Genomic DNA, 140712 nt, shown 5'->3' with positions numbered 1-140712 from the left:
TTTCCGCTATTTAACTAGGAAAAAAACAAACCAATGATAGTGGAATGACCAGCCAAGTGAGTGGAGAGAAACATATTATTATTTTGTAATGGAAACTAGATATGAAAGAGATAAATAATTTCATTTAATTTTTCTGTTAGCAATGATGTTGTGAAAAGTCATATACATCTCACGTGATTAGATTTGATCATAAATGTAATAAGCATGGACTAAATTTTACAAATAAAAAGTATAACTACTAAAATAATACTCATATCAAAGTTACTATATATATAAATAATCAGAAATCTTGCATTAACCATCAATGAATTACACCTCAAATTGGTCTCCAAGGATAGTTCAATTAGGTCCCCAAGAGGTAGTTTAATCGGCTGGGACCACACTTAATAAAGTGGAGGTCACTAGTTCGAATCCCCCTCCCCCCTTTTTGTGCGGACATGTCAAAAAAAAAAAAGGATAGTTCAATTAGCTATATATAGATCACGTCTCGTAAAACGGATGTAACTAAATCGAATTTTTTTCCCATTCTTTTGTGTAGACATATCAAAAAAAAAAAAAAAAACATTACACCTCAAGTTTGATAGAAGGAACGTCAATATTACTAGAAAAGCTATAGTTTTGGGCAAGAACTCACATAAGGCTTTTAATCAAATTCCATATTTGTGATGCTACTAATATTATTGTAATTTGTACAACATGATATATATTCTCACCTAAAATTACCACATTAGTTTGTCACACCTCTCTCAAAATTTCCTCCAAACCAGTCAAAAGGAAATATCTTTCAACCTATGTAAAATAGTATTAAATGTCTGTAAACATTTAAAATGTACATTAAATTTTTAACTTCATTAATAGTAGTTTATTAACTTAAACTAAACTTAATGTGCCTTTTAAATGTTTATAGACACGTGACACTATTTTACATGAGTTTGAGAATATTTTATTCAAACTGGTTTGAAGAAAATTTATGTCCTATATTTATACATACAATTTGGATTTATTTTATTTTATTTTTTTGTATTGTTACAATATGTATTTAAATGCTTGCATTTCACGCTTTTCTCTTCTTCTTTTTTTTGGATGACATCATCATCATGCATAAACAATGAAATGAAGGGTTGAAACTCAAGAGCATGCGATGTTCCCGTGAGCGTGAAAGAGTGCTCTGGTTTCCTTCGTAAATACTTGCAGAATCCCAGGGTCCTTTGATAGGTTTCGCTCGCGCGAATTCCGTCATCGTGGCGGTTAAATTTTGGCACCACTCCTGGACGTACGTTACACCAGCTGTTTCATTTCACGGCCACGGTTACACAGTACTGTCGTCTAGCTCCTCCAACCACACGCCGCCACGTACTAGGTAACCCAGCCTATTTGTCACGTAAAGGCATGCGAGTGCACCCCAATTCTTCACTCACTTCCAAAATCTCCATGAATCGTACGGTCGCTATCAAGCCAAATCCTATCTGTACCCCCACGTGTCACTCCTGCCATTTTCGTCTTACATCAAGTCCCTCCTCGCCCTCAGATCCCCCCCCATCCCCATTCACTACAGTAAAACTCTTACTAGAACCGCAATTATTGTTTTAACGATTTTAACCTGTAAAATAAATTAAGAAATCTAGAATATCTGATCTTTTAATTATTTTTGTATCTCAGCAAATCTCAAAGCTAATAGGCTAGAGATATATATATAATTTTTTTTTTTTTTTTTTTTTTTTTTTACATGTCCACACAAGAGGGGGAGGAGATTCAAACTAGTGACCTCTGCTTCATAAGACGTGGTTCTTAGCCGATTGAGCTACTTCTTAGAGACTATATAATATTCCCTTAATCCTTAAATTATGTTACTGTCCCTGATAAATATTGAATTATTTAATTAAATAATAATTGTTTAGAATGTAAATATTATTTATTCATAAACAAAACCGGGCCCAAAAGAAAGGTTTTATTGCAGCTTTGTCTGTTTATGGGCCGAGTGGTTGTAACCGTCGGTCTATCTATAAAGACTCCCCAAATGCATAGCCTTTGTCTCTCATCAACGCATTATACACACTTCTCTTTTATGAGTCTCTCTCTTCTGCTATCTCTTGAAGTGGCACAAACATGTGCGGCGGGGCTATCATCTCCGATTATGTTGATATAAGGCCTGGCCGGAAGCTGTCGGCTGAGGAGCTCTGGTCCGAGCTTGACACCGACTCCGACCTCCTTGGCTTCGACTCCTTTAATGGTAGAGCTTATCCAAACCAGTTTGGCTACGACTACAAGGTCCCTCAAAAACCCAAGCAACTCAACAAAGGTACGTAATTAACTTCTTTTGTTAGCAAGTTGACATTTTTGCATCTGGGTTTCATCAAAAACTTGGATTTAACTTCTTTTGTTAGCAAGTTGACATTTTTGCATCTGGGTTTCATCAAAAACTTCGATTTTGTTCGACTTTTCTATCTGGGTCTTCTATTAATTAATTATTTTTATTTTTTGGTTTTTCTTCTTCTGTTCATTTAATTTGCTTTGGTTATTTTGGCCCATCGTTATTCTATTTTTAGGCAGTACTGTAAGATTAATTATCCAAAAGACCATATATAACTTGATTGTTAGTAAACCGACTCTACTGTCAAACTTGCTTTATGTTTGAGTAGTGCTCATAATAATAACAACAAAAATAACGAGTGGTTCTGGTTTTTCTAGTAATATTGAAGACAATTTTTTTTTTTTTTTTCTTTCTAATTTGGTTTTTTTTGGGTATTATTACAGTGACGAGCGATAAGGCTCAGAAAACAAGCCAATTAGTTGCAGAAAAGGAGAGGAAGAGTCAGAAAAGTCGCAAGAACGTGTACAGAGGGATCCGACAGAGGCCATGGGGAAAATGGGCGGCTGAGATCAGAGACCCACACAAAGGTGCCCGAGTCTGGCTTGGTACCTACAACACAGCCGAAGAAGCCGCACGCGCTTACGACGAAGCCGCCAAGCGAATCCGAGGCGACAAAGCCAAGCTCAACTTTTACATGAAACCCCGTCCGGCTCCTGCTCCGGCTCTCTCTCCCCCGCCGGCTAAGAAGAGGTGCACGCTTCCCGAATTAACCCAGCCGAGTTTCCAGACCACCGAGGCTCTGCCGCCGCCGCCACCGCCAGCAAACATGGGCATGGGCATGGGATACCCTTGCAAGAACGAGGAGTTTGAGCTGAAAGAGCCATTCTCGAGCTTGGAATCGTTTCTGGGTTTGGAGCCTGAGCAGCAGCAGCAGCAGCAGCCGTGTTCGCTCGGTGGAAGCACCGAGTTCGACTCGGCCGACCTCTGGCTACTAGACGACCTGGTAACGCATCACCAGCAACAACTGAAGCTCATGTATTAGCTTTAGACAAAAACACCAAAAGATCAATGGAGGGATCATGTGTACGCGAGAGTCTATGTGATTATGGTAGCTTTAGCTTTATTATTATTAATGCTTTTTTCGGTGCCGTAAATACCAGAAATAAATTTGGCGTGTGTTTGCGTGTGTCATCGTCCTTGTCGTTGTCTGCGTTTGTTTTGTTTTGTTTTAGGTTGGTCTCGTGAGTCGTGCCGGAGCTCGGTGCATGTACCTCATCTTTCGTTGGATTCTAATAATTCCCTCTTAATTAATTAATTAATTAATTATTATTGGTTTTTATTATTAGTATCCGTACTATTGGACGGTGATAATTAGAGAAAGTGGAGACTTTCAACTTACTGAGATTCCGGGCATTAATCGTGATTATTAATAAGGAAAATTAAAAATTACGCCATTTCAAAAATGTTTACTGGGTTTCTAAACTTTCTAGAAGTGAATTAATTGTTGGTAAAACTTTTACGTATCCCTTCCTCCTTAATAGAAAATTTACACCACGTAAACAATATCTCTACTACGTACCATGCCAGAGATGTCATGTAGGTCGACACGTTATACCTACCTACCACCCACCCACGTCAAATTTCAATGTATCATGAACTTTGAGTTGCATCTTCAACTTTCTTTTGCTTTTTCTTTTTTCTTTTGCTTTTTTTTTTTTTTAGTATTTTTTGATAATTTTATTATTTATTAGGATCCAATTTGAATTTGATACAAGTGGTAGATAGGAAATGTGATGGAAGATGCTTTCACGTGGCAATTGAGACGACCCGACAAAGATGCTTTTATATGGCAACTAGTTGCCTGGACGGAAAATGTGATGGAAAATTAAAGTGATTTATAAAGTTATGAAATGTGAGGCAATAATTCATTTTTAATTTTATATAAACTTAGGCGTAGTCTCTAGCCGATTGAAGGACGGAGGTAATGTTGTTAAATATGAGTAATTTTATAAGTTCCTTTTGTGTCTTTTAAAAAATGATGCTGCTTTTAAAATTATCATTTGATCAAAATATAATAATAATCAATTACAAGCTCAATGATGATTTTAAAAGCCACATATCCTTAGAAGTATAGAGGCCTGTAACTAGTTATATAGCGGTAAAATAAAATAAAATAAAGTAATTTTTTTCTTTTCCCAAATAATAATATGCCGACATCTTCAGAAAGGGAAGGCGGGGACTGGGAAGGGTGGTAAAAAGCACAAAATCTTCTTAGACTAACGGAGATAAAAAAAAACAAAGCAGGGGGAAGAAGATGGGGGGGGGCTACTTTCTTCTACCAAGATCGATCTTGTCGGCCAAATCAAAGTTGAAGGAGATAAAATAAATAATAAATAAATAAGAAAAAGAAAGTGCATGCATCTTTGTTTTTGATTTTTGAAATTTTTTTTTTAAAAAAAAAATCTAAAACATGGTCATTATATATAATCATTGCTATTTGGTAGCTCTAAGTATTGTCGGGTTATTTTGATTATGGTATTAATCATAGATTATCACGGATTTATAAAGTTGATGATACAGTAGGGAGGTCGTACAAGCCATTTGGGTTTAAAAATGGTAGACATTGCTCTTGTGCCCTTGGGGGAAGAGAATGATACCACCCACCATGTTGGGATCTTACGCATGAACGTGTGGTTTGCCTCCGGGGAATTACGGGAATAATATTGCGTACTTCCAAGAAGCCCATATGCTAAGCACTATATGCTTCTGATCACAAAGTAACTTATACTTGGTACGATCACCTGAAAAATGAGAGAAAAACTCACCCAAAAAAGAAAACGTTTAGAGAGAAAAATGACTCTTTTTAATGCGAGAGATGCTCCTGAATATAACTGTTACTTGATGCTTCTCACGTGACGTGACAAGATAAAGTTATTTGATTAATAGTACAGTTATTTTGTATGCAGTCATAGTTATTCTTCAGAACGAAACTGGGAGATGGTTGGTATAGGCCATGGCCCCTACCAATACAAGAAAAAAAAAATTAAGGAAAAAATTTTTTTTTTCTTGCTTATTGGCCTCTACCCACTAAAATTTTTGGCCTTTAGTTCCTATTTATATCAAAGTCTAGCTTAGCTCCGTCCTTGGTTATTCTCCATTTATATCCCCAACACTGAGCATCGATACGTGGTGGTGGTTAAGAAAAAGATTAGCTAGGTTGCAATGTCGTAAGAGAGATAATTTGACATAATATTAAGGTAATTAATAAGGAAGGTGCCTCTCTCGAGGTGAAGTCCCAGTCCAAGTTGATTTTAAGACAATGTCACCGAATGAAAACAATTATACTTTTTGACGTTAGATGTCCAAATACTTTCAACCACTTTGGACTAGCGAGCTAGCTAGCTAGAGAGTTACCCCAAGGAAAAGGAAGAATAGAGTGTCCCATAATTCCTCCTCCTTTTCAACCCCTTGAAACTTTGAAACTGGACGTACAGTGTGAGGCTGTGGAACTTCAATGTGCATGTGTCACCACTTACCACAACACGTTGAAATCCCGTCCCTCAGCTTACCAATTTGGAAACGCAAAAAGAAATTCACATGACAACCGGAGAATCGACACTTTGGGGATATTCAAATGAAACGTGCACGATTTTTTTTATTTATTTTTTTCTTATTGAATAAACGTGCATGCATGATTGAATATTGATAGGCAATAACTCAGAAACCAAAAAAAAAAAAAAATTCACTTCAACCTTGGGTTTTTAATCTTAAATGGTAAAAAATATACATGTGGGGTTTACAAACATTAGAGACTAAAATAAAATAAAAAGACGCCGAGTTACAAGTAATGTTAGAATCCATATTTTTAATTCACAACTATCTCACAATATTAATATGGTAGCCCCAATCAATCATTGGATCAAAAATCTAATGATTAGTTAGAACGGTCACTTCATCATTGTGAGATAGCTGTAACATTAATGAAAAGAGTAATCATTGTTAAAAGAAAGAAAAATATAATTCAAAGAGATAGATAAAGTTGTCACGCCAATATTATAAGATAATTGTGAAATAAAAATATAGTTTTTAGCATTTCTCATAATTTAAATGATTTTCTAAAAAGAAAATATGAGATGGAGAGAGCAAAATGAGTTTAGCACGCATTCTCTTCTTGAACTTATTAGATGGTTGACAATATACCAAGGAAGAGTTCCATAATTAATTAACTCCAAACTAGCACAGGGCAGTAGCAGGAACGTGAAATAGAGATGTATGCCCCAGGAATGTATATTGTAATCACGATGACAAAGAACTGGTAAGAAGGCTCACAGCAAACAATTTAGAACAGGAACATGTACTGCAAGTCAATTTATGTAGGTGAGAAAAGTAGACGAAAAAATTGAATGATGTGCACCCATAAACAGAGGTTCATGAACCAAACCAAATCTGTCGTCACTCGGATCTATGTGGGGGCACAATAGGATGCTTACAAAACATACATATCTACGCTAATATATAATTAGAGTCTAATAATTACAATTAAGGATGTTCCCTGAGCTCAAAATGCTGTATATATATAGGTCATATATATATATATAATTAGGTTCGTGTCAGCTGACTCAGCTCATCAACATCAAATCATAGAGGACTTCTAATATTTGGCACTTAACTTAGAATTAGTTGCTTCTTGTGGGCTCCAAGAGGGGGACCTAAATGCAACTTGAAAACTTATTTGATAAGAAATATATAATTAAAGCACCAACATGGAATTTGTTATGTTGTGTCTGTTCTTCGACAACAGTTCGAAAGTCCGTGCCGACAATCTGGTCGTTCTACACGTTAGCTCAATCATCTGAAATTTCCACTCTATTTTATTAATTTGTTTATGAATTCAACAGTGGTTGCTTGATGGATAATTGAAAGGGATAGGGATATCAAAATGCAGCTACTGAGATGAGATGATTTATATTCAGTTTTTCAATTAACCAATTATATATAGAAGAAACATATGTACACACGCAAACAAGATCCTATAAGCAGATCTCTATGAAGATTTTGTGATTTCAAATCAATAGAAGCCCTTGAGAATTCGAACTCAATAGATTCATGCCAATGTTACTGTTGATTGGTTCAATGGATTCCAAGTCAATACAGATACCACTGAGGTGTTTGCCTAAGTCTCAAACAGTACCAAATAAAACCTAATCACATTCCGACTGGATCATGTCAAAGTAGGAAAGTTTGGCTTTATAGTTGCATTGTGATGTAATTATAAATACTATCCTTCAGTACAAAATGCATCAGAAATGCTGTGAGATCTATCAAAACACACTTGGCACCTCCAGCATTTTTCATGAAACAGGCCAGTGGATATGTGCAAGTGCAACCAAATTTTACAGCGCATAAGCCTATAGAACAAAATAAACATCCCTGCAGTCACACCCTGATGCAGATATAGCATAACAAGGAATCATATAGTTTCCCTATTTGCTTTAAAGAAGAAAAACATGCAACAGAGGCATCCCTGATTAAAGATGAAGATATCAGATTCGTAAAACATCACGAGGTTAACAGGCATATGCAACCTGCAATCTCACGAGATCTGAAAAAGTAACTCAGAAAAAGCAACAAAGCCTCTACAATAAAATTGTATGAAAAGATGGGCGAAAATGACTATACCTGACTCCTGATCATAGGGTTACTGTGAATTGGATACCAACTAGCATTAATTGCATACACTGATCATCTTGGAAAGCAAATAGAGTGAAACTTACATACTATATTTGCTCCACAATAATGCTTAACTTCCTGATATGTCTAAAACGCTTCACCAAACCAACTAACATGTAAGGCAGGATGTGTGCTATCACTCCAAATCAACTAGATTGAAAAAGCTTGTCCAACCATTAAGGTCAACAAGAACCCCACCTTTATAATATTATTAAATAAGGAAAATATTTAGGTCAACAAAACCAAGATGGTAATCTAGGAATAAACGATAGTTACTAAGGTTTCATTTGTTTTGACGTAAAATGTTGTCAGCTGAAAACATTCTATAGGAAAACTACTGATTTTTCGAAATCTGGCTATTACCTTGCTGTTTGGTTAGCACTGAAAATATGTTCCGCTGGTGAGGGTGGCACCAGCATGAGTTGGTGCAGACGGGAGAGGAGATGGTGTATTGGGTGTGCCATGGTATGGGTGTTTGTCAGTTTTAAAGAGAGGAGCAATGGACAAAATGTTTTACGCCTTCAAAAATATGTAATACATTTATGAAAAACAATGGGGTCTTTTTTGATTGACCGAAAATGTTTTACGGTTGAACACCGTGGAATGCTAAAAATATTTTACGGAAAACGTTTTACGTCGAAACAAAAGAACTCTTCTCTCTCGCTCTCTTTCTCTCACACACACACACACACACTCACATACACATAAGAGTTGACAATAAAGATGATTTTTCAAACATCTAGCATCAACCAGAACCTACATAAATAAGAGACAAGAACCTGCTCCAACTACATACACTGTTCAGATACATGCATAGCACATATCCAAACCATTCTACTACCCATGAGACTATGGCAACAACCAGTATCACAAAACTTTTTAGAAACAACCATTCTATCAAAAAAAAAAAAAATTATTACAAAAAGCAACCTTGTCCCACAATGAGACTTCAGATAGAAATAACCATTATCATAAAATGAGTATAAACTATTCTAAGAAAGCAATTCTAATAATATATTGAAACAAACTACTTTTGCAGACAATGTAAGTTGAATAGCCATCAACGAGGGGAGCTGCAAGAGATAAATATGGCATCGCAAAGCCGACTCCATATTAGGAATCACTATCGTAAACATAACAGCTCTCGATTACCTCCAAGCTCTAAAAACTCAGTTTTTGCGTGACATGGCTGCATTATGCGGTAATCACATAATATTCAGTCAAAATATATCCCCACAAAATTACATCGCAATGCTCCCACGTTAACAGAAACCTCAAATTATTTCCGTATGCCAATCCATTTCATGAGCCACAACAAGCTGAATGATCAATTAGCAAAGGAACAAGTCTGAAAATCAATCATATATAATTATAACGGACCAAGTATTATTCACCAATTTATAGACAATGAGATTATATACAATATATACGAAGACCGCAAGTTCAGAATAGCCCCATCAAATACATTATACATCAATGACCCCCAAATTGTCCACCTATTTATACGTCGAGCATTTAGAAGCGAAGCGATACCGTGTTAGCAAATCGATGACAACCTCATCGGAACCTTCTCTCTCTCGCCGTCTCCGATCCCATCCGCTACGATCCGAACGATCTTCTTGAACGCGAAGTGCACGCAATTCGAGAGCGCGATCCAGTAGATCACCTCGTAGACGAAATCGAAAGCGGGATCAGAGGACGATGATGACGAATCCCAATAATGCCCTCCGAATCCACCGAAATTCCATCCTCTGCCCCCGCCGGCGCCTCCGCCAAACGGACCGTCGCCTCCGTCGCCAAAAAAGCCGTCGTCTTCTTCGCCGTCCTCGGAATCGCCGCTAAAAGATATCCGCCGTGTGCGACGCTTTTTCCGAAGGAGAGTCCGGCGAGCGGTCCGAGAGTAGTTCGATTTGACCGGCGGAGGAGCGAGAGCGTCGACGGCGAAGAGAACGGCGGAGATCGAGACGTGGCTGTTGTTGTTGTTGTGGCGACGAAGAAGGAATTTGGCGAGCCCTAGGCCTTGCGTGGTGGCCAAATTTACTGTGTCGGCGATGAGAGAGACGTCCATGATGATAAATTCGTCGAATTGAGAAACGAAATCGAGAATCGGTTGCAAATCGAAGAGCAAGGGTTTGGAATTTATTTTCCCGGGAAATGAGGGAAAATAGAAGAGACGGTGGGAAAAGCCACGTTTGGGAATACAAATTTCAAAGGCAACGTGTTATTCTTGCTTAAGAGTGGCTCAGGTAAAAGACACCGACACTACGTAAGGTCAAATTGGAAAATTCAATGGTAATGGGCAACAAACACGAAGGGGAAATTGGAACATTCAATGGTAATGGTCAACAAACATGAAGTTGAAATTGATTTAAGTGCATGTTTGAGATTGCTTTTGAGAAATAGAAAAAAAATGGCTCAGGTAAAAGACACCGACACTACATAAGGTCAAATTGGAAAATTCAATAGTAATGGTCAACAAACACGAAGGGAAAATTAGAAAATTCAATGGTAATGGTCAACAAACACGAAGTTGAAATTGATTTAAGAGCATGTTTGAGATTGCATTTGAGAAATAGAGTTTTAAAGTTAAAAAGAGCTTTTGAGTAAAAGTTTCATTTTTAAGCTTTTTAGACCCTTAAAAGCGATTTTAATTTTTTTACCAAACGAATAATTTTTTTGTCAAACGGGTTTTTTAAGCGTTAAAAACACTTTTAAAATTTTCAAGCACAATCTCAAACATGCTCTAAATTAATGTTTATCATTTTTACCAGGAAAAAAAGCTTTTAGATTAATGCTATCCTTGCATTGTTTACTGTTTTAAAAACATGTTTTTTTGAAAGCTATTTCCAAAAGAAGAAATCAGAAATCAGAGAATGAGTTGAGCCAGTTTCAGGAAACAGATTATGTTTTCATGTACAGTGATCAAAACACAATGAATTGAACAAGAATTATCCCGTATTTGTGTCATTGTGTGGGAGGAAGAAAGACACTAGGAGAAAATGGAATCAAACTCTACCTACCTACCAACTAAGCATTAAGAGTGAAGAAATTTCTATGCAGTACTAAAGAAATTTAAAAGAACGGAGGTCCGCCTACAAGTTAAATGTGCCATCAAAACATGAATCAGAAGAGGGATACAAATTTCTTTTAAACTGTTTTTGCTTTAACTTACTATAATCAATGTCAAGTGTCATTTATGTTTAAATTTCTCAAAAATTAATATTTGGCTTCTTAAGTTAGTAGAATTACAATAAATTACTGTTAATAATTGTAGCACTTCAGATTTTGGAAGTCTTATTTTAGAGATATTAATTTGATGCTATGATTATATTAATATTCATATTAGGCAATGATGTTAATTCTTGAGAAATTTATGGTATTGTATGAATGGTAATTGGAGATTGGTAGGTAGAATAGTATAGGGTAGGTAGAATAGTAAATGGTAGGTATAATAGTATTTGGTAGGTGGAATAGTAAATGAATGGTAGAATTGTAAATGAAAGGCGGAATAGTATTTGGTTTTTTTTCCTATAAATAGAGCTATTCCCCTTCACAATTTTCACCACTCATATCCTCTCTTCCACATATTATTCCTTCTTCCGTTTTCTACTCGGTCTTTCTTCTTTCTGAAAGTGTTTACACGAAACAGAGAGAGAAAGGGCGAGACAAAGCGTTGCAAGAAAGAAAGAATACGAGAGAGAACGGACTTGAGAAATTAGTTTGAAAGATATACTAGTAGTGTTAGTCAGATTGGAGCAACTAGATCCTTCAGACCACTTTTAGCTTCAGTTTAGAAGTAAGTAAATTCACTACCCCTTCTAAAATTACTTCATGTCATGCTATTTATTTATTCTTGTATCAAACTGTAAATGATTATTTTATTTACCTGTCATGGATATATGTTGCATGCATGAAGCATTTCTAAAAGAATTATCTAGAAAGTTTATATTTGAAAAGGTTTCAATTTTTTAGAAAAGAAAGTTGAGAAATGATGACGATTATAAGGAAGAGAAAAATGATGATAAACCCTCCTACATGTTGCCCTAAGATGCATCAGAAGAAGTACAAAGAAAAGTACAAGAGATGAGATAAATGTTTATGAAATGAGGGCACATGTATGGAGGAGAGTATTTTTGGCCCCAAGATAAGTAAGAATGAGAGGAGTTCGGTACCGATACTTGGATGGAGGCGAAACCACTGAAGGAGGCTATGCCAGAAGGTGGTATTCCATCAACATGACCGTTGAGTGCACCAAGAAAAGAGTTAATTGACGGTCGGGCATGACTGAGGCCACAGTTCAGTGCCATGGTCACAAGGATCCGCAACCCTCATACACATGGATAATAGTGTACATGGGCCATAATATGAGAAAATGATAATATGATTTTCAACGATGATATACTATAATGATTTACAACAATGATATACTATGATGATATACTATGATGATTTTCAATGATGATATACTATGATGATTTACAATGATGATTTATAATGATGCATTATGATGATGATTTATAACGATGATCTATTACTAAATGTAATAGTACGTATATGCTACGGGAGATGCAACCGTACATACATGTATTATTATGGCTGGATGTATATTTATTTGTAAAAACGATTTTCAAAACTGAGAACAAGGAGTGAAACTATTTATGGTTGTGGATTTTACTTGCTGGGCCCCTTTTGGGCTCATTAAGTTTTATTTCTTGTTTTCAGGTAGAAAGGACGCTGGAATAGGAGGCCGGAATGGGGGCGGGAATAATTATTAACTTTCAAAGTCTTTTCATATTAGTTATTGTAATAATATGATGTTCCGCACTAAAGTTTAATGTTTCCTAATTTCGCTTGTAATAAAATCTCTTGAAGAATGTTTTATACATTGATCGTATCCTTTAAAATCAAGTACTCTGATAGACCTTATAGATCTTTGCAAAAGTTTTGTTGTAAAAGAAGGAAAGTGGCAAACTCAGTCTTAACGGGCTGGGAATGTTACAATAATATTAAAGAATGAAGAATAATACAGCCCCAACTTGAAGCCAACTTTTTTCTTATTTTTTAATTTAAAAAAATAAAAAATTTAAAAATTTTCTAAAGCAATCATTTTTATTTTGGTCCTTCTTTTACTTAGTATTTTTTTAAAAAAATAAAAAGTGTATTTTTATTCATAATAATGACCAATTTTTTTAAAAAATAGTCATTATTATGAAGAAAAATACACTTTTTATTTTTTTTTTAAAATACCAAATAAAAGAAGGACAAAAATAAAAATTATTGCTTCAGAAACTTTTTTAATTGATGAGATATGACGCTACAGAGTGAGGCCCATTTCGACTATGTGCTTGTGTTTGCGTTCGATAGACCCATTTAGTTCGTGGGTGTGAGGGCATGCTAAACGATGATGGATGCCATGTGAGGCAAAAAGATCGCAGAGTTTTTGAAATTCGTCACCGCCATCGATTTGAATGGATTTAATTTTGTGGTCAAAAAGCCTTTCGACATAAGTCTAAAACTTAGGAAATATAGTAAAAACATCATATTTGCATTGGATTGGATATAACCAAGAAAATTTGCTAAAATGATCAACAAAAATAACATAATAACGAGCACCATTATTTGATAAAACAAGGGAAGGTCCCCAAACATCAGAAAAAGTTAATTATAAAGGAAAATGTGATGGGTGATTAGACATGGAAAAAGGAAGTTGGTGACTTTTGCCGTAGTGAGAGGCGGGGCAAAGTGGTAACTTCTTATTTGACGTGACGGGTAGGTGAAACTGAGACACAACTTGATGAAGTATTCGATCAGTAGGATGACCGAGACGCGCGTGCCAGTCGTGATGAGAAGCATGTTCACTGGAAAAAACACTAGGTGGTGCAGCTGATGTAGAAGGGGACCATTGATAAAGTCCATTCTTACTCGGGCATTTGTGTAGAATCTTCCCAGAGATGCAATCCTTAACAAAAAAACATGAAGGGTGAAATTTCATGAAAGCATTATTATCCAAAGTAAATTTTTGCACAGATAATTTTTTTTTTTGTAATTTTTGGAACATGCAAAACATTACGTAAAATAAAATTGAGAGAGTAAAGAAGTGCCAATATTTTTGTTGGCTAAGTGGGTACCATTGCCCACTTGAATTTGATCGCAGCCATCATATTCTTTTGATTGAATATTCAATTGATTTGAATCAGAGGTGACGTAGTGAGAAGCACCAGTGTCAGGATACCAAATTAGATCCTGAGATGATGTGGCCATTGCATTATAAGCTGTCATATTTGGGTTAGGGGCTTGATAGGCTTGGTTGAATTTATTGTAACAGGTGAGGGCCGAATGGCCCAATTTGCCACAAACCTGACATGTGGGTCTGGACCTTGAGGAGCCCATATGTGGGCTAGACCTTAAGGAGCCCATATGCTGATTGAGGCTATATTGAAAAGGGGAGGGACCCGAATGTCCTCCCTGACCTCTAGACGCAGAGGCATAAAATTGGTGAAGGCGCCCTAGTGGTCGTGGTCCTTGGCCGGAGGAGCGCTGGAAGGCTCAGTGATTGTCACGGCCACAGTGAAAACTTAGGCTTCGAGCTACGACGTTGGCTGTCAAAAAGGAGGAGTCTTCTTGATGATGTTTTGCAATCCGGGATTTGTGGGCAAGGAGATGCCCAAACAGTGTGTCAATGGAGAGGGGCTCCACACGAGTAGTTACAGAAGTGACAAATGGGTCGTATTCTGAACCCAAACCACCAAGGAGATAGGAGGTGAACTCAGTGTCACTGATTTGTTGTCCTGCAACAGCAAGAGTGGCGGTGGTATTCTTGATTTGGTGATAATAATTTGAAATGCTCAGATTGCCCTTCTTGGCATTGGTAAGTTGAAAACGAAGGGTCAAGACACAGTCTTGAGATTCTGAGGTGAATGTTTGATCAAGCGTCTTCCATAGCTCCTGGACTGTTTCATAGCTGAGGACTTGAGGAGCATCTCGTCGGAGATGGTGGACATCAGCATACTGAGAACCAATTGATCTTCACGGAGCCATCAAATGGTGTATGGGTTTTTGGAGATGGTGAGAGTGTCGCCAAGTGAGGTGGAGGCTTGCGGGCTGGGGTTATTTGTGCCGTCAATGAAACCATAAAGGTCGTGACCTCGGAGAAATGGTTCTACAAGGCCACGCCAGGTCATGAAGTTCCTTTGTGGAGCTTGGTGACGGACTAGGCAAAGCTGGAAAGAGGAGCTACATGAGGGGTATTGATGGGAGTAGTGTTTTAGGTAGTTTCGGTGTGGGGTAGTTTCGGTGGAGGATGTTTTAGTGGAAGAAGGGGCTATTGGAGAAGAGTAGCAGGTGTTTGAGAAAAGGCTTTAGAAAAAAAAAAAAAAAAAAAAAAAAGACCACGCAAGTCGCTCGTTCAAGGCTTTGATACTATATAGGTTTTGATAATTCAATGTAATTGTTGTCTTATGTTTTCCATTATGCATGCTGAATTTATACACATTCTTTGGAGATATTTACAAAGGAAAATATTTTACAAAATAAATGACAAATAAAGATATTGCTTGGTTTTCCTCTTGTTGAGCACTAGCCGTTAGGCTGATTTGGTTTACTGTAATTGTGGGATTTTCTTTGCCTTATTTTGGATGTAGCCGTTGCTTGAGAATCCTTGTGAGGATTGTGGTCTTGTAGGTCACGTACTTGCCTTGTGGAGAATATGGATGTTGCTTTGGTTTCCATGTGAGGATTGGTGGAGTTAATAGTGTTTGTTCCATTAGGGACGTGGTATTTGAGTAAAGTGGTGCTTGAGCATAACCATCATGTAAGCCCAAGAAAAGTAAGGTTTTTAAGGTATTTTAAGAATATTAATGATACTGCAAAAAGAAGGCTTGATCTTTATGATAGATCTGGAATACATTTAAATAAGAATTTTAACTCATTGGTTGTTGAAATTGGGGGAGGGGGGGTTGAGAATGTTCCCTTTGGGGAGAAAGATTGTCGAAATTTTATTGTCAAGGCAATAGAGTTTCGACTTGGCAAAGGAGGTAGTCAAGCACATTGTGATTATTTTAGAAGAATGCAAGACATGAATGATGGCTTCTATTATGTGATGGACATGAATGATGATGCTAGGTTGCGAAATGTGTTTTGGGCTGATGCACGAAGTAGGGCAGTATATGAATACTTTGAAGATGTCATTACATTTGACATGACCTACTTGACTAATAGGTATGACATGCCATTTGCTCCTTTCGTAGGAGTGAATCATCATAGTCAATCAATACTTTTTGGGGTAGGACTACTATCAAACGAGGATACCGACACATTTGTTTGGTTGTTTGAGTCGTGGTTGAAGTGCATGAATTACCGAGCTCCAGGTGCAATTTTAACAGATCAGGCTTGGGCAATGAAAAATGTAATTGTGAGAGTTTTTTCAAGAATTTGACATAGATATTGTCTATGGCACATTATGAGAAAATTTCCTGAAAAGTTTGGTGCACATAATCGTTGCGATGACATTAAAAGTGCCTTAAATAAATGTGTGTATGATTCTTTCACTGTTGATGAATTTGAGGACAATTGTAAAATTTTAACTGAGAGCTACCAGCTTCATAATAACTCATGGTTGAATGGATTATATAGTAAACGGACTTTTTGGGTGCTAGCATATGTGAAAGGTACGTTTTGGGCGGGAATGACTACAACATAGCGGAGTGAAAGCATGAATGTCTTTTTTGATGGTTACATGCATTCACGAACCACACTAAAAGAATTTGTTGATCAGTTTGATAATGCTTTGAGGAAAATGATTGAGAATGAGACGCAATCTGATTTCTATTGTTTTAATCGCACAATTCCATGTGCAACCAATATGTCTTTCGAGAAGCAATTTCAAGATGTTTACACAAACGCAAAGTTCAAAGAAGTTCACGAACAATTTGCAGCAGATATGCATTGTAACAACTCTCTTCTTAAAAGTGAATGTGCAATTTCTACCTATTAAGTGGTTGAAACTTGTCAACCTCATAAAAATCACATGATCGACAAAACATTTATTGTTTTCTTCAATGAAGACGAATTTGAAGTGAAGTGCACTTATGCATTGTTTGAATTCAGAGGCATCCTATGCAAGCATTCTATTTCTGTTCTAGTGACAAAGAAAGTTACAATGTTGCCACTAAGGTATATTCTTGACAAATGGAGGAAGGATATCAAGTGAAAATATACTTTGATTAAGAGTAGTTGTGATGTGTTTGTGAGTAGCTGTAGCGCCCAAATATATGATAGAATGTTCAAGAAATTTGAAGAATTAGCATCGCTTACATTAGAAAGTGTGGAATATTCCATGGAAGTAATGAAAAATCTTAATATGTTAAATGAGAAATATCGTGCCTTAAAATCTAGAAATGTGTTTTCTCCCATTAAGATTAAAAGTGTAGGGAGACCACAGTTACTAAGAATGGTACCTGCTATAGAAAAAGTGTCCAAAAAATCACAAGGTAAGATGGTGCCTATTGTAAAGAAAGCATCCAACAAATCCCAATTAGGGAAGAAGTCATCAAGCAGCAAGAAGGGACAAAAAAAGAAAGTTCAAAATTTTTTTCTTTTTACTTGAAAATCAATCATTGCTTAACTGTAGACTTTACATAAATATTTATTAATTATAGAATTTCAAAGCAACGGAAGATGATGCCAACGCTTGCCAACCTTCATTGCCTCTTACAACTGGTGATAACACTTAGGTGATTTACTGAAATATGACGATTTGACATGTGTTTAATTTTGATTTTGCATTTATTTAAATTTGTTCATGTGTGCGTTAGGTAGATCTAATGAATGAGTTATCAAAATTAGTCAGCCAACACAAATATGACGAAGCTTTTACTGTAGCCTTACGAATAAGTGATATGTCCATTGATACTCGTTATGCTCTCAGGTTTACAAATTTATCATTATGTTATGTTACTTTATTGAAGTATACTCACTACAACCATTTCTTATTGACTTTTTTTTTTTTTTTTTGATCTACGATGTATCTTATCTATAGATCCTCTTTCTTTGAGCCAAGTAGTATTGATTTACCTTTTGCGGCATCTAACATACGGTATCAATAACAACACACCACAAAAATTTGGTTGGATGATAGACGTTGCTAATGCCATAATCCCAACAGACCTAATGATTGCAATGCATGTGCGGCCAATCTTCAATGAAGTCTATGCCTTTTTCAACCATTAACAATACTTGCCTACGATTACTGGTCATGAGCTCTCAAGTTTTCGTTGTCAGCTGCATGTAATTTCTTCTAAGATCATGTAATATACCAATAACTAATTTGTAAGGCTGTAGCGAAAGCCATTCCTTTGATGTTGGTTGCATATTTTGTGTTTCCATGTAACTGTGAATGTTTAAATCATTTTGATGCAATATGCATCACAAATTTATATACTTAATTTAAAGCTCTTTTTGTGGTGCTGAACCTAAAGTTCCTTTTTTTTTTTTTTTTTGTTAAAAAAAAAAAAAAATTGGCAATGAACCTTGTCCTACTCTTATGCTTGTAGCTACTAATATTTTGATGTCTAAACTACTAGTTGACTAAAAAAAGGTTAAACAAAAGTAATTTGGTTCTGTTAATATTCAAATGGCCTTAATAAGTAAATTGAAAGAGATTGTGACCCTGAAGTTACTATCATAGCCAGATCTTTACCGAAAGAACATATAGACTTAATTTCATCACATTCCATTTTGTAGAGAAATTAATTTGGGTTTCAATTATTCTATCAAACCAAAGATGGGATTTTAGGGACCCCTCGGTTAATGGCATAATTGTCTCACCCACATTAATTTGGGTGGAAGCTTTGGATCTCATACTTCAAAAACTCTAAAAAAAATTGGATCAGCTTGGCAGTGCCTTTTCAATAAAGGAATCGCCGATATGGTTTGGTAGTGGGGCAAATCAGTATCAAAATGAACCAGCTTTGTACTAATAATGTTGAGATTGGAGTCCATTGCCTTCAAGGACCTTTAAAAACGAATGAATCATCTTGATTTCGAATATTCCTTACAGAGATGAAGCCGTCACAGTCGTACCCAAACCATCTAAACGCCGGTGAGTTTCGCCGGACCCAAACCACCCAAATGTCGGTGAGTTCTGCCAAACCCAAGAGAGAGATAATGCTTTTGATTTTGAGAGAGAAGAGAGAGAGTGGCTAAGCTCAGACGACGAGAGGGAGAAAGGGCGAGAAGGGGAAAGGGAGAGGTTGGAAAGTTTCAAAATGCCGACAGAGGAGAGAGAGATAAGGTGTTTCTTTTCATTTTGGAATTTTTTTTTTTTTTTAGAAAATGAATATGACAGAGGAGAGAGAATCTATGTTTCTTTTCATTTAAAAAATCTTGCCACGTAGTTGTTGATGGGCAAAATGTGGTCAATTGATTGCATTGTAGCATTTCCCTTATTACACCATCTAAAACAAGGAAATTGCTAGCGCTATATATAAATGGACAGTCACAACCTCAAAAAGGAAACTAACAACTTGGCATACATATTGGGGGTAGGGGTGTCAAAAAATACCGGGGAACCGGAACCGGAACCGGAAAACCGGGGTCCCGGTTCCGGTTCCGGTTTGAAAAATCTAAAAACCGGGTACCCCGGTTCCGGTACCGGTTTTTGGTACCGGGTTTTTACCGGGAATACCGGAACCGGGTTTCCATTTTATTTAATAATATTTATATATTATTATATTTATATATTAATATATATATTATATATATATTAATATTTTTTACACTTAGGTTTAGGTTTAGGGTATTTTAAAAAATTAAATTTTTATTTCTAAGGCCCAAATAGGCAAAAACAATGATTTTTTAGGATTTTTGGACTTTTTAAGGTTTATTTTTTAATTATTTGGAACAATTACAACAAAGCTCCTTTAATTTAGACAAAGAAACTAATAGATTTTTAAAAAAATGGGCCAACTTATGAAAAAAAATTGGCTTATTTTAGGCCCAATACCTAAAATAAGCCCAAAAATCAATTTTTTAAAAAAACCGGTTACCGGACCGGGTAATACCGGAACCGGCCGGTAACCGGGACCCCGGTTAACCGGGGTCCCGGTTCCGGTTCCGGTTTCTCAAAATTGAGAACCGGGGTACCCCGGTTCCGGTTCCGGTTTTGGCAAAAAACCGGGAAACCGGACCGGGTTGACACCCCTAATTGGGGGTGTTTGTTAAACCCCACTACACTACTCATCATCCCACCACACTATTTATTTCATTTTTTTCAAAAAAAATATTTTTATTTTTATATCAAATCATTCACTTTTTATATCACATCATTTATTTTTTATTACTATTCAAATAAAAAAATTACTACAAAACAAAATTTTTTACTTTCCAATACCACATTTTCATTTTCCTATACCAATCATTATTTTTTTTTTTTTAATTCTTTTTATCCATGAACAGTGCGATAATGAATAAACAGTACCGTGGTGTTTAACAAACACCACCATTTATTAGAATTGCCATCAATTGACTTTTGGGCCAAGTCACTCAAGGAATTGGGGGCTACTGATATACTTAGTCCTTGTAGGGCCCTTAAGGCCCACATGTTAAGAGCTTGTATACTCGTTAGAATTCCCATATACCAACCCACACCTAAGTCGACCAGAGCAATTAAGGGCTACTAATATACCTAACAACCGATGGGCTCATAAGACACATCTACCCTAGGTCCCCTTAGGCCTGTTGATAGTTGAATCACTCATTGTCGAAGGGCCCATAAGGCCCATCTTCCTATGCACCCATTGACCTATCAAGGATACTAGAGCCAGCAGGCCAAGGAGAGCATGCCAACATATCAAGGACATTGGGGCTAATGGACCAAGGAGAATCTTGTCGACCTGGCCTAAGGTCCTACCTTCTTCTACAACCGAGATACACCTATGCCTCCATTGGATGTATCACATCCAATTCCCCGTCTCGCAAGGTCAAAGAATCGCTTTGCCTAACTAGGAAACATTCCAAATATTTAAGAATGGAATCATCCACACCTTCAACAAAATTTGAACGGGAGTCCCCAAATACCAAAGTGACGTGGGAACATAGATGCTATATACGGAGGGGAGACCATTTACTAAGTACGCATTTTCTATACCTTTACTTAGACTCTGTCAATTTACTTCATCTCCTACTCACATTGACTTAAGTATGAGAGGTGCTTATGCTGGAGCTTAGGCAAACATCTCTAACCTTGTCTTCTTTGTTAGCCTTCTTCTAGTACTTGACGTGCGGTTATTGTACAAACACTTTGCTCAAAGTTTGCTTATCTCCCTTCTCATCCTTTGCATATTGATAAAGATGAACAAAAAAATTGTGGGGGACAGAAGATGGTAATTATGTGAGTTAAAACTTGCTAGGTGACAAACAACGATATAGCGCATTTAGGAGTTTTTTTTATTGGTTGACATGTCACTTTTTTTTCTTATTACGTGGATATTATTGTTGCTATGTCAATGATGTGGCATGTCTAGCTTGATGTGTGTCTAATGTAAACTAACCATTTGAATAGAAGAATACACATGTTTACTTTTTATTGGATAGTGAAGGGAGTTATTTGATGACCGTGCACATCTTAAAGAGTAATTCAATAAAGAGAGATGTCATACATTTATCTTTTGTTTATCTTTTATGCAAATTCATTATTGAAACTAAAAGACCTATATGTGAGTCTGACATATTTGATGGTAAATTTGCACAACAAGACAAAAGATGGGCAAACAATGAAAAATAAACATGTATCTTGTTACCATTTTTGACGTTGAGCAAAATCATACCCGACCCGAATTATTACAGGGTTGACCCATTACTTAACTCGCCATTCGCCAATTCATTCGCTTCTGACTCAGCCAAAACCCTAACCCTAAAAAGGTTCTTCCCGTGCTATATAAAAGCCCTTTGTAGATTTCGTTCGCGGAAAGCCCTCCAGTTGCCGAAGAGAGCAAAGCGATGGTGTCGTTGAAGCTCCAGAAGCGGCTTGCCGCGAGCGTGCTCAAGTGCGGCAGAGGCAAGGTCTGGCTTGACCCCAATGAGGTTAACGAAATCTCCATGGCCAATTCCAGTACGTCTCTCTCTCCCTTTCTTTCTTTTCATCTTCAGTTCAGAATTCAAATTAATCCAAAAAAGCATCTTGGAATTCGGATCCTAATCGGGTTTACTTACATGACTATATTAGGGTTGTTAGATTAATGTGCACAGGGCTTATTGGACGTTAAATGCTTGGATACAGTAGTACCCAATAACATGCTATCTTTCTTTCTGTGCTTTGTTTTAGGATCATTTCTTTTTGATCCATTTGAATTGGTCTGTTTGTTTTAGTTGACACCGAATAATACTGATTTTATTTGCTGATGCTTGATGGAGCTATATCAGTGAAGGATCTATTTTAGGTATTAAATTGGCATTACTGATGGAGTTGTGCTCTATGTTTGATTTGTCTCTTTCTTTCTCTATGTAATGTGGTTGTATTACAAAATTTTTTCCCTGAATAGAAAATTACTCTCGGTTATCGTTCTATGATATGATAAATTTAGCAATGAGCTCAGTGAGCAACTTAGGTCTGATACTATGTTGCATTCTTGTTTAACTTATTAGCTTCTATCTCGGTCTATATGATATTCAGTGGATATTGTTCATTGTTCTTTTAAATAATTAATATAATGATTTGCTCCGTACTGAAACCAGTCATTTCTGACTTGGAGTCTTGTTTATTATGTTATATGTTGTGCAGTTTAGTTCTGATTAGGTGTTGTTTTTTTGTTTGAGTTATTAGCTTCTCTCTAGGTCTATGTAATATTTTTGGAATTGGTTAATGTTTGATTAGTGTTGGTAGCTTATACAATCAAAGTGATTAAGGTTTTCTTGTTGCTGGTCTTGGTTGATAGTTGCATCTAATGAAATGAATGAATACCTTGTGCAGGGCAGAACATCAGGAAACTGGTGAAGGATGGTTTTGTTATCAGGAAACCGACAAAGATTCACTCTCGTTCCAGAGCACGCAGAATGAAGGAGGCCAAGAGGAAGGGTCGCCACTCTGGATATGGTACGGTGTATATGAAATTGTAGTATTTGCCTCAGTTCATGTCTTAATTGGTGCCTCATTTTGCAACTGTTTAATTCACTAGAGTGAGTCATGTTTTATAAGGTGTGTAAGGTGTTTAGTTTTTTCCTTAGTCAAGACTTTAGAAACTTAAATGTATTTCTTAAATGTATTCAGGTAAGCGCAAGGGTACCCGGGAGGCAAGGCTGCCAACCAAGATCCTTTGGATGAGGAGAATGCGTGTACTTAGGCGTTTGCTCCGTAAGTACCGAGAATCAAAGAAAATTGATAAGCATATGTATCATGACATGTACATGAAGGTGAAAGGTAATGTCTTTAAGAACAAGCGTGTCCTGATGGAGAGTATTCACAAGTCAAAGGCTGAAAAGGCAAGAGAGAAGACTCTCTCTGATCAGTTTGAGGCTAAGCGTGCTAAGAACAAGGCAAGCAGAGAGAGAAAGTTCGCAAGGAGGGAAGAGCGATTGGCACAGGTAAACATAGAACTCCAAAGACCATTTGAATTTTTATTGGGAAGTAGTTTTTTAATTTTTTGAAACTGGACAATTATGCTGAAGAAGAGCAAAGATTTATTTTTTGAACTGCCACAAGCCCTGATTCAAATCAAGTTGTTCTTGTATTTGTAGAAAAATACAATATTTGCATGCATCCAATGTTCTTGTTTGTTGTATGTGTTGGCAATGAGAGTTAAATTTGTGTCTTGACATTTACAGGGACCTGGAGAGAGGGCACCACCAGCAGCAGCTGCACCACAACCGGCTGAGTAAGGAACATGAGATTTATTTACCAATGATTGTGAAAAAAATTATGGACATGAATTTGGGGTGATCCTGCCTTTGAGAACTTCAATCGTCCATAAATTGGTGCCTGACCCTTGTTAAACTCACAATGGCACTACTGTGCATTTGTAAACTAGATGTATCTCCCAAATTTGACACACTTCTAATTTAATGTATTTCTTTATTGTAGGGGAGCTAAAAAATCAAAGAAGTGAGTGAGACGCATCAATGATGAACGTTGAAGATGAACCCGAATACGGCAAGGGCCCTTGGGATCCTTATTATGACTTTGTTCATCTAAAGCTATTTTAATCTGTTTTGTGGATTCTCTTTTCATTTCAAAGCATTAAATCGTGGAACTCTGTAACCGTTATTTTGTTACCCCCAGAATGTTGGATGATGTGTTTATGACATTGCATACATGTCTTTTTGGGACATGAGAATTTTGAACCACTGAAAGTACAGCTTCATTTTATTTCATTGTTTCGGTTTCCAAATGCGCATATTTTTGAGGTTGCAGTGAGATCTGCCAAGTCATTTTTCAGGAAGCATGAGATCCGGTTGGAGCGGGATCAATATGATAGAGATTCTTACCCAAATGACCCTTAGCATTTGCTGTGGAATGGCATAGGATCTTCTCCATTTTATTCGAGTATCCAATTTGTCTAGAATTTTATGCATTTACTGGTGATCACGATGTTCCATTATTTAAATTTTAAAAGATAATGTTGTTCCATTGTTTAAATTTTTTTTTAAAAAGGTGATAACATTGACATCATGTATATATATCGTTTGATGTACGGACAATGTGTGTTGGAGAGGTTCCAAGCCTTCCAGGACTTGTAAGATTCTGTGGCAGTTTTCATAAATTGTTGGCGTCTCTGCAAGCGATACATTGATTCAGAAAGTTCCCCCCAACATCCTGATTGTCTTTACTGATCAGTCTGATCGTGTACCTATACTCCATTGCAAAAAATCTCCACATTGCCAGTGTACTTATCTCGAACGAGAAGGATACGCTTGACTAATCTCGTGAGAGGTAGGCATCTAAGATCAACGAATGCATTTATCACGCACCCTAAACAATTGTACATCTTTTTTGGCGTCCATCCGAGTTGGAGCTCCCTTTGACATCCACTGGTGTCGGGGACTTCCTAGCAATTACATAGAGAGAGAGAGAGAGAGAGTCGGGAATCATAAAGGGGGAAGGAAGAAAAAAAAAGAAAAACCAGCGCATTAACTTAAAGAATGGAGGAGGCCAGACTCGTTCTCATTTTGATCAACCGTGGTCCGTGGCGTTCTCGTTGATTGGCAGTCTACTTTGACTTTGTCATCCAATAACAGACAAACACGTTCCGACTCAAGGAAAGACAAACTAGCAAGCCCCATTCAAACAACCTCCAGAATCTACTACTAGTAGTTATGTTGCAATTATGTTAAAATACATATTAAATCAATACGGCCACCAACTAAATATTCATCTACTCCTTCAAAGCTCAAAAATGCCGGGTTTTTTTTTTTTTTTTTTTTTTAAAAAAAAAAGCAAAAAAGTGTAGGAGAAAATAAAAGAGTGGGCCATCACATCCTCTTGTGAAATGCGGACCATCCAGAGAGGCAGACACAATATAAGAATCGCGAAATCAAAATCTTACCAGAATTCTCGTTCTTCACCTGGTGCTGTATTTTTTACCCAAAGCGAGCCATTTTCGTCCCCCCTCTCTCTCTCTCTCTCTGACTTGGATCGGGAACCTTCAAAACGATCCTCCACGCAAGTGGATCACCTTCCTTTCTATTTTTTTTATTGTTATTTTATTTTTTTGATCAAACGAAGATTTAAATCGAAGAGCCTTCTCTTTTGTGATTAAGATCAACTAAATGGCATCGGAGCAGTTAATGTCCGGTAATGGGCCTCGGTACTTCCAAATGCAATTAGAGCCGTCGGCGTCCGTATCGTCGTCGTTCCTCTTACACCGTCAAGACCCCGCCGATTTGGCTCGGATTTTCGATGAGCTGCCGGAGGCCACCATTGTCTCGGTCTCTCGCCCCGACGCCAGCGATATCAGCCCCATGCTCCTCTCCTACACCATCGAGTTCCAATACAAACAGGTGCGTGCGATTTCTCTATCCCTAAATGCTTCAAACCTCTTAAACTATCTAAGCTTAGATCCTACTTAGGTGGATTTTGAAATTCCGGGATTGAACATTTTTGTATGTTCGGTAGTGAGATTTGAGTTGTAATTCATAAACTGAATTACGTTCTGCATTTGTTTGGTTGCCCCGAAAACTGAAGGAAAGGAAAGAAAATCTTATACGGATCTCATGTGTTTAATCCTCATGTGGAGTTACGCTGCCGTTTTGAGTTAATTCTAAACCTGGCTTCGACCTATGATTTTTGCTAATCGAAACGAATTCTACTTATACCCATCAATTGAATTTCTTTTATACCTGTTGCTTACAAGTCCGAGCTGTAATTCTTTGTTAGCTAGCTATTTTTTATGGTTTTATTTTTTTGGTGTGCTAATTTCGTGTTTTTATTTACCAGTTCAAGTGGCGCTTAGTGAAGAAAGCTTCTCATGTATTCTATTTGCACTTCAATTTGAAGAAACGTGTATTTATTGAGGAAATTCACGAGAAGCAGGAGCAGGTGCGTGTAACATGAACTTGTAAGCCTGTGGAAACTTGTATTTTGATGTTCTTAGATTTGTTTATTTGATTGAAGGTTTGGGGGTTTGATGTAGTTTTTATTGGAACACTATATTAAAGGTTAAAGAATGGCTTCAAAATCTAGGAATAGGAGACCACCCAGCTATGGTGCAAGGCGATGATGAACATGATGATGAGGCAGTCCCCTTGCATCAAGATGGAAGTGCTAAAAACAGGTGACTACTAATCACACATCTAAACATGTGCTTAGATGGAAAACGGTTTTTTCTGGAGGGCCATAATTTTCATAGCTCTTACAGGTGTGCTTTTTCTTGTCCAGAGATGTTCCATCTAGTGCTGCACTGCCAATTATTCGGCCAGCCCTGGGAAGGCAACATTCCATCTCAGATAGAGCAAAGGTTGCAATGCAAGGGTATTTGAATCACTTTCTTGGGAACCTCGATATTGTTAACTCCCGAGAGGTATGTTTGATGCATGTGCTTTCCAGAGACGGTATCTGCATCATTTTTTGTTCTTTCTTCAGGAAACATGGTTATGTTGGGAGTATGATTGGTGCTTGTGATTTCTTTAAGGATCATTTTCTTTAGTTTCAAACTGTGCCCCTGCTATAGCCTCTTATGTTTATGGGTCAGTAAGAATGTTTAATTTAGATCAAATAGTTATCTCAAGTCTTTATTTTTCCTTGCTTCCACATTATATTTTATTGATTATAAAATCCAATGCTAAATGTGGTGCTTGTGATGTTTGAAAGTTAAGGTTAGAGATCACATTTAAGGGAAAATTCTGGATATTGTAGCATGATTAGTGAAAGGGGAAATTGTTGAGTGTGGTTTGATCAATTGGAGTACTTTTAGGGTGTTAGCACTAGTTTGGCGAGGCTGTGCTGGTCTCTCCTTGGCAATGAGAGGCTATCTCGACCTATCTTACTAGGTGATAATTGTTTAATTGGTTAGTCAACTAAAAGACCTAGCTAGAAGGCTGTGCTGGTCATTCCATGGCAATGAGGGGAATGATTTGACCTATCTTACCAGGTGATACTTTTAAAAGTTCACTTAGTTGATATCTTTTTGGAATGGCGTTCCATGATTATCAACTGGATGTGGTGCGCAAATGCTAGGTTGCATGACATTGAGTTTCTATATGAGCCTTTAACGTCTTTGACAAACCAAAATGATACTAAGATCTCATTTTATGAACACAAATGTGTTGTCTATTTGTTGGTTAGAGTCTTGAACACTTTTAGGTTGGTCTACTGCCATGATTTTACTTTTTGTACACCTTTTACTGTTATCATATTATGATTTCCTATTTTTTGACAATGGATTACTATACACTGTAGGTTTGCAAGTTTTTGGAGGTTTCGAAGTTATCATTCTCACCGGAATATGGTCCTAAGCTGAAGGAAGATTATGTTATGGTGAAACATCTACCAAAAATTCCAAAGGACGATGATGATTCAAGGAAATGTTGTGCATGTCAGTGTTTCGATTGTTGTAATGACAATTGGCAAAAGGTAGTGGAATCCTGTTTCCAGAAGTTGGATTTTTGTTAACTTGGTTGGGTGCAGTTTTGGTTGAACATACACATTTAGTAGTGGTACTTATAAAAAAAGTACACATGTATTACTGATTTGTTACGTTTCGGTAGACTCTGTGTGCATGTACCAATTACAAAAATTGCTTTTTTATTAGGTATAATTCCCTTTTGTGGTATTCCATACCTTGTCTGTTTTTGGTCCAAAGATAAAATTCGTAATGATGGTTGTATTCAATGATTTTTGGAATACAGTTTTTTTCACGGCAGGATTAACTTCATGTTATATGTTTTGGATCTATTTACTTACTTTTGAGGGATATTTAAATTTTCATTTTCAAAATTACAGCAGCAAAACAAATAACTCGTTTTATTCAATATCTCTATGGGGTAAAGATACATAAGTGAAAAAAATAATTAAAAAAATTGTTATTATCTTTATTAACAATGAATAATAATAATGTAAGGATTTCTTTTGTTTTGAAGAAGACTAACCAATTGATAATGATGTGACAAATAAATTAAATCATACATGTTGATAACAACTTTAAGAAATTGTAGTGGATAGTGATTGTTCCCCAGTAAAACATATGAAATAGTGCATCTGTAGAGAACAAAGAACATGAATGATACATTTGCCTTAGGTTTGTATTCTACCTAATGAGAGAAGAAATGACTTTGATCGAGCAGAAGTATAGCTCTAGTGTAATGATGTGCCATTTATACAGTAGCATGTAGCTCACACATCATGGGTGCCACTTTGGCAGGTATCCCAAGGAAATGCAATCTGGTTTTTATTAATGACTATGTGATCTGGCATCCACCTGTTTTGGACAGAAAGCATCCAGTGAAAAAGTTATAGACAGAAACACTTTGAGACATCTAAGCTTTTGTGCATGAAACTGGCAGTTTCCATTATGGGATTTTCCTCAAAGGGGCCTTTTTAATGTTAGGTACACACATAGATTCTTCAATTCTTCCGACTTGGTCGTGTTAGTGAGGCAGCCAATAGAATCTTTTCTATAGCACATATGGATACAAAAACTTGCTCTTTACTCTCAAGGGAACTAAATTCATGCCGGCTTAACTTCCTCTTATTGCTCTCGCTTTGTGCTTTGATTTCTTAGGATTTCACCAAATTGAACTAGAGGTTGTTTTGGGTGGGGGTTGCATCTGATCTGGCTTTTCAGGTTGTATGCCTAATCTTACTGGCTTTCATGTACACGATTGGCTGCTGTATCACATTTGCCTTTATTCTCGATGCATCAGACTACCATATCCTCAAACTGTCTAATTTTTATTAACTTTACACACTTTGATCCTCCTATTTCTTGTTTGTTATTTAATGGATTGTTTAGCTTTAGTATTTGTTAGTTAATGATTATTTGACTTCGAATCTTATATCTGACTGTGAATTGTTGAAATTTAGGATATATTTCATTGCATACTGTATAAGTTGTACAATACTTTGACATCATTTTTTGAATATCTTTACATTAAATTTTCTCTAGTTCAACCCACGTTTCCTTTTTTTATTCTCTATTTAATTGTGTGCAGGTTTGGGCTGTATTGAAACCTGGATTCTTGGCGTTGCTGGAGGATCCTTTTCATACACAACCTCTAGATATAATTGTTTTTGATGTACTACCTCCTTCAGATGGGAATGGAGAGGGTCGAGTATCACTAGCAAAAGAAATGAAGGAACGGAATCCTTTACGCCACGCTTTTAGGGTAAGCACCATTTGGTCTTACTGATGCTTTATATATATATATATTTTTTTTTCTGGCTCAAATTCTTAAAAATTATGATTTAGTTGCTTGAACAGTTTATGAACTTGGGTTCTTGTAATTTTTGTTCTGCAAATATTAGTAAATATGAAGTTTAGGATCTACTAGTATATTGCTTTATACTAATGCAGGGAGGTTAGGCATAATGGTTTATAGTGTCAAAACTGAAAATATGGATATTATTCAACATATAATTAACGAACTGCTCTTCTAGCATGGTATTAAGGTGCCTTGGGAAGCGTTTTGCCCAAGTTTGAATCCTATTGCTGACCCTTTTGGTGGCCACATACAGGGATTTATTCCCTTAATTGCCTACTATACGTGGGATAGGGAGTGCCCATGTGTCTAAGGACTATGTGGGTGTGCTTAAAGAGCATTAGACACTTTGCCTGAAGAAAATGTAAAATAATAATAATAATAATGATAAAAAGAAAAAGAAAAAACAAATGAGTCCTATATATAGTCATGTTCGAAGTAAAATATGATGTAGTAAAGAACATTGCTGAACAAGGGCTTGAGAAGGAAATTTTAAATTCTATAGGTCCATTCAGATTAATGTTTATTTCTTCAAAGTTGAGCCTGTGGTTTAAGCTTAGAAAATTATGATAGGCAACAATTTTGACTCCTAGGACGTACAAAAAATTTGATTCTCTTTTTTGATTTTATTTCAAAGCCTTTAGGAACCTTATTTGTGAAGAGTGAACCTTTTATTTGAACTCTAAGTGTGTAACAATCAAGGGAAAGCGTTAGCGACATCTATATTATCACTTCAAAATGACTAGTCAAGTTACAATTTGAGCTCCATGGAATCACTTATAAAGCTTAGTCCCACCTACTTAGCACTCATAAGCACCTTTATAATTCTGCTATCACTCCAAAAGGACTAGTCAAGTTACAATTGGAGATCCTTAGAATTATTTATAAAGTTTAGTCTCATCTAGTAAAAAACCCAATATGAGACTTAGCACTCATAATGACCTTTATAATTCCTCCACTCATTGTAGGACTAACTCTTTGAGGTGTCTAGTGCGAAAATAAAACAATTCATCTCTCTATGAAGTCTGTCAAAACAATTAAATTTGAACTCCACATGTCAATTTTAGGCATTTAACTGAACTACACAGCATAGAAATGAGACACAAAGTACTGTTGGTTAGATTTTGTTGTATCTGCCTGGACTCTTGCCTTTTATGTTACTTCTTTGATTTTGCTAATTATCGGTGGAAGATATTATCTGTCTAGTCTGCAAATCTAGAGAATATCTACGTAACAAATACTTGAAAATTTCAGGTGACTTGTGGAAGCCGGAGCATTAGGATAAGAGCTAAGAGTAGTGCTAAAGTTAAAGACTGGGTTGCTGCAATTAATGATGCTGGACTAAGGCCTCCTGAAGGCTGGTGTCATCCTCACCGCTTTGGCTCTTTTGCTCCTCCAAGGGGTTTGAGTGAAGATGGTAGTCAGGCTCAGTGGTTTGTAGATGGTCGAGCTGCTTTTGAAGCTATTGCTTCTTCTATTGAGGACGCAAAATCAGAGGTCTGTTCCTTTCAGCCTCAGCACACAATATTCATTGCTAATCCATGATTATCTTTGGTCTTAAGATTCTGTTCATTGATTGGAAGTTTCATGCAGATATTTATTTGTGGCTGGTGGCTGTGCCCAGAACTGTATCTACGCCGTTCTTTTCATGCTCATGCTTCATCCAGGCTTGAGGCTTTACTGGAAGCAAAAGCTAAGCAAGGGGTTCAGGTACTCATAAAGCCGTTAACTGCTTTATAGCTTTTATACTTCACTGGATCATATGTAATCACTGCTAACTTATGAGTGCTAATTGTAATATATCTTACAAATGCAGATTTATATTCTACTCTACAAAGAGGTTGCGCTTGCTTTGAAAATCAACAGCGTTCATAGCAAGAGAAAGCTTCTTAGCATTCATGAAAATGTGAGGGTACTGCGTTATCCTGACCACTTCTCTTCTGGTGTTTACTTATGGTATGCAATTTAATTTCAAATTCTTCCGGAATTTGTAGATTTTAATGTTTTAGTAAGAATTTCGAACTATATTAGACTTTTTGCAGTTTCTGATATTGATTCCTGGTTATATACAGGTCACACCATGAAAAGCTTGTCATTGTAGATTATCAGATATGCTTTATTGGAGGACTTGATTTATGCTTTGGTCGTTATGACACATCTGAACACAAAGTGGGTGATTTCCCGCCTTCAATATGGCCTGGGAAGGACTATTATAACCCAAGGTAAGTCTATTCTGCTCACTATACCATATCCTATGTTGGATTGTTTGATGGAGAATTGTTAGAACATAGAGTGATTACATTTTGTGTTATGTATTTGGTGACTTATGAACTCTTGTCAAAACATTCTACTTGTTCAGTTGATAGACTTCAAGTTGTATTAAAAGGATTGTTGAATGTTTATGTTTAGTTCTTGTAGGGAGATTTATTTTATTACTTCAACCGTAAACTAGATACTCTAGGTCATGTTTCTTTTAATATATATTTTCTTATGGTAGTAGCTGGCTGGATTCTGCTTTAAAAATCACTCAGATAGTTATTAGTTGGTGAGAATGGCTATTTGTTTAGCCAAGTGCAAGTTGGTTTGAGCATTATCCTTACGCTTTTTGGATATTCTCTAATGATTTTTTTTTTCTTTGCATTTGGTCAGGGAATCTGAACCAAATTCATGGGAAGATACAATGAAAGATGAGTTAGATCGTGAAAAATATCCTCGAATGCCTTGGCATGATGTCCATTGTGCTCTTTGGGGGCCTCCTTGTCGTGACATAGCTAGGCACTTTGTTCAGCGCTGGAACTATGCAAAGGTCACTCTTTTGTTGCAATTGATATAGTTATAATGTCTAGATTATGATAACATTATGATCTTAATTTGAGTATCCTTCCTTCAGAGAAATAAGGCTCCCTATGAGCAAGCAATCCCACTACTTATGCCTCAGCAGCACATGGTTATTCCGCATTACATGGGGAGAAGCAGAGAGATGCAGGTTGAGAGTATGAACGTTCAGCATTATAAGGACTTTAGAGGGCAGGATTCCTTTTCTGCAAGATCATCATTACAAGATATCCCACTTCTCTTACCTCAAGAAGCTGATGGGCCGGATGCTCCTAGTGGAGAACCAAAATTACATGGCCTGGACTTCCCTACTGATCACCTTGATCAGCCGAGCAGGGTTAACAATGGTCTTTCTTTCTCTTTCCGGAAGTCCAAAATTGAACCAGTAGGTCCAGATACACCACTGAAGGGCTTTGTAGATGACTTTGAATCCTTGGATAATCGTGGGAAACTGCTTTCAGATAGGCTGGCACAGCCTGCCATGAAATGTTCAGATCCAGAGTGGTGGGAAACTCAAGAACGGGGTTATCAGGATGGATTTGCAGATGAATCTGGTCAAGTTGGTCCTCGTGCTTCATGCTATTGTCAGGTAGACTGTTACTCTTAAGAAACTTCCAGAGTTATCATATTGTCTGCCAAATATCAGCAACCTGCCCTGATACCTCTAGTAGTATCACTGACTTCCTGAAATTTATTTTAATTTTCGGTAGCTTATTTGCTCCTTCCATGCCAAAGTGGCTTCCTTTCTATTTTAGTCCATCCCGTAATGACTGTCAATTTCAAATAAGTTAATGGCATTGATTGCACTTCCCTAAGTTGCCTTTGTATTGTACATTAGTTTCGACAATGAAGACATTTTCTTATATAAGAATATAAATTGTCCCCAACGTTTTGACAATAATAGTCAAACAAAAGTAAGGGTGATATTGGAAAGACATGGTTCAGTTTTCAAGTGTGAACTTCCTTCATGCCGTTTTTATTTACTTATCTGTTTCTCCTCTTTATAAGAATCCAGTACTAATTGTTGAGAGAAATGATTGAAGCTGGGAGATAAGGGTATTTGGAAGCTGTCAAGAAATTTGACCAGTTACTAGCAAGATATATTTTCTGAAAACTCAAGAGAAGTAAATGGGGGGAGGGGGGAGGAAGGAGTGGAAGTTATTGATGTATCTTAAATTTCAAGAGGTTTGTTATAGTTTGATGAGAGTATTTTAAATGTCTATTTGTTTCTTATAGTTTGATGAGAGTATTTTAAATGTCTATTTGTTTCTTATAGTTTGATGAGAGTATTTTATGCTTGTTTTGCATTTTTGATTGTGATGTTGGACTCCCTAGTCTGTCATTTTTAAGAGAAATAATAGATTGCAATGATTTCATTATTTTTTAACCATCTCTATAGTAAATGGATGAATCCACCATTGAATTTGTGTAGGGTTTGCATGAGTTCATAAATCTAATAGTTGATCTATTAAATTTGTAAAAAAAAGATGATTGAAACATGGTTTAGATATGGTTGTGTGACATGCCTCCATTTTTAATTCCCTTTAATTTCAGGTCATTAGAAGTGTCAGTCAGTGGTCTGCTGGAACAAGCCAAACTGAAGAGAGCATTCATAGTGCTTATTGCTCAGTTATCGAGAAAGCAGAACATTTTATTTACATTGAGGTATATTCTTTAATAAAATTTTCATTACGCTTGGGGGTGCTTTATGCTTTTGATAAAATAATCATTACTTATAAAAAAGAAAGTTTTGAGGATTGTGAAAGGACAATGCAAGATCTTATTTCTTTTTTCTTCTACACTCTTTATCTTTGGGCAATGGCTTTTGCATTCCCGTTTGTGCTTGATTTTTATGATTTCCTCATTTTTTTTTCTCTTTCTAGCTAGGTGTTTTCTCCTGTATACTTCTTGTGTACTTGTGCCGCCTTACGCTTTACATAGACATCTTGATTACTTATATATATATATATATAAGCATAACTGTTGAATTTGCTTAGAAACTACTGCACAAGTCAAACACTACAAATTGGTCAATTAGTATTTTGGTCTCATTCGTCATGGTGATGGCTCTTACTTTTTGAAGATGGCCCATTCAGATTGATGAAACTGTACATTAGATGCTATAGAAAGTATGAATGTGGCTATCAATTCCACGGGATACCTAGCAGCCCCTTGAACAGGCCTTTGTTTTATTTTCTTTTTAAAAGTACATGCATATTGCTCCAATGTGCTTAGAGCATCCTGGCCTTGCTGGGGGTCATGGACTTCATGTCCTTTTGATGCGCTCTTTCTACCTTCCAGTTTTACATTAAAAGTTAGGTCCCTTTGTCTCAGCCTGAGAGTAATAGATAAATTTCTTTTCCTTATTCTGCACCCTGCTCAAGGAGTTGGGAAGATGGGTTGTCATGTTGGCTTGAGGGTGTTTGGCTAATCTAGCTGGTCTATGCTGCTCAAGTCACAACCATCTCAGCTTACTTCTCGTAGCTGGATGCCTAACTTGCACATTTCCAAACAGACTCAATACACTCCCACTTCTTTCTTTCAGTTTAAGTTGTGGTCTTTCTGAAGATTCTTTTTTCAGTTAAAACTATCCTACTAGCATTGTCTTTCTGGTCACTCAACTGCCACAATCCACACGTATGTATCCAAGAAAGATGATAGTTTAAAATTCTTTTTTTCAATGTACTTGAAGAGTAAAGTACTGTATAAAACGGTTGAAGTGGATGAGACTAATAAAGAAACTGGAAATTGAAATATTACATGAATCTGTGTAAAACCTTTGAAGTTTTAGTTAAAAAGGAAGCTAAGTGAGGCTGTTTCTCGATAAACTATAGCAGTGCCTTAATGACATTTGGACCATATAAATTGAGTTTTGGAAAGCCACATAGGAATTGGAGTAGGCAGAGAAGATAAAGTAAATGCATGCTTACTCATATTGTTGGGCTTTTATCAAGGGTGCAGAATGATTTATGCTTATGAGCCATTTGGACAGGCTTGGGATATATTGATAAAAAAACCTTGACGATTTTCTTAACTGTCAGTGTGCTGGTTACCCTTATACAAGACCTCTTTTTGAGTTGTAAATCCATTATGTTGTTTAGTGTGCTGATTGTCGTGCTTAGTATTGAGAATCTCGCTAAAATTCGATTATGTGTTTCATTTTCCTGACCAAAATTCTCGGCAACTTGTTCCCAGAATCAATTTTTCATATCAGGTCTCTCGGGAGATGAGATAATACATAATCGCGTGCTAGAAGCATTATACCGGCGTATTATGCGAGCATACAATGATAAGAAGTGTTTTAGAGTCATAATCGTCATACCACTACTACCGGGTTTCCAGGTTCTATTTTGTTGTCAATATCCTTCAAATCTGAAAGTTGATTGAGCTGTCATATTTTTATACTGAATTTTGTTTTAACAGGGGGGTGTGGATGATGGGGGTGCAGCATCTGTGAGAGCCATAATGCATTGGCAGTATCGAACCATTTGCAGAGGACAAAACTCGATATTGCATAATCTCTATGATCTTCTTGGTCCTAAAACACATGATTACATTTCTTTCTATGGCCTCAGAGCTTATGGTAAACTCTTCGATGGTGGTCCTGTGGCCTCCAGTCAGGTATTGTCTTACACCATTTCTTTTATCAATGCACCTTACCACTTTTGTTAGCATACTTCCATTTATCTTTCTCACTCACTTGCAATTCTCTTTCCTCCAGTGTATCAGTGTTCCATCATACTCCTTTTGTTGCTGCAGGTATATGTGCACAGTAAAATTATGATTGCCGATGATTGTGTAGCATTAATTGGATCGGCTAATATTAATGATAGGAGTTTGCTTGGGTCAAGAGATTCCGAGGTACCACTCCTGCTCAATGACTTCTCTATGTAGTTTTGTTCAATTTTCTGTTGGTGGTTCTAAACCTCAAAGCTAGAGCATGTCTATCCAATCAAGAATTCATGCTATCACTTATCAAAAAAAAAAAAAAGGGAATTCATGCTATCTGCCTCAGTTTGAAAAAAATTGTCTTTTGTGGGGATTATATTTGAGGAAATGCGTAGCTGTTTTACTATAAAACATAATAAATCTCAAACCTGTAAGTCATAGTGACAGTGTGTCATATCAGCAATAAAAGCTTTGTTTCATGCACAGGCAACACTCTCAGACTTATCAGCACTGCCAGTTTTAACCTATCAGCCATCTAAATAATCCCTCTCCTTTAGGCTATCATGGATAGATGTGCTATGTTATGTCAATCTTTTAAACTTTTGATATGATTGTACGTTCTATATGCTTATTTGCATTGCTTTTGGAGTAGCTCCCCCTTAAAGGTTCTCAAAAATTTGTTTCAGATTGGTGTACTTATCGAGGACAAAGAACCGGTTGATTCATTTATGGGAGGAAAACCATGGAAAGCTGGAAAATTTTCTCTCACTCTTCGTCTGACATTGTGGTCTGAACACCTTGGTCTTCACTCAGGAGAGGTTGGTGATTCTAGTTGCTTTCATTCCTTCCAGTGTGATGCTGAAAGAATACATTATCTTCTTTGAATAGCTTAGGTAATTTATCTGATATTAATTCTTCATATCTCTTTCCTCAGATCGATCAAATAATTGACCCTGTTGTTGATTCAACTTACAAGGATATTTGGATGGCAACTGCAAAGGTGAGAAAAAGTTTCTAGAAAAAGTATGAAAAAGAAAAATTTCGTATGGAAATCTAAGACTAATCCTAGTGACCATCACATTATATTATTGAGCATTTGTAGAAGTAATAAGAATTTGAAAATTCTAGGCTCCTTGAAGAACCATATAAGACAAATGTATTTTTAACCCCAAGGGGTTGACTTAAGTGGTAAGTCATTTGGCCCTGATCAGGTCTAAGGTTCGACCCTCCTTAAGTTCAAGCAATTCCATGGGGCCACGCACGCAGGCGAAAGCCTGAGCTTTACTCGACCTGTGTGAAGGGAGTGCTTTTATCTGGGTTATAAAAAAATTAAAAAAAAAAAAAAAAAAAAGATTTTCACAAATTTATAGCCTAGACATGAAACACATACTTATATATCGCCAGCATGTGGGAAACAATGATTGTGTGCACGATTTTTTCTTTTCTTTTTTTATAAGAAGATAGTCATAAGGCATATTATTTTCCTCTAATAGCATTATATATACGCATTAAAAGGAATATACCAATTGGTTAAGGGTCTTAAATGGGCTTTTTCTGTGAATTGAGGCTACAGGTTGAAGAGTATAAGTCTGGCTGAGGTAGAATATGTTCTATCAAGTTTAGAATACATTTGTGGTGAGATGTTTATATAAAGAGGATAACTTCTATAGGGACCTGGTGTATGTGCTCTCCAACAGCAACCAGCCAAATCAACTTGTAATACCAAAACCCATTAGGAAAAACCCTAGATGATCTCTTCTATTCTCTTAAGAGAAACCCATCCATGTAGCCATCTGAAGCCCCATTCCCCTTTTAAGAGAATCAAAGCCACCACCTACGTTCTTCCACTGAATGCAACGGCACAGCTGAAGCCCATCCAATAGATGCAACATCACAAATCCATTGAGCACAACACATATTCAGTTTCTGATTCAAAGCTCGTTGGGGAAGACAGTGAGAAAATCTTATCATCAAAATGCTCGTCTAGGAATTGATATACTATTAGTTTGATAAAATCTACAGGAATTGATTTTATCATCAAAACGCTAACTGATACCTACAAGAAATGATAAACTGATAAACTTCGATAAAACGCTCGTCGAGGAATTGGTTTCACAAAGTCTTGTAATCTCCAACATACACAGAACAAAAACTTACGAAAAATTGTAAGGCAGCAGTAAAACCCACATGAAACAAAATGAGAGGGGAAGAAAACTCGGTAAAAGGAAAACAAAAGATATGCGTCTAATCAGCTCAAAAACCACGAAAATTTGTAAAAAATCCAACTTTTTATTTGATAGATTCCTCATTTTGGGTTAATGTACACTTCTGAACTAATAAGAAGGGGAACAGAAAGCGTTCAGAGACACAAAGAGATCAATGATATTAGAAAAGCGAGAAACAAAGAAAGTCCAAGAAATTTTAGGATTTACGGGTGTTGGAGCAACGACGGAGGAACTGGGGCAGCATTTGACAGAGGAGGCAGTGGGGTTCGATTTCCTTGAATGGGGGAATTGGGGATTTTGTTGATAGCTTGAAGAGAAAACCTTAACATCTCTAGTGTTTTTGTCTTAATCACTTGTGGTGTTTCATGCTTAGGTTTCTATTTCCTATTAGAGGGCACAAATTACCTGGTTTATGCTAGATCCATATTAGAAGTTATTCTCTTATTTGAATGCTAAAATGGCAGGGTTAAGAAAGGGTAAGAAAACGGAACACTCTTTCTTGGAGATTATAATATGCCGTGTTAAAAGCTTAAGTTGATAAAAATAGATGAATTTAATTATTTAATTTATATTCTACATTCCTCCATAATAAGTGAGAGCTAACACGTGGAATATTTAATTTAAATGGGTGGAGAATGACGGATTTAAGATTTGATCTTAGGACCTTTGACTTTGATACCATGTTAAATCACAATTTATCTCAAAAGCATAATTTGATAAGAAGAGATGAATTTAATCATTTAATTTATATTTTAATATGCCAATTATATTTGCTAGCTTTAGTTTTTTGCATTTGTCCAATACTTATGTTCTTGAAGTAATAACTATTTATTGGTATGGTATTTTGACAGACAAATACGGCCATTTACCAAGATGTATTTTCTTGCATACCTAATGATCTGATACATACAAGGTATAATGCAGTTCTTAATCTTCCCTCTCGTCTCTTTGTTTTGCTCACTGTGCTAACTACTACTTCCATTTCCCCCAAATATGATGATATGCAGAGTTGCACTCAGACAAAGCGTGGCCTTCTGGAAGGAGAAAGTTGGCCATTCTACCATCGATTTAGGAATAGCACCTGAGAAGTTAGAATCCTATCAAAATGGAGATATCAAGAAAATAGATCCCATGGATAGATTAGAGGCGGTGAGGGGGCATCTTGTTTCTTTCCCTCTTGATTTCATGTTAAAAGAAGATTTGAGACCTGTGTTCAATGAGAGCGAGTATTATGCATCGGCTCAAGTTTTTCATTAGGTATAACTTGCAGAGCATAGCGAAGGCCACACTGATTTCTTCGAGGGGGATTGTATGTCTGTTAGTATTTACTTATTTATTTTTAACTTTATACAACAAAACCTCAGAGAGAGAGAGAGAGAGAGAGTAGGGCTACTTCACCTTGCATGGTAGCCTCTTACAGAATGTATTTATGATTAATTATTGTTGTATAGAATTTATATATAGCAATGTTTCTTTTCTTTTATAGATATCTCCTTTCTCGTATCTTGAAGTTCTGTTTCTTTGTATTCCTACATCTTTTTATTATATTTCCTTTATGGTCAACCATATAAATTGCCAACAGTCATATCGCAAAAATAAAATTAGTAATGTGTTTGAACTATGGCCGTACAAGCAGTGATGGTAGCAGTTTGGAGTAACAGTTGGTTAGCGGTTATTTATCTCAAATCGCACTGTGGTAATTGCCTATTAGATTACAGGCCTATTTTAGTGTTTTGTCCCTTTTTTTTAGGGCATGTTTTAGGCGGTTTTGGGCATGTTTTAGTGTTTTGGTATGAAACCTATATCAAAACGAGATTGTTATGGTATTAAACACCAAAACATTGTTTTGCTATACGATTATACATATAAGGGTAGAGTGTTAGCTTTTATTAATCACCTCTGTCTATCTGACTACCGCAAATCGTACTGCTTTGGGTGGTTAGTTAGGAAAAGCCACTGCTAACTGCACCGCCATAGGCGGTTAGAGGTTAATGATGGTTATTAATGGTTAATAACTTTCTATATGCATAGTTGAAAGTTTTGTATTGAAGTAAGTGCAAATTTTTAAAAGCTGATTTGGCCATGATTACTGTTGCCCACAAGTTTTATGCTTCTAATTAGCTTATAATTTACTTCTCAAAGTCATTATTTAAGGTACAATCATACTATATCGCTTAATCAAAACTTCAGATAAGCTTTTCAATGAAGTTGTTAGGATAGCTGAGCAAACTATACTAACGGCACAAAAAGGTATACGTACATGGTTTCTGTGTAACCAAAAAAAAAAAATTCTTGCTTTCTTTAAAAAAAAAAAAAAGTCACCATGTAAAAAGCGTGTGCTGATTTCGAAGTTTTTCAAAGTAGGATCCGGTTTACATGCTGTTATTTTAATAACAGCATGTATGCTGTAGTTGAATCAACGGTCAAGATTGAATTTTAAAATTGACTTACTTTTAGAAGCATTTAATAGGAGAGAGAAAATGAAAAAAGATTTTAAAAAATTTAATCTTGACTGTTGATTAAACTACAGCATATATGTTGTTATTTTAATAACAGCATGTAAGCCAAATCCTTCAAAGCATGAAGGCTTAGGATTAGACGAGTTTGAGTTGTTTCTATTTGCCATAGCTTTACCATGCTGGATTTTGACTTCCAAATTCTGGTTGAAGAAGAAGCAGCACCATGGAATTTGTAAGTTGTATGATTATGTTCGCTTTATTTAGTCCCTGCCCACCGTTATCACACCCCTTTTTTTATCACACTCTGAACAGAGTAATGAATGCTGTGGATGATATCAGCATCAGTAACGACGACTTGGAATACACTACTTGCAACTTGCAACTTGCAACCCTAGCCCACAATATTCTTTTCTGTATTTTTCATTTCCTAATCCCCAAAATCTTGCTATTGTCTTTACATTCTTTTGATTCAGCAACCAGAATCTAGCACGCATATCCTTTTCCCTCCTATATTTTAACCTCATCGATCAGGTCCATATATAATAATAGTCAAAGTCATCTTTCTTTTGCTGAGCTTTGATATCCATGGTCCACCAAAACAAGTGCCTGATCATGAGTAGCCTCGAATTTAGATCCTTCGTGGGTACTCAACCTCATTCGCTGGAACATTTGGTCCCTTTTTAAAAAAATAAAAAAAAAAATAAAACTTATCTACGGTTGAGTGTGATACGTAGTAGTTGCGAGGCAACATATAAATTAGGGGTAGTTGAGGAGGAAAAATGTAATTAATCCTATTGTTAATTAACTATTCAAGAAGATATACATATTTAATCGCAATCTATTGCATCCATGAAAATATCATATTTAATTGCAAGTGCTATAGTTATTTTCTATGTATAATAACACCGACATTCTTAAACAACAGTTTGATTACCTCATGATAACCCCTCCCCCATGATAATGCTCCAAATGCATGTCTATCTGTTTGGTTTCTTGGACTAAACTAATTAAAAGCACCCGAGCAAAATTTTCTGTGAAAATGTCCAAAGTACCCTTCACTCGTTATTACATGGATGGTCAAACCAAAGGCATCACAGTAATTTCACGCCAACTTACAGTAGCCAACTAGCCATAAAGGTATCCTGTTACGTACGTAAAAGTAAGCCTTGCAAGTTGAAGAAAACAAGAATGCTGTGTAATCCATCTTTATAAGCCTCTCGGTGGAGTTTTCCGGCAGGAGTTTCAGATTTCAGGCAGGTAACTGATCGTTAATTTTCTCGTACAAAACCGGTGAAGAAACAAGGTTTTGAATACTTGTCTCTTATTCTTCTATAGTTGGGTTTTCTAAGAAATATTGATTTTTTTGTTTTGTTTTTTGTTTTGTTTTTTTTTTTTTTTTTCTATCTCTCTCTGTTTTCTCTTTTGAGTGAATCTAGAGTATTTTGTTGAGTTGTACGTGTTTGTTGTTTATTGGATACAAAATCAATGCGATAGTTGCCTACGTTTGTTTTGTTTTCTTGGCAAGCAAAGAATGGTAGTTTCAAAGCCTTCGACTCTTGTTTGGTTGCTGAGAAAATTTTGGAAATAATAAAAAGTTTCTATTGAAATGGGTTTTAGATAATTCTATATGTTTTATTTGGTTGCTTTGAAGAACATACGAAATATATTGAACTTGCACTTTAGAATTTTTTTTTCGTTCTAATTTTTAAATTATAATCCGGAGATGGGATAGTCACATCTATACAATACATTAGCTCCCATAATAAACACATTAAGCTTGAATACTCCCTCTATATATAAACACTCACACACATATATACATGTATTATGTATATATATTTGGTTGCTAAGAGATAAAATGAAAAGGAAGCTGACTTTATAATCTTGTGTTTTCTACTTCTGAGATATATATATATATCATACGTATGATATATAAAACTAACAAATTCCAAAGTTATTTATGAGGTCTAGAGGCCAATATATATATATATATATATATATATATATGCAAACAAAGATAAGAAAAGTTTTAATATCCATTCTTTTTTTCATTTTCTTTGCAATCAAATGGAGTTGTAATTATCAAAAAAAATTAACAAATCTATTGTAAAGCAGCCAGTCTCAGTGTGCTTGTGGGTATAATTGGAGTACTACTGTGGAGGCGATGGTGCTTTTCCCATCCCTTCTTGATGCGTGGACAAAAACTGAATCAATTGATGTTGGAAAGGAAACTGCAAAAACATTGGCAAAGGAAGCCAGGAAGAATGATCAGTTGATTTTAAGTTCTTCAGCCACTGTCAAGTCCAAAAAATCTGACAACTATGTGTCAGTGTGCTCTAAAAGAGGCCAGAAGGGGATTAATCAGGATTGCTTAATTGTTTGGGAGGTATGTAATGTTATATATATAGCAGACGTTTGAAAATTTGAGCTAATTTCTTTAATTTGTTCCTTAATTTCTGATTAATTTGTCAGCATGCATGGTTTGGTTGTTGTTAGGAGTTTGGATGCCAACAAGACATGATGTTTTGTGGCATTTTCGATGGGCATGGGCCATGGGGACACCTTGTAGCAAAAAGGGTGAGGAAATCATTGCCTGCTTCTTTACTGTGCAATTGGCAAGAAACTATATCTTCAACCTCACTTGACCTGGATTTTCAAATGGAAGTGGATAGAAATCTTCGTAGGCTTGATATATGGAAGCAATCCTACTTGAAAACTTATGCTGCTGTTGACCAGGAGCTTAAGCATCATCCCGGAATTGATTCTTTTCGTAGTGGTACTACAGCTCTCACAATTGTTAAACAGGTGATTGGAAATTTCCTGCTACATGATGATTTCTGTTGGTTGTCAAGATCTTGATTAATTGGGAAATTTAGTTATAATTCTCTATTTCAATTTACTCTTTGGGTTTTTAAATTCAACAATTCCGTCCTTTAGTTTTTTCATGTTTTCTAAATCACTCGTTTCGTTGTCAGTAGGGGCGGAACCGCCTTATGTCTTTTCCTTTTTTTTTGCCAATGGGCCAAGAAGTTACTGAATTTGGTCAATCTATTGGCTCATTTTCATTTCTCTAATTGCATTATGTTGACTGTATTGGGTTGTTTGTGGGATTCCCTACCTCCTCCTGCATTTTGTGTTTTAACGAGATTTTATCCCAAAAAAAGGGTTCATATTTGCGGAATCAGATCCTCTTTATTTCAAATAAAATTGAGAGAAGCCAATTAAGCAAAAATGGTGGAACAAAATTGTCCCAATTTTAAAAGATGAGGACAATTCTCCTGTATTTTGTGTTTTAACGAGATTTTATCCCAAAAAAGAAAAGGGTTCATACTAGCATAAGCGGATCCTTGGAGCCGATTAGGCAAAAGGGTAGGACAAAATTATCCCAATTTTAAAAAATGAAAACAATTTTGTCCTAATTTTTTACACTTTTTTGCTTAAATGGCTCTTCTCCACGGAGAAGGATCCATTTTGGATATTAGCTTGTATTATTTACTTTTTAATTGTATTCAGGGTGAACAACTTGTCATAGCAAATGTTGGCGATTCTCGGGCTGTGCTGGCGACGACTTCTGATGATGGCCATTTGGTACCACTTCAGCTTACCATCGACTTTAAGCCCAATTTACCTCGTTAGCTCTCTCTCTCTCTCTCTCTCTGTGTATATATATATATTTGTGTGTATTTACAGTAGTCCATCCCATGCATGTACTTTGGTGGCAGAGGAGGCAGAGAGAATAGCAGAGTCGAAAGGACGAGTGTTTAGTTTTGAGGATGAGCCTGGGGTGTACAGGATGTGGAGGCAGAGGCACAATGGGGAGACACCAGCTGGGCTAGCTTTGTCGAGAGCCTTGGGGGACTTCTGCCTAAAGGACTTCGGTCTTATTTCTGTGCCGGATGTGACGCAAAGGGAGATAAGTAAGAGAGATAAATTTGTGATTTTGGCAACAGATGGTGTATGGGACGTTGTTTCCAACCAAGAAGCTCTGCAGATTGTTTCTTCCACAGCAGATAGGGAAAAATCAGCTAAAAGGCTGGTAGAGTTTGCTGTTGGAGCATGGAAACAGAAGAAACGAGGCTTTGCCATGGATGACATCTCAGCTATTTGCCTCTTCTTTCACACTTGAACCTCTCTCAACCAATCCACCCCCATCACTACGAAAAGCTGGCCAATTGCTTATTGCCATTGCCATTGCCTTCAAGTTGTAATTAAGCTTGTTGTATAATATATATGTACATGTAAACCACTTGTTTGTGTGCTATGAGAAATATTATGAGTACCAAATTGATGTGAAGCTCATTTATTTGCGTTAATAATATTCCTCTTGATTAATTATTTTGATCATTTACATACAATGAATGAGCTCGGCAATAGTTTAATACCCATCTTTTGGTAAAAGATTCAGTACCCATATAAACTTAGACCATTGGTCCCCTTATTGTGAAGCATGTTGTAACAACCTCAATTTTTGTGTTAGGGTTAATGGTAGACTTGGTTCAAATAAATGGGCTTAGAGTAAGTGCATATCCGTTTTGAGATGATATCATGTTAGAGCATAGTCTTAATATAAAGAGAAATATTACTCTTCACGCTTATTTTACATTGGCTGACATGCCGTGTTTTTAAGTGGCTTTATATGTCAACTACTTAAAACATGCTAGGTCAACTTGTATGAAATTAGTATGATAAATAGATGTAAACAGTAACATTACTTTGATATAAATTAATTATAAGTAAAATGAATAATTTAAATTTAAGACTTTATTTTGAATGACATATTTCATTAAATGGATTGATTAGTAAAACTAATAGCACAAGAAGAAAATTTTATTTTATATTTACTTGATTTCATAAATGAAAATTTTGAATGCACATTCCTAACCCTAATTGCTCTTGCCGCCCGTATATATATATAATTTTTTTTTTTTTTTCCTACAATTCAACATTTGAATAAAGGACTTAAAAATGTATGTAGTAAATGGAATGGATTGGGAATTAAAATTAAGACAAAAAATCTGTCACAAAATCTCCTAGCTAGGTGGTTGGCCATAATATAGCACACATTACAATTAATTGATTTCAAATTTCCGTTTTCCATTCTTACACCTATTAATCGAAGGCCATGATTTTTGAGATTAATCATCTTCACCCTTGGATTTGCCACCTAACCTATCATTGTTTGAGACAAGTAAAACAAAAATTCTATAACTTACTACTACTCGCGCCTATTGGGTTATGTTTCATCAAATAATTAAGGTCTAACTTCATTTTAGATCCCTGAATTACTACGCTATTTGATAAATCCCCCAAACTTCAAAACCTCTTAATTTGAACCATTGAACTTTCAATTGCAATCAATTTAAACCCCTTTGTCAGATTTTAAACGTTAAAAGTGTGACAATGATGTTTATACCCTTGACTTTTTTTATAAAATTTCAAATTTACCCTTAATTCTAAATTAAAAAATAAATAAAGTTAAAAAAAAAATCCAGGAAGTTAACGGTTAAATATGATAGAGGGGTTTAAATTGACTGCAATTAAAAGTTCATGAGTCCAAATTTAGAGGTTTTAAATTTTGTGAGCTTCTTAAATCACGTGATAATTTAGGAGTCTAAAGTGAAGTTACCCCAATAATTAATTAATTTTTTTTTTCTCTCTCTCTCAATTAACCTCGTTGCAATTTAGCCCTAAATTTGAGGGGAAAAAAAAAAACCAAAAACCCTATGCACCTAACCAATCGGCCGACCCCCTTATACTCTACATCTCCCATTTTCTCTCAATTCTCGTCTTCTCTCACTTTCTCTCCAAGAACCCTAAATCTAAACACACACACAAAAAAAAAAAATCATCTTCTCTTTTTCTTTCTCAATAATTTCGACCAATCATCTTCTCCTTCATCATTGTTTGGTTGCAAAGACACCAAGGGGTTGTTCCTTTTTCCCCAACCCAAATTTCAGTGAGGTATATATATGATTCTCTCTTTTCAATTTTCTTTACACTTTCAATATATAACATGTTTGGGATTAGACACGTACATGTGATCACGCAGAAACTCATTTCTTGACCATTTTATTTCATATGCTCTATGTTGAGAAAATTTATTTCACATGAAATAATAAAATGTTAGACGCATGCATGTAGCATCACCGTTTATAAGTTTCTGTCAGATTTTATGTTCTTTAAAGATGAGTACCATTACATTGAAATATCTTTTTAATTTTCCTTCGTAATAGTTTCATAAACGAAAAAGTGAACAAACACACACGATTTTATCGTTTGTTGTCCGCCCCTCAACATCCCATATCTACAAAGGTTCAAAGATGGGTTTTCTTTAAAGCTCGATCTACTTTCCTCCGGTTGATCCAGGTCCCCACGCGCCAGTCTACCGTCCTCTTACCTCCCCGCCACCACCTTTCATTTCGCCTTCAGATGTTCATGTGCCTATGCGTGTTCCCTATGCGCCGATCCATGTGTTGGTCAATGGGATTCTCCTGTCATTTCTCCACTATCTCCTCCGCCGATATTCTAGTGTTTTTAATCATAATCACTCTATTGACTTGTTAATACCTATTGAACCTCGCCGATATTCCAAAATCAAGGTTAGGTTCCCATCATAGGTGAGTTCACTTTATAGACCTTAACCCCATTCTCTTAGATGTTTTATAAATCATATCCATTAATTGCAAGGGTTTTCGTTAACAGGTCTGCCAAGTTTTGAATTGATTTCACATATCCAACTGTGATTACTCCATTATTGAGTAATTCTCACACATAATTGTCTTAGGCTAATATGCTTTGATTAATTGTTATACATCTTACTTGTTTCTACTCACAAGTTTGTTTCACTATCACAATAAATCGACATAGCGGGAAATGAATTTGTCCAAAGTGGTATGTTCACCAACAAATTCTTAAGCCATTTCAATTGGATCATGCCATTACAAGAATAGCCATTTCCCACTAACATCCCATTCTTGGATAAAATAAATTTATCTGATTCCACACAAACTTGAAACCTCTCTTATTCAAAAGATCATTGGAAATTAGATTCTTTGTCATGTTAGGAACATGAAGTACATTCATAAGAGTCAACACTTTTCTAGAGTGGGCTCTGGAATATTCTCTGAATCATCCTTAAGAATGTATGCGAGTTTCAGTAATGAAAAAGACGAACAAAGTCTTGGTTCATCACTTTAGTTGATGACAACGCCTCCATAACACAAAATATGTTCTAAATTGTTGTAAAATTATGAAATAAAGTAGGAAAAATAATAAAGGCAAAAATGAAATAATAACATTTGGACTTCAAGGCTCGATCACAACGGCAATATCTGTAGAACATATTTTTTTCCCTTTGCAAGAGTTAAAGGGTTTTGACAAAATTGCTCTCAGGATACAACGAAGCCCAAATGTTATTCTAGATTAGCACTTTCTAAAGTAACAAGAAAACACTCTCATGGAGATAATTGTAGGAGAGAGACAAGAGAGAAGCTATAGTTGTATGTCCATAAGCTACTGTTACAAAAAAATATAGCTTATGATGATACCATTAATAGAAACACAACAATAGCTTCTTTCTTGTCTCTTACAATTTTTATTTTTGTGTAATTATCTCCAATAGGGTGTTTTTTCTTCTTACTCTTTAAAGTGTTAATCTATAGTAACATTTGGGTTTCATTGTATTATGGGAGCAATTTTGTCAAAACCCTTTAGCACTTAGAAAGGAGACAAATTATGTTCTACAGATAACCTTGTGACATTGAATTGATCTTGTGCATCTACTCAACAATCGATCATGTGCTTCTTGCAATTGATCTTAACATCGATTGTGGCATCCCCAAATGTCTCCTCTAGGCCCAACACTTATTTCTTGGGATTTTGACGGTGGGCAGAACGATCAGCTGGTGTGTGGCTTTGAGTGGGCGTAGGGATAAAAGTTATGATATATTTACACTAGGTGAAAGGTTCAATTTCAAAACATGCTTTCATTAAAACGACTTATTTTCACCAAAAATACACAAAAGGTTTTTTTATTTTACTAATTTCAAAATTATATGAAATAGTGGGGGATTGTTAGATTTATTTAAAATAAATTTATTAATTTTGGTATTTTAAATATAAAAGTTTATCTGCATTTAATTGAATGATTTATATCTTTCAAGTCAATCCACCACGTCATTTTGCTAAACTGGGTTGATTGGTCTGCTATGGTTGTGCTTATTTTGGGTTTTAGTTAGTATGTGTTGTGTGAAAAGAAGAAAGTTTATGAGAAGAAGCAGATCAGTGTAGGCACAGAGAGAGAGAGAGAGAGAGAGAGAGAGAGAGTGTTGGGACTAACTTTAGTGGCCAAAAGGAGAAGAAATTAGTGGGAAAAGGGAAGAGAGAATGAGATGTGTTGTGTTGAGCATTCTCTAATATTGAGTCTCGGTTTCTATCTCTCTATCTTCTAGAATTTATCCTCCTACCATGGGTTCTCACAATTCATACCAAAAGGTTTGATTTTTCTCTAATTCCTCACTCTTAGTGCAATGGAAATCAAAACCATTTTCTGGGTTTTTTTTTTGATCTGTAGTGATTGTTGGTTTCACGGTGCACTGCCATGTGAAAGCTTACGAGCGAATGGACCTTTGATATTTTTGACTTCTTTAAGTATTGATTCGTTTGGAGTTTGTTTGTTGTTGGGTTTCAAATGGTGGCAGATCATGGTTGTTTTGTGGTGTTTTTTTTAGGTGAGTTTTGTGTTGATGGACACGCAGAGTTTCTTAAGAAACCAAAGCCAATTCTAAAAAACTCTATAAATAAGAGATGGAAATGGTTTAAAGTATATATAATGCACTTTATGCTAAGTTTATGTCATATGCTTATAATATTACATACTTATATTTTGTTTTTATATATAGAGAATTGATTAGGTGCAATAAATGGAACACATATTAGGGTGAGAGTACATTTAGATGATAAACCTAGATTTTGCAACCAAAAGGGAAAGATCACTACAAATGTGCTAGGCATGTGCTCACAAGACATTCAATTATCTGCGTTTTAGCGGGTTGGAAAGGTTCTACTGAAGATGGTAGAACGCTTTGAGATGCAATAAATATATATAGAAGAAACAGATTGAGAGTTCCTCACGGTAAGGAAAACATATTGCCGATTTACTTATTTTATTAACCATTCTTTGTACTAAAACCCTTTTTTTTAAAATTAAAAAAAAACATAGGTTACTACTATCTTCTTGTTGTTAGCTACACAAATTGCAAGGGTTTTCTTGCACTATATAGAGGACAACTATATCACCTAAACAATTGGAGAGTTGGACATCAACAACTATTGCAAAAGAATTCTTTAACATGAAACATTTGTCAACTAGAAATGTTATAGAGAGATGTTTTGGGTTGCTTAAATTATGTTGGGCTATTTTAAGCAGTCCATCGTTTTATCAATTAAGATACATAATCATATTATTATGGCATGTTGTCTTCTACATAACAACGTACTAAGTGATGCTTGTGGACCTATTAGTTGAAGAATTAGACCAATAGGACCATACACATACTTTAATTAATAATGATCTAATAAAGCAAATTGAGGCTTCATATGAGTAGAGTGCATGGAGAACAACAATGACAAATGAAATGTTTAATTCGTAGAGGGGAACTAGGTAAGATAATTGATCATTTTACAATATATTACTATATTCAACATTCAATTTAACCTTTCATGTATGGTTGGCAATTGATCATGTTACGATGTATTATTTTATGGGCCATCTTTTAATATATTAAAACCTTTCTTTTTGTGGTTGGCAATTGGTCTTTATTGCTGATTTTAGCCATATTAATGTGCATTTTTTCCTTGATATTCCAATTATTATAATTTTATTACTTTATGTATCATTGTTCTTGAAATTTTTTAGATATGATTTCATCAATATTGGATTCTCAAGATCGTAGTAGAAGGAAATGGACTCCTGAAGAAGATATCAAACTTGTTCAGGCTTTGTTAGAGCACTACAATGAAGAAAATGGTAAACAAAAGACTAGGCTTCAGCCAGGTTATCTTAAAATATTAGAGGTGAAGCTCTCAAGGACATTACCAAATGCTGGGATCAAAGCAAAACCACATATAGAATCAAGACTAAAAACTTTGAAAAGGGATTTTCAAGTAATCCATGCAATGTTGTGTGGTCCTGATGCAAGCAAATTTGGGTGGAACAATGTGAGAAAATGTGTGATTGCTGAAGATGTTGTGTGGCAAGCCTATGTGCAGGTAAAATTTTAACTTCTTGTGCATTATATCTTTATAATCTTACTATGTGCATAGTATGTTAATTTTATATTATCTTATTTGATGGTCTTGTAGAGTCATAAAGGGGCAGGTGCTTTTAGAAATAAATATTTTCCTTTATACGAGGATCTTTGCATTGTCTATGCAAAAGACCATGCTATTGGCAAACATGTGCAAGCATCTATGGACATGTGTGAAGAGATACAACATGAAAAAGGGGATGAAAACAATTTGGGCCAGAACAAGAAAGATTGGATGGAAGAGATTAATGAAGACGCATCATGCACACAATTGCCCACCAATGGCAATGGAGGAGAATGGCTTTCTAGTCGGAAAAGAAAAAATAGTAGCCAAGATGACATCACCCACACAATGAGAGAAGTTGGTAACATGCCTGTAACAAATTTGATTACTACACTAGATAAACTTAGCAAGGCCATTACTAGGACGGTAGCACCTGAGACTATATTAAAACTTAATGGGGAGTTATCAAAAATAATTGGTCTTAACAAGAAGGATCGTCTCAAAGCAGCAAGAATGATTGTTTGTCAGCCTGAAGTAATGGATCTATTCTTCAGCGTTCCAGATGATGATAAGGAGGAATTGGTGCGTGGAATTATTATTGATGCATGAACAGTTGTTGAAAATTGGTTATTTTTTAATTTGGTTAAAATTTGTAATTAAGCACTAATGTTATACCATTTTTGGATGGTTGATGTTTGGTTAGCTTTAAGTGATTTTGTGATTTTTTTTTAAAAAAAAACACTTTATTGACCATTATAAGACAATTTGGTGATGTGCTTTTCCTTCATTATTATGACATGTTCCTACAAAATGATGTCATGTTAGTTGATGTGTTTTTTTGTAAAAACTAAAGGGGAAAATACATTTTATCCCATTGAACTATCCACACATCTGCACTTTGACCTCCAATGTTTAAAAAGTGACACTTGATCCCCCCAAAAAAACTTCCAAATTGTTGCAATTCGACCATTATGACTTCTTTTTCTTTTTCTTTTTTTTTCCCAAAATGCTCTCATTCCAAGTTTAAAAAAATATATATAATTAATTAATTAATTAATTAAATTAAAATTTAAAAAAAAAAATTAAAAATTAAGGGGTGGCCGGTTTGGGGTGGCTCCAGGCCCAACTGGGGTGGCCGGCCACCCCTTTATTTATTTTTTTTAAAAAAAAAAATTAATTTTTATTTTTTAAAACTTGGGATGAAGACATTTTGGAGAAAAAAAAAAGTCAGAATGGTCGAATTGCAACAATTTGGAAGTTTGGGGGGAGGGGGGGGAAATGTCACTTTTAAAACATTTGGATTAAAAGTGCAAATGAGTGGATAGTTTAGCGGGGTAAAATGTATTTTCCCAAAAATAAAAAAAATAAAAAAATAAATCTGATGGTGATATGATAATTCTGTTCATGTGCTTTTTGAATTTTTGGTTTTTTATTTATTTCATTTGTATACATCATTTTGTACCATAACTATTTAGGCAAAAAACAAAAAAAGTTATAGTTATTAATGTTTCAAAAATTTGATTACAATGATTCCATTTACTAGTGTATTGCATTGTACCAAACAAATGATACATATTTAGTGTTCTATTATAGCGTTACAACCAAACCAAAAAATATGAATACTTATTCTATTCCATCTTCTTCAATTCCTAATAATAGTTATTCATTTTCCTAATGGAATAGTCATTCCACAAATCAAACGAGGGTTAAATCTATTAGCCCTTCTAAAAGTTATTTCATTACATGTTTTTAATTAAGTGCTCATTATTGCTTGGGAAAACTACATTTTGCACCCATGAACTACAACGCCTTGGTACTTTTCCTCCATGAATTGCCAATTGTACTACTTCGCCCCCATGAACTACCATTTTGCGCTCAAACCCCGCTTCCGTCAATCAAAGCCGTTAATTCAGACGGTCAAAGTGGCAATGGGTTGTAGTTTATGAGGGCAAAGAGACGCAAAGTGACGGGTTGACCATCTGAGTTAACGGCTTTGACTGACGGAAGAGGGTTTTGGGCACAAAATGGTAGTTCATGGAGACAAAGTAGTACAGTTGGTAGTTTATGGGGGCATAATGTAGTTTTCCCTTATTGCTTTAAGTACCTGTGTATATTAATTTACTCTTATGTTACATGTAATGATTTATGCTACATGAAATGTTTTCTTAAAGTATTTTAAACGGAAAGTAGGGGTGTTCAAACGGGTCAACCACTAACCGCTTTGGTAGGCGGTTAAAAACTACTAACTGCCAAGGGCAGTTGCGGTTAGTGGTTTTGGGGGTAGGGAAAAATGGTTAATAACCACTAACCGCCTACCCTTATATATAATAATATAAATATACATATTATATATTTCATATTAATAGTAATTATAATATAACATCCAAAACATCAACGTTTTGGCCGTGTATGACTGTATGTATGTGAAATATAATGTGGTATGTGATGTTTTTGGCTAAGCCTTATTCAAAAATATTGTCTGCCCCAAAAAATAGCATGTTCTTTTCATCTTTTTGGGAACACTTTGACCCAAAATGTTTAAAATAAGCTCAAAAAATAGGCTCAGTGATAGCCCAAACACTTAAAAAGTCAATATAAAAAAAGTGGTTATAAAACCGTCGATTATTGGTTTGAATAACCGCTAGCCACCAGTTATAAAATAACCGCCCGCCTAGGCAGTTGCGGTTGCGCTTATTAAAAATTGATAACTGCTCAAGGTGGTTGCGCTTAGCGGTTATAACCAATAACTATTAACCGTAACCGCTTGTGCATATGTCACTCAACATATTTCAAGAGGAGTAAAAGAATGAGTGAAATTTTATGAGATAAAGGCATGTGTATGAATGAGAAAATTTTGGCCCCAAAATAGTTCAAAAAATAATGAGCACGATATCAATTAATGATGTGAATCATGTTGAGGATCTTTTTGATACGAACCCAGTTAACAAGATAAAGAACATCCATATTTCTCTTCTTCCAGCAGCTGATCGATGGACTTGGATTCCTGCCGAAAATGGTCTCTTCTCAGTTAGTTTAGCTCATGAGTTATCTTATAATTCTCCTTCTCATCGGCCTTCTCCTTTGACTCCTGAACTTTGGAAAGACCTTTGGAGTCTGGAAATGCAGCATCGGCTCAAGCATCTTCTTTGGAAGCTTGCTTGGAATATTCTACCTGACAATGCTTTGGTAATTTCATTAACAGCAATGACCTAGCAGACTGGTTTTGTCCTATTTGCAAGACAGCTCAGGAATCTTCTTCCCATTTCTTTCGTGAATGCGGTTTTGCCAAGATTCGTTGGAGAAATTCTCCTTGGCCTTTCAACTCTGAGGTATTCCGCTTTTCTTCTTTTGCAGACTGGATCAAGGTAATCCTAGAGCCCTCCTCTTTTCTGCCAATTCCTAAGGTGGACACTAGGCTTTTCCAGCTTCAAGCCGCCATCACTATGGATCATATCTGGTTTGTAAGGAACAAGCTTGTTCATGACAACTTACAGCTCAACCCTATCCAATCTCTTCAGATCATAGCCAATTCAGTTCAGGTTCACAAAAAGGCTTGGTCAGATTCAGCACCTTCCTCTGCTTGGGTTCCTCCTCTCCCGGGCAATTTTAAGGCTAATTTTGATGTCGCAGTTAAGAATGACTTCTTAGTTGCAGCTATGGTTCTTAGTGATTCTAATTGTAAAATTATCCATGCTACCACCAAACGTCTTTCTACTACTGATGCAATCATTGGGGAAGCTCAAGCAGCACTGTTAGCCTCTCAAGTCGCTTCTTCTCTTGGAATTTATTATTTAACCTTGGAAGGAGATGCCATCAATATTATTCTTGCTATTCAACAACCTGAACTTTTCTTAGACCGAAACTTTGCTTCCATTATTTCTGATATTCAGGTTCACTTGCTATCTTGGTATAGCTGGAAGGCTTGTAAAGTCTCTAGACGTACCAACTTTTGTGCACACTGTTTAGCTCGATGGGCCGCTTCCAACCTTGTTTTGGAAGCATTCCCGACTAGTCATCCATTCTATCTTCCATTCTGATTAGGAGTGGGTTTGACCCTCTCTTATAACCCTTTCCTCATTTGCTTAGAACAAAAAAACAAAAAAAAAAAAAAAGTGCAGCAATTAAACGATGCTTGCGTTAAAGTGGGAATCCATCATTATATTTACCATGTTGAGTGAACCTTAATTAATCGACATGTTTGAGGTCACAAATGCTACAAGGATCACGCAACCCTAATATACGAGGTGTAATAGCGTATGCAGTGGCGAAGCCACATGGTACCTTGGGGGTGCCGTGGGATTTTTAAATTTTTTTTTTTTTTAAGGTAAAAAAAAAATCTTTTTACAATTTTACCTACCCTACCCATTACAGCATTACCCAATCTCCCACCCCCCTGCACCCCATCCCTTCTCCCGCACGGCGCACCCCCATCCCCATTCAACCCAATCTGTTGACGGCAAATGAACCAGTCCCACCGAGAAAAAAACCGCTCCCTTTCTTAGTTTCTCACTGCTTCGGTGCTCCGTGAGGCCTCAATATCGAACGAATCGACAGCCAAACAAGCCGGCTACAAATCTCAATCAAATTTCTAGCTACAGCCTACAGGTAACCATGAAAGCAAAATGGATAAACTTAGTGCTTAACATTTTTATTTTCTTCACTTTCTTCAAGTTTCTCTGCAACCCAACAAAGGTGGATGTATAGATAATTCTTTTAGGTGGAAGCTCCAATAGGCAACAGTTGGTTGTAGGTGTAGCTTGTTTTCTTTGAATCTTTTATTTTGTTTTATTTTCACATTGTAGACTTGTAGTATATTTAATTGGCCTTATTTTTGCGTGAATTTCTTTTCAATGTTCTGTTGAAATTGCACATGTTAGGTATGATTCCCATGATTTAATCTTGTCTCATTTCTTGTTAATTGTTATGCTTGATTCTGGTTGTGGTTGTGTTATACACATTGTTTGTGATGTATTTAGGTATGATTTTCCATTATCCGTGAGTTCTTTGCACATGACTAAATATTTGTGCACACCACATGTTTGACAAAATGCTTAAGTGACATTCTTGAGCCACTTACCTTGATTCATGACTTGAATTGCTCTTGTTTATTGTCATTATGGTTTAGCTTTGATTGTGAGGGATATAAGCATTTGTTTCCTTTTATAGATATTTTTTGTGATGTATATATTGTGTAAATTACCAAATTTTTAGGGTGAAGAAAATTTTTTGAACGCAAAAAAAATTTTAACGGCACCCCCAATATAAAATAGTTGGCTCCGCCACTGAGCATATGCAAGCCAATCATATTATGAATATTATGAGAAAGTTAATTATGAGTAGATATTTTATGTGCTTGAAAGATGGGAATATGTTTTAACATTATTTTTTAAAAAACTAATTTTTAAAGAAAATAAATTTAACTCAATCGTTTTAATGGTTAGAAATTTTTCTTACTGCGCTTTTTTGCTCATCTATTTTTATTTTGTTATCAGGTTATAAGCATGAGCAGTTAAGAGGTGCAAGGGCACAAGAACCTTTTTATTATTATGAATAATTAATAATTGTTATGGTATTTGGAGTTGTTTTAGACCACACATTTCTTTTTTAAATAATTTTTTTTTTTAATTTGACATTATTTCCATCTGTGTTCATTTATTATTGTATTTAGTTAACCGCTTTGGTAGATCTTATGATTCTTTGTGCTTCTGAAAAACTAAGAGTTTGTTTGGAATTGTATTTGACAAATAGAGCTTTTAAGTCAAAAAAAAAAAAAAAGTTTTTGGGCAAAAGCTTCATTTTTAAGCTTTTACCAAAAATGTGTTTTTGCTATTTTTAAGTTTTTTTTTACCCTTAAAAGTGCTTTTAATTTTTTTACCAAACGAGTAATTTTTTTTTCAAACGAATTTTTTGAGCGTTAAAAGCATTTTTAGGCTCTTCAAACACAATTTCAAACAGACCCTAAGTCAACAAACTTAGCTCTAAATGACTGTGACATTACACATGTTGTTTAGCGTATAATTAGAAGGAAATGACCAATCTCCTAGGCCGCAATTGGCAGAATATTGAATCTATGTAGAACACTAAGTATTTTTAATAAAAAAATACTATATATTATAATTCTTGTAATCAATCTTCAAGTAATACAAAAAAATCTAGCATCTAATTTTTTTTTGAAAAGTATCTTCACTGATTAGAAAAGTGGTCGTAACGACCTATAGAAAAGCGTTAGCTACATTTGCGCTATTACCCTAAAATAATAGTCAATTTGGAACTTCCGTAGAATTCAAATTATAAAGTCAAATTTCACTTAGTAACTAGGCAATGTGAGACTTAGTACTCATAACTATTTTTATAAATCACAAATTCTATGTGGGTTACTTCTCATATTTTCAATATGGGACCGAGCCACATCTACGCTATTTCCCCAAAAGGACTAGTCAGCTCAGTTTCACCTAACAATTAGGCAATGTGAGACTTAAATATCTTTATAAATCACTCACTCTATGTGGGTTACTTCTCATTTTCCCACAATATGAGACCGGGATATTACAAACTTCTCCTTTTAAAGGGCTAGCCACACCTGCTCTATTATTCTCAAAGGACTAATCAATTTAGATTTTCTCTATAATTCATTATAATGTTTAGTTTTACCCAGTAAGTAAGTAATGTGAGACTTAACACTCATAATTATTTTTATAAATCATATGTTTTATATGAATGACTTCTCATCTTCTCAATATGGAACCGAGATATTACTGCAGCATTCAATGATTATATCAACTTCAATTCCTTGTGAAGAGGGTCTCATAGCACATGTTGTGAAATACACCAATTTCACTTATGTTTCATCAAAAGAATAGCAAAACCGTATCTAAACTATTGGATTGAGATGATATGATAGATTAAATAAAATCGAAAATTTTTTCTACTAAGAAGAAAAAAAAAATTAACAAAATCACAATAATCACTTCTACTTGTTTGATATATATGTTCCACATTACTAAGGAAGGAGGAATGCTACAAATCCTTGATCTATAGAAGTGGAGTTTCAACAATAGTACGACGTCGTTTCTCCGTTCTTCGAAGTTGACTAAAACACCCATAAGAATTATTCGAAATGCCAATTACACCACTCAAAATCTCTGCAAATCTCCGCTCAGTCAATCTTCACGTATAGGTATAGCTCCGCTCATCAAATCTCATGTCCGCTTCTCTTTTTTTGTCATTCCCTCCCATTCCTCCCCCATTGGCGCCCCGCGCGTGGCTCCACCGCTCAACCCTCTCTCTCCTAGCCGTTCGCCGGCGAAATCTTCCGCTACTATTTCCGATCAACATGTCCTCCGACCACCACCTCGTCGTACCGACGACTGAACTCTGCGACGAGTCCGATTTCGAAACCATTGTCTCCCCCGACGGTCTCATCTCCATCTGTGGCTTCGGTTCCCTCCTCTCCGGTACGTACGATCAAAGTCCCCATTCATCATCGTCATTGTTTTTGTGTTTTTTGAAATCCGATGGTCCGGTCAATCTTTCTCTGAGGACCAGAAAGGAGCGCGAGGAGTACATTTCCAGACCTGATCGACTTTAGAGTTGCGAGATTGAACGGCTTTCGGCGCGTGTTCGCTCACGCGGCTCCGATTTTCTTCGAGCGTGGTATAGCCAAGCCAGAAACCAAGGTTCCTTCTATATAATCAGTCTTAAGCCTCTCATTGTCATCGATATTTTTGTTGCACTTGTACAATCTGTTTGGTTCACGGGAAAACTTGGGAAAATGACAAATTTTGAAGTTAAAACAAAATTTTCGCGCTTTTTAGTTTCTTGGAGAAAACGAAAAAACAAATAATTTTTTTCCCTTTTTTTCTTGAAATTTTGAATAATTAATGAAATTTGAATGAAAATATAATGATCTTAGTGATTGTTGGTTGCTAATTTTTCAGGAGATTTCTAGCTTGAGTGTAGAGCCCTGTGAAGGTGAAACTCTGGTGGTCACAGTCTTCGAGATTCAAAAATCAGAGGTAAATATGGTGTAAGGTGTATGATTTCAGTTCCTTTGCTATGTTTGATTTGATTAGTGAATCGTGAAAATGAAAGTGAAAGGAGTCAAAATTGTTATCAAAGTCTAACTCAAAATTTTACTTTTGTTATGTTCAGATTCCGGCTTTTGTCAAGAGGGAGCTTGAATTTCGGTTCCTAGCTGTGAGTTAATGAGATTGCTACTTACCATTGTGTTTGTGAGATCAAATTACTTTTTGAGATCTGCTCTCCTTTAGAATTATAGATTGTTTTTATTTCTCTCTCTTATAGGTTGTGCCTGAATCACTTGATGGGAAGCCATTTGACAATCGAGCGGTATGCGGAAATTGATTGACTATGTAGTCTGCGATTCTCTCTCTCTCTCTCTCTCTCTCTCTCTCTCTCACTCAAATAAATAAGTTTACATGTAAGTTACTGGGATGATAACTATGAAGTCTATGATAACTTGCTCTTTGGGGCATCGATACAGGTGCTTTGTGCTCGATATAGTGATGAGGAATTTTTTCAAGTTCGATGCAAAGGTAATCTTTTTTGGGGCTCCTCTAATTGTTAGTTTGAGAATATGAGGCATATGTAAGTTTGAGACATCTTTGGACTTTATCTTGGAGATGGATCTGGTATACTACCTATCTACTAGGGTTGTTCCTCTTTTAGAAAAAGAAAGGAAAAACAAAAAATCTAAGCTCTATTTCAGCATAGGCAGCTTCCAAGTGATATGGTTGATATTGTCAGTAGTGATGATGGGGTACCATTGCTGTTGTTATTTTCAGATTCCGGGAGGCTATTTATCATTTCTGCTTCAAATGTTTGAATAGATTGTTTTGACTGCTATTGTTAGTTATCATATAAGATTGAAAATGGTTTCATCATAAATTTGAGGTTCTGTAATGTACTTGCTAAAGCAATATTCAAGTACCCGTGTGAGGGCTCAGGATGTTCAATCTTTACACCATTTCATCTCTTTTTTGTCACTTTAGTTCTCAGTAACGCAAAGAAAGTACCTTTGACACTATTAGTGCTAGTTATTTTCTTACAGGAAGCAAGGAGATCTATTTTCAGCATTATGGACGTTATAACATTGATAAGATTTGGCGAGATGATATTTTACCTTGCCGTGTTTATCTTAGACACTGGTTAGTGCTATTTAATGCATGTTTGCTATGATTAAATATTACTAGTACGGAGTATGATGGACTAGTAGTCAGTCAGAAACAAAATTTTGACCTCTAATCTATAAGGCATAGCCACACTGATCTTTAGATTATTCAATTTCCACATTTGTATGTGGTAACCTTTTTTCTGTTTTTCATCTCTTTTTTCTTTGGCTGTTCACCATGGTTTGATTGGATGTCCTTGAATATACTCAACAAGATACCCAAAATATACTCAACAAGATACCCAGAAAGATTGGCACAAACTTTTGGCTAATATCTCTGTCTATATCAATGGTTTGGAGATGATTACCAGTCAGTTCCCTTTATATGCTTTAAGCCCCTCTGCCTAATTTTTTATCCCATTTGCTATGAATATATATGCTAAAAGCTTTTTTCCCCCCTTGAAACTAACAGTACCTTAAGAGGCCAGCCAATAAGTTGCTTTTTAACATGTTTGTTATGCCAACCTCAGTGTACATAAACTGAAGTAATGAAATCTTGTGTAGTGTTTTGGCAGCAAAGAACCTCAGTGATGTAGCCTACAACAACTTCCTGGATCACACTTTCCTTGCGGACCGTAAAACAACCATCCGTGAGTACCTTGCAACAACGGGTTCAGGCATAATGGAAGAGGAGCCTCCAGAATCGCTCAAGACGCGTTATGGTGGTTGATATTTTCTCCGAAATAAATAGAAAAATTAGAAGTTGTGTGAAGAAGGTTTCATCGCTTGTTCAACACCATCTTCAACCTCATTTATCTGTGCGCGGAGTTTTGAGGAGAAGAGCTCTAAATTATTCCGACCAGCAGGACAAATGTAAAATCTGGTACTCAAAGCTGGAAATTTGTATTCTTAGAAGCAAATAGGGCGAATACTGTATTCCATGCGTTGGTAGCAAAATTAAACAATTGTACGCCTTTCAGATTTATATTTCTCAAAATGGAAGCATTTAGATTATTCAATTTGCACATTTTATAGCATTTGTTTTCCTTCTGCGTTATGGTAGCGTCTTCCCATCTATGAACTTTCTTTTTACTTTCAAGGACTGGAGGAAATTCGTCTCCTACTCATAATAATAGCCTTTGGGTATTTCATTCTGGTGGTGTACTTGCTTACAGATTTGATAAATAAAAACATCCTCTTTTTGTTTTTTTACCCAATCGTAATACTCGTTTCTCATGGTTTCCAGGGTTTAACAGGTAAAGAATATGAAGACTGTATTTTGCGCTTTCCAATTATCCCATCTCATTCACACCCATGGGTTTTTATGGCTTTGATTGTTGCCAAAGCGTCTCTCAGATGGGGTTCTAGCCGAGTCCCAGGCTGTAGGCGCCCAACCCAGACAACGTTACAAACTTACAGTGACTGTGAGGGAGCTATTTCCACGTGGAAAGCATTTTAAGATCGATCCAAGTCCCACATCGGAAAGTTACGAAGCGGAAGGGTCAGAGTAGACCTATAAATACGCAAGTGAAAGTTCGAGTAAATTGACTCGTCCTGTCAGGGGTGAAAGGCGACTCGTCTATGATCGTTTAGTGACGGCGGGTCGTGCCAACACCTAACATTACGAACACACTGGGACTTAAGACGAGCGAGTTCCACCCTACTTAGGTGGGCTTGCCCGTCAATTTTTGGAAGCCTAGCCTCTATGGCTGGGCCCACAAACCTAATCTCTGAAATAGGCTTTTAAGCATTCGTCGTTGATGTGGCCCATGTTGGCTATAATTGATCTTGGGTTTCTGTGATAGAACCATTAATTTATTTTCTAGAATTATATATATATATATATATATATACATCTTGAGAATAACTTCGTAAAGGACATTGGCACAAACTAAGTCACTCCAATAATATTACACAAAATCAAATAAGAATGAAAATACACGATTGTACCTCATTATCCCCAAGTAATCCATCGGCAAAACCCATCATTTTCCCCTTCGATCGTAAAACCCACGCCCACCGCCACCCCCTAGAGCCACGGCTCCACCAAGCGCTGCTGACAATTGCCAAACCCCACTAATGGATTCCTCTTCTGCTGCTCAGCCACCCACAGGTAACAAAACCCAATTTCTCTCATTCAAGAGAAAACCCACTTCCCTGGCCCCTGCCCACCCTACCGACCCACTACTCCACCACCTTCGAGCGTCGCCAAACCCCACAGCCCTCTCCTCCACTTTTGCTCCACCACCAATAAGTTCTGGGTATTCATTCTTTGGAGGATACTTTCAATTTTAGTTCATTTTATCTTGTTCCTTGGAAGCTAACTCGTTACAGACAGATCGAACAAATGTTTACAACTTACAGATTGTAATCAAGACGTTAATGGAGGCCTCGACATGAGTTGTTTGAAAGTTCTTTTTGTGTTCAAGAAACGGTTGAGATCGCTATGGAAAACATCCAATTAATACAGGCCCCGGCAGAGCACTGGCTCTTGGGGTGGGGCTGGTTTTACAACTGAAGGGGAAAAGGGATGGGGTTTGTCTATGAATTACTTGGGGAGAATAGATATAAATATAATCGTCTGTTTTTGTTCTTATTTGATTTTGTGTAATATTCTGATGTGTCTAATTTTTATTGTGCTAGATGCTTATAGAAGTTATTGTCATATTTTAGTCTTTGGAACTTTACTCCTTCAAATTTTCTACATTGAGACCCTCCCTACTACCAAGTTATTAAAAATAAAAATAACCATTTGAATTAAAAATAATGATATGAATTTCTTATTTTAGTATTTTTCAAATTTTCTTTCTTTTTTGTTTATTTTTGTAATAATTTTTTAAAAATATTTATTGTTTAATAACTTTGAGAGCATTTTAGAGAGAAAAATGCTAAAGTGTCTAATTTGACACATGGTATGAGGGGTCCCAATATCACTTTTTAAAGTTTGAATGCATAAATAAACATTAACAGAAGTTTTTTACAAACTAGAAGTGATACTTGTGTCCTTTATCCTCTAACATGTTAGAAGCTAATAAAATGGTGACACTTGTCCTATTTAAGTCAATATCACACTAATAGAATCTGTAAAGTCGGTGAACAAAATTTGATAGTAAGAAGTTATTTATTATTATTATTTTGCATATTTCAAGAACCTTTGAGTTCATTTTGATACCACACAAAGCTAATTATAAATCAAATAAACCACAGACTGATTTTGTATTTTTTTCCTTAAAAAATATGTGCTTCTCAAATGCTAATAAACACGCTTTACTTTTAAATGATGGTTTGTAAGAAATTTCATACAAATCAGTTTATAAAAAATTTGTGTCCAAAAGAAGTATGGTGATAGTCAGAAGGCTAAAGGATATTTTTCTTTTTTTCTTTTTTCTTTTTTTTTTTCTTTTTTTTATGGACAACTTTTTCATACCAAAACTGTATTTGAACATTGTACATTGCATTCCTAAGGCTGTTGATGCCTTTTCATAAATTCTACAAAAATAAAGGCTATGTTTATTTTCGATGTAAACGTTTTTCCTATTTTTCAATATTTTATATTATTAAAAATCGTGGTCAAACTAAAAATATTTTCAGTTAAGCTATAAAACCTTTTTTAATCCCAATAAAATAGTTTCTCTTTTTTAAAATTGTAAACTATTTTCCAAGTTTAAGTTTTTTCTTCTTGCATGCATTGCAGTTCATTCTGCATTGTTATCGGAAGTTGCCAGAGTAGCGATTGGAGGTTGCTAAAGTTGCTGGCCACCGTCAAAGTTGTAGTCGTTGGTTTTCTGTACGAGCCAAACATTAAAAATTCATGTAGTATAAGTTTTTTCATTTATTTTCTTTCATATAATTTTCTTTCCATTCATGTCAAGCAAGAAATTCATCCAAAAGAAATAAATTCTACTAGTTCCTCGGTCCCACAAGAACTTTATGTGATTTTCTTATACGACAGTAGTATATATATATATTTTTTATATGTTCACAAAAGATGAGATAAAAGAGATTCGAACTAATGACCTCCGCTTCATGAAACATGATCCCCAGTCAATTGAGCTAGTCCTTGGAGATTACGACAGTAATATATAGACAGTAGTATATAGATAAGATTGGGTGTATGAGATATATATATTCTTCTAACTAATAGTTTATTCATTTCACATTACAGAACCACAAGCTTCTTCATTTTCCAGTTCCCTGATTAACATTTCAATCATCTTCTTATACATAGGCATATAATGGTCATTTACCATTGTTTTTGAGAGTCGGAGCTTACTATACAGTTCTCTAGGTGTCTCAAAGATACCAACATGTTCCTCAGTTTGCGTGCCACTATCTATGTTAGGAGTATCAGATGAAGGTACAGAAACGATGTGCATGATTCTGCCAGGGGGATAGAAGCGGTGGCTCTCTGATACATCCGATGATGAGATTGGATTAATGCTTTCCACTGCATCAGCCAGTATACTTTCCTCTTCGGTGATTTCTATAGCTGCAGCTGCTTCCTCCTGGGCTCTAATATCTGCTTCATTATCCTGCCTCTGGAGCTCTCTCTCCAGTTCAAACAATAACTCACCTTCAGTGATGTCTTCCACAGTGGATCCACTAATGACTCCATCGTCTGGAAGGAGATGCTCTTCTTCATCTGTATCATCATGAACTGATCCACCACTAGAAGAATTACGTTCCACTTTATTCAGCAAAGGCTCTACTGTTATTCCATCTGTTGCAGCAGACTCGGAGTTTCTTTCAGAGAGAGCTGCTTCAGGCGAATCCTCTACTTTAGATTCCATTAGTGGACCCACGTGACGGCGACGTGCACCCATACAAGACCACGATGACAGAGATGAGCGTGTTTTGACAACAGCTTGAGCAACATTCTGTGCACGCTTCATCACAACCTAAAATTTATCAAGCAGAATTGCCTGTCATGATACAAATACATACATAGGAGCTAGAATTGAGACCAAAAAGAAAACAAAAAGTGTGGTTACATCATATCTTATCAAAATTTAGTTGCTAGGCAAATGAGTCAATGAGTACTTACGTACTCAAACTAGTGTCAATAAATTCTTTATGTCATGCAAACTGACAGGAAAATATTGCATTACCTACAATATTTAAGAAAGCCTGCACAATTCACTGTTGATCCCTAGCTTGAATCTAGGTCTTGAAAAAATACAGAATCATAAACCAGAAGAAGTAAACCCACAAGAGTGAGCTAAACTTTACCTGAGTGCTGCTGGATACTGGTTTCAGAAGTGCACCTGCACCAGCGACCCTGGCTTTGGTACTAGCAATAGATGGTAGACGAGATCCCAGAGCAGTTGCAGAGCGATATAAAACATTTAGGACCCTTGTATGCTCAACCTGATCTCGCAAATCATTTAACCAAGATGATGCTGTGACCTGAAAATAACATTTTTTTTTAAGGATTTTGAAGTTTCTAATGGATAAGAGATTTGAGATTCAACTATGAATTTCAAAATTTAATTTTCTAGAACTCCAGTTCCAGTAAGAAGAAGTGTAACAGTACCTCAGAGCGAAGGTCATCTAGAGAAGCTACTGAGAATGTTGGCACCAGGTCAGAACCATTAATGACGGTAGTAATAAAATGCTTGCCTGATTCTGCTAATTCCCATGTCATACAGGCAGCTGCAAAATGACAATTATAATACATGCACTTAATAAAATGCACCCCGTACAAAACCATAAGATTTCTGTATCAGGTGCCTACCTAGACCTCATAGAGCACCCTCCCTAAAATTGTAGTACAAAAAGAAAGCAATTTAAGCATTGGGAAAGGGATCACTATCTTGTCTTCCTTTTTGAAGGTATGAAGCTGCAGATCTGATGATTCTGATTTCTGACAACCTCAACTGGATTTCCATTATTAATGTCCTCTACCGTTTACTTTTGTTTTTTCAATTGGCAAGTCATCCACATGTCCAATGGGTCTTAAACCTATGACCTCGCCCTCCACCACGTTATTATAGAGTGAGGAGGTGCCATTTAAACTACAACTCATTGGCATCATTAATGTCCTCTACAGCAATATTGCAGAATTTGGGGCAAATGAGGCTATTCATGTTGCGAATTTAAGAAATTATCTTAATAAAGAAAAGAAGATTATGTCATAACTATTATGCCATGTGAATAAACTTTACCTGGCTCCTTATCCAAAATAGATATCAAGGTTCCATAGTAATGCCAGATTTCCTATTCCTAATGTATAAGTGCATCTTCCTTATCCTTCAATAAGAGTTGATTTGCTAGTTAGAAAATAAATCATGATAGGTAAGAGAATTTTTCCCGCTTCCCTAAAGTATAATCTTGAAACTTCCACTTCCATCTGTAACCTAATTGATTGATGCAACTTACTTTTTTTTATAATAATTTTGATTGAAGGAACTTACATTTGATACAAAAGCCACTAACTTTCTTTTAGAGTCATTTTCAGTTTTGAAGTCCATGTCACTCTGACTTCAATGAAGATAATCAACAAGTGAGATGCCACAAAATGAGAAAATGGCCAGGTGTGAACATTGATCATAGTTAGTAGCAACAGAAAGAAAAAGTAAGCATCACATCGATTAGTACATGCCTGGGGCAAACGTTACACATGTGCTTGAGGAGAGTTCTTTCTGTTCTCGAAGAATATATGTCAAAAGTGCAGCAGTACCACCACCAAGCGAATGCCCAACAATCTGAATATGAATAAATTAAAACAATTAAATACAAAATTTATATAGAAGAAACATATATTGCATGAATTGATCCAGTACAATAACTTAAAAGTTCAAAATTGACATCATGATGACATAGTACGCTATACAGCAACAAAGGATTAGAGGTTTATAACTTACAAAGCAAAACCTAGTGGATGTGACATACCTACAGATACTATATTTCAATACGAAAAATCCGCTTACAGACGTATTAAATTTTCATCAAGAACCAATGTTGAGATCAAATAAGTCAAATGAAAGTCTATATTAAGAACTGGCCATATTGTTCTCCTGATGAATCACAAGATAAAGTAAAGATCGTAAGAACTACTAGAAGAAGCTTGGTATCACAAATTCCTGGATGAACTCATAGATTTATATTGAATGAAGATTACATGAAAATATGAGCAGAAACATGGCACAAGGAATATTTTAAGTTGTGTTTTTTTATTCGTTTTATTATCCAATGAAGATTAACTTTAAAACAACCATGCCATTTTAATTTATTCGACAGAAAAACTAAAGCAAAGTTATCAGGAAAATTAGAACAATTGGATAGTGATATAACATATCAAATAAGAAGAAATGGCACATACCTCAACTTTGTAGTCAGGATATTCATCAAGAGCTTTGAGCAGAGAAGGAGTGCAAAGCTTTGCTATCCAACGAGCAGCAGCAACCATTCCACAATGGGCATATCCTAAAACTAAATTGCTTATCCCACCATCATGTAAAACCGAGTGGTGGAAAGGGACCACTGCACCAGTTGCCGCTGTTAGGGTATCTTTAATGCTATGAGTACCACGAATCAATAGAAGGAAACATTTTGAGCCTCTATCTCGTATAATTGAGAAAGCGGGCTTCAAAAGCTACAAGCATTGTTCAGGTAATTAGAGCAATACTCAAGTATGATTTAAGTATAACTACGAAATACATTAAGCAAATTAGCAAAGCTTGCTTGATCACATATATTATGGTTAGTAAGAAGAAAAATTGATGAATTATCAAGGGGAAAGCCATAACCTACAAGTTGAAATTTTTGCCAAGTTTAGCCCACATCAGAAGTCTTATTAGTCATATGTTAAGATAAGTGATTTGTCATATGCCATATAAACATGTAAATTTTAACTTTGCACGAGAAAAATGCAAATGGGAAAAGGTATGAAGTTTTAGACTACTTTCTGTTATTTAGACTAAGGGTTGCTTTTTATAGCCTGATAATTACCCACTCTATGAGTAAGCCTCATACGATGAGTCGATGAGTAACCTGGTTTCATCGAATGGCACCCACTCAGTCCTATGGGGTATTAATTTCTCACCGGAACAGCCTTTTGAACAGTAGAAAAAAGAATCTTCAAACCGGAGATAACTAGTCCCAGATGCATAATTTGCTATGGGGGCAGCAAAAATGCCAGGCAATAATTGGAATAAAACCCAAGAGACTAAAGCTGATCCCTTCATGCAACACAAGCCCAATATGCAAGCACATGCAACATGCTCAATGTAATGTTGGCTCCCAATTTATAATTTGATAAATTTGAGATCTGAGTTGAGCTCACTCTAAATTCGAGACCTTTGTTAGCTTTTTTGTCAAATAGATAACAAAAATGAATGTGAAAATATATTATGTTATTCAAATAAAAACATCAGTCAAAAAAAATTAAAGAAACCCACGGCCTCCTCCACATCCAGCCACAGTTGGCTGGGCATGGAGGAAGCTGTGGGTGGGCCACACCCTCAGTGAGCGTCTGCAAGCCACCCCACAAACAAAGGGTGGCTTGTGGATCACTGCCACCCCATGGTTCTCTTTTTCTTTCTTTTTTAATTTGGTCAGAGCAACATAATTATATTTTCACATATGTTTGTGTTATCCATTTGACGGGAAGGCTGATGGAGGTCTCGAATTTAGAATGAGTCCAAACTCAGGTCTTGAATTTATCAAATTGAAGACTTTGGATCATAAAGCCAAAATGACCAAAAGAACAAGGGGGCCTTGACCTGATTTCCCTAAAATAAAATAAAAGATACTCTGAACAATAACATACCTCTGCCTTGGGCTTGTGAAGGAGGACATCTTCCTCAGAGTAGCCGGCAGACTCTAAAAACACCGGAAACTTCTTCTTCGAGAAAAGCATACAAAGTATCAACAACCTCAGAAATCTGTTCAACTCCACAACAATTTCAGGGCCTTTAAGTTGTATACAATCGTTACCAGCATATACACCTGCAACTTGTAAGTTACCCTGCAAGCACATCACACTCGTTAACATCCCACTCATACATTACACCAACAGCCCACAACACAAATTCACCACTAACCCACTACTTCAAAAATGAGTTCACAACACATACACACACACACAAAAGAAGAAGAAGAAGAAAAAGTACAATTGATATATCTCATAGGAAAAGATTCAAACTTTTAGCAATCAAATCAGTCTTAAAACAAGCAAACATGACTTATTACCAATAGCTCTCAAAACAAATCACCACTAAGTAAATGCTCCAAGAATGCGAACACACCCAGGCACAATTTTTTCTTTTTTCTTTTTTTGGAAAAAAAAAAAGGAAAATTCGTACATCTATTAGGAAAAATATTCAAATTTTTAGCAATTAGATCAATCTTAAACAAGCAAATATCGCAAATTACCAATAGCTCACAACACAAATTCACCAGTAAGCCACTTCAAGAATGAGCTCACACAAACAAACACCCAAAAAACGACAACAACAACAACAAAAAAAGTGAAATTCATTCATCTCAGTCTTAACAAGCAAACGACATTAAAAAAACAAAATGGAAAATCGAAATGATTCATACGAAAAGATTCCAAAATTTTTAGCAATTTATCATCACAGTTTCAATCAAGCAAGCACTATAAAACTACACTTCTATTACATCAAAAGCTCAAAAGACCACGGACCTGCCTCCTCATGAAATAATTAATCCCGAACGCCAAGTCCCCGATCGGCCATTTCCCCAAAGTCTCCGAATACGTGAAACGCAACGTCTCAGAGAGCGTGCTGATCGACTCGAACAGCGTCCCCGGAGCCTGAGCCGGCCTCCGAGAAATTCTCCACCTAGACGATCTGCTCAATTTCGACCGTTCATCTTCTCCCTCCACCCTCCCCGCCGACAGTCTCCGGCTCAGCAAGTAGTACAGCAGCACCGCAGCTCCGGCAGCAGTCGCCATTGTCGCCGCCGCCATAGAATCAACGGTGGAGATCGCAAGCTCAAGCCGAAAGCATCAAACTTTTTACTTTAGCTCATAAATTTAAACAATTTCGAACTAGATTTTCGTAGCTCGAAGAGAAAATATTGAAAAATCAAAATTTTTAAGAAAAAAAATGTAAGAATTTGAATGAACGAATTAAGTACGAGTCAGGGTTTGAAAGAAGAAGAAAGCGAGAGATTTGGGCCTGAGAAGCTGCAGACAGGAATGGATGAGACAACCAAGTGTAAACTAAATGTAAGAAGCGAGGAGGTGAAATTACGAAACATATCCTTTCCTTTTCAAAAATTGATGCAAGATTGAAGGTTAAACATCGGGGGCAATCGTAGAATGAAAGGGGGTATTTTGTCAATTAAGATGCCACACACGTCACGTTGGCGAGAATAATAAGAAAGTGCCGGAATTATAGGGTAAGAAGCGAAGTGGGAAGTTGCGCACGTAAGGGATCGACCACTAGTCTTAGCGTGTATGGATGTGACAGACAAAGCTAAAACGACACAGTACTGCGGTGTTTTTGTGTACTTCGTTATCCGACGTGTGATGGGTGGTGGAGATAAGGACAAAGCTTCTTCAAAGACGGTGCGTTTCGTCGCTGGCTGGATCCAATGGACAGAGGTTCACAATAATTGAGTGGCCCCCACGGTCGGTCAACTAAGGAGTGAAGGAAATCTTTTTGGATCACTCGTGTCGTGTCGCATCGCATCATCAATCCTCGTGATTACTCCAACAGTTGCCATTTGATTTGGTCTCATCTGACACTCACTGGAAATCCAACGTGTGATAGTTATTGAAGAAATCTAGAGAAAAACCACCAGATTAGGAAACCCGTCCCATCATGGAGGATACTTTTTGGATCTTCTTGGTTGGTTCTGATCAAGCTTTGTTCGGCTAAAAACTCAACCGTTGAGCACAATAATTCTAATAATTATTATTTATTCTCACCTCCATTCTTCCTAATTTTATTATTCATATCGACCGAGGCAAGAATCTGACCTAATTTTTGTTAGGATATGGGATTTCCTTATGATGTTTGATAGATTTTCCATATTAGAAATTAGTACTATATTTGATTTAATTATTTTATTTGTATCAAATAAAATGTGAGTAATTCTCTTACAGTTATCTTAAATGTGATGTATCATTTAAAATTATTATTCAATTTGAAATAATTATTATTAAATTTTAATCTATTAGCGATTTTAAATTTCACATCATATTTGGGATGACTCTAAGAAGGCTTTAGTCCTCTTTATATCATTACTCCTCATTTTCTATATAAACATAGCTTATTCTTATTTACACATCTTAAGGTAACGGAGAATCTAGACATTACTTCTTAAATTACAACTCTGTTTTTATTGTCTTTTCAAATTTTAAATTTTTACAATGTTTGAGGTTGTAATAGGATTATAATTAACGGTATATGGACATTCTCATTTTCCCCCTCTACCGCTTTGAATAGGAAAAATAAAAAATAACAGTATCTGGACAATCCTTCAAGCAATAATAAACCTTTGGAACTAAATGAGCTGTCCATATTCACCCAAATGCAACAACATAAAATCTGGGGAAACAAATATCCAACTTTCCAAAGATTAGTTCCTACGGTCAAGTCCTCCAGAGCCTGGGGAAATAAAGGCTCATTCTCCTTGGAATTTGTCATCCCAAAACAAAACATGTGTTTTATATATGGTACATAAAAGCGTATGTTCATGACTCAGTAAGTAATAGCACACATGTGGTAAACATGTTATCATATGATGAACTTATAAATGTTTATAAATCACAAGCAGTAATATAAATATGTAGCCCATTGTTGTTTGACGAAAATATCATGAAGATGCATCATAGGTATAGTCTATCATAATTTAAGAAAAACAAGTCATAATATAAGAGTAATACTCCAAATTAATTATTTTAATTAATTAATTTTGAGTGCATTACAGTATAGTATAAGAGTATTCGATTCTCCATACCACAATTGTAGATCTAAGCATAAGATATGATACAAGTAGATATGAATTGTGTGGAAGACCATGACATAGAGATAAAGTTTACGAAGTTATGACTTGGTTGTTGGGGTGCGAGCTAAGTCACAAACTATTTCCTAAGTCTCAAAACCCTAGTTATCACTTTAAACTACCCGAAATTTTACTTTTTGACGTCCATCATTCGATCACTGCACAAAGACCGTCATACCAATCCACTCGCATCGTTCGAATGGTGTATGGTATCACTCTATAAATGTTTGCATTGTAACCATTTTTGGGATTTTCTCCATCCTAGCTCCAAAATTTTACAACCTTCTTGTCTCTTATGTGCTATGGGGTCTTAAAGTCACTTTGTAAGTCTTGAATCTGTTTGGGTCTTTAAAATCTTAACTTTACCTCAAACTCCTTTAAGTTGTTAAGTTTCCTACCCATTTTCCCTCCTAATAACAATGATCTACAAAATGGTTGAGTGTTTATGATATTACCATGTCTCAGTCTAGAAAATAAGTTATTTTGCCCTAAAATTTTGTGTGGCTCAAAAAGTCATCTTGATAAAAAGATGCATTTTACTGCTTGATTTCTGTTTGGAATCGCCTTTGAAAAATAGAACTTTTAAGTCAAAAAGAGTTTTTGAGTAAAAGCTTTATTTTTAAGCTTTTGTCAAAAGTGGTTTTTTTTTTGACAATTTTTAGGCTTTTTGGACCATTAACAGTGTTTTTAATTTTTTTTATCAAACGAGTTTTTTTTTTTTTTTTTTTAAATGACTTTTTGAGTATTAAAATCACTTTTAGGCCATTCAAATGCAATTTCAAACAAGCTCTTACACTTTTGACATGTTAAATACCTTATTAACGAAAAGTAAATTTTAATAACACGAAATAAATGGTTAGGGTTTTGGATCTTACCCTTGGTGGGGTTGATTCTCATTCCTTAACCTCAAAATACCATAAAAAATGGCACATTTTCTATCCCTCTCTCTCTTATGTACTCGATAGACTAAGGAAATGAGGCTACAAAGGTTTCTCACAATTTGACGTGACATCGTTCGATCATTTTGTGAATCGATCAAACAGTGCACCCGTTGATATTTGTAGTTGTGGGTACGTATTTTCCAAATATCTGTTTATTGGAATGTTTCTTTTGTTTGTTTTCCATTTTAAATAACTAATTCTCTTTGATTAATAAATTTCTAACTTACAAATATTATTTTCATGAATTTAGTTTTTTTTTTTCCTTTAATTATTTTTTATAATTTACACGTGTTTGTTCGGGTTATCAAAGTGGCTGGAAGAAAAAAAAAATTGCGACTGCTTTGGAGGTAAAAAAAAAAAAAAAATGATGTTAACGTTTGGGATAACGTCATTAACTCTAGTTTGGAGAAAAAAACTTTTCTTTTTTTTAGATGATGTGACTTATTAATTATATCCTGCAAACCTTACCATTATTTCACAATTATCACTTTGCTTACATGACATGGATTAATAGCTTTTGAATCGGTTATAGTTAAAAGTAAATAAATCAAAAAATAATCAAAAAAATAAAAAATTATTAGTCCTTACCACAACAGCAAAGTAGAATAATTATGAGATTTTCAACATTTCTCTCAAAAAAAACATGAGAAAATATGAGGCTTCCAACTAGTGTGGAGCCGCTCATGAAACTTTTAAACATCTAATATATATAAGTGGTGACAACAAGGACAAATAAGAATAATATTACACTTACTCTCACTTATTTACATAATTTTTTTTACATGCTTTTAAAACCACTATTGAATAAGAAATGAATCTTTATTAGATTTTGATCCAATAGTGATTTTAAAAGTAAGGGTACGTTTGAGATTACGATTTCGTAAGAATAATTTTCGTTTTTAAAAGATGTAGCAAAACGTAAGGCATTTGGCATTGCGATTTTTTTTTTTTAAAAAAAAAAAAATTAATCTAAAATAGGAAGAAAAAAAAATTGCGATTTCTATAAGCAGACTAGGGAGTACTTATTTGAAAATATGCGAATTTAAACAAAAATCACGATTTTACATAACAAATATTTGATAAAAAAAAATTAGCATGTTCTACCAAACGCCATTTTAAAAAATAACGATTTTTAAAATCGTACTTATTGAAACCGCAATTACAAACAAACTCTTAAGTGTAGTATTCTTATGCAAATCACGGGCTATGGAGGCTGAGACTACCAAATAAAACATCATAGGTGGAGGAGACTCCGCCGCTGGTGCTGATAAATTTCTTTGTATTATTTTGGTACTGAAGAAATAATGAAACTTGAATTGAGCAACATGAATGCCTTGAAGTTGCCGCCTGGAAAGAAAGAAAGAAAGAAATAATGGATTCGTTTATGTCCCTAGATGGATGCAGCACACACCAACCCATAAAGGCTAGTCCTTCAAAGTCCAGCTTTTACCCGCAAAAAACTGCATGGGATTTCGAATTCCAACAACTTCAATTGACAATTTCATGTAATTGAACATTTTAAAAACCTGCATTTCCTACTCCCATTGGAAAGTTGTCCCTATACAAACAAAACATAAACCTACATTTGATCCCCCATTCCTCCACCAATCTCGAAAACAAAGCTCAACCCATTTTTGACACAAACACAGTCTTCTAGACTCCAAGTTAGCAGTCAGCTACAATACCCAAAGACAGCCTCTCAATGCATGCTCAATTCCCCAACTTAAAAACCCAAAATTTGTTCCAAGCAATTTGTCCAAAATTTGTTTCAAGCAGTTTGGAATTGGGAACAGGATCATCTCGAGAATATCCAATTTATGAATAAGATTTTTTCTTAAAAATTATAGAGGTACAAATAAGACACTTATTCCACTAACAAAAAATAATAATAAAATATTATTTCATATTAAAAATAAATAAATAATAAAATAATAAAAAGTGGTTGGTCACCCCATCGGGGGTGGCCAAACCACCCCAGTTGGGGGCTGGGGGTGGCTTCGGCCACCCCAAACTCGCCACCACCCCCAAGGGTCTTGTCTGGGGTGGCTACCCTTATTAGGCCCAACGGGGGTGGTCCGGCCACCCCCATGTGCCAAACGAATTTTTTTTTTTTTTTTAGTTTGGCCCCTAGTGATGGAGTGGCGGACCACTTGCATTATACTAGGAGCCGTAAGGATGAGATCGACCATCGGCGGTCATTAGAGCTAAAATGGGGTGGTCCGGCCACTCCCTATGGCCTAGATAGGGTGGCCAACTACTCTTTATTATTTTACTATATATATATATATATATATATATGTTAGTAGGACAAATATCTCATTTGTGACTTTAGGATTTTTAAGAAAAAATTTTAACCATAAACTAAATATTTTCCCATCTATTTTGGACCGGAGATCAGGAAATAGGGGCAAATTGAAATTCTTCAAGGAAAGGAATGAATTAAATAGTCAGTTCAAGGTTTCCACTCATGGAGCCATGGTAGGGACCAATTGTATCATTTTTCACCTACTCCAAGTACCTTTTCAGGCTTGGGTTTCAACTTGGGCATTATATGCGTGGGTCACACCCACCGGGGCGCTCCAAGTTCACGTGTAATTTCGCCTCATATTCAATATGGTAATTGTTGAAATCTGTGACAACTACCCAAAACCTTCACCCTTGGCTGGTTGGTTCGGATCACGATCTCCAGCAGCTTAGACAGCATATTATGAGAGCGTTCATAGAGTATTTATTTACCTAAATAAATTTTGGATTGTTTGGTTATCTACTCGGATGGGTGAGTTCACAATAAACTCTATCCGTTTTCCAAATTACTAGAGATCCTAATCAAATCCGTCATCGGCACCAAGCGAGCATTATGGCCCTCTCTTTAATGGGTTTTTGGATTGATTATAATCTGTTGGTTTCTATTATAGCCTCTTGATTAAACAATCTTCACTTCAATCATTTACCGCTAGCAAATTAAACACTATTGTTTAAAGGTTTCATGGTGTTGGAATAAGTGGTTCGTATTCTCTCAAGTATAGAGAATAATACTGAAACTACTTGTCCATTGGGTGTAATTAAGTTTATACGAGTCTGGGGGCAAATAAGTTGTGGGGGTATTTTGGGGTTTTCTAAAATACTTATAATTAGGGTTTTTTAATAAATATGGTATATTGTAACCCTAAATCATTGAATAGTAAAATAGGAGAGTGCGGCTATATTTTGGGGTGTAATTAAGTTTATGTGGGCCTATTGACAAATAAGTTGTGAGGATATTTTGGAGTTTTCCAAAATACTTACAATTAGGGTTTTTTTTATATAAATATGTTATATTGTAACCCTAAATCATTGAATAATATAGCCGCAATCTCCGTAGGCACTTAAATCTGTGTCTCGTTTCTCACTTGATCTCTCTTTTTGATTCCATATTATTCATCATTGTCGTGGTAACAATACATGGATTGTTAAATTGTATCCATGACAATGATTGATACGCTTTATTTGTTAATTTGTTTTGGAGTGCTTAATCTTGCTTTTTAAGTTTGAAAAAGTGTTTTGACATGAAATAAAGATGAAAATTGTTTTTGTGTTTATAGGATTGTTTCATGTTTGTGTTGTTTGATTGCTTTTGTTTTAAGAAGAAGAAACAAAAGTCAACAAACAGAACAAATATTAACCACCGGGTGTGGTCTGGAGGCATTTGAATTATATGAGAGAAGGCTTACGATTTTTATCGTGTAGGTTCCTCCTAAACAATGCCCAGACAGATGCTAGCCGCCCTGTCATGCCTTTTTAATTAGAAAAAGCATTGTGGTTAAACCAAACGGAAGGACCAAATGCCCTCAGACCTTTTGGCATAATCCCATGCCAGGTGGGAGAATTAACGTTAACATCTCCAAGCTCCACTTCTTTGTTCCCACCAACTGATCCACTTTCAAAAATCTAACTCCGGAAACCTTGCTCTTTTTTCTTAACCGCTCCACCTTGCAATCACTGCCCTTCTCTTTCTTAAAACAGAAGCCATTAATCCTTGCAACCCACTTCAAATTTTCTCATCTTCTTCCAAAGTTTCTATCTACTCTATTCTCTTGTCAAATGGGTAGAGGGGGACAAGACTCCGATTTTAAAGCCCATTTAGTCACAGAAATTTGTTCCATTTCAACATGCTTGGTGGCCTGCGCTCATACACGTGGTTGCAGCAGCGCTGTTAAGTCACATTTCATTGATTGGTATCGTGTTCTTGGAGTATGTTTTTGGGTTCTCTTTGTCATTTTCTTTTAAGCAGTCTTCTTAGATTGTTATTGAATTTGATATATCTAGATTTTTCCCCTCTTTTTTTTGTTCATGAATTTTATAGGTGGAAGAAAGTGCAGGCATAGATGTTATTCGCAAGCAATACCATAAGCTTGGTTTGTTTTCATTGAGAGAATGGTTTTTTTTTTTTCAATCTGCATTTTCATTTTCACTACGTTTTGTGAGGAATGCTTTTGTTTTTGCAGCTTTGCAACTTCATCCAGATAAGAACATGCATCCCAAGGCTGAAATTGCTTTCAAGCTTGTCTCAGAGGTTTGATTCGTTCTTTTCCATCTCTTTACAGATTGAAATAGGTTGCTGAACTCGTTAAAACCAAATAATTTTGTTCTTAGGATACTTCAGAGTTACTATTAGACCCAGAAACGATCATTTTTTAGTTTTATGACTTTTAGGTATGAATGACAAGAAGTTGGTATACCCGGCACTGACCCAAATTAGGTTTGGTTCACTGCTCAATGTTAGAATATAAATTAAATGATTAAGCTAATCATTTTTTATAAATTAAATTTTTAAAATAAGTAGTGGTTTAACATAGTATCAGACTTCTCTCATATCCGTAAAGCCTCCCAAACCTTGATAAAACCCGGGTTTTAACACATGGGCCTGGTGAATTATTAACACAAAACTTTATAGATGACTCCCTTATGAGAATCATTATTAGTCTAATTTAAAGCAATGCAGTAAACTTGTGCAACATGGGTGAAATATTGCAGCCAGGGAAAGGTTAAGATATATATGCCATTGGCCCACGTGACAGAGGCATATATAAATAGGATCTGCATGTTAGGTATGATGAGTTAAGTGCACTCAATTGCAATGAATTTCATAGAATAACTGTCCCCACGTACACCAATGGCAGCATAAGTTTCTTTCTTTCTTCTTCATTATTTTTTATTATTTTCCTTTCAGAATCCTCACTTCAAACGTAAAAAAACCCATGTGCAGGCATATACCTGTCTCTCCAATGGTGCAAAAAGAAGAGCCTTTGATTTGGAGAGAAGGAAAAACTTTTGCTTTCAGTGCAATAAAATTCCATATACGACCTGCAGTGCTCCTAGAAAATCCAATGCTTCAAAAAGCAGCGAGTGTAATCTTACAAGCCGGTCAAGGTCTCACAAAGTTCTGCAAGGTTTAAAAGGCATCAGAGAAAGATTTAAAGAGGAGGTCAAGGTGATAGAGAATTGTTTGAGGGCAAATGCAACATCAAGGGAGGAATCCCCACTCTTCAATCCATCAGAATATTTATTCCCAAGAAACAACAACAATAACAGGACAAGGAAAGAATCCCTAGTCTTTAATCCATCGGACTACACATTCCAAGGCTACCCACATCTTAGAACCAGAATTTGCAAGAAACCTGACAACTTTTGGTACTTGCAATCTGGTAGAATGATGAATTATGAACAAGGAAGTAGGAGATATGACACCCCAATTTTTGAAGTAAGGTCAGAAACAGCAATGCTTAGAAGCAAATCTGCTTGTGTACGTTCCTAATCTTTAGGCTAAACAAGTGTGATTTATTTTATTGACTAAATAAAATGTCTTGAATTCTCATGAGAGGATCTTTTAAGCATAAGAAACTGAGTTGAACCAGATAGTTGTAAGAAACTTGGTTGCGGATCCATTAGGCAAATCGGGTGTCGAATAATCAAAATGGTCTTTACGGTAAAGAATTTTCATAAGACTTTTCTGCATAAGTTCAATGCCTTGAGATTTTTCTCGGAAAAGAGTTTAGGAATTGACAATATAGTACAAGAAGAGGATTTGCACGCCACCCCTTCTTCCTGTATGTTGGAGTAGAGGAGCACAACGGGTGGGGATTTATTGCAATTTCCTGCTCAATGAGGAAGAGTACAAGGGAATTGAGTCCCCATGTGAGAGATGGCTCTCTGCTCGAGCAAGGGAGAGCCCCACCAGCCACATTGAATCACCCACACCCTTTTTCCTCCTCCACGCCCAATCATGACAACCATAATTACCGCCGCCACTAGCACCATCGCCACTGTTGACAACCATAGCCACCTCCTCTTTACTATACCTCTCAAGCACTTCCTTAGAGTCGAACTGGCATCCATGGAGTAAAAAATCGACCCGTGGGTGAAGCAACCATCCCCCGGCTGCAAATAAAACTTGGAGCCCAAAAAAGTTTCAAGGATCACCCTGGTACTGTTCAAACACCAATACCCCGCACATTTTACAACCGTACACGTGTCCGTCTCTTATTTCATTTTATAAGTAATAGCCCTCTGAAGAAGTCGTTCCTGGGCACACCTCTCTAGCAAAGGATAAGAGGTTGGGGGCAGTCAAATTATCAAAAAAGAAAAAGAAAAGCATGACAGATAGAAAACTTGGTAAAAACATTAACCATCAGTAGCTCTTCTTCTAAGGTATTATTGTACAGGGGTTTTTGCTGCTTTTTATATTGTTATCAGCGACTCTTTTCATCATCAAAACCATCAGATAAATATGACAAGACACCCTGGATACAAAATTTCACCGCCTTAAGAAGGCTAGCAGTCCAAAAAATTTCTCTAGATACACTCTTTATGTTACATTAAATCCCTAGATGACTTGAATTGCATAAGAATGTGAATCAACCAGCAACACGCCAGATGTCATTTCTATTCCACTGAGTAACAACCTCATTCATCCACCATCAGTGACTTTAACTTTCATTTGCTGACTGCTTGGTCTCAGGAAGTTTGATAATCCCACCATCTATCAAGGGCTGCAGCTCCTCTTTTGCCAGTTCACGTACCTTAGAATCAGAGGATTCCAAGAATGCACAAATTACCTTTGAACTGCAACCAAAAGATAACATCAGAAATCACATCTCCTTTTATGCTAGGTTAAATGAATTAGATTTGAAATACAGTGTAGCCCTTACCTGTGACCTTGGGCCCACAACTTACTCTTCCCTTTCAGAGCTTTCTTCCAAAAAGTACGAGCAAATGTGGGGCAGTCCAAGACAAGTTTTCTAATGGTCCGACTGGAATGAAAATTGTTTAGTACATGCTCCTCTTCTGATTCTTCTGATGAATTGGCTGCAAGAGTTGCTATTGCTTTATGAAGGGAATTCAACTTGTCATCCAAAGTTGGGCGGAGAATGCCATCAAAACCTCCAGTTGCAACCTGCATGCATGACCAACAATTAGTCAAGGCAATGATATGATGGGTTAAGAAGTTAGAAAGGCAGCCTATTTCAAGAACCACATGATTTTTCTAAGAAAGTCATATTCCCAACATAGAAATTTTATCATGCCTAATTATATGGATCTGGTGAGGAAACAATGTCCAATACGACATTACTAGTTATCAAACACATAATATAAACCAAGAAGATCGTGACCATCTAAACAACAGTCAGAATTCCGTTAACATAGTAAATCGATAGTTGATGTATTTACTACCTCATATATGACTTCTTTGCCAAAATTTGATCGAAGAAGTTCTCCTGCACTCTCGATACATATATCAATTAGACCCTGCAAGCATTCCCGCACCCAAGTTACTCATCTAAAGTTAGTTTTTCAACAAGTAGATAAGCTAACTTAAGATCTAAATCTTAAGAGGTTCAAAATCTCATCAATAATGACCATTGATAAATATGAAGCATTGCATGCCACATTTCACAATCAATTGAAAAATGGATAACAAAAGCAATAACGATGCATAGAACCAAAAAAAGTAAAAGGAAAATAAAATATGATTAAAAAATCAGGAAAGTAAAGCAAACCTCAGCAAGACCACTATTGACCAACAACTCTTGCCTCCTTAAGAAAGGATCCTTTTTTCCTCCCTCAACTAGCTGAATATTGTCACTAGATGAAGTATTTGTATTGCCCTCAGCTACAGTCACTTTTGTGTCATCCTTGGCCTCTTCACCACTAAATTCATCAACCTTCGAAGATTTTACTTCAGAACTTGCTTCTGACTCACCCTGCCAGTGGGCAATGAAATAGAGTTAGATCCAATATAGTTACATCACAATTCACACCAGGTTCTACAAGAAGATAAAGAGCTTTAAAAATCACCTTGGCACTAAGAGAAGGTATAGATAAATTGAGAGAACTCAGGTCATCAGGACTCAAATAGCGTGAACAATTTGGATGAAGTAGCTGCAGTAACAGACGCCTTCCGATCTAGAATTTACAAATGATAAATAGAAGCACTTAGTAATATAGATTTATAAAGAGTAAGGCAAAAACCAGACAACCATATAAATGGTCAACAGACAGAAGTTTGGGGTAATTTTTCTCTAGGTGACATTCTACAAGTACTGCCAAAACAAAAGTAATAGATAAACAAACTACATGATCCAAGATAAATAAGTCTTATGCACACTTCAAAGAATCATTATAATATTGACACATGAAAGGTCTGCCAGGCACATCAAAATAAATGCACATTAGACCATCCAAATTATTAATCATACATTTTAGATAAATTTTGATATCATCGACTAAAATATGTTAAAAAGGCGAGAAGAATAGAGACCTTATCCAAAACAAGCTCCTTTAAAATCTTTTGAAGCTCACGAATTATGGCCTGTTATCAGGAGAGTTTGACTCAGTGTCCATCAGAAAGTGATATTGCAGTAAACATGCAGAACAACGATTGAAATGAGACCTACCTTTGTTATTTGCTTTGTATCATCAACAACTGAAAAAATGCAGACAAGTACCTGAAAAGGTGATAGTAGAAAGTGAAGCTTATTATGAAAGTCTAACATATATTCAATTTCAATAATATAATGTAAAGAAATTATCACCAAAATGTAAAATAATAATGAACTTCATGAGGATACTAATTGGAAAGGGATAATCACAATACTTAGATGATTTCTTTCCAGTTATATTAAAAAGTATAAAAATATTTTTGGTACTCTTTGCACGGGGAAGATGTGCCAGGTAAATAGTCCTACTTTTGTCAACTGGATAAAGAAGTAGAGACTAATAAAAGTAGAGAGGAAATAAACTATATTAGGTTAAGCATTTAGCCTATTAGTGTTTTCCTGGTAATTCTGCACTCGGAGCTATAAAGAAGTATATAAACAAAATGATTATTGTCTTCCATCAAACTCTTCCAATGCTAATTTCAATATTTATAATCTCATAATGATAGAAGATAGGGGATTCCTCTTGCCTTTTTGGTATACCATTTTCCAAGTAGTAAGCTGGAAAAAATGTGTCGCGTGATCTCATGTGATGCAACTAGTTCAATTTTTTGTATCAAAATAAACTTTACTATCATAAATAACAAGCCCCTCTAGCAACAATTTCCATGTCAAGAAAGGGGTGCTTAAAAGGTACAGTAAAAGGAAGTCAAGTTATTCCAAATGTGTCTTACAAGTATTTGAACTTTTAAGATACATCTCAAATATTTCAGGCCATGACAACATTTACATTTCCAACATAATTTTTGGTAATGAGTTTAGTAAGGCATCACAAACTACAAAAATCAATATACAACTAACTGATGTATTTTTTTTTTTTTTGATAAGTAAAGATAGGAAATATATATAAACTAACTGATGTATTTTAAATGACATTTAGGAGGTAAAAGTCAGAAGACTAAGTACGGAAGCTAGAGATGTAAAGTTTTCCAGAAGAATAAGACTTGAACTGACAGAACCCTTAAATTTGAACTCCCTACCATACTCCCATACTGATCATGAGCAATCTTGGCTATGTGGTCTTTCATTCCTTTGATAATTTTCTTTCTTTCCTAAAATAGAACACAAAATTGAAGAAAAAATCAGGAGCCAACAACAATCAAAAACCACAAGAGTATCATAAAACGAAGAAATGACAAGTTTCTTTCCACTTTTTAATCTCTATTAAGATAAAAGTCTAAAATCAATTGTGGCAAACCTTAGCACTCCCATGCTTGACACAGAGCATCGCAATCCTGGATCCATCCTTGGTATGGATCATTCGAACAAGGAGCGGACCCGTCAACTGTTGGATTACATCTGTGGCAGAGGACTTTCAACAAACTTGAATTAGAAGACAGAAGAAAACTACCAGCAGCAGCAACAAAGGCAGGCAAGAAAACTGTCTCAAGCTCTCAAAATTTACAGTGCATCTTGAAATTTCAAAAACACCTGATCAGCTATGCTGAAGTACTCTATTAGCACCCTGTGTATGATAGAATGGTCAACTATTCCCTTCTCTAGAATTGGTTGAATCACTTTAGTCATGTGTCGTAAGACTGAACCTTTCTGTAGACCCAGCTTTGGGATTACATCCACTAACCTGAAATATATTAAAAAATAAAGAAAAAGTTAATTACAGCAGCATGGCAACCAGTACCATTTTGGAAGTTATAGGCATCTAAAACTAGACAAAAGAAAATCACAGGCAAGTGATCCAGTATGGTAAGAAGATGAGCAACTCTCAGAATAGGTCGCCAGCTTTCATGAGTGAAGATACCAGCCTTTTGACCTATCTGAATAAATCATTTTGCTATCTGATTAATAAAATACAATGTTGAAATGATAAGAACTAATCAGAGAATGTAAACTAACATCCTCTCCACAGTGAAGTTTGCTATCTGATTAATAAAATACAATGTTGAAATGATAAGAAGTAATCAGAGAATGTAAACTAACATCCTCTCCACAGTGAAGTTTGAGGGGAAAAATGGCTTAAACTTTACCTGCTCTCTTTCATTGAGACCAGATCCTTAAACAACTGAAGCTCTGTAGAATATAATTCCAACAGAAGTTCCTGCTTTTGGGTTGCATTTGCTGAGTCGTATGCATGCTGAAGAACTGCGGGGAAAAAAAAAAAGAAAAAAGAAAAAGGGATATTAATGTTTTTTTTAAACAAAATTATTTAGAATATTGAAGAATCTCTGTGGTTGGAGACAAATGTAGATGACTACCTAAGGGAAATACATTTGCTAACATTATCTTTTGAAATTAAATCGGCTGCATGGTAGAATTTTAATAAATGGTGTCATTCCCAAAAGAAAATGATACACATTATGAATTCACTTCTACTTCTTCCCCTTCATGGCTTTCAAACTCCATACTTACACTAACCATGTAGCAAGAATCAAAACCAATAGCATCAGCCTATACTTAGAGCAGAAAACTCCAGTGTCACTCATGCAAAAAAGTTAATCATTCTATGTGGCAGAAAAATAAATGATATCCTAGATTAAGGGATTGCATCACTTTAACACTAAAACGTATACAATCTAACTCGAGCATAACTTGGGTAATTACAAAAAATTACATAAAAATGTCAATATTTCAAGTTATAACCTGGGACATATCACTCTTGATAATCCAAGTACTTGGAAGGAAATCCAAGAACAGAGAAAATATGATTCAAAAAATATTAAAACATACCAACTGATCCAACCATGTGACGAAGAAGAGAAGCCACATGCCCATGGAGGGAGGAAATAAACCCTGCCAGCTGTTTTTTGGAGGCTGCAAAAAGAACAGAGTAACTTAACCTCTTATTTGCAGATAAAACACAAATGAACAACTCCAGAAAAAAAAAAACCTCCAGTTTCTAAATTGATTTTTCCAAGCTAATCCATACCATTGTCTAACATTTTCTTCACCAAATGAACTGCATAGGTGTTGCACGCAAGAGTAAGAAAATGTGGCTGGAGCTCTTCAAATACCGCATCCCTTTCAGCTTGTGAACAGTACTTGACACAAGTCTATGGTGAAAGAAACAGAATAACTACAGGACACTCAAAACAAAAAAGGAATGTGAAATTCATCGCCCACCGCAAAGTGAAATCCAAAAAGGTACCTGCAGAACACGAGAAGAAATATGGGATCCTACAATTTCAGGAATTTTTCCCTTCATCTTTTGTAGAGCTTCAGTCACAAACCTTAAGATAATTGAAACAGAGAACAAAAGGTGAGAAAAATACAGGACGAAAAAATAGATAAAAGACTAACATGCCACATAGATTCTAGCTCCTAATACTTGTAAAATGTATCAAAATGCATACTTGGATCTGTCTTCTTTCGCAATATTGCGACACCTCATCTTTTCCCACAGAGATGCTAGCTCCTATTAGAAAATAAACAAATAAAAATTAAGAAAATGAATTAGCTAAAGTCGCAATGAGCTCAGTTAGTAAAATCCCAAACTGCAAAATGAAACCTATCCTACAATACTTTTCGTTGGTAAAGGTACCAAATCCCCTATGCTCATTGGAGGTGGTCTTGTCCGCCCTCAATGTTCTGCTAGGGTGGCCAGCAACCTATAGAATGTTTTGAAGTTTTTTTTTTTTTTTTATCTATATATATAAATCTTGGTATTTAGGAATATTGATTCAATTCAAGTGACAACATCATGTCTTGTCACCAAATAGAAGAATCAAAATGGTCTTTCCACTCCAACCCCTTGTATTTCCAGTAATACACATTTCTATTCTTAAAGGAATGACCGTTACGGGTACCAAGTGTTTAGGCACAACACTATGGCAGGCGACTATTGAGCATTGGTTTGTTCAACCAACATAAAAGAAACATATCGAAGTAAACACTACTCACATGCTCAAGAGTGTAATATCGCTTCCTCTTCTTCTTCCTAGCCTCTGCGAGTTCCTGCAATAAATAATAACACATTCAAAACAACATCACAAATAAACTAAAATATAAAACACGCAACCTCTAATGCAGTCCAACACATTCAAATTCCATTCATCCACTTATATCAAATTTGCTAATTGGGATACTAAAACACTTATTCGTGTCATAAATCACCACATAAATTCAATTAACAACCCTCAAAAAGCTCTCTTTTCCTCAAGTTATACGCACACGAAGAGAGTGTAAGTGAAAATGGTGACAGAAATCGACCTTGGCGTTGATGCGACGCTCTCGCTTCGACATCGGCTTCTTTTCCTTATCGGTTTCCGATTTATCGAACTTCATTTTCGGTGATTTGAACGGTTTGGTGGAGCCCTTGGCCGGATGATACGACGGTTTCGGGGCGGCGAGGACCTTGGGCTTCTTGGAGGTGGCGCAGCGGTCTGGTGCTTCGGTCTTCGCGCCTGGAACTTGCTTTCGCTTTCTGGTCTTGTCGCTCTGCTGCTGGTGGTTCTGGTTCTTCGCCGCCATTGGAGTGGAAGCTCTTCGCGCGGCTCTTAGGTCTTGCTCTGTGTTGTTTTGTGGTCTCAGGTCGAGGGGACGGGGTTTTTGAGGGTTTTTGGTTAAAGAGGGCTTGCGGTGTTTGATCTACAATTTCACAATTTCGATGGGTACGTTTGTGCAATTCTTTAGGTTTGGGTAGGTATTAAAATTCATTGCCAAAACAAAAGGTCGGTATTAAAATTACCTAAAATAATTAAATACTTTATTTCTACCTTCAAGTTCACCTAGAAAACAATATCAATTCCCTCCCTTTCTTGTGCGGACATGTCAAAAAAAACAATATCCTTATGTCCCCAAGAGGTAGCTCAATCGGTTAAGAACTACACTTCATGAAGTGAGGGTCACTAGTTCGAATCCCCTCTCTTGTGTGGACATGTCAAAAAAAGAAAACAATATCTACCTAAGATCCGAAAAACACCAAGAGAAACCATAGCTTTTCTCAAATTGGATATAGTCTTTTACAAGTAGGTTCCCAAACAAGTCAACTTTAGCACAGCCAAGTCATATATATATATATTATTATTGTTAAGGCTGCTACTAGATTAAACTTTTAGCACTTGTCTTGAATTGTTTAGTAGTTAAGGTTAATTAGATCGCTTGTTTTCTAATTAACTACAACTAAGGAGAGATAGGAAATAGTTCCAATTGTAAATATTTAAAGTATGAATTGATATATACTTGCATCGATGATCAGTTGTAAAATTCTGATGGTGGATGTTGACTTAGACCAATATTTATTCTTTTGATTGATTTCGATACTTTAATTTGAATTGTTCTTTAGTTGTTCTTCTTAAAATTGTTTTTGTTATACTCAAACCCCTATCCTTGTTCACGTAGCATAAAACTAGGCTAAATTCTTTCTGTGGGAACGACACTTACTCGCACTACTACATGTATTTTTAGAAGTATAGGTTTATTTTTGGTTGCTTGCGACAGCACATCAAATTTTATATATATATAAAAGCCGAATCACTTTAAGAAGTGCCTTAATATTGCGATATGTAGCGTGAACCCTTTTTTTTAAAGGATAAACCGGTTTTTTAAAACATAATTTTTGAACCGATTTTTTAAGAGTGAACTAGTTTTTCAATAGTGAACCGGTCATTAAATTAGCTTAATTAAATGAATTTAATTATATTTCAATAATTTTTCTTATATGTGATTTCTTTAATTCAAACATTTAATGCACAATATTAAGTATTATTAATGTCCGAATTAAATAAGGAAACAAATAATACAAATCAAATTATTATGTATTAATACTTTTAGTCACTTTAATATTTTTAATTCAAATTTAGAAAAAGATTAGAGAAGACGATTTTTTTTTTCTACATATACTTTGTGCATGTAATAATAGATAATTTATAAGATAAGAATTGTTTTATTTTTTATTTTTATAAATAATAAGCCATTGAAAAACAATTTGATTAATAATAGACTATCTACAAAATAATAAAGCCTACAAAATAAAGATCTCCTAATTATTTCAGATTTTTTTTTTCTCTCTCACTGATTTAACTTTTTTTTTCTTTTTTTCTCTCTCTCTCTCTCTTCCCACATCTCTCTCTCAACTCTTCAAATATAACAACCTAAAAAATCATGTCCCCAAGAGGTAGCTCAATCGGCTGGGACCACACTTAATGAAGTGGAGGTCACTAGTTCAAATCTCTCTCCCCCCTCTTATGTGGACATGTCAAAAAAAAAAAAAAAAATCCTTCAAAATCAACTTGAAGTAATTCTTCTTCTTAATCTTCCATGTGTATGTTTTTTATTTGAGAAAAACAACTTCAAGAATTAACTTTTTTTTTTTTTTTTTTTTCCCTCTCTCTCTCTCCACTCTTCAACAATAATAATCTAAAAATTCAATCCCGAATTAATTCTTATTCTTAACCTTTCAAAAAACGCAATTTTTAAAATTGTGTTTATTAAAAACTGAAATCTCAAATGAACCCTTAATAAGAATAACACAACCCTCTCCAAACAATTATAATTGAGTATTAACTGTATTTGTAGATTGTTTATTTTTTTCGGTTTGTTATTTGATGAAAATTGTAACTTCTTAATTAAAATAATAAATTGTTTGGATTTTTAGTGGGCTAATGGAAGATTATAGTGTGTTTATTTGATTTTTGTGCCAAAAAAAAAGAAAAAAAAGAAAAAAGAATATAAACTCTTTCAAAACTTCAAAAAAGAAAAAGTACATGTTTAGTAATGTACTGGTGTATAACATTTAGTTTATATTTTCATTAAAATATGTGATAGATTTTTACACACACCTATTTTAACTTATAATGAAAAAATAAGATGAGATACATTTAGGTTTTGAAATTAAATTATAATGAAGAATTCCATGCATGACGCGGGTTATGTGCTAGTAATAATAATAATCGAACCTCGTCATTCATTAACATGGATGAGAAAGATCAAATTGTTCCGTAAATACAGTGTCTAATACAATTGGGACAATCCTTAATTTAAAGTTGTTCACCATTTTGATACAAATACAGATCAACTCTTGCATCTCTCACCAATTGACTGTTTCTACTCCATTCACATTCCTTCAGTTCCATCACCTTCTGACACAACTTTCTAAATCACAAATCTCTACTAGAAAACAACCAGAGCTATCATAGTCTCAACAACTATCGGGTCCATAATGTGTGGTTTCAAAATGGTCGCCAAAACCCCTCCCTTATGGTATCTAACAATTATGACAATTTTGTTTTCTTAACCACGACAGCATCTTCTTGTTGCTTTTCTTTCAATCCCAAAACAAAAATGTTATTGAATTCAATAAGAGACTGAATCCCATCTTTACCAATTGAGAAAAAGACAACTGGCATTGGATCAAACTCATCATCGTCCAATTATGGGGGTCCCAATAATTTCAAGGTTATAATCATCATAGGTTGTATTAATTCTTTTACACCAATAATTGTTTATTAGTACCCGTTTTTATGTAATTTTAAAGAAATAACATCGTCATAAGCAAAACATCCTTCAGCCAAATATTTTTTTAGGGTTAATTATTTGTTTAGTACTTAAGTTTTTACATTTTTATTTTTTTTCACCAAGGTTTCAATTTGTATCACAGACAGTACATGACTTATGGGTAAATATCAATTTAGTACATTCGTCACCATTACATCAGCCAAACTAACGGACTGCAATATGGGTAGTTTTGATTACCTCCTATGGCTGGTCTGGGGGTGGTCGATAGCTTATGGGGAGTGACATTTGCGGGTGGTTGGGGGTGGCCGAAACCATCCCCAAAAGGCCTTGGGAGTGGTTCGGCCACCCCTAGACAGGCCGTAAGAGTGACCGAAATTATTCACATGGCAGTCTAATAGTTTGACTGACGAAATAGTGACAAGGGTACTAAATTATTATTTACTCATAAGTCAGATACCATTTGTGATACGAATTGAAACATAGGTAAACAAAAATAAAAACTTGAAAACTTAAGTATTAAAAAAATAATTTACCCTATTTTTTATTTTATCTTTTTTTATCATAAACACTATATCATTAATGGTCCATTATTTTAATTTAAACTTAGATTCTTACATCAAAATCAATGACCACATCAAAGCTCTAGCAAAGACAATAAACAAAGACACTAAAAACAACCACATAATATTTAACCCGTGGCCATTAGTGACCATGCGATAACTTTGAAAATATTAATTCATATCACCACCAAGTCAATCCAAAACCATTTCTTACTACACCATCAAGTGTACTAACAAAATTATCAACTAATTAGAATGGTTTGTAATTAGATCATGACATTTGATTCGCCAAATTCACCGTCTTGAAAAGACGAATTTGTAATTGAATGACTCATCAGCCAACAAAATTTGAAAAACCAAGAATTGAGTTGCACCATGAGCTATGTGTCAAAAAGTCTATCTTCTTGGCACACGTTAATCGGTCAAGGATAATTTTTTTGGACACCCACCCCGTGATATTTAGTAACTATTAGGAATTAAACGTCCGAAAAGATTAATCTTTTTGTAGTGATTCTAATTGCATATTTTATCAACAAACTAATATTTTTATGTGTTTTAAGTCAGCATTCTTTTTAGCTATGTTTGCCAACAGCCGGGGCCGGCACTGTAGCTGGAACGGCACTGTTCCAGCTACAGTGCCAACTGACAGGTTGCAGCAAAAATTGACTTTTTCATATTAATTTTTTTTTTTTTTTAAAGCAAAATATTTTTTTAAAAAAAAAGAGAGGAGAAAGATGGGGTGGTTCCAGCCACCCCTTGGCCAAAATGGGGTGGCCGGACCACCCCATTTTTGGCCAAGGGGGTGGTCGAGCCACCCCCAGATCGGCCAGTCGACCACCCCATTTTTGGCCAAGGAGCCACCCCATCTTTCTCCTCCTTTTTTTTTTTTAATATTTTTATTTAAAAAAAAAATTTAATTAAAAAGTCAATTTTTGCTGCTGGCACTGTAGCTGGAACAGGACGGCCCCCGGCCGTTGGCAAACATAGCTTTTGTATTTTCTTCTGCTGTGATATTACTTGGACACTAAGTTGAAGCTTCTTAATAGCCAAAAAGGTCAACTATAGGATCGACTGAGGAAAAGTTTCAGGCCACGTGGAATATATTTTTTCTTTTATTGTTATGGATTTGCACTCATTTGACCTTTTAAGCCATTTGTTTATTGTTATAAATTTCGAGATTTATGTAATTAAAATAATACAAAAGCATTGCAATAATACGTAAACTTGATTCTCAACAAAATAAAAATAAAATAAAAGTTAGCTTATCACATCTAATAATGTGTGAAAATTCTCATAAAGAACACATAAAAAATTGATGTGGTACTGCATATATGCAATTACAATTTATGGGGAGAAGTATTATTAGCTAATTCATTGGGATTATAAGAAGCACAAATTCTTCGATCACTTTTTCAAATCTGTTATTGAATTTGTAGGACCCTCATATCCTACAAATTTAATGATGGATTTTTTTAAAAAAAATACGAATAGAGATGAACGAAAAATTGACGAGAGATGAAAAAATAGCGTTACTTATTCCATTAAGTTATCATTTCAGAGGGGGAGGAGACATAATACTAGTTATTAGCACATACATGCTACAAGTCCCTCTTATGTTCCTCTTAAGTTTTTTCAAGAATGATGTGGCTATTAAAATTTTTATTAAACTTGTAATTGATCATTATTGAATTTTGATCAAATTATGATTTTAATAGTCATATCATTGTTGAAGGGACTTATGAGAAATATAAGAGAGGCTTATAAAATTACTAGCTGAGCAATAACAATTCATAAATAAAAAAAGTGTAAGAGACACGAAATGACAAAAATTGTTCAAAATTTAATGTCGTTGTATTTAACGGTGTAAATGAAATTAGACGATTGACACGTTAACACGTCAAATTTAAATGATCAGACATCATTTGTAACAACGTGAAATCTTAATAATCAAATAAGTGATCATATCCCTTTCAAATCCGGAATAATAAAGGCAAACTGATTAAGGTGTCTTATCATAAACATCCTTATCAGGGGACACAAATTGAACATATTTTCTACATGACTCCATCAATTCCATCAAACACTTGTCTCGACTCTTTAACAACGCCCCAAAAACCAAAACCGAATTAAGGCCTTAGCATACAAGCTAGAGATGACAGCGGTGATAGCACTGTCATAGGGGTGGATAACTCTACCTTTTGGCAAGCTGGAAAGAATTGTCGTTTCGTTTACCATTTCACATGCCCTTTTTTAAAAAAATTGTTTTTCTTCACGGAGATAGTACGTTATTATTTGAGAAATTTTTTTTTTAAATTTCAAAAACTTTCAATTTAACTTCATGAACTTTTAATTTGATTCAATTAACTCACCTCCGTCAAATTCAGCCGTTAATCCTTCACGGAAATTACTAAAAAAATCAAATTATTTTTTGATTTTTCGTTTTTTTTTTTAAAGCGTAAATTTAGAATTTTATAAACAAATCAGGAGTACAAAATGTCGTTTTATTACTTTTACCGTTTAAAATCTAATGGAGGGTACATTGCATCAAATTGAAAGTTTGTGAAGTGAAATAAAGAGTTTTTGAAATTCGAGAAGTCTTCTCAAAATGCATGATAGTCCAAAAGTCTTAAGAGCATTCCTATTGAGCTTTTTAAATTTGGCTTTTCTTTTAAAATTTGAAAGAACTGAGTCATTTAACAAGCTTTCTACTCTATTTTAAACTTAACTTTGATCAACAAAGCTCTCCAAATGGCAAATACTAAGTGACAAAAAGTGAAAGTTATTTAGTTTTTTAATCTTATATATCCATTTTCCTTTTCTCTCTCATCTACCAAAAAATAATAATAATAATAATAATAATATTTAACTAAACTAGAGGAAGATATATAGAGTTTGATATTTGATTTATTTTAAAAGTGACTCTTCAAATTTAAAAAAATGAATTGTTCTTTTCAAATTTAACTTTTATTTGAATAGCTTAAGATGGATTTCAAGTGAAGTTTTTCTTTATATATAAAATATGGAACGACATATCGTTTGGTTATGAAGCCTTGGTTATATAAAAAAGATCACGTGCTAGAGGGAAGAGTCGAAGGAGAATCAGACACATCACCACATTGCCACCCGACAAACGTCACACGATGTGGTGGACGTTAAACAAGTATATTCAATCTACTTGAGTCTCCACCTCGATTCCGCAATATCTATATGCATTTAGCGGGCTCTGCTTATCTACTCTACCTACATTGTTACTTGCATCACTCACCATCCTCTAAACCCTTTCCACGTGTGCAGCATAAAAATATTCGGAGAAACTATTGATGATGTTCTTTGACTTTTGTTGCTTTTTTTGTTTTTTGTTTTTTGTTTTTTTTTTTCAAAAAGAAAAAGTATTAAAAAAAAACTTCCAACACAAAATATTAGAAAATATGTAAAACCCTATTTTTATTTTTAATAGAGTTTTCTTCTACGCTAATTTAAAAGAATTTTCTCTAATACAATTTATAAAAATATAATGTGCTTCTTGAACATATAAAAAATTTATATTTTTTTAATAACATGGACATTATTTGTATAAATTTTATTAAATAAAAAAAATGTACTTCTCACATGCTAAATGACATATGGCATGACGTTGATTCAACCTAGTTTAAAATAAATCTTTGTTATTTTACTTTTATATCACATTATAATATATATTTTTTCAAATAAAAAGCAAAAAGCATTATCAAATCTCTATATTTATAGTTTTGACAATTTTTTTTTAGAATCTAACATCATATTTATCAATTAAATAATCATTGTAAATAAAAAATGTTTAAAAAATGAAAAATATTCAGATGAAAAAAATAATGATTATGAATTAAAAGTGGAGGATCTTGATCCAAATTTCTCTGCGTGTAAACAGAAGGCTTTGAATGTGACCGAGACGCAGGGAATTACAGCCCAACACAGCTTTCATGATATGTCGCGAACTGATAAGTACAATGACCTATCACCTCGTTGATAAGGAAGTTGGCATCTCACTGATAGGTCGGTGTGAAACTGAAACCCTGCAAAACGCATCGAAGAAAGAGAGAACAAGTCGTCTCTCCTTCTCTGCTTTATCTTTTTCTATTTTTCCCTTGGCAGCTTTTTCATCCACAACTGGTCTTGTTGAACGACAGAGCATGGAACCACAAACCCTAGAGGCCACCACTCTCAGCACTACAGCCATATTCCCACCATAAAACCCACCAGACTCCAAAAAACGCCGTCGCACGGACTTGAAAGCTCTGAATTTTCCTCACCAACAGCTCTCTCTTCTCTGCTAAACCCTATCTTTGCAAAAATCTCCAATTTCTTTGACGTTGAAGTCCGGGGCACGTTCTGTGGGGGCGAAAATGTCGTCTTTGAGCAGAGAATTGGTGTTTCTGATTCTCCAATTTCTCGAGGAAGAGAAGTTCAAGGAGACAGTGCACAAGTAAGATTCTTCTCTGTTATTATTGTTGTTATTTTTCCTTTTCTGGGTGTGTTTTTGGGTTCTGAATACGGTGTCGTTTTGGGGGCATAGGCTGGAGCAAGAGTCGGGGTTCTTCTTCAACATGAAGTACTTCGAAGAGCAGGCTTTGGCCGGAGAGTGGGATGAGGTCGAGAAGTACCTCTCTGGGTTCACCAAAGTCGACGATAACCGGTACTCCATGAAGATCTTCTTCGAGATCAGAAAGCAGAAGTATCTCGAAGCTCTTGACAGGTACTTCAATCTTTCTCTCTCTCTCTCTCTCTCTCGGTATTTATATGTGTTTATGCTCTCTATTTTTTGGTTCATGTGGGGTTTTGCTTTGCAAATTAAATTATAAAAATATGTGCTCAGGCATGACAGAGCGAAGGCTGTAGAGATACTAGTGAAGGATTTGAAAGTTTTTGCTACATTCAATGAAGAACTGTACAAAGAAATTACTCAGCTTTTGACCCTTGAGAACTTCAGGTGATTTTTTAATTTAGTCCGTCTATGTTGTATTGAAGTTGGGTTGTGTTAGATACCCAAAAAAGAAGTTGGGTTATGCAAAAGGGATGGATTTGATGGTTTTGATACAAAATTATGCAATTTGAGACGTATTGAAGTTGGCCTTTGGTTAACGCAGGGAAAATGAGCAGTTGTCGAAGTATGGTGATACTAAATCGGCTCGAAGCATAATGCTGGTAGAGCTTAAGAAACTTATCGAAGCAAATCCTCTGTATCGAGAGAAGCTTTCTTTTCCCCCTTTGAAGGCATCCCGCTTGCGAACTCTTATCAATCAAAGGTGAGTTTAATGTTTTTGATGTTCCATTAATAAATACCAATAATTATCTATAAATTGCATTATTGCGAGATGGATACAATAAATGTTTCAAACCAATGAGATTGGTTCTTTTTGGTATTTACATTAGTATAGTGTTTTGTGGCGTTGAGTCTGATCAATGTATGTTTGGGTCCTGAAGTATTCATTTATGGTTTATGCAGCTTAAACTGGCAACACCAGCTTTGCAAGAACCCAAGGCCAAATCCTGATATCAAAACCTTATTCACAGACCACACATGTTCTCCTGCAAATGGGGCGCGTGCACCTACTCCAGTCACTCTTCCAATTGCAGCTGTTGCAAAGCCTTCAACTTATGCTCCTCTTGGAGCACATGGTGGAGTATGATCATAACTGTCCCAACGACTCTAAATTATCAATTTTGATGACCATCTTTTTCTGGTTCTTACCTGGGATGCCTTTTGTTTTGTCATATATGTGTAGCCTTTTCCACCAACTGCAGTGTCTGCCAATGCTAATCCTTTAGCTGGATGGATGGCGAATGCAAATCCTTCCTCATCTGTTCAATCACCTGTTGTTGCTGCTTCATCATTACCTCTTCCACCCAATCAAGGTTATGTTTTCATTGTCATTGGAGCTACCATTGTAGCACTTGCAAATATGCCAAAAATTAAGACACTGAGTGTACTGAGTTACATCTATTTTTTAATAATGTTTGTTGCCAAGTTTCTAATTTTGAAACACAATGTCAAATACCAAAGTAGTTTCTACTTATTCACCTCCCCACAACTCCTTTCCCTGTTGAGTTGGTTTGCGACTGGGTGCCTGATCATTTTTTTTTTTTTCAATTAACAAGATCATTATTTTTTACTGGGTGCCTGATCATTGTTCTTTTTTGTCCAGCATTGCATACAAACACGCCTCAGCAACTGTTGAAATGACTGAGCATCTGTTTTTTTTTTTTTTTTTTGTGTGTGTGTGTGTGCGCGAGCATGTGAGCACTGAAAAGGATGGCCAGACAACAGAACCTAGTTCTAATTCTTTGCATTTTCCCATCGGTATTAGCTCACCCAGTTTACTTTTTCCTCATAACAGTCTCTGTTTTGAAGCATCCAAGAACATCTTCAAATGCTCTTGCAATGATGGATTATCAAAGCACCGAGCACGAGCAACTAATGAAACGTCTGCGGTCTGCACCATCTGGTGATGAGGTATTGCTATACAGAGCTTGGATTTGTTTGCATGCGGTTCTGGATGCTTTGTTCTGGGTTTTGTGCTTGTGCTTCTGAATATTTTCATTGCTTCTAATTATGATGTCTCTTATTTTGTGTATTCAGGTCACATATCCTGCTCCTCCCCAACAAGCTTCTGCTTCACCTGATGAGCTACCAAGAACCGTAGCTTGTACCATTCATCAGGGGTCAACTGTGATAAGCATGGATTTTCATCCTTCTCATCAGACATTACTTGCTGGTAAGATAAATGTTAACAATCCAGAAAAGTCGCACCTTAAGTTAATATCGATTTAAAGTTCCACCTTTATGTTTAAAGTTTTGATGTAGCTTCAGTCCCCTGTGTGACTTGATGTATATGTTTTGAGTAGTTGGCTGTAGCAATGGTGAAATTGCACTATGGGAAGTTGGGCTGCGAGAGAAGCGGGTATCGAAGCCATTCAAGATATGCGATATGGCTGCTTGTTCTGTGCTATTTCAGGTCTATATCTCATCATCAAGTTAAAAAGCTTAAACTCAATTTCTTGAATTACATTTTTAAACATTTTTTTTTAAAGTATGGATGTTGATGATTGCCAGACTATATATATATATATATATATATATATATATATATATATATATATATAGTAGTGTAAAAGGCTGATACTGTTACCATCGCTACTCTGATCTTTTGGTTGGTTACATGAATCTTTACATAAGCACTTACTAAGATGTTGCTATTACATAAAAAAAGTCTTATCAAAAAAAAAAAAAAGATGTTGCTATTACATATCCTGCTTCCAGAAATGTTACCACTGCTGCTGCTGTAGCAAGTACTCTTAGACCCAATGATGCAAAGCATTGCATCACTCTCAAGGAACAAGGGGATAGAGAGATGACAGGCTTATTTTGTTGGAATACCACATTGTTGCTAACTTGATTTTTGACAAATGAGAGATTCAACAATTGCAGCCACCATTTGTTGAGTAATGCGGATTGGCATGTTTATTTAGATCTAAAATCAGCCCCTTGTGTCTCTAAGGAATAAAGATGGATTGGAATCAAGTGCTGGAGAAGGGATTGAGGCATAAACTAGCAGCAAGAGAGGAAGAGGGTCAATCATGCATTAGATCATTTAACTTACTTTTCATCAAAAGAATTTTGGAACCAACACCAATACAGGCAGAATTCGTAAACAGGATTTTGATCCCTCAAATCTGAGCTAGAATTTCCTCTTTAAAAAAATTGGAATTCCTTCCCATGACACACCCAAACAAGGATTTTCTTTGACAATTTAAAATTCTGCAATGTGCCCAAGTCCGCCTACAGATACTATACCCTCACACACTCAGAGAATTACTAAATAAAGTTTCAGCCAACATTTGTGATTTTTTCTTTCCCTTCCCCTTAGAGATTGAGTGAGGTTCTTGCAAATTTGATAGCTTAAACTAGCTCTCTAATTTCCCTTCTTAAATTCTTCAATTCTCTAAATTATAGATGGATTACATTATCCAGTATTACCATTGCTGCTACTACAAGCCTTTCTATTACATCTGCTGTGACTACTTCGATTTAGTTCAAGAGATATATGACTCAAAAAAATAAAAATAAAAATAAAAATAAAAATCAAGAGATAGGTATAAACTATTTGGTTGTCCACATAAATCCTTCTTTTTTTTTTTCCTCAAAGTAGGTGCTCAGTAAGGCTTGAACTTTTGGCCTTTCTACTTTAGTACTTCTTAAGGGAGACTAACTTTTGCAGCCATTGCTACATCTAATGCTTGATCAACAAAGAGAAAGCATTCTTCCCTTAGTTTTCATTTTTCAATCTTATATGTGAGTTTTTCCCCCCCTTAAATTGCCAACCTTTTCATATTTGTCCAACGAGAGCTTTGCTGAGTTATTTGGAACTGACACAATCACTTTGGATATATCATAGTGTTTGCATTATTATTGGTGGGAAGCACTTTTGCTAATGAAATCAACTAAGCTTTGTTTAGGCCTTTCAGGTTGAATTACCTGCATCCTCCCCTTTCATGCTCTTTGTTCACTTAGGTTTTGAGGAAATTGATTCTTCTTATTCTTATGGGCTTGCCTTCCTCCCGTGCAAACCTCAGTACTGTTACTACTATTACTCTTCAATAATATCAGTGTTTGTTTTTCCAAACTTTATGAGAATTTTTAGATCAAATTGTTCCATTTGTGGTTTCCGATCATGATTTCTACCTGATGGTGGAAGAATTGGAAGCAATTAAAGGCTGAATGTTACTAATTAAGAGTCCCTTACAGGGTGCTATTGTCAAAGATCCATCAATATCTGTCAGCCGTGTATCATGGAGTCCTGATGGAAATTTGATTGGTATGTCCTCTGAAATAAATCTAGCATTAATCAGTGTTTATTTGTGCTTCTCTATAGTGCTTCTTTTGTTGTTGCAGGGGTTGCATTTACAAAACATTTGATACATTTGTACGCTTACCATGGGCCCAATGATCTCCGCCAGCATTTGGAGGCATGTGTCAATTCATTTTTTGATATTTATCCAACAAGACATTATTTGCAGTGGCAGAATGATGTTAGCTCTCTGCTTTCTTGCAGATTGATGCTCACGTTGGCGGTGTGAACGACTTAGCATTCTCATACCCGAACAAGCAATTGTGTGTGGTAACTTGTGGAGATGATAAGTTAATAAAGGTAAGGACAAGAAAGAAGCAGGTAGTGCATTTATTTTTGTTCACTTGATGGGTTTTTCCTTTTCACCGAATTTATAAGAAATTTATCAGGTTTGGGATTTGGCTGGAAGAAAGATTTTCAACTTTGAAGGTCATGAAGCACCTGTTTATTCTATTTGTCCTCACCACAAAGAAAATATTCAGGTTAGACAAATCATCTGATCAAAGTTTCGATAGAAATTATTAACATGCAAATTATAAGAGCATTTTTTAATGGATGAGCTTAATTCTTTATTCTTTCTGGTAATACGATTTTTACTGCAATATTGGTGATTATTCAAGAAAAGACTGTGTGTATGCTGATATTGCTAATAGATTTCAGAATAGCAGAAGAAACAATGACCAACATTGTTACACCTAATTGATGTGTATTCCTTGCAGGGTACTGCATGGAAGATAGTGGAATAAGAGTGTTGTACTTTTTATTTTGTTCCATGCCTTGCATTCTGTCAATATTATTATTGGAACAAAACAAGACTGAGATAAACATATTTTGACTTAACAAAATGATATTGTTGCTTGTATTTGCTGTTGCATTAAAGATGTTTACCTCTCAATTCATGGTTTCTATCCATATCTTTGCAGTTTATATTTTCAACAGCTGTTGATGGGAAAATTAAGGCGTGGTTGTATGACAATGTGGGCTCCAGGGTTGACTATGATGCTCCTGGACAGTGGTGCACCAGAATGCTCTACAGTGCTGATGGAAGCAGGTAAGTGAATAGCAATATTTTAGTGGTAATAAGTTATCATTTTTTATTTGTGTTTATCAGAAAAGGTATAGGATCTGCTTCCCGCAAAAATAGATATATGAATTGAAAAATCTGTCCTGCCTCAAATTTCAGATTATTCTCTTGTGGGACGAGTAAAGAGGGGGACTCTTTCCTAGTTGAATGGAATGAAAGTGAAGGAGCAATTAAGAGGACATATTCTGGGTTTAGAAAGAAATCTGCTGGTGTTGTGCAATTTGACACAACACGAAACCACTTTTTGGCTGCTGGTGAGGAGAACCAGATAAAGTTTTGGGATATGGACAATATTAATGTTCTTGGTAGTACAGATGCTGATGGTGGGCTTCCAGTGAGTATTGAATATTGTTTTCATTAGAACATACATTATTTTTAAGTCTGTTTTTTAATGTCATCATTGGGATAACTGCAGAATCTTCCTCGCTTGAGATTCAACAAGGATGGAACTATGCTAGTTGTTACTACGGCAGACAATGGTTTCAAGATTCTTGCAAATGCTGATGGTCTCAGAACCTTGAGAACAATTGAAACCCGATCTTATGAAGCATCCCGAGCGCCGACTGAGATGAAGGTTATCTTCCACCCACATGCCAAATCCCCCCGCTCCTCCTTTTGCATGATGTATTTTTGCTTAGAACTTGCTTTATTGCATGTTCATGGATCAGGTATCTAGCTCTGCGATGGTTGGAAATATCAACCCGGTTATTACTAAAGTGGAACGCGTAGACAGAAGCTCTCCTGCCAGGCCTACTCCTATCATTGTATGCCATATTAATTACATTAGTTAAAGCTTAGGGTTTTCTTCTGAGCTATGACTTGATGACTATTGATTGGCTCGAATGAACTTGAAATATTTAATGTACAGTTTTTTTTTAACGGAAAATATAACTCATCCACCTTTATGGGATTGAACCCATGAACCTGTGAACTCACTGTTCACTGATTGTTCATGAGTAGGAGATGGATGCCATTCGGTCCAAAGACCAAATCTACAGCTATTGCCTTTTAGCGAAGAGATTTGGTAGCCATAGTTGAATGTGCAGTTTAATTAAGTTGTCTTCTAGGGTACTGAATAATTTTGTTTTATTTGCATTTAATTCTGATAATTGTTGTAGAATGGAGTGGATCCTATTAGTAGAGGCGTAGAAAGGCAAAGAAGTTTAGATGATGTATCTGATAAAACCAAACCTTCGGATCTGGTTGAAATTGTTGAGCGTGTTCAGTGTCGAGCGGTAACCATGCCAGATAGCACAGATCCAGCTAACAAGGTTATTTATTTATTTCTGATTTTTGTATTGATTTTAATTTAATAAGTAGATATAATTCTTCTCCTGGCCATCAAGTTTATAATTGTAAATGGCTTCATTTGCTTAAAGGTTGCTCGGCTTCTTTACACAAATTCTGGTACTGGCATTCTTGCACTTGGTTCAAATGGAGTCCAGAAGCTTTGGAAGTGGAGCCGCAGTGAACAAAACCCCAGTGGAAAGGTGATGGATTTATACCTATAAATATACAAACGTACATGCATATGTACATGATGCAGCATAATGCATACATTACCTGTACGCATTATTTATTTCTATATTCATAGTTTATGTAGAATACTTGCAGCAAATTACCATGAAGGATTTCTGACTCCTTATTGGGTTTGTAGGCCACTGCCAGTGTTGTTCCACAACATTGGCTACCAAGTAGTGGTCTTGTTATGACTAATGATGTCCCAGAGAATTTGGAAGAAGCAGTTCCCTGTGTAGCTCTCTCAAAGAATGATTCCTATGTAATGTCTGCCTGTGGTGGAAAAGTTTCATTGTTCAATATGATGACTTTTAAGGTAAATTAGTAGCACTAAGACGCAAATATGTGCGTACTTTTGTGGTTTATATAATCATCATCAGCTTCTGTATGAGCTGTATGTGTTGTGAATTTTTGGTGTACCATCAACTAAGTATGTATTTTGGGGTGAAATTACTTTGATTTGCAGGTGATGACTACTTTTATGCCACCTCCACCAGCCTCAACTTTTCTTGCCTTTCATCCTCAAGATAATAACATCATAGCAATTGGAATGGAAGACTCAACCATTCACATTTACAATGTTAGGGTGGATGAGGTAATTAATTTAAGCAAGCATCTTCTTACGTCTCATATATGGATTTTAATTGCTTTGTTGATTGTCAGTAAGAATTAACTGCTCTGCTATTAGGTCAAAACAAAACTGAAAGGTCACCATAAGTGTATCACTGGTTTAGCTTTTTCCACCAATCTTAACGTCCTGGTTTCATCAGGTGCTGATGCTCAGGTATGTTGCATCCTTGATTCTTCTATGTCATCCCTACCTATTACTTATCTTATGTTTTTTTCTTCTGTCTTTATCATTTTTATTTTGCTTATTTATGATTTTTGTTACTTGTAAGTGGGGTGGTGGTCTGATGTGTCTTGAAATGAAAGGTTCAAGTTGTATAGATCAATAAATATCTGTTTGTGCTTAGAGACTGTTGTTTTTTTTTTTTTTTTTACTGTTGACAGGTGGTTCTTTTGCCCTTATGATATGCTACAACCCATTTAATTGTTGGTATTGTATCAACGAATGTTTTTTCGCAGCTTTGCTTTTGGAGCACTGAATCTTGGGAGAAGAGGAAATCAGTTACAATTCAACTGCCTGCTGGAAAGGCGCCTGTTGGTGACACTAGAGTGCAGTTCCACTCTGATCAAATCCGCTTCTTGGTATGCCATGAGACGCAGCTAGCAGTGTATGATGCTTCCAAGATGGAACGCATTCGGCAGGTAAGAGATGTAACTTAGATAAGTAATTTATGTTCATAGGTAATTAAGTGGGCAACAGTCTCCTAACATGTTCTTTAACTGCAGTGGGTACCACAAGACGTATTGTCTGCACCCATATCTTGTGCAACGTACTCCTGCAACAGCCAACTAGTTTATGCTAGTTTCACTGATAGTAATATTGGAGTTTTTGATGCTGATAATCTGAGATTAAGATGTCATATTTCTCCATCCGCATACCTATACCAGGCCTTGTCAAACAGGTATGGCTTTCTGCTACTGTACCAAACCACCAATGGACTGTTATTTATCTGGTGCGACAATAAGCATTATGTATCTGTTCTTTTGTATGTTTCTACTTATGCTAAATGCTTATTTAAAAGAAAAAAAGATGTCACCTTTTAGGGACAATGACTAGCATCCTCCCATTAGTCAGTTTTGCTGAACTAACGCCCATTCATCATGAATTATATATTGATGTTTAATTTTATCTATGTTTCACTCTGACAGCCAAACTTTATACCCGGTGGTTATTACTGCACACCCTCAGGAGCCAAATCAGTTGGCTGTTGGACTAACAGATGGATCTGTTAAAGTTATAGAGCCGTCAGACTCCGAGGGGAAGTGGGTAGCCGCAGTGGCCGTTGATAATGGAATACAGACCGCTAACAATCCTGCTTCCTAGCAGTTCCAAGTATGAAAAAACATGTGCATTACAAAATCGTAATTTATATTTTTATTAATGTATAATATATAACTAGTAGGGTGGCTATTCATGTAAGCCTCACCAAATGTGAGCATAGGAAAATGGGTTAAAGCAAGATAAGTTCATGTATATTCTGGAAGAAGAGATCTTTAATTATTTCTTGAAATGTAAGTTATTTTTCTGCCCCCTTCACTGCGTTTTCCGTTTGTATTCGACTGTTGTTTTTATTTTTCTTCAGGTATAAACTTACAGATTCAAGCCTCACCGGTTCTTAAATGATGCCTAGGAGGGTTTTTTCCTTGTGAACCTATCAGCCATAATATATAATTGAATTTTTATTTGTTCTTTTGTTTCTTTGTCGGAATTGCTTTATTCTGTCATCACTTCGTCTTTCGAATCCTATATTAGCTGTAATGATATCGTGTTAAAAGCATACATATCATGGAATCTTTTTGTCTCTCCTTTGAGACAAAACTCTTTTACGGCGATTGCATGGCTGGAGGAAGAAGAGACCAATATATATATATATATATATATATATATATATACTTTTATTTTTTTCCCTCTTGTGGCTCGAGGGTTAGCTGAACAATCACAAGCATGTAACAAACTTGCTCATCAAGAATTAAAAAAAAAAAAAAAAAAGCTACGAGGATTTCATGAACTCCCAGTACACCAGAACTTCACTGCAGATATCGTAAACTGTATCTTTCTAGTCCTTTTTGGATCTATTTGGGACTGACTTGTTATGTAAAAAGGGCGCAGGCATGCACTAGCCGCACATCTGTAACATCATATACAGAGAAATGAGAATGAAAGCTTGAAAGTAATTCGATCGGTTGAAGGAAAATCCAATTATGGGTGATCGAATGGAAATTGGATACAAAGAAAGCGCTACTTATATTTGAGCTATCACGTTAAAATAACTAGTTAATTTGAAACTTTTTTATAATCATTGAGAAAGTCTAGTTTTACCTAATAAATAAATAAGCAACGTAGGACTGAATTTCTCAATTTTTTAATATAAGACCAAAGTATTACAAGTTCAAGCGGGTGAATTAATGCGCTGGGATTGGCAAAATTCGGTAGCTTTTAACCTAAGCCGCGTTTTATTAAAGTAGATTGGAAATGGAATAGTAGTTTGTGATAATTAATATAATGGTGCCAAATCTAATTATTTGGCTGAAGGTGAACACGCTTTCCCTTTCAATGTCAAATCTTCACCGGAAACTGCTTTTTCCAGTTCCTTGTATTATGATTGTCGAAGGAAACAAAAGATAGCTAGCCACATGTTGGTCATGTAGGCCTTCTACTTCTGCAGAAGACGTTTGGTTCGTGGGGTCTTGGCTAAGGAAAACGATAACACAGAAATGTGCAATTATAGGGCATTTGCTTGGTCATGTGCTTCACCCTTAGCCTGCACATGTTTGTTCATTCAATATTGTCCAGGTAGGTGGTACGCACACCTGATAGCAGAGCTTTCTGCCACTCAATTTTCATTCTGCAGGAATGATGTGTTTATGTTAGTCTTTTCTCGAGAATATTGGTCTTTTTTTTTTTTTTTTTTTAAATCTCTGAACTTTCACCAAATTTAACAAACCTCTCAAACTTCAAAATCTCTCAATTTAATTCCTAAACTTTCAATTGCAATCAATTTGGACAATTTCGTCAGATTTTAAACGTTAAATAACGTTTATACCCCTGACTTTTTTTATAAAATTTCAACTTTACCCTTAATTCCAAAACGTTTTTTTCATTTTAAAAAAAATGAAAATTAAGGATATTTTAGTCTTTTTTAGTATTTCTAATGGCTAAATTTGACGGAGGGGTTCAAATTGAGAGCAATTGAAAGTTCATGAGATTAAATTGAAAGATTTTGAAGTTTATGGAGAATTTGTCAAATCGAGTGAAAGTTCAGAAGTCTTCAGTAAAGTTACATTTTTTATTTATTTTTAACATAGAGAAATGCTACACGCTTTCACTCTCACAGTCTCAAGTGAACTTTTTAACGTGACAGTGAAAATTATCATTAAATTCATATTAGATTTAATAGTGATTCATTCAAAATTTAATAAAATTTTTTACTACAATTTTGAAAATATGCTCGTAAGACTATGTGTAGCATTTCTCCTTTTTTTTTTTGTATGCCTCACACTAATGGTTTTAAACGTTGAGAAGAACAATGCATGCGTGATTTATATACAACTGTTTTTTGAATTCAGTCTAGCATTAATCTTAACGACGAAGAATTTAAGTACAACGTTCGGCAAATACAGAGCTTCTTCCATATGAACTAGCCCGTCCAAAAGATTAAGCACTTCCTTAATTAACTAAAACACATGTCCGTATACTTGATGTAAGCCTGCATAATCCTTGGCATAAACTATAAGGAAACATCAAACACATATATTTTCATTGTTTCCGTCCGTAACACGTAGGCTTTAGCTTTTGCCATTGTTTCTGCATTCAAATCCTCAGGAACCTTCGAATTATTAAGATGGGTTTTTTTGGGGGTTGCTTAGCTGCAGCTGCTGACCCCATTCACAGTACTTCACACTGCCCGACATTGACATGTACTACCACTTTTCTCCATGCGACATCAACAATTAAAGTTTTCTCAGCCTTTTGGGGTTTGGTTATATAAAACTCAGACTCATATATATATATATGAAAAAGCTATAGAAGCTAATAATTCATAAAAATTTCGTAAGACTGAAAACTTTTAAAAGGTGCTTCTGCTTCATATTAAGGTGTCTAGTGGGGCAGTAGAAAGAAGAAGCAAATGATCATGACCATTCTTCTGTCACATACTTCATTAATGAAAATAATGTACAATGATAATTAACCCTATATATTACGCATTTTCCTTCTTGTATCATAAATCCCGACAATAAAGATTAATTTTTAATGTCACGTCATTTTAATCGTATAATAATTTATTAAATGATGTAATTTTTACTGTCATTTTCTCGTATAAATGCAGTCTACTGATGCAGAAGACGAGCAGTTTTTCTACTGCAAGTTGGGGTGTATTTCACGGGTGTTTCACCTCTTTGATTCGATGAACCGAACCTTGGATTGCCATTGGTCCAGCTCAGCAAAGAAAACTCAATAATTTACGACCAAGCCCAGAGAACATCAATGCGTGTGTGTGCGTTGTGTTGGGGTTATGTTCTGTCAAGTGATTGACGCCAGGCTGGCAGGTTGGGCATGATTGAGGTGGAACCCACTTTCCCCATTCTTCTCTGTCAACCCACATGCGGTCTCAATGCCCCATGCACTCCGTCACTTACTTTTATTCCCTTTATTCTCCGTCACCCGCAGTTCACGAACTTTCCCATACCACCCACAAAATTTGCCTACGTGTCAAAATGGGTAAGCACCTAAACAGGAGGACAAACGGCTCTAGCAGAGTGCCGCCAGCACGGTGTCATGCAACTTGAGGTCACTTTATCAAATGGTTTTCTCATTTTGTCCTTGCACTAATCGATTCTTAACAAATGTAAGCAAACAAACACGCACTATTCCAACTCTCTCTCTCTCTCTCTCTCTGTAGAGCTCTGTGGCTCTCTCTCTCTTTAATGGAGGGCCGTTTCAAACAATTTTGTCGGCGAGAGACGTTATTAATCATATAGAAAATAGATGATAATTACCAATTAGTGCCAATAAGTATTATTGTATTCTTTTTGCACTTTGCTGAGCTTGATTTTTGCCTGTGTGCATGGAATTCTTTTCATTTTTACGGTGCGGTTGTTTTCCCTGCCATATATAAGCATTAGTTTTTGGTGTCATTTACATAATTAATGCTTAGAATAAGCATCTACGCTTACACAGAGAGCTCCCCTGTTTTGTGGGTGGTTCCTCTTCCTCTTCATCTTCCTCTGCTTCTTTTTGCTGTTTCTCTGCTGCGATTTGTTTGCTTTTGGTGTTTTTTGGGCTTCAGCACCTGTTCTTGTCTCTTTGGTCACTGCTTCTGAGGCTTTTGTCCCATGAAGATGATAGTAAGTACGTTTCTTTTTTTCTTAGTTTGTTGTATTTTCCCTTTTGTTTTGTTTGTTTTCTTTTGCCGAATCTGGAGCTTACAGAACTTGATTGTTTGAGTTTGATTTTTGTTTCCGATGTATTTGGTCAACTCTTCCTTTTTTGTTGGTGGGTGTTACAGATTTTTTCTGTGATCAATGGTTATAAGTGGGAAATTCAATTTAAATCAATCTATCAATCTTTCGATGCGTACTAATGCCTTTTGTTTTGTTCTAGTATTTCTATATAAACAAATGATCCTTGGTGTTTGATACATGTTATAATCAGTTTGTCACGATCTTTTAGACATCTATATTCAGTTGGTTTTTAGTCCAATCATGATTGCTTGAATTTCTCGAAGTATGAAGTTTTTCAAAGTTGTTTATTTCTTGTGTTTTTCAGTTTGGAAACGCGCATTACACTCGTTTGTTTTTATGACACTACAAGGGGCAGCATATTCTAGCAGCGTGTGTGTTTTGTGTGTGTGTGTCCTTTATGGGTTTGGTGAAAATTGTTTAATTCTCTTTGGAATTTCATTGATACTCTTTTTTTATAACGGATTTATATGTTTTATGAAATTCATTAATGGGGTTTATCCTTTGACCAAACTTTTCATTTTTGTTTGTTACCCTTATATTCGTGTTTCTCTTTAATTTCTTATTAGCAATTAATAAATTTTTACTTATAGAAAGTCAGTTTCTTGCGTTTTTATTTTTTTTCCCCGCCTTGCAGGTGGCACTGCTCTTGCTGCTGGCATTGAGCAATGCTGTCAAAATTAATGGAGAAGAGAGTGATGGACAGTGTGATCATAAGTTGACATTGGATCCAAGACCACACAGTGTATCCATCTTGGAGTTTGGTGCTGTGGGAGATGGTAAAACATTGAATACCATAGCCTTCCGGAATGCCATTTTCTATCTCAAATCCTTCGCTGACAAGGGTGGTGCCCAGCTTTATGTTCCTCCGGGAAGGTGGCTTACAGGAAGCTTCAATCTTACCAGCCACCTTACACTCTTCTTGGAAAAAGGTGCCGTCATTCTTGGATCTCAGGTACTTATTTATGCTCCTTGCGTTTTCTCCACTTTCTTATTTGTTTCCTCTTATTTTTGGCTTTTGCATTGGTGTGAAGATATGGTGCAAGAAATACTTCTTACAACGTGAGTGATTTTTGTTAGCCTTGGATTTTCTCACACGCTTTCATTTGTTAAGGACCCATCTCATTGGGAAGTTGCTGATCCCTTACCCTCATATGGTAGAGGGATTGACCTTCCTGGAGGAAGGTATCGAAGCTTGATAAATGGATATATGTTACAGGACGTGGTGATTACGGGTATATGTAACTTTAAGTTTCTTTTGCTATTGAAATGCTATTCAATAGATTGCTATACAAATGCCATATGACTAACATGACGTTATAGTGAAAATCAGCCAATAGTTTTTCGTTTTTATAAGCTCTCGTTGATCCAAAAACTGATTTTCATTGTCACGTCATTTAGTTATATAGCAGTTGTATAACAGTTTACTAAATAACTTTTCATTTTTCACAAATATATTATGAGTAGGCTGTGCCTCATATGAGCATCCTTGTTTACTGCACTAGGTGATAATGGAACTATCGATGGCCAGGGCTCAGTTTGGTGGGATTGGTACAGTTATCATTCTTTGAACTACAGCCGGCCCCATCTTGTGGAATTTGTATCGTCTGAAAATGTAGTAGTTTCAAATCTTACTTTCTTGAATGCCCCTGCATATTGCATCCATCCAGTCTATTGCAGGTTTGTTTTAAAGCCCTGGTGGCTGGTATACGACTGTTTTCTAAAATTTGAATCAATTTGCTAACAATTGGAGGTAATTGGATTTATAATATTGGATTCCATGCAGTAATGTGCAAGTTCAGAATGTCTCGGTCTCTGCTCCTACTAAATCTCCTTACACCGTTGGTATAGTCCCAGGTCAGTATATAAATTTTGCCGACTCTCGCAGCAAGTACTTTTCTTCATAAATCTATGTCTTGCCCATTTGGCCATCTCTATTTTGTTAATTATAGAAAACAATTACTTAAGAGTTTTTTTATTTAAATTCTAATCAAGCAAAAGGGCTTGGAAAAATTTTTATGGGGTCAAAATAGATTTTTTATTTTATTTTATTTTTTTATTTTTATTATTATTATTTTTTTATAACGAGGAATCCCTCTAAGATAGGGCCACTACATTTATCCACCCTTGTCGGGTAACTTTGGACCTAGATAAAGCGTCCCCTCCACACGGATGAGCTGGCCCCAAATAATTGTTTACACCTAAAGGGATTCAAACCTTAGACCTGATGAAATGCCACCAAAATCAAGGCCCTCACCTCTTGAGCAAACCCCTTGGGGTTTATGTGGTCAAAGAGTAATGCGACACTTCCCAAAAAATTTCTCCAAAATTTGCTCCCCAAATGATGTGTCACAATCCCAAAATAATAGATTACATAGGATTGTGACACATCATTTGGGGAGCAAATTTTGGAGAAAAATTTGGGAAAATGTGGCATTTCTCTTGGTCAAAATAGATACTTGATGTTATCTCATTCTAATTCCTTACTGGGTTGCTTGGGTCTTGTGTTAAACATGCAAAGTTGTAGTAAAGATTGTTTACTCTCGATCTTTTGTCAAGCATGATATAAAAAGAATCATAGACATGTAATTATATGGTTTTTCTGTTATGATTTGTGAGAGAAATTGGATCTTGTTGGAGGTGTAGTCCAGGGGGTCTCACAAAGCTACAAGGTTGGCTTGTAGCCCTTTGGTAAACAACAATCAGGAGAAGACTGCATTAAAATTAAAAAAATTAAAAAAGAAACACATTATAAATGTTTCCTCGACATTTGAATTGAATTTTATGAGCTCTGTTTGGGATTTTAAAACACTTCTAAAATTTGAACAAGCATTGTGTAGGTAGCGGAAGTTCTTTCCATGGAAAATGAGGGGACTTTGTTTGAGCATAGTTGATTTTTTGCATGGGGTTCCAAACCTATGTAAATAAATAAATACATAAATACATATAGTCTTTCTATGCGTGTGCGTGTACCCGTTTATGTAAAATAAAAACAGATACTAGATCATAAGTCATAACTATATACAAAAGTTACATGTCTATAAAATCATCCATAAAATGAACTTCTTTTTCGAATACACAAGTTTTAGTTTGCTATAGACATGTACAATTGTAGAAAGCTATATCATCTAGCCATCTATGGTTGAAAAAGTCATCATTGAAGGAGCCATGATATAAAAATTAATATTTTTATAAAGATTTTAAAATTTTTTGGGGTTGCCAAAGACCCCCCTCCCTCCCCCCCAAACTACTAAGGTAGTTCTGCCCCTGCTCATAGTGATTGTAGTCAATTTGATAATGATCGAGTGGCATTGCTTCTTCGGCATGAACCAAGGAATCCCCTTGTATATGATGAGAAATAGACTTGTTCTATCGACATAATCTCAAATTAGACATACTTTGCAATTAAAATCAACTTCCTCCTTTAGTCGATTCACAAATCTCTCTCTCTTTCTCTCATTTCAGGTTTATTATTTATATTTTGATATGATTGCACAAGAAGCTATTTGCTTAAACATGTTTGTATTGTGTTGCGCTTTCAGATTCTTCTGATAATGTGTGCATAGAGGACTGCGTCATTGACATGGGCTATGATGCCATTGCACTCAAGAGTGGTTGGGATGAGTATGGTATTGCTTATGGCAGACCCACCACAAACGTACACATCAGAAGGGTCCACCTGAAATCATATTCAGGCTCTTCTCTTGCTTTTGGCAGTGAGATGTCTGGTGGCATTTCTAATGTGCTTGTTGAGCAGGCCCACATATACAACTCATTGAGCGGCATTGAGTTCAGAACTAGGAAGGGCAGAGGTGGTTACATTAAAAGAATCATCATATCAGATGTTGTAATGGAAAGCGTCTACGTTGCATTTGCCGCCACTGGTCAGTGCGGCTCCCATCCAGATGACAAGTATGATCCTAATGCTCTCCCTCTTTTGGATCATATCACCTTGCAGGATGTGATTGGCACAAACATCACAATTGCTGGAAGCTTTACAGGGATACAAGAATCTCCTTTTACTTCTATCTGTCTCTTCAATGTCTCCTTATCAATTACTTCTGGATCTCCCACTTCTTGGGTATGTTCCAATGTTTCTGGCTTTGCGGAGTCTGTGTTCCCTGAACCTTGCCCTGACCTTGAGAGCTCATATTCAAATTCTTCCTTGGCTTGCTTTTCCCTCATGCATTTAAATGGAAAAGCCGCGGCCTTATGATACCATTCCTTCATTCTACAACCTTACTCTTCCGTCTTCAGCCTCACCACCTTACAATGAGGAAAAAACTGAATTCTTCTACCATTTACCATTTCAAATTTTAGGCCACATTCTTTTCCAATAAGACACATGTTTACACTATTTGTTTCTTCATCCCCTATATTTGCATTCCTGCGTGCTTCGATGTGCAGCTTATTTGTACAGCTTCATTTCTTCATTCATGTGTAAGGAAATTTTTGGTAGTGATGGTGCAGAGGTACTTTGATGGTGTTAGTATTGCAGTGTAATTTCATTGTAAAATGTTTACTTGATGTGGAGTGATCATGTCAAATAAGATGGTAGATATGAAAGGAAATTTCAAAAGCAGCCATGTGATTGAAATGAAGGGTTTTTGGTCATCAAAGTAAAAGATAGAATGGATGAGTTTATTACTTTTTACTTCTTTCCCCTTGATTCTCCTTGCCCATGTCTCTTCTTCTTCTTTCCTCATCATATCTGATATTATTTTCTTTCCAATTGTGACTATTTAAATTCAAGCTGGAAAATAGAAATCAACGTCTGGTTTCTTGGTCTTGACTAATAATTCTGGGCAAATGTACTAGAGCAGAGACAAAAGAAAAAAAAAAAAGTGCGACAGCGAGAAGGTAGATAAAAGAAGCCAAAATTCTGAGACAATCAAGATTTCAAAAAAGAAAAAAAAAAAAGAAAAGGGAAAGTTCATTGAAAACATTGTCTAAATACTGTCTAGCTCTCTAATGATTGTCAGACAAGTGAAACTAGTATCCCCCCTCCAAAAAAAAAACCAAGGACTATCTTCGTTTTAATCATTTTTACTAACAATAATTGTTGGAAGTCCCACATTGCCTGAGTATTAAAGGAGATTGACCATTTATAAGGGTAAGAGGAAACCTTAACTCTTGAGCTAGTTTTTGGGTTGAGTTAGGCCCAAGACCCATTTCTAATAATAACTGAAAAGAAAAATCCTAGTATGAGAAGACAAGAGTATATTTTGTTACAATATTAAGTGTTTCACGTGGCTTAAGTGCAATATGAACAATGTGTATTTATGCCATCGGTATTCCAATTCAAATTTCAAGGGTGGATTCTATCTAAAGTTTATGTCATTTATATTACAAGTGTCTTACATTTGGTATCAAAGTCAAGTACAATGTTGAGTATAGAATCGAATGCAGCTTGTCGAGTATGAGATTGAATGGGTTGTGGTTTTGTGATCGAGTTTTGGAGGAGTGACCTAGATGTTAAATTAAAATGCTTTAATATTATGTATGAATATAGTATTAAGTCATTGAATACTGATAGGTGAGTGGAGTCACCAAAAGAGAATTGACGACTATCAACTCAGTGTCAATAGAGTGAGTTGTCGTAGACATTGGCTACGGAGACTTAATTAAAAATTTTTCTAAGTTTCAAGTAAAATTCTTTACTTCAATTAAGTTGAGACTTAATGGTCAAGCCGTACTCAGTCCTTAATGAATTTCATGACCTGTTTCTTTATTTTATTTCATTTATCAATAAAATATCCTTATTTTTATTTCTTGAACGTTACATTGCCCCTTTGTAACTCGACCATAAAGTCACAACCCATTCAATCACATATTTGATGAGCGACACCCAACCCCATACTTGATGTAGTGACTAACTCTGATATCAAATAATACAAACCTCAAGTAAAATTCACAATTGAAAACTAGCTTGTAAGGGTAAGATGCCTAAGAGCTTATATAAAATAGTTAATGTTGAGACAGTTATCAACCCTGGTAGCAACTTGTTTCAAAGCCTGCTAATAACGAAAAATGATCAATACTGTCAGACCGCGAGATAAGGGGTGTAGCGGTTGTGCTACCTCCGATGCCTGAGTGAGAGTTTAATTATGACAAGAGTAATAAAATAAGGAAATAATGAGCAATAATAACTGAGAATAATAAGAGTAAGAGAATGAGTACGTATCTGTATCATAAGATGACTCCTCTGTGAGTAGGTGAACTCTAGTGGGACTCCCACTTGACTCCCTTGATTTGTGGGAGTGGCTGAAACCGATATTATCCTTTGAGATCATATGGGAAAGTTAAGCAGATAGGATATTATGTATTTAGACTCCTTTTGTGAAAGATTTAATTAGTTACTCTCTGATTTGGAATGTAACTCCCTCATTGGGCTGTTTGGAGAGTGATCGTGCTCCCTTGAGTATAGAGGTACGTGATTCTGCATGCAACCATCTTGATATGGTGCATAACTGTACGCTGGGGTGCGGGTCATATACGATCGAGTGATCGTGCTTGGATTTCCTAAGCTTTGGGCTTTAATGCCTTGATGTCCTAGTAAGTCATAGGCCTCTTATTTGGAGTGGGCCTTTTGGTTTGGGCTTTGGGATATATTTTGTATCAACAGTACCCCGCCATTCCCTTAAGTCACTATAGTGGCCTAATGGGAATAAATGGATTTCTATCTTTTCTTGGGCTCACTATGGCAAAATTGGGCTTTCGAAATTTTTCGCCTATCTTATTTCTTTAATTTACTTTGGCGCCCTTTTTCCAATCATCCACGAACGCCACGTTTTGAGGCATGGCACACTTTTTGGGGGGCATGACCGTGGCCATAATGACAAAATACGGCGCGCATTTTTTGTTGCCTGCGGTTGATGCGTGTCAACCCAAGGTTTGCTTGTATTTGGGCGACTATGAGACAATAGTACGTCTTCCTTGCCATCGTCTTTTCCAAGACACTTGTTTAAATTATTTTGAGGGTCGCTTGAACCCTTTGGAGACACGTGGCAAGTTTTAGTGTGCGTGCGGATAAGAACGTTCCATCCAGCGGCGTTCCTTTTGAGATGCTTTTAAGTATGCCATGAGACACTTAAACTTCTAGTGGACACTTGGCAAAGTGGGTTGCAATATTGATTGCGAGGACGCCTTAAAAACTAGGGTTGTTTCTCTTCTTTCTTTACTGCCATCAAGTATCTTGCTCTCCCTTCGCTTCATATTTGTCTTTCTTCTTCCTTTCTGCTCCTTGTTTTGTGATGGAATTCAGCAGAGTTGCCATCCGTTCTTGACTCAGATCTTTAGACTTGGAGGTTTGCAAGGAGGTATATAAGTTCCATGAAGGTGTCCGAATTCGAGTTCCTGCCGCCAACGAAGGTGCTATCGGTCCAGACAATAGGGACGAGATCTGTTTATCGCTCCAAATTTTGGAGGCCGGTTTCAGATTACCGGCTCCCCGGGTGATTAGGAAGATTTTGCACATACTAAACTTGGCTCATTTTCAAGTTTCCCCAAACGGCTGGCGAGTTCTAATAGGGATGACCATGCTTTGGCCAGAGTTACACAAGGATCAGGGACGTCTACAAATCATGGTGAGGGAGTTTCTTTACTTGTACTATGCTCTCTTTATTAATGACGAGGCAAACGATATTTGGAAGTTTCACGCCCGTAAAGTAGGGTTGTATTCGAGCTTTCGTATAGGATTTCCAAAATCAAGAGCTGGAAGGACAAATTTTTCTTCATCTCTTAGGGATTTGAATTTTTTAGAATGAACCTCACGACTTTCCTCTAAGATCTCAGTGGGGTAGGATTCCCAATGGGGCTTTGGATTTACCTGTGCTTCCTAACTCTATACTGATCCGTTTACAGAGGGCCATTGTTGGGCCAAGGACGAAGTTACGGTCCAGAATTTTTGGACCCATGGTGATTGGTTGATCTGAGCGGAGCATATGGAAGCGTCTCTTGGAAATAGAGACCTATCAAACTTGAGTGAGGCCCAGAAGCATAGGGCCGAGAGGTTTCCTCACCTTTTCTTTGCTGGTACTCGCCTTGGCTGTCTAGCTAATGGTACGCTTCTGAGTCGCCGCCCGAGCTTCTATTGGCCAAAAACTTGTTTCATGATTGTGATTCCCGAAGAGGATGCGAATGCTGCTAAAGAGGGAGGCCTGCTAGCAAGGAGGTGGACCTTGTAGCCGGAATTGGTGAGGCAGTGGTTGAGTCGTCTAGCAGTCCTACTTTTGTTGGGTCCGTGGCATTGGGTGATCAGCAGGGTGTAGCTGCAGATCATATTTTCCCTGGGGAACATTCATTTGCAAGGCTCCCCAAACGGAGATGTCTAGGTAGAGGTTCTGGGGTCCTCTAGATGCTATTCATGTCCTCTCACCCAATACTGCCAGTGACAGTGCCTTGGCAAATAGTTTTGTTAACGCCCTTGTTGGTGGACCAGGGGGTCCGCCTTCTGTTGATAGATCAAAGAGTTCTTTTGCTGGCGAACTAGGAGGTTCATTTAAGGGTTCGTCTTCTGCTGTTGGTGGACCAGAGGTTTCGCCTTCTTTTGAGGGACCGAAGAGTTCATCTGGTGGCGGACCAGAGGCTTTGCCTTCTGCTACAAGAGGTCCATCTGCCTCTTTTCATCTTGGTTTGCCTCCAGCGGATGCTGGTATTGGAGAGGCTGTTTGGATGATGCCTCTGGCTATACAGCGACCTGGTCAACTCGTGGTGTGTTTGGTTTTTTCGTCATCGTCTTCTTCAACGGCTAGCCAAACTGGTTTGCCTAGCGTGGGTAAAGGGTTCGTCCTCCAACATTCATAAACATCTCGTCTTCTGAGGACGAAGAGTCTTAGTGGAACATGGCAGCTTTGGTGATCATGAGCCTGCTGAGATGGTTGTAGAGGAGGTGCAACCCTTCCTGGCTTTGAGAGCTGCTCTTGAAGATGATCAATCGGCTGAGACTGCAATGGAAGATATGCAGCCCCCTTCACCCTTGTGTGCAGCTTCTGAGGACGATCAATTTGCTAGGACTGCAATGGAGGAGATGCAACCCCGACCAACTCAATGTGCTGCTCCTGAGGGCGATCCAATGGTTGCAGAAGATACCGTCATTTGTACGGAGTCCGTTCATACGAAAGTTTTGGAATCTTTTGAGGATGGCGACACGGCCATATCGGAATTAAGAGTTCCCCTGTGAGATGTGGAGGAGATGCAAATTTTTCCTGAGAGGCTTTCATCAGAAGTTATTCCCCCAGTTCGGCCTAAAAGACTTCTAGAAGTTGTCGCTCTCCAAGTGTTTGAGAGTTTGCCTTGTCTTGGGGTGAACTCTGATATTAACGGTATGCTTGGAGCTTTAGTTCGTTTGTTGGGGCAACATCAACCTCTATTCCGGCAGACCCCATAGCTCTTCAAGTTTGATCTTCTTTGGAGCAGGCCGCTTGAGATGTCGTGGCCATGTGTTATGGAATGGTCCCAATGACCATTTTTTTTTTTTTTAAAGTACATAACAAAGAAACTATAAATTATAACAATGGGCTGGGCAAACTAAACAAAAAGCTCATAAATCACCATGTAAATAGAAAAAAGAGAATGCATCAAATGAATAAGCGGGTCTATCATTTTCTTTCGATGCTCCTTCCAAGTGATATTTTCATATCCGACCCATACCGTTAGTGCTCGTAATTTGGATTTGGCCCGGATCCTCTTTCATTTTGTTAACGCTGACGTGGTTCAGATTCTGTCAACTTTTGCATAAACCTATTCAATTTTTTTTTTTTTTTTTAATACGAATTTTGCATTTTTTTTCCCCTACTGTCTATTGTGAAGGTCTTCAAGGAAAGGCTCGTCAGTTCAAGCCCACAACAACAAAAACCCACGCCTAACTCCCAACGGTACGAGCCCGTATGACTCATAGGGGCTCGCGGGAAAAGAGCGAACAAAGTTTAACACTTGCGGCTTCCAAACCCAAAAATTAACACGCCCTAAACAGAGCGCCACTCTCTCTTCCTCTCTTCTGTCACCGCTACAGGCAGGTCTCTCTTTTATTCTAATAGGTGGACTTCACCTTTTCAGGTAAGCTGAGCTTTACAATATCACAATATCACGTAACTATCAATAAAGTTCAATTTTTATTTTGTTTTAGTTTATGTTATTATGAATTTTTGTTTGTTTCAATAGCAGTTGTTTTTTAGAGGCGCCCATTTCGATTTTCCTCATGTGGCGTCGATTATAGAAAACACCCATGTTCCAAAATTCATTTTTGTAACCACCCCTTTGTTTTATTTTAGTTTGGAAGCTTGTCAATATGAAGTGCATGTAGAATAAATGGGTTTTAAGAGTGTTTAAAATTTATAGAAAGCTCCTATTTACTAAGCATATCATTGCCTCTCCAGAATAGTTGCCGTTAGTTATCAGTTAACAATGATCTTGGAAAGTATTGTTTCTCATGTGTGCAAATTCAATCCCAGCTCCCCCAAGAAAAGAAAAAAGAATCGTATGTGGAATCTTATTTTGTTTTTGTTAAACTGAAAATGAAAAATTTGGTGTTCGATTAAGGTTGCTAAGTTTTCTATATTTCCTTTCCATTTATTTGGCCAAAACCTGTTTACTTTTTTATTTTGGTCCTTTTTTCAATTAAGCAACCACAACGGGAGAAAGGGCCTGGGAATTATGTGCTTTAAAGCTACCTTAATAGTTCTTATTGTAAGGTAAACTAAGTAATTTAACTGTACATTTCAGGAGCATGGGCTCATCAAATATCAGAGATTTGTTGACATCATTTAGTCCTTCTTTGGACTTCTTTGCTATAAGCTCTGGAGATGGCCGAATTAAAATCTGGGACACATTGAGGGGTCAGATCCAGACTGAATTTGCAGACATCACAACAACCGATGAGACGAATATACTTACGAGACCCGAAAGAGGACATCTCTCAGTTGATTATAAATGCATGAAGTGGTTATCTTTGGAAAGAAAGAGGAAAAGGAAGCTTGGGTCCTCATTGTTAGTCTTAGGAACAGGTAGTGGTGATGTTTTAGCACTTGATGTCTCTGCTGGTCAATTGAAATGGAAGGTTAACGACTGCCATCCTGGGTGAGTTTCTCGTATAAAGTTGCATTCTTATGGTCTTCATAAGACATAATCATGGATCGATAAAGGTTCCCAATTTTTTTTTTTTTTGATTCGTGAATAGTTGAATTAAGTGGGGACATGAAATTGAATTACTTTTAGTTCTCCCTAGTAAGGCTTGTTTGCATTAGGCCACACAAGTTAGAAATTGGTGCAATAACTTGACTATTTTAACTTCATGATTTCATTTTGGAAAGCCTCTACCTTGCAAAACAGGTGTCTTACCTGATTGGTTCCATGCTGCTCAATATATTAGTTTGAATTGCTTTCACAGTGGATTGTATGATTGGCATAGATACATGTCTAGAGAGCATAAACACTAGGAAATTGTTGTTTGTAATCTGGATAAATATTTAAAGCTTCAGCTTGATGAGTACCTTCTTTTATTTCCTTAACTTTTGTTGACGTTTGCTTATCATTAAATTGTATCACACTAAATGATTAGTTCTATTGAGACCATTGTGAAAAGAGGTGTTACTATCTAAATTTTAGTTGGAGATAATTTTTTTAGTTGCTGTCCAAGTATTGAAACTTTTGGTTCTCTGGTCTTTAAAGTTTCCTATGTATAACATAGAGATGTAGCTCTCATTTTTTACTCTTCTCTACTCTCTTAACTTAATTACTTTACTTCTCTCGACTTTTGTGACCTGTTATCACAGCAAACTCTGTTCCATTTTTTGAATGCTTCATATTTATCATCCTTTGTTAGTCTCTTTGCCTAGTTTGGGCCTTTGGAACATAGTTGATCAGCCAGGTTGATCAAGGCCTAGACAGACTCCTAGACTGTCATAAGCTGCAACTATTGCTGATTTCAGCAGGCTCAGTTGTTGACACCAGCACACTATGGACATAACTGGAAAAACAAGGCAGACATCCTGTGCTCTTGATATTTGTGGTGCTTTTAATGGGGTTTGATGCCTCTCAAGAGATAAGAATTCAATCATAACTGTTTGCAAGAAACATGGTGTTGATAATGAATTATGAAAGCCTTATTGTCAAAGATTAGGATTCTCACAGGGAGCACCAGAAAACATCTTAATATGTGCTAGGAACTATTTTTTTTTTTTTTAAAAAAAAAAATCAATTATGGCATGCAATTTAGAGTTTTAATATGTAATTAATTACTGCACTGACTGATAATGAATGATTTTAGTTTAACAGTTGTAATATTGAAATCTATAGATGGATGACCTACCACTTCTCTTCCTCTCTCTCATGTGCAGGGGTGTTGGTGCCATTTCGTCTTCTACACATGGTTCATGCATTTACACTGCAGGGGCTGATGGTATGATATGTGAAATTGATTCTTTGTCAGGAAACCTGTTGCAGAAGTTCAGAGCTTCTACAAAGGCAATATCCTGCATGTCTGTTTCGTCAGGTAAATCTCATCTACATCTATTGTGGTACTCTTGCCTTATAGCAGTAGTGAATGAACACATGGTGCTAATAGTAGTGTTGGATTTCTAGATAAGTTCCTTACCTTACAAAAGGATTCAATTTGGAATAATATGGTTTTCCAGTCAGGACGTGGTGCAGTGTTAAGTAGATACTTAGATTGGAAATTGGACCTCAATTTCCAGATGACTGAAGTGAAATTGACATTCAATATTGATAGTCAGGGATGATTTTATCATCAAAATTTGGGCAGGTCTTATTCTATCATGGGGCACTTATTCCCATTATTTAGAAAATGATTATGGTTTATATACTTTTTTCTTTTCAATTTGGTAAGTTGTACATGCACGTTGTGGGTCTTGAATTTGCAAGTACTCCCTTCACCCGTTTTTATAAGAGGAGGCACCGTTTAAGCTAGAGCACATTGCTTGTGGTTCGACTACTTTTAGATGAGATCGCATGTATAATGTCAAGTGCATCTTGCCAAATTGAAAAAAAGAAAGAAAAAATAATTCTATAATACTAAACATAAATGAAGTAGCTTAGCAAGTGGTTAGCAAGAAGACCTTCCACGAGTCAGAGTTGAAATAAATGATTGTTGTAATTATTATTTGGCTGATATTTCCACCCTGGATATGTATTTCTCCATGTCAGATGGGAAGATGTTAGCTACTGCCGCTGCACAGTTGAAGATTTTTAACTGTTCTGATCACAAAAAGATACAGAAGTTTTCTGGGCATCCTGTAAGTGTTATACAGTTCTACGTTCGTTTTGTATCAACACCTTTTCTCTCTTTTCTCTATACATGAATGGATTTTTAATATGTCTAGTTATCTTCTTTGACTTTCTGTTCTTGGTCATATAATTTTCTTAACTATTAATAGGGAGCTGTTCGCTGTATGATTTTTACTGAAGATGGGAAGTACATCCTCTCCTCTGCTGTGGGTGAAAGATATGTAGCAGTATGGAGGATAAGTGGCGGCAAAAAGCAGTCATCAAGCTGTGTTCTTTCAATGGAGCACCCTGCTGTCTTTCTTGATAGCAGGTGCATTGATAGTGGGGAAGTTGACGATTCAGGTCTATGTGTTTTGGCTATTTCGGAAATTGGCGTCTGTTATCTTTGGTTTGGACAGAACATTGAGGAGTTACGCAACGCCAAGCCCACCAAAGTCTCTTTATCTTCTGAGGACATTCCCTCTATAAGTCACAAGGTCGCATTACCTACAATATTTGCTGCCAAATTACAAGGCATTAGTGAACCTATGTCTGGGCAGGTCTTTGTTGCTTATGGATTGCTAGTAAAGCCATCATTTCAGAAAATTTTAGTGCATTCTGGCACAGTTGTAAAGTTAAGCATCTCCAATGATGGGGTTCTTCTACCAATGAGTCAATCTCGTGTCAAATCTAAGAAAGGACTAGATTTACAAAATGGAGGTATGATTTCACCATGAAAAATCTTTTGCTCACTGATCAATTTGTCTTTGAATGTATTATGGGATTGCAATGCATTCAAACCCTTCATTCCTACACAATAAGCGAGACAGATAGAATATCATGCACTAGAAGCTTTTCAAATGATATGAAAAGCCATATTTCATTGGTGAATGTTTTGAAGCCTCTTTTTTATATTGATTATGCATACTTTATGGTGGATTCATGCTTCTTGAAAGAAAGTATAGAACAATTTTTTAGTGTAGATATATAATGGATAAAGTAAGTCCCTGGAGCATGGCTTTTTCCTTGCTTTGATGTATTCAGTTGGACAATATTCATCAAACACTTTTAGATGATCCCCCTTATAGTTTATTTTTCCATAATGACGTGCTAAATTTTTCTGAAGTATTGTTTCAAATGAAAATTCTTTTAGTGGAGCCATTAAGTTGAGCAGAAATCTACTATCAATAGCTTGTTTTGATTTTAATTGCTAAGGTATGCTTGAATTTATTTTATTTTGTTTTTCTTTGTTTTTTGGTGTTGGAGAATGAGCCTAGAGTATAATAGTATGTCTGCTTGGGTTTGATGCTCATAATCCCTTTATTTGTCTGCTTCAATATTAATTTCTTTATTATTTGTGTCCTTGATCTTGTGTTGATCCTTAAAAACCTCTTCGATGATTAAACAGTTACTGCATTAGATCGTGCAAATGCGGAGGATGCCTTACTTCCAATTCCAAAGGTTTTTGATTCTATTGAGAAACAGAAAATGTATAAGGAAATGAGTGTTGATGCTGATGAAATGGCTGATTTGGGAGATAGCAGGAGTCAAGCTGAATCTGTTGGGGAGAAAGGTATGCCTAATATTCTTTCAGGAATCTTGCAACATTTTGTATTTGCCCTATACAAGCGCTCTTATATGGTTTACAATTTGAATTGTAATATTTCAGTTTTTACATTGGGGTAGAAACATTATTTTTACAGCTCTGTGCGGGTTGCTTGTTCTTCTAATAATTTGAACAGTTTCTTTTCCACTTAAGAGGTTGAATATAGGAACTGGGCCTACTTGAAAATCCCTCTTCATAACAAAAGGCCTTATAGATAAAGTGGAGGAAAGGATTTATGCAGAAAAATGGGGAGGAATATCCACCAGAAAAGAATAAGCTGTATGTTGAAAATGAGGTTAATTTCTCAACAGAAATAATTTATTCTGACAAAAACATGGGCATGGAAATGGGTTTGGGTTTTACTATTTATGACTGTTGATATGGGTCTGATGTCGTATATGGTTTGCCCTGTTGTGTAGCTTAAGGAAGTACCGTCAATTTATGTATGTTTGCATGAGGGTTTGCCCTTGCAATGTTATGAACATTGATCTTCTTCAATGACTAGAGTCGTTGGATTTCAATGCCTCCCTCCCTTCTTTTTTTGTGCCTATTGGGGTCTTCGTTTGAGTTGGATACATAGAATCTTATAAATACTTCACAGATTATGATGTAGAGTATATTATTATACTTTCTTCACGTGACATTGTCATCTATGTTGAAGTGTAATCCACTCTATTTGTTGAGAGTAGAGTTGCTATAATTAAAACATTAACTTCTGCTAGTGGCCCTAGGCCCAAATCTGGCTATGCTTTTTGGAGAAGGAAACACCAAAATTATTATTAATTTATAGAAATTTGCTGGCCTGTGGTCATTACATGCTTGTGCTTTATCAACTTTTCCTGTTAGGAGAGTAAGCACAGCAGATGGTTTTTAATGGTGCTCCTGCTTAGTCCTATATGTCTGCTGGTCTGTGCAGATGACATGGTAGAGCTAGAAGTTGACACTGAAACATCTTGCCTGGAGGATCGGCTGAGGTCATTAGGGATACTGAGTAGTGGAGATGATCTAACATTAGGGTTGACAGCTAATTCTGCAACACTCAAGGGTATTGACCTTGAAGCTGATATGCCACAAAAGAAGGTTTGTTTGTTTGTTTTGTTTTGTTTTGTTTTGTATTGTTTTTTTTTTTGTTTTGTCCCCCCACCCCCAAAATAAAAAAACCCAACACTCCACGCCCACTACTCTGTCTCTCTTCTTTCTTCCCCTTACCCGCTAAACAAAAAAGCATAACTCTGTGTTATTGACTCTTCATATATTTTCTCTATCAGATAAGGGCATCTGTTCTCTCTATGGTACCTAGTGATGCATACAAGTTACTGCGAGTCTTGGTGGCCAAGTGGCAATCAAGGTTTGTTCTTTATCTTTTAATTTAGCATTAAATACCAGTTTTTTATTTTTATTTTTTATTTTTCTGTACATATATGGTGTATGAATTTTAATTTGGTTTTATGCTGACAATTGCTGAAGTGAAGTTTATTTTGCTATCATATATTTATGATAAAGTGCTTCGACATTATTTATTTATTCATAAAAAAATCATCTATTTATGATAAAGAACTTGCAATAGCAAACTCTATCGAAGGTGTATACTAAAAGTGACTGGAAATTTTTGGTTGTCTTCAACAGGACATGCTGTGGAAAGTATGTTCTTCCATGGATATATCATATATTTTTGAATCACGGTCATCATGTTATCTCTCAGGAACCAACAACCCAGATGCTTAACTCCTTATCCAAGGTGAAATGTTGTAATTTTTTTTAATTGTGCTAGATTATTATTTAACTTTATAAATATGAAAACTTGGATCTGTCATGTTACCTGTAATAGCAACCTTTTGCTTGTGCTTAAATTTTAGACACTTTGTTATATAATTAGATAGGTAGAACTTCATCTACAGTCTTGGTGCAAAAGTTGAATTTGATTGAAACATTTACAGAAGAGGAGGACTATAAGGTGTCAAAAGGTTTCCTTCCCCCCCAAAAAAATTATATTTGATGTAAATGGCAAATGGGATATTTCTTTGACCCTCACTGAATGGGAATGAATACATGAATGCGAGTTCATTAGTTTATAGGTGACCATGCTCTGTTTATCCAATTATCCACTGTTTGCCATTTATTATGCTTAAATCGTGTTTTTCTTCTTCCAGATTACCAAATCCAGAGGTGCTGCCATCCACCCTTTATTACAATTATCGGGTCGTTTGCAACTTGTGATGGCACAGGTTTTTAACTTCACATCCTCTTGCTAAGCTCCTCATCTTTTATGAAGTCGTTAGTATTCTTCACTGTTCATGTTCTTCTTACAGATTGACAAGGCTTCGCAGAACAAAAGTCAAATTTTGGTGCATGATAATAAAACCATTGAAAGTGAGGATGAGGATGAGGATGGGGATGAGGATGAGGATGAGGATGTCGATGAAATTCTTTATGGAGAAGAAGATGAGGAATCTGAATTAAGCAGTGATGACAATAACTAGGTGCATTTTACCAAAAGCGGTAAACAATTTTGTAAGAACAGTTTGCTTTTGCTTTATGTATGACTTGTTCTAGACGTTTATATAGTTAGTAGGTTAACATGGTTGCATGAGATAATTATGTGAATCTCCATTTATACTTTGAAGTTTGGTTGACAGCTGTTTGGTTAAGGCCTGGTCAGGTATTTGTATTTTGACCTTAAGGTTTCTATGAATATGTTCAGAGTAAATATCTTATGTTCTCGTGTTAGTAAGACTGAAACCTATGGATGAGAATCTATTTCATTCTGTTGCATGGCTTGTGCTTTCTAGCAGCTTCAAAAGAATCAAGACTGAGAGGCTTAACATGGTGCAGGATGTACGTCAATTTTCACCAGGTTGTTTTCTGATGGTGCAAGAATTAACTGTGGCTTTGACCTTTCTACACTCAGGCTGTCTTGCCCTGTCTTATCGCCTTGAATTTGTTTCCATCTAGTTTCCTCCTTGCTCATGGGAAGGAATTTGGGGTTTGTTCAGACGGGTCAATCCAATGTTTTTCTTTTTATTCTTTGTTACTTTGGAGATGAATGTCTTCTGTTGATTATTGATGGTGAAGTGAGACAGTAAGACAGACTGAGCTTATGAGCTTATTTTCCTAGGTTGGAGCAAGTTGATAGGATCTGCCTGTAATTTTTACTGAGGCACAGTTTTGTAAACATATATTTGTTATAAGTTTTAAAAGGCGCAGCAATTTTGTAGGAGAACATGTGCTTGTCTGCTTTTACCTTTATTCTGCTGCTGTCATTTTTTTTTTTAAAAATGTATCAAGTGCATCCTCTGAAGCCAATTAGATTTGAAATGCAGTATGAGCACCTCTTAATGGGTTAACAATCTGCATTAGACTTGTGTTGGATTCTGACACTGCACAATATTCTACTACAAGAGGACAATGCATTAACTCTAGCCTGGGCGATTTGTTTCAACTAATTTTTCTGTGCTATATTATTTAACTGCAATGTTGTCTCCACTAGTGCTATCAATTAACTTTTAATTGAAACACTGACCTTGTCTGATTCTAGAATCTGTACCAGTATTGATCCAATGTAGGAATGGAGTTTATTTTATTTGAGTTGGAGCAATGCTACTTTTTTCTAATTGGTATTTGCATTACAAACTTGTTGGACACACAAGTCTATAAACTGTTTTTTCATTTTGACATGGACAATAACGTTCATTGAATATTCATATGCGGGGGTTTCCATACTAATTCATGATTCTGGATATTCTTACAATTTAGCGAGCCTGTGGATGTTCATTTGCGTTTCAATTTATAATGATTGAAAGGAAGCTAGCAACCTGTATGGCTTTGCTCTGGTAAATTGGTTGCATGCTTATAGCATGATGATCTAGATGATTCACACCACTGAATGTATAATGTGCATGTAATAAAAACCAAATAAGGTGATAAATGAGCTATAGCCCTTTGGTCTAATGTTTGTCTTGGTGTGGGAGTTATGGGAATGTTCAAGTAGATTTCTGATGGTACTTGTAATTTTCGTATAACAGGAAATGTACGAATTTGTCCCATATTAGGGCTGAATTTTGGCAGTGTCTATTCGAAATAGATGGAAATTTGGAATTTTAGGCTCCTGTGATATTTTTTTTTACATACCTTGTAGGTTTTAAGATGAACTCTTTCGTGTGATTTAAATGCCATATTGCTTACAGTTACTAATATGTTTAAGTAGAGGAGATTGGACATAAGCAGAGATGATTATATGTGAATAAAATAAAGCAAACATCACACACACACACACACACATATATATATATATATATATATATATATATATATATATAGATTGCTTGTGACTCATCTTGGGGCTTTCTTTTTGGCGAGTCATTAGAAATAATATTACTCTTTCTTGATTACTATCTTTTCATTGCACAAGTTTTGAGGGATATAGTATAAACTAAAAAATGAGTTATTTTTCAAAAATGGAAGGCTGAGACGTATACTTCTAGAACACAATAGCTTTATCGGATTCTCTTATTTGAGAAATGAATACCAGCAGTGTGTGCTAGGCCTCTCAGTTGGTGGAATCCAGGAATAATACTTCCTGCACTCACAAGCTTAGAATCTCATTCTTTCCTCAACAATCTCATGCTTATTAGAAAATATTGCTTCTCCACCATATTCTAATATTTTACAAACAGTTCCGATTATCTTTCTTTCCAGGTCTCTCTGGAAGGCAAAAGAAAGAGCCCCTTTCATACAGGCCTCAACGCCTTCTACATTATCCTACAGGCATTTGGATTTTCATCACTAAACATTGATGTGATATTTCCATTGCCATTGTTGCCATTGTGATGGTCCTCACTATACCGGTCCATCCTACTGTAATATGTGTGTCGTGGTGGTGACCGGACATGCTCGTACTCGGTGACATAAGGCGGTGACCGGACATGCTCGTACTCAGTGACATAAGGTGACGGCTTATAGGTGTTGTAGCTGTGTGTCACAGAGATGGGTTGAGGAGGCTCTGGTGGCAACCCTTGGCCATTATGGTACTTGGGCCATTGCCCACCATGGCCGTGACCATAACTATATCTATAGCCATAGTCAGGTGGATGGAGGTGTATTACATGAACCTCTCCTACATCTTTTTGTCCAGAGGGGTTGTGTGCTGGCTGGCTTGTGTTACCGTCTGGAGCCATGGGTGGTGGTGTAGTATCTTGTGGTGGATTCTCAGGTGGTGGTGGTGGTGGTGGGTCTTTCGGTGGCTCTGCTGGCGGGGCTGCTTCGGTTGGTGGAGCTTCTGCTGGAGGAGGGTTTGCTGCATCAGGGGCTGGTGCACCACCCCCTTCAGGTGCTTGTTCTGGTGGCTGTGCAGGGGGTTCTGTGGGTTCTGTGTGTGAACATATGGTGGCAATTTTCCTTGTTTTCTTAATGGCTTTGAGAATTTTTTCTGGATCTGCCCACCCTATTATTGTCAATTTTTGTTGAGGGACGTCAATGTAGAGATCATATATACCTGTGGAACACAATAATATAACTCGAAAATTAGGATGTGAAGACTACAGACGAAATAATTCAAGCACTTTCTTGTTATCAATTGCTTACCATTAATGCCATGCAGTGCTCTCTTGATCTTCTGTACACACCCATTGCAGTCCATCCGGACTTGTATCTCAGTGACTCGAGGTTTCTGCATTTGACAGAAAAGAAAATGCCTTGTGATGCATGAAAAAGAAAATTACATTTTACATAAATCTCTATATATACATATAGTTGGTGTTGGTTTGAAAGCATACCTCTAACTCCGGAACCATGAGGCACAGGGGAGGATAGAGAAGCCAAGAGGGTGTGCTTTGTATGGGATGGAGATGGTGGAGATCAGTGAGAATGAAGAATCAATAGGTGGCATTTATTTGTACACGGGGGAGGAATACTTTGAAAAGAAAAAGGCGTGGGACATGCAAGGAATCTGTGAGAAAGAAAGAAAGAAAGAAAGAAAAAGAACGAAAGAGGGAAAGGGCATGCATGTTGGGCTTGATTAGCCTACAAAAGTCATTGTCAAATCTCAATGAGCCATAGAGGAGTGGCTTCAAGAAAGGAGTCGGTGTCTTTATATGGACCTTGGGATGAGCCGAAGGGAATTTACTTTACGACGAATGGCTGTCTATAATTGCAGGACGTCAGGAAGGGTAGGATATCCAAAACCGACCATGCAAAAGAATTATAAAGTGAGAGCAGATGATAGATCATTTGCATACATTGTTGATGGGTCAATACAATCAAAAGCAGCTTTGTAGGTTGAAGGATATCCACTATCAAGGAATTCTTTTGTCACAAGAAAACCTTTGTGAATGAAATGACAGAAATGTCGTCTATGACTCTATCTTTCTACTGATATTTTATAGGGGTTGGAAGCTACACAACTTCTTTCATGTTTTGTCAAAAAGGTCGAAAAAGATAGAAAACCAGATTCCCTTCTCTGGGAAATTCTTTTGTTTTAGTTTTAAATGTAAGCCGCGAATTAACGCTAATCGGTGTTTTTCTTCAATTTATGGAATTGGGTTCGAATTGATCACGTGTCATGAATCTTTCACAAAAGAGAAGAAAGATTGCTTAATTGGATGAGTTTAACCTTATGATTCTATTCTTATGCTTAATTGAACAGCTTGAATCTCTAGTTGTAGCATGGATTGGTTGTTTTGGCTTCGAAATGACTTGAGCAGTGGTGGGATTTTTGGTTGCATCTATAATCTGTGAGGACCTTTTCTGCTTCTTAATTAGTACTTTTAAATGGGTGTTTTAGATCGATTGCTCACTTTATATTTGATACCAACCTGGTGCGTGTACTATTAATCATGCCTAATGTTGTTGCTTGATAGAACAACATAGAAGTTCCTGCTCAAACAAGTCAACCCATTTGGTCATTGCCTCCTGAGTTGGAGATTCCTTCATATAATTATCTTGATGCTCACGGGTCTTTCTACATTTTGAACATTGTAAAAAGGTTTAGTGCAGGTGATTTTTCATGCAATAAGGTGACTTTTGCCGTATGTAATGTCCCCTCCAAATTTATTAGCAATTTGGGTAATACATTGTGAGAGAGTCCATATGAAACTCACCTGTCCAAATAAATTTTGACCTGTCTGGCTACCTACTTGGACAAATAGGTCTCATATAGACTATATATGTCCCCTCCGAATTTGCTAATATGGGTAGTATATTGTGAGAGAGTTCATATGAAACTCACTTGTCCAAATAAATTTTGGGCTGTCTGACTACCTACTCTGATAGATAAGTTCCATGTAGATTCTCTCTAAGCAGCAAATTAATGTAGTTCTCAATTCAACTAAATCATCGGCTATACTTCATATAAACTTGGTTTCTCTAAAAATTTATTGTTCGAATTCAATAAATTCGAAAAGGGAATGAGAGAGGGGGCCGGAGGCCGGGTGCCCTAATCAGGCGAGCTTTGCACTCCAAGCTGTCTAGAGTACTTAGCCCCCACCCCTCTCATTTCCCTGTCCGAATTCCGTACAATTTAGGTAGAGAATTTCTGAAAATTCTTGTCCATTAATTCTTCACACAGATTAGTAGTCATTAGTGGGTGGAATTTTCTAGAACCTCAATGACTGAAGGCTATTAGCTATAGTCTACAAGAATATATTTAAACTATAGAAGATTTTCAGTGGGGATGTGGGGGTGTGGAGCTTTTGAGCTCGGCTTACTAAAGCTGGTTACTGTTTGATACTGTTCGCACTTTAGATTCACACCAAACTGGCTTGAGCAATTGGATTTTTCAACTAGTTTAATCAAAGTTGAGAAATATTCTTAACTTTTTTGCCTGTGTGCTTTTGGCTTTTTTTGGCCTAGTTAATGTTGTATAAATGTCACCAATTTCAGCGATAATTTCTTGTGGTGTTGGGAAGGAATATTGCCCTTTCCAGGACAATTACGTTATCAAGCCTTCTCATTGGTGATCAGCCTAACCCTCTTTATATCTCAAAGAGACAAAAGAAGTTCATAGACTGGACCGACGACGTAGAGTTGGGATTCTGGTCTAGTGGTCTTCATTTTTCTCAATTGACCAAAATGGAAGGATAGAGCTGTATGATTGAGGCGGCAAATCTATGGTGGGTGTGGGATGAGCTAGTGTGCTTTATTGAGAGGATGGTCCATTCTCAAAAGAGTAAAGAAAACTGACCTGCTTTCATTAGTTTTGCTGGACTTCGATTATGGGGGAATATACAGGCTGGCTATGCATGAGTTGAATTGCCACCATTGTTTTGTAATGGTCGCAAAGGCATCTCCAAGAAAAAAACACTGAAGATGAAAGCAAGCACCGAGATTAATTGTGCCTATTTTATCTGGGTGTGACCATAGTAACAGTTATTTATTGGGAGCCGTACATGAGAATTGCAGGCCCTCAAGTTCAACTCAGCTATACCTTGACTCAACTCCATCAGAATATCAGTTGGAGCTAAGACGGCTAATATTAATAGGATTGAAGACTCCCATTTCGAGAGTCGAACTCTTATCTTAACACATGCTTAAAACTCTTATCCCTTGATGGTACGTTACGGGAATATTTGACTTATTTACAATAGAGTTCGAGTCATTGGAAGACAGGTTACCATCCGATGATGTTACATGCAAAAAGGAAGGGAATTTGGGGATGATGAATACTGTTGAGTGGTACCTTTTGGTTATGTATGAGTTTATGAGTAACCAAAATGGGCCTGCTCGGATACACATATTAATTACTCTCATATGGGTTCCCTTGGCAAGAATATATGAAAAATGTGATGCCAATGTTCTATTGCAAATGAGACAAAATTGTGATATTTTGATCAATTTTTAATCTCCAACTTAACAACAATGGAAGAATTTTAATTTTGATTCGGAGAAAGAGTTTCTACATCATTCTCTTGTGCTTGCCAGGTGCCGGCCACTTTGTAAAGTATCAATGACATCATCAGGAGTTTCAACCTACTGTTAACTACAGAACTCTTAATATATATATATATATATACAGACCTTTTTTCTGTCATCAAAATGAACGGGGCATATAGTAATTAGAGTCTATAGCTAGGAAACCATATGAAAGAAAATTAACATGCATCCCATTGCATAGATTGATCATATGAAAAAGGAATTTCTTTGGCTGTTTATAGCTAGGAAACCATAAGTTTTGTTCATATTACTCAATAACGGATGTACCTTCTTCGTGTTAGGCTATGCGGAGTTTGGTTTTATATTCGATCCGGTTCGATGTTGGAAGCCCTACGATTTAAATGAGATTTTTTTAGAGGCTTAGTCCATGGAGTGAGGGGATGTATGGTTGACACCTCTAGTATTATCTCTCTTGAAAATAGTGAAACTTTGCTGTAATTCTGTGGGCGTAGCTTTTAGTGGTAAACTACGTAAATCTCTGTGTTTTTGTGATTTTTTGTTTTTGCGTTCTTCTTAATTTTCGAGTCTCACCAGTTCTGAGAAATAAGATATATTTCCTAACACTTCGGGACATCCGATAAAATTGAAACCATACATAGAAGATTAACATGACCTTAATCTCAGAAGATTGAGATTTGTCTGTAAGTTGCTTAATTAGCAACTTGTGTTCTAGGGGGATCTGCTGCTAGAGGGATTTTTTAATCTTTGTGTTGCTATAAAAAATTTCACTCATCCAAAAAACATAATAAAATTAAAGAGCAAACGAAGAACTAGCATCAGGTATAGAATGTAAAAAGCTTAGGAAACTAAGCGTAGAGTTGAGGGTTCTCTGAGAGGTAGGCTTCCACAACTTTGTAGACCCCAATAGTACTCTCCTTGCCCTCCTTAACATCTTCTTCTTTGATTTCAAAATCGCCTTTGGTATTGTATTTGCTTGTCATCTTGCAGATGCATCCCCCATAACTGGCGGCTTCAAACTTGACCTCATAACCAATAGATTCAAACTTGTCACCCAAGGGGTCCCCTTCAATCATAGTGTACTTGCACACCAAATTGCCCTTATCAAGCTCATCAATTCTGTGCTTCACATATTTGAAGTGGCTACCTAAATGATGAACCAAACAAAACATGATCAATTAAAGTTATTGTATGAAAAACAATGGCATGGTTAATTAACCATAAGGAGTTGGTTCGAGCCGTAAGTTAATTGGCCCGGGTGCCTCATGAAGCTTCTGCGGGCGAAAGCCCAAGTTTTACCCAATCCGTGTGGGAGGGGTGCTTTGCACAGTGTTCCGGGGATCTTCTCCGACCCCCCGTTATCCCCAAAAAAAAAAAAAAAAACCATCGCATGATTAAAACAAGTTTGCTTAGCTAGCTTATGTTAGATTGCTAACCTTCAGTGAAGTTGATTTGTTCAATGCTTCCGGCTCCTCCATCTCCTTGGATTAATTCAACGTTTTTGATGAATTGTGGTAAGAGCTTTGGGATGAGGTTGGAAGAGTCTAAGATCAATGCCTTGAACATTCTTGATGACGCAATTGGGGATGTGAACTCTTGTGTAAAGTTGGTGACCCCCATGGCTTAGTAGATTGTAGTGAGAACTTGGAAATCACTTTGGCTATATATATAGATTGAGCAGATGGCGTAGGCTTTGTGACAACCTCATTAAGAAAAATGAGAAGTTAGATGTGCGCGCAGCCAAAGAACTGGGAAACTTCAAAGTTCAAAGGGCTTCAACTTTTGTGGCTCTTGGACTACTTTTGTTTCAATGTTCAAAATTCAACTCAAAGAACACCTTTTTTAATGCATACGCTATTACACATGGGCGGCGCATGCATCAAATAATTCCTGGATGCTCAAACCAAATTGATTTTGCCAAGTAATCATGACCAAGAATCATGGGCTTATTAATTGCCATTGTTAGGGAGATTGAGAAATTGATCATATCTGAGGAGTGATGAGTCATTTAGTCGTTGATGGAGCTGGGGCGGCTGGTGTAGGCCATGGCCCCCCTAACTCAAGGAAAAAAAAAAGTTAAGTTCAAAAAAAAAATTTATAAGGTAAAATTCTTTTTTTTAGCCTATTGACCCCTATCCACTAAATTGTTTGGCCCTTGGTCTATATCCATACCAAACTTTGCCTCCGTCCCTGATTATCAACCTTAGGGTTTCAAATGAAAATCACTGCCCAGTTGTCTAAAACAGATAGAAATACAAATATTTTATCTAACAATGATAATCTTTTACAAACTTGATGTATATAGAGCATGCTTGTTGAGTATACACATGTGAGCGTGGAAAGATTTGAATTCCACATTGAAAAGATGTCATAAGCATGAGTGATGAATATAAGCTTCGTTGTGCTCAAATTCCTAAGATTAAAATTTTGAGTTAAGTGGTGTCTTAACATGCTATATTATGGTTTCACTAAAAGCAGGGACGGAGGCAGAGTTTGGTATGGGTAAGGGCTAAGGGCAAAAAAAATTTAATGAGTTTGGGCCAATAGACTAAAATTTTTTTTTACCCTATAATTTTTTTTTTCTTTGTGTTAGGGGGGCGTGGCCCTACGCGGGCCACCCCAGGTGCATATGGTACTTAGTCTCAGTTAATTTGTACATTTCTTTTGTTTTCTTTTCCCTTTATATATTTATGTCTCATTTCCCAATTGTCATTTTCCAAATTTCACCCATACCAAGGACTTATGGAATGAACTCCAATGATATAATATGAAATCAGGGGATGAAATTTGGTAAATAATGTTTAGGATAGTGATGAGTATTTCGGGGTCTTTTTTTTTTTTTTTTTTTTTTTTTTTTTTTTTAATTTTTATTTTTGAGAAAATACACTTTACTTTTAGAAGTACATTCTTTTTCGTTTTGACGTTCAATGTTTAAAAAAGTAATAAACGGTCCTCCCACAAAGTATGTTATTGTGACAAAAACGACTGTCTATCAACTTTTTCCGTTTCTTTGGACAAAAACCCACATGTGTCACTAGTGACTTTTTAAGAGATGAACTCCAAAAAATGCCTATTGGGGTTAAAGTGAAAAAAAAAAAAAAACCCTTTTTAAAAAAGGTTAAATACAAAATAAAAATAAAAAACAAAGAAAAAAAATTTGGGGATGGTCTAGCCACCACCTTGGGCCAGGATGAAGTAGCCGAAACCAACTCCATGACCATTGGGAGTGTAGCCAAATAAGGATGGTCGAAACCACTCCAAATGGGTTTGGGAGTGGTTTGGCCACCCCCATATGGCCAAGGAGGTGGCTTGACTGCCATTTTTTTATATTTTGTTTTTAATTTCAAGAGCATTTTTGAGAGTTTGCCCCTTTAAAAGTAAAATTCGACACAAAGGATTTTTGTCCAAAAAGATGGAAAAAGTTCACGGATGATCATTTTAGCGCAGTTAGATACTATGAGGGGTATAATATTGTCACCTTTTGAAGGACATTAAAACCAAAAAAGGTGTATGCTTAAGGGGGTTAATTATCGGCTAAGATATGTGCCATGAGTTTACAGAACCACAAAAGTAGAATCCAGAGACACGGCTAACCCGCTTTTGGTTATCTTTTGCAGCATCTCATTGAACAAAAAAGCTTTTCTTAAAAGAAACAAAGAAATGCAGTCTCTTAGAATTATTACACAAAACACAATCCTGGAAATGATTACACGACTTTTTCAAGTATAAATAGACATGAGGGTGAGCCAAGAGGTAGGCCTCCACAACTTCATACATCCCTATGGCTCTGTCCTTTCCAAGCTTAATATCCTCTTCTTTGGTCTCTATTCCTTTCTTTGCTTTGTATTCACTGCTCATCTTACAAACACTTCCTCCTCTACCATATCCCTCAAACTTCAGCTCATAGCTAATATATTCAAGCTTCTCCATTAATGCGTCGCCTTCGCCTTCCCATTATTTCGATTAATGGAAATACACCGTGCAAAGCGTCCCTCTCCACACGGGTTAGTGAAGCTGGAGCTTTTGCCCATGAGCGTAGTTCCAACTAATTGTTTGCACTCAAGGGGGTCGAACCTTAAACCTAATGCTTCATGAAACACCAGGACTAAGTGACTTACGAGACAAGCCAACCCCCTTGAGGTTATGCTTCATATATTTTGTCTGAACTAAGGCACTAAGTATACATAATACGCTAGCTAGAGTTGCTATAGCCTATCCTTCAGTGAAATTGATCTGTTTGATGCTTCCAACCTCTCCATTGCCTTCAACAAATTCTATGCTTTTTATTGATGAAAAAATGAGCTTGGGGCAGATGTTGTGAGAGTCAAGGATCAAGGCCTTGAACATCCTGTCCGGAGTCACCTGAGTTGCAAAGGCCTGAGTAATCTAGAGAAATGTTATGAAAAGGAGGAGATGAAAAATGAATTAGATCTATGTGGGAATAGTTTTGGGAGAGGAATAGAAAGACCTTAAATTTGTCGTTACGCAGAAATTTAGTTAAAGTTGGCTTTGGTATGAATTTTAGTATCATTAGTACTCTCCGTTCAAAGTCTTTGGATATTGACCAATTCAACAGGGGATTGAAGAATTCTTAATTTCTAAGAAAATCTCCACGGCCACCAGTAGTCACACAGAATGTCCATGCTTTGAGATTGAATTGCATTTTAGTAGGAAAGATTATTTGCCTGCTAGTGGATTTAGATTAGAGCCAGTAATTTTTGACATGATCCGTGAACTCGATACGAACCCTTACACAATACGATACTAAATGGTTAGAGTTGAGGAGTCTGACCAATTTAATTAAATGGGTTGGGTTAAAGTTAACTTATACAGTCTTATACACATGTTTCAATACGACCTGAACTCTACAAGCAACATAATGGCAGACAATTTTTGACATGATCAGCGAATTCGATACGAATCTAATACAAAATTAGAATGTTATGGTTGATGGGTCTAATCCATTTAATTAAAGGGTTCAATACTCTTTTGCCCCCTAAGGTTTATACACTTTATTTTTTCCTCTTTAAGGTTTCATTTTTATCACATGAGATACCTGTGGTTTTCATAAAGACAGAGATGGTGCTTCCGTTAAAATTTCATCCAAAACTCAACGGAACGCCACGTCAGCACCAATCAAAAATTACTACGTGTCATATAATTATTATTATTATTTTTTAAAAAATTATATATATATATTTTAAAAAAAAATTTGGGGGTGGCTGTAGACACCCCCTTGGCCAGTTGGGGGGTGGCTGCCACCTCCTTTGGGCTTCTTGGGGGTGGCCGAGCCACCCACATCCGGCCCTCGCCACCCCCAAATTGGGTGGTTTCGGCCACCCCCTTGGGCTTCTTGCGGGTGGCTATCTGGCCGTGGGGGTGGCGAGTCACCCCCAAACTGGCCAGATGGGGGTGGCCCATGGCACCCCATGGCCAAAAGGGGTGGCCGAAACCACTAGAGGTGGTTTCAGCCACCCCCAAATGGCCATTTTTTTTTTTGTTGAAAAAAATATAATTTTTTAATCTTTTTAATTTTTTTTTTTTAAAATTAATTATATAACATGTGGCGATTTTTGATTGGTGCTGAAGTGGCGTTTCGTTAAGTTTTGGACGAAATTTTGATGGAGGTACCATCTCCGTCTTTATGAAAACCATATGTATCTCCTATTATAAAATGAAACCCTAAGGGGAAAAAAAATAAAGTGTTTAAACTCTAGGGGCAAAAGAGTGTTTATTCCTTAAGTAAATGGGTCGGATTAGGATTGAACTATATAGTCTTATATACATACCTTGATACGACTTGATCCCGACACGCGAACACAAATTGGCACCCCTAGTTTAAATTAAAGTAGATTTTTTTTGTAAAAAAATCAACTTATGTCTTTGCTTTCTACAAAAGTTATTGCCAATAGTGGGGAAAGTCTCACATCAAGAGTACTTCAATTTGGATCCTAGGTGAAAGAGAGAAACAGAGTATTTCTATCCTGCTGGTTTTGCACAGATAGATGGAATTCGCATATTTTAGGTGCGCAACACCCACATCCCCAAATATATAGATTAAAGAAGTAATTACAAGGATTTTTAAGTTCTATTTTTGTGAAATAAAAGAGGAGAAGAAAAGAAAAGAAAGATCAATTATAACTGGTTTAGAGCAAAGAATTCGGGCATTTATATATGTGCCGCGTAGATGGGTCATAACAAAGTGGTACCCATGAGATGATACAAACTAGAATAGAAGAAGTAGACGGGGAATTCATCATTCTCATATTGAAGAAATGCTTTATATATATATGAAACAATAACAGCAGCCATGTTGATGTTGTCCACACCATCACTATTCACTAGTGATTGAGACTTATTATCACACCACATTAAGGCGATTATTCAAAGACAAAGACAAAAGCCACAACATTAAACAGTAGACAAAGGAGACAAGATCAGCATTAATTAAGCATCGGCATCAGGGTTTTGGAGGAGGTAGCCTTCTACAACTTTGTACATACCCAACACCTTTTCCTTCCCAGCCTTGATTTCCTCTTCCTTGATCACTACGTCACCTTTGGTATGGTACTTGGTTGTCATCTTATTTTTACTCCCACGTTCTGCTGTTGCCTCAAATTTAACCTCATGAACAATCAATTCAAGCTTGTCAGCCAAGGCATCACCTCCGATCACAGTGTACTTGTAGGAATAAGTCTTTTCATTTAGGTCATCAATTCGGTTCTTGACGGTACTAAATTGGCTACCTTCGGCGAAAGTGATCTGCCTAATGCTTCCAGCCCCTCCATCTCCTTGAATGATTTCAATGCTCTTACCAGCCTGTGGGAGGAGTTTTGGGATGAGGATGTGAGCTTCAATGACCAAGGCTTTGAACAATCTGGCTGGTGGAATAGGGGAGGTGTACTCGTCTGTGTAAGTGATTACGCCCATAATATCCTTTCTTGAGGATTAATGAAACTAGCTAGGCACTAATTTTGAAGGAAATGGCTTGGAATCTAGAATTTCTTCAACTTGGGCTGTGAAAATGGAAGGGAATTAAGTGGTTTTTATAGGTTGTTGTTCCTTAATTAACTTGTTTCGATTTGGTTCTCAGGGCTGTCCTATTGTGCATTTGATTAATAACAATTTGAATAGGGCGTCATTCTTGAGGTTAGTTGGCTATGTTAATACAAGAGTATGTATCTCAATGGCGTGTTTAGACTGTCTTTTGATTTTGGAAGAGGTTTCCATCTGCACCATCACTCTAAGATCAATTAATAAATCCACTAAAAACAAACTCGGGCTTGGCTGGCCTCTACTTGGGAGGGATAAGATGACAAAAACTCAAAACCGAATCTTTGCAAGAACAGCTTATGGAAGCTACAAGCAAATCCGTAGCAAATTTCCAAGATTTATTTTGGCACTAATTGGCAGAAGCTCAATAAACTTAATTTTAGGAGAAAAAAGAGAGATACTTATACATTACTTTCCTTTTTCTTTGTACAGATGAATATATGCATTCAGCTGCTATAAACACCCATTTCCTGTTGAGGAACTGCCTCCTACTACCAGATCAAAAAACCCTTTAATAGCAGCAACTACCTCCTCACCAAAAATTGACCAAGAAGCCTTAAAAAAATCAGAAGAAAACCCATCAGGCCCAGGAGCCTTATTTGCTTTCATGTTAAAAAGAGTACTCTTGATTTCCTCAGCTGTAACTTCTTTTCCAGCATAGCAACCTTCTCAGCAGGAAGAGAACCAGAAACGAGCTGACCGACTCATCAAAATGCATCTGGGTAGCTCCTAGGAGTATTTTATAAAAATCTTGAGCCACTCACTTAATTTGTACCACATCATCTACCTTATTACCGTTTTCATCCCACAAGTGAGTAAATGGAATTTCTGGCATTTCTGACTTTAAGAAGACGATGAAAATAGCTATTATTCTGATCACTCAGTTGCAGCCATTGATTTCGAGGCTTTTGCTTTAAGAAAGCCTCTTCCGCCTTTGTAATAGTAACATAAGCATGGAGGCACTCTCTTTCTTTGAGCATACAATCAGCACTCCAAAAAGAAACAATGGCTGCTTTTTGAGCTAAATCAAGATTCTCACGAGCCTGAATAACCCTCTGTGTTAGATCACCAAAACATGCCAAATTCTGTCCTTTCAAGACTGCTTTTACAGAACGAAGTTTCATACACAGTTTATACATTGGGACCCCATCAACATGATTACTCCAACCTTCCATAACCCAATGCAGAAAATCCTTATGCTCCATCCAATAGTTATAAAACTTAAAAAGGCTTTGGGCCAAAACTCTGCAAGATTCCTACTGAAATGATAGCAGGAGAATGATTTGAAATACCCCCACTAAGAAATTCCGCAACAGTTTGACCAAGATAGCACATCCAATGTTCATTTACCATTACTCTATCAAGCTTTCTGGCCACAAAACGGGGCTCTTCACTCTTGTTATTCCAAGTAAAAAAACAGTCACTAAAATTAAGATCAAACACCTCAAGGTTCTGGAAACAAGCCCCAAACTCAACTTCATAAGAATTGAGTTTATTTGAACCCCACTTCTCAGCCACAGTTTTAACAACATTATAATCACCACAAAGCATCCAAGGATTATCAGCAATTTTTAGCTTCATAGCTGCCAAATTATGCCAAAGATTCATTCTATCTAAACCTTTGTCAGCACCACATACAAAAGAATGATACCAACGAAGGTTATCCTTAGAATAATGAATGACACAATTAATACTTTGATCACTTTTATCAAGGACAGTAACATCAAACTCAGATTTATTCCAACAAAATCCAAATTCTGCCTAGGACATGCTTCTCATAGTTAACAACAAAGGCCCAATCTGGAACAATTGCGTTTTTGATCAAATCAGCTTTCGCTTCCTTTACTCTAGTCTCAATTAAGTAAACTAAACCAATCTTATGAAGTTTAATCATGTTTTTAACCTCCTTTTGTTTGGAAGGGTGATTTAAACCCCTC

At 36.2% G+C, this 140712-nt stretch overlaps 15 protein-coding genes and 1 pseudogene across 29 annotated transcripts; 9 read left to right on the top strand and 7 right to left on the bottom strand.

Moving 5' to 3' along the window:
• Positions 1–2024: 2024 nt before the first annotated feature.
• LOC132186014 (ethylene-responsive transcription factor RAP2-3) lies at positions 2025–3502 on the top strand. The gene is made up of 2 exons (XM_059599800.1): positions 2025–2299; positions 2755–3502. Exons 1-2 carry the CDS (start codon positions 2107–2109, stop codon positions 3351–3353), a joined length of 792 nt encoding a protein of 263 aa, XP_059455783.1. The 5' UTR covers positions 2025–2106; the 3' UTR covers positions 3354–3502.
• Positions 3503–9386: 5884 nt separating this feature from the next.
• LOC132167065 (uncharacterized) lies at positions 9387–10241 on the bottom strand. Its single transcript, XM_059577959.1, has one exon. It carries the CDS (start codon positions 10107–10109, stop codon positions 9579–9581), a length of 531 nt encoding a protein of 176 aa, XP_059433942.1. The 5' UTR covers positions 10110–10241; the 3' UTR covers positions 9387–9578.
• An 11690-nt stretch (positions 10242–21931) lies between these two features.
• LOC132183341 (large ribosomal subunit protein eL19z) lies at positions 21932–24403 on the top strand. Its single transcript, XM_059596764.1, has 5 exons — positions 21932–22148; positions 23007–23129; positions 23304–23617; positions 23858–23907; positions 24114–24403. Exons 1-5 carry the CDS (start codon positions 22037–22039, stop codon positions 24136–24138), a joined length of 624 nt encoding a protein of 207 aa, XP_059452747.1. The 5' UTR covers positions 21932–22036; the 3' UTR covers positions 24139–24403.
• Positions 24404–25511: 1108 nt separating this feature from the next.
• LOC132167321 (phospholipase D zeta 1) lies at positions 25512–40169 on the top strand. Of its 5 annotated transcripts, XM_059578257.1 has the most exons (20): positions 25512–26029; positions 26466–26567; positions 26687–26802; positions 26907–27048; positions 27927–28100; positions 29678–29851; positions 31199–31441; positions 31538–31654; positions 31761–31900; positions 32017–32166; positions 32594–32750; positions 32835–33368; positions 34334–34444; positions 35975–36121; positions 36203–36400; positions 36539–36640; positions 37135–37266; positions 37383–37448; positions 39525–39586; positions 39681–40169. In XM_059578257.1, exons 1-20 carry the CDS (start codon positions 25799–25801, stop codon positions 39928–39930), a joined length of 3348 nt encoding a protein of 1115 aa, XP_059434240.1. In that variant the 5' UTR covers positions 25512–25798; the 3' UTR covers positions 39931–40169. The 5 variants fall into 5 exon arrangements, with proteins under 5 accessions (XP_059434240.1, XP_059434242.1, XP_059434243.1 ...); XM_059578259.1 differs by lacking the exon at positions 25512–26029 and having other exon boundaries at positions 26486–26567; positions 26712–26802; XM_059578260.1 differs by lacking the exon at positions 25512–26029 and having other exon boundaries at positions 26525–26586; positions 26712–26802.
• Positions 40170–42308: 2139 nt separating this feature from the next.
• Positions 42309–45408, top strand: LOC132167194 (probable protein phosphatase 2C 73). 3 transcript variants are annotated; one of them, XM_059578102.1, is made up of 6 exons: positions 42309–42389; positions 43252–43518; positions 43629–43709; positions 43869–43937; positions 44646–44763; positions 44855–45408. In XM_059578102.1, exons 2-6 carry the CDS (start codon positions 43297–43299, stop codon positions 45256–45258), a joined length of 894 nt encoding a protein of 297 aa, XP_059434085.1. In that variant the 5' UTR covers positions 42309–42389; positions 43252–43296; the 3' UTR covers positions 45259–45408. The 3 variants fall into 3 exon arrangements, with proteins under 3 accessions (XP_059434085.1, XP_059434083.1, XP_059434084.1); XM_059578100.1 differs by having other exon boundaries at positions 43629–43937; XM_059578101.1 differs by having other exon boundaries at positions 42361–42389; positions 43248–43518; positions 43629–43937.
• A 13223-nt stretch (positions 45409–58631) lies between these two features.
• On the top strand, positions 58632–61624 carry LOC132162862 (uncharacterized). Its single transcript, XM_059573085.1, has 8 exons — positions 58632–58897; positions 58989–59119; positions 59381–59458; positions 59595–59639; positions 59748–59792; positions 59947–59998; positions 60514–60610; positions 61138–61624. Exons 1-8 carry the CDS (start codon positions 58645–58647, stop codon positions 61301–61303), a joined length of 867 nt encoding a protein of 288 aa, XP_059429068.1. The 5' UTR covers positions 58632–58644; the 3' UTR covers positions 61304–61624.
• A 3044-nt stretch (positions 61625–64668) lies between these two features.
• On the bottom strand, positions 64669–70819 carry LOC132162111 (uncharacterized). Its single transcript, XM_059572370.1, has 7 exons — positions 70223–70819; positions 69344–69541; positions 67895–68167; positions 67175–67277; positions 66107–66225; positions 65803–65979; positions 64669–65471 (listed from the first exon to the last, which is right to left on the bottom strand). Exons 1-7 carry the CDS (start codon positions 70505–70507, stop codon positions 64728–64730), a joined length of 1899 nt encoding a protein of 632 aa, XP_059428353.1. The 5' UTR covers positions 70508–70819; the 3' UTR covers positions 64669–64727.
• Positions 70820–77444: 6625 nt separating this feature from the next.
• Positions 77445–79287, top strand: LOC132184230 (uncharacterized). The gene is made up of 4 exons (XM_059597820.1): positions 77445–77723; positions 77836–77887; positions 77978–78045; positions 78739–79287. The coding sequence occupies exons 1-4, from the start codon at positions 77574–77576 to the stop codon at positions 79285–79287; spliced, it is 819 nt and encodes a 272-aa protein (XP_059453803.1). The 5' UTR covers positions 77445–77573.
• An 844-nt stretch (positions 79288–80131) lies between these two features.
• On the bottom strand, positions 80132–87016 carry LOC132167178 (pumilio homolog 24-like). Its single transcript, XM_059578084.1, has 17 exons — positions 86633–87016; positions 86324–86377; positions 85777–85838; positions 85572–85653; positions 85353–85476; positions 85154–85237; positions 84454–84568; positions 83900–84050; positions 83667–83780; positions 83449–83520; positions 82427–82477; positions 82291–82341; positions 81828–81935; positions 81530–81733; positions 81204–81278; positions 80681–80925; positions 80132–80594 (listed from the first exon to the last, which is right to left on the bottom strand). Exons 1-17 carry the CDS (start codon positions 86891–86893, stop codon positions 80459–80461), a joined length of 1989 nt encoding a protein of 662 aa, XP_059434067.1. The 5' UTR covers positions 86894–87016; the 3' UTR covers positions 80132–80458.
• Positions 87017–94510: 7494 nt separating this feature from the next.
• LOC132175301 (topless-related protein 2) lies at positions 94511–104084 on the top strand. Its single transcript, XM_059587194.1, has 25 exons — positions 94511–94900; positions 94991–95170; positions 95291–95404; positions 95562–95720; positions 95921–96098; positions 96201–96330; positions 96813–96928; positions 97055–97190; positions 97321–97430; positions 99221–99290; positions 99368–99441; positions 99528–99623; positions 99713–99805; positions 100247–100374; positions 100507–100741; positions 100823–100981; positions 101076–101171; positions 101526–101678; positions 101787–101897; positions 102065–102241; positions 102392–102520; positions 102614–102709; positions 103012–103194; positions 103279–103454; positions 103702–104084. The coding sequence occupies exons 1-25, from the start codon at positions 94821–94823 to the stop codon at positions 103874–103876; spliced, it is 3354 nt and encodes a 1117-aa protein (XP_059443177.1). The 5' UTR covers positions 94511–94820; the 3' UTR covers positions 103877–104084.
• Positions 104085–107442: 3358 nt separating this feature from the next.
• LOC132166147 (probable polygalacturonase) lies at positions 107443–112666 on the top strand. The gene is made up of 6 exons (XM_059576924.1): positions 107443–107898; positions 108650–108967; positions 109127–109247; positions 109518–109692; positions 109799–109869; positions 111555–112666. The coding sequence occupies exons 1-6, from the start codon at positions 107887–107889 to the stop codon at positions 112226–112228; spliced, it is 1371 nt and encodes a 456-aa protein (XP_059432907.1). The 5' UTR covers positions 107443–107886; the 3' UTR covers positions 112229–112666.
• A 5157-nt stretch (positions 112667–117823) lies between these two features.
• Positions 117824–127552, top strand: LOC132184798 (uncharacterized). 8 transcript variants are annotated; one of them, XM_059598618.1, is made up of 12 exons: positions 117824–118068; positions 118735–119088; positions 120348–120502; positions 121174–121262; positions 121404–121953; positions 122642–122806; positions 123756–123919; positions 124108–124187; positions 124466–124577; positions 124990–125064; positions 125149–125338; positions 127535–127552. In XM_059598618.1, the coding sequence occupies exons 2-11, from the start codon at positions 118739–118741 to the stop codon at positions 125317–125319; spliced, it is 1911 nt and encodes a 636-aa protein (XP_059454601.1). In that variant the 5' UTR covers positions 117824–118068; positions 118735–118738; the 3' UTR covers positions 125320–125338; positions 127535–127552. The 8 variants fall into 8 exon arrangements, with proteins under 8 accessions (XP_059454601.1, XP_059454579.1, XP_059454592.1 ...); XM_059598596.1 differs by lacking the exon at positions 127535–127552 and adding an exon at positions 125632–126084; XM_059598609.1 differs by lacking the exon at positions 127535–127552 and adding an exon at positions 125629–126084.
• Positions 127535–129102, bottom strand: LOC132184848 (uncharacterized). 2 transcript variants are annotated; one of them, XM_059598628.1, is made up of 3 exons: positions 128611–129102; positions 128420–128504; positions 127535–128330 (listed from the first exon to the last, which is right to left on the bottom strand). In XM_059598628.1, the coding sequence occupies exons 1-3, from the start codon at positions 128626–128628 to the stop codon at positions 127588–127590; spliced, it is 846 nt and encodes a 281-aa protein (XP_059454611.1). In that variant the 5' UTR covers positions 128629–129102; the 3' UTR covers positions 127535–127587. The 2 variants fall into 2 exon arrangements, with proteins under 2 accessions (XP_059454611.1, XP_059454619.1); XM_059598636.1 differs by lacking the exon at positions 128611–129102 and having other exon boundaries at positions 128420–128510.
• A 2988-nt stretch (positions 129103–132090) lies between these two features.
• On the bottom strand, positions 132091–133459 carry LOC132167465 (pathogenesis-related protein STH-21-like). The gene is made up of 2 exons (XM_059578454.1): positions 133159–133459; positions 132091–132869 (listed from the first exon to the last, which is right to left on the bottom strand). The coding sequence occupies exons 1-2, from the start codon at positions 133340–133342 to the stop codon at positions 132571–132573; spliced, it is 483 nt and encodes a 160-aa protein (XP_059434437.1). The 5' UTR covers positions 133343–133459; the 3' UTR covers positions 132091–132570.
• A 1884-nt stretch (positions 133460–135343) lies between these two features.
• LOC132184150 (major allergen Pru ar 1-like) lies at positions 135344–136117 on the bottom strand (annotated as a pseudogene).
• Positions 136118–138169: 2052 nt separating this feature from the next.
• LOC132168215 (major allergen Pru ar 1-like) lies at positions 138170–138652 on the bottom strand. The gene has a single exon (XM_059579338.1). The coding sequence runs from the start codon at positions 138650–138652 to the stop codon at positions 138170–138172; it is 483 nt and encodes a 160-aa protein (XP_059435321.1).
• Between the last annotated feature and the right edge of the window lie 2060 nt (positions 138653–140712).

This window comes from Corylus avellana, chromosome ca1 (assembly GCF_901000735.1).
Source record: "Corylus avellana chromosome ca1, CavTom2PMs-1.0".
In the NCBI taxonomy this organism is placed as follows: domain Eukaryota; kingdom Viridiplantae; phylum Streptophyta; class Magnoliopsida; order Fagales; family Betulaceae; genus Corylus; species Corylus avellana.
Note: the sequence above shows the minus strand (reverse complement) of the source record. Positions and strands in the feature narration are given on the sequence as shown.

Coding starts and splice junctions, on each gene's coding strand:
- LOC132186014 (XM_059599800.1), top strand. CDS start 2,107: ATGTGCGGCGGGGCTATCATCTCCGATTATGTTGATATAAGGCCTGGC. Junction 2,300..2,754: donor ACCCAAGCAACTCAACAAAG/GTACGTAATTAA, acceptor GTATTATTACAG/TGACGAGCGATAAGGCTCAG.
- LOC132167065 (XM_059577959.1), bottom strand. CDS start 10,109: ATGGACGTCTCTCTCATCGCCGACACAGTAAATTTGGCCACCACGCAA.
- LOC132183341 (XM_059596764.1), top strand. CDS start 22,037: ATGGTGTCGTTGAAGCTCCAGAAGCGGCTTGCCGCGAGCGTGCTCAAG. Junction 23,618..23,857: donor GGGAAGAGCGATTGGCACAG/GTAAACATAGAA, acceptor TGACATTTACAG/GGACCTGGAGAGAGGGCACC. Junction 23,908..24,113: donor GCTGCACCACAACCGGCTGA/GTAAGGAACATG, acceptor TCTTTATTGTAG/GGGAGCTAAAAAATCAAAGA.
- LOC132167321 (XM_059578257.1), top strand. CDS start 25,799: ATGGCATCGGAGCAGTTAATGTCCGGTAATGGGCCTCGGTACTTCCAA. Junction 31,442..31,537: donor TTGAGGACGCAAAATCAGAG/GTCTGTTCCTTT, acceptor AGTTTCATGCAG/ATATTTATTTGTGGCTGGTG. Junction 34,445..35,974: donor AACATTTTATTTACATTGAG/GTATATTCTTTA, acceptor ACTTGTTCCCAG/AATCAATTTTTCATATCAGG.
- LOC132167194 (XM_059578100.1), top strand. CDS start 43,297: ATGGTGCTTTTCCCATCCCTTCTTGATGCGTGGACAAAAACTGAATCA. Junction 43,519..43,628: donor ATTGCTTAATTGTTTGGGAG/GTATGTAATGTT, acceptor GGTTGTTGTTAG/GAGTTTGGATGCCAACAAGA. Junction 43,938..44,645: donor CTCTCACAATTGTTAAACAG/GTGATTGGAAAT, acceptor AATTGTATTCAG/GGTGAACAACTTGTCATAGC.
- LOC132162862 (XM_059573085.1), top strand. CDS start 58,645: ATGTCCGCTTCTCTTTTTTTGTCATTCCCTCCCATTCCTCCCCCATTG. Junction 59,120..59,380: donor TAGCCAAGCCAGAAACCAAG/GTTCCTTCTATA, acceptor CTAATTTTTCAG/GAGATTTCTAGCTTGAGTGT. Junction 59,459..59,594: donor TCGAGATTCAAAAATCAGAG/GTAAATATGGTG, acceptor TGTTATGTTCAG/ATTCCGGCTTTTGTCAAGAG.
- LOC132162111 (XM_059572370.1), bottom strand. CDS start 70,507: ATGGCGGCGGCGACAATGGCGACTGCTGCCGGAGCTGCGGTGCTGCTG. Junction 69,542..70,222: donor ATTATTTCATGAGGAGGCAG/GTCCGTGGTCTT, acceptor ATGTGCTTGCAG/GGTAACTTACAAGTTGCAGG. Junction 65,980..66,106: donor TAGATGACCTTCGCTCTGAG/GTACTGTTACAC, acceptor TGTTATTTTCAG/GTCACAGCATCATCTTGGTT.
- LOC132184230 (XM_059597820.1), top strand. CDS start 77,574: ATGGGTAGAGGGGGACAAGACTCCGATTTTAAAGCCCATTTAGTCACA. Junction 77,724..77,835: donor ATTGGTATCGTGTTCTTGGA/GTATGTTTTTGG, acceptor TGAATTTTATAG/GTGGAAGAAAGTGCAGGCAT. Junction 78,046..78,738: donor CTTTCAAGCTTGTCTCAGAG/GTTTGATTCGTT, acceptor ACCCATGTGCAG/GCATATACCTGTCTCTCCAA.
- LOC132167178 (XM_059578084.1), bottom strand. CDS start 86,893: ATGGCGGCGAAGAACCAGAACCACCAGCAGCAGAGCGACAAGACCAGA. Junction 84,051..84,453: donor GTCTCAATGAAAGAGAGCAG/GTAAAGTTTAAG, acceptor AATATATTTCAG/GTTAGTGGATGTAATCCCAA. Junction 81,279..81,529: donor TCAATAGTGGTCTTGCTGAG/GTTTGCTTTACT, acceptor GAATGCTTGCAG/GGTCTAATTGATATATGTAT.
- LOC132175301 (XM_059587194.1), top strand. CDS start 94,821: ATGTCGTCTTTGAGCAGAGAATTGGTGTTTCTGATTCTCCAATTTCTC. Junction 99,291..99,367: donor TCCTGATGGAAATTTGATTG/GTATGTCCTCTG, acceptor TTGTTGTTGCAG/GGGTTGCATTTACAAAACAT. Junction 102,710..103,011: donor CATCAGGTGCTGATGCTCAG/GTATGTTGCATC, acceptor GTTTTTTCGCAG/CTTTGCTTTTGGAGCACTGA.
- LOC132166147 (XM_059576924.1), top strand. Junction 109,248..109,517: donor ACAGGACGTGGTGATTACGG/GTATATGTAACT, acceptor TTACTGCACTAG/GTGATAATGGAACTATCGAT. Junction 109,693..109,798: donor ATCCATCCAGTCTATTGCAG/GTTTGTTTTAAA, acceptor GATTCCATGCAG/TAATGTGCAAGTTCAGAATG.
- LOC132184798 (XM_059598618.1), top strand. CDS start 118,739: ATGGGCTCATCAAATATCAGAGATTTGTTGACATCATTTAGTCCTTCT. Junction 121,263..121,403: donor AGAAGTTTTCTGGGCATCCT/GTAAGTGTTATA, acceptor AACTATTAATAG/GGAGCTGTTCGCTGTATGAT. Junction 122,807..123,755: donor TGAATCTGTTGGGGAGAAAG/GTATGCCTAATA, acceptor TGGTCTGTGCAG/ATGACATGGTAGAGCTAGAA.
- LOC132184848 (XM_059598628.1), bottom strand. Junction 128,331..128,419: donor AGCACTGCATGGCATTAATG/GTAAGCAATTGA, acceptor TGTGTTCCACAG/GTATATATGATCTCTACATT.
- LOC132167465 (XM_059578454.1), bottom strand. CDS start 133,342: ATGGGGGTCACCAACTTTACACAAGAGTTCACATCCCCAATTGCGTCA. Junction 132,870..133,158: donor ACAAATCAACTTCACTGAAG/GTTAGCAATCTA, acceptor TTCATCATTTAG/GTAGCCACTTCAAATATGTG.
- LOC132168215 (XM_059579338.1), bottom strand. CDS start 138,652: ATGGGCGTAATCACTTACACAGACGAGTACACCTCCCCTATTCCACCA.